Genomic DNA, 144,179 nt, shown 5'->3' with positions numbered 1-144,179 from the left:
AGTTCTTTATTTTATTTTATTGCGTATTTAATGAGCACTGTTCAGTTAAAATTTAGAATGTTTGCAATAACACAATTCACACACACATTTTGTTGTCAAGCTGTTTGTTGTAAATCAGAGACACCCTTTACCCCATCCCCACATGTAGTAACTACCCCCTCCAAAGCATTTTGTTTCTCACTACCTTACCTCCAAAACACTATCCTCTTCAATTCCATCTCCTCCCTCCCTACTCAAGAAATCAGGACTTAACTGTTTTCAGTAACTTCCTCCTTCCAGTCCTGTCAGTGCACTCTATTGAACTCTGACTCTGCTGTGTCTGCTGGAGATAACATTCAATCAGTTGCCTGGGAGAAGCATATTGTGAGTTGTGCTCTCACCTTGTTTCACACTCCTGCAGCATGTTACAGCTGCAGGTTTGGCTTCCCTCTGGTATATCAACTGCCAGTTAAATTCTGACCTACCCTCCATAAAAGCCAGCAAAATGTATCAGACGTCTTAGTTTTACTTAGGGAAGCCTCAGATATCTGCAGTCTTTACCCATCTGATTCCTCCAAGGCTGGAACAAGCGATATTTAGAACATCTCTCTGTCGTTCCCTGTTGCATAAGAGAAGTTATTGATGATATGTACTTCAAGACTGAAGATTTTGCAAAAGGGATTCTATTCTCTAACTGTCTGGTTGGTGTGCTTTAAATCATACAGGTGAGTGACTGCTATCCCAGCAGTAGTCATTATGCCCTTTTACTGCATCATTCCATTGCTACCTGCTTTGACCACACCTTCTCAAGGGCAATTTGGCATGGTCAATAAATGCTGGCCGAGCCAGAGACATCCATATCCTATGAATTGCAATTCGGAGTTGCAATTAGATGACTGTGACTTTGCATGAATAACGTCCCTCAAGGCTTTGGTGAACAGTTTTGGTGAACACAAGTAGGCAGCAGACAGAAAGCATGTGGTCATGCTTCACACAATATGTAATGGAAGAGAACATTGTTTAAACAGCACTTCTACTGTCTGTGATGTGTGAAGGAGCTTTATAATACTTGACAGAGTATAGGTCAAGATTTATGATCGTCTGCTGCATCCTACGCAACTTTGCCATCATAAGGGCGTAGCTCTTAGCTCTCAGCTACATGGTGACCAACTGAGAAGAAAGAAGTGGAAAAAGTGGAGGAGCAAAAGGAAGAGAAGTTGATAGGGAGGAACTAATCAACAAAAGATCTTTCTGAATGGAAAACTCTTGATTGACTTACTTGACTGTGACATTAGTAAATGCAATTTCCATTAGAACCTCCCTTCCCTCTGTTACGAATCTCTTCTGGGGTAGAAGTGACCTGTGTGAAAAGGATGGATTGCACCTGAATTGGAAGGGGACTAATAAACTGGCAAGGAGATTAGCTAGAGCTGCCCGGGAGGATTTAAACTAGGTGGGGGGTGGGGAGTGGGGGAGTTGGGGGAGGGTGGTTGCGATTTGGGACCCAGGGAGATAGTGAGGAAAGAGATCAATTTGCGACTGGTACAATAGGGAAAAAAAGCAAGTCAAACAGTGAGGGCAGGCAGGAACAAAGCAGAGAACGAGATAGGACTGATTAATTAAACAGTGTTTATTTCAGTGTAAGAGGCCCAACAGGTAAGACAGATGAACTCTGGCAACATGGGATTGGGATATCATAGCAATGACAGAGACATGGCTCAGAAATGGACAGGACTGGCAGATTAATGTTCCAGGATATAGGAAGGATAGAAAGGGAGGGCATGAGAGGAGGGGGAGTAGTGTTTTTGATAAGGGATAGCATTACAGTTGGATTTAGTGTTGAGAGTGTGGTGCTGGAAAAGCACAGCAGGTCAGGCAGCATCTGAAGAGCAGGAGAATTGATGTTTCAGGCATAAGCCCTTCATCAGGAATGAGAGGGCCTTGATGAATGGCTTATGCCCGAAACGTCGATTCTCCTGCTCCTTGGATGCTGCTTGACCTGCTGTGCTTTTCCAGCACCACGCTCTCAACTCTGATCTCCAGCATCTGCTGTCCTCACTTTCTCCCAGCTGTCCTTAGGGAGGAAATTCCTGGGAATACATCCAGGGAAGTTATTTGGGTGGATCTGAGAAATAAGAAAGGGATGATCACCTTCTTAGGATTGTATAGTCAGAGGGAAATTGAGAAACAAGAGCTCTCAGTTATCTATAAGAATAATATGGTGGTTATGATAGGGGATTTTAACTTTCCAAACATAGACTGGGACCATTATAATGTAAAGGGTTTAGATGGAGAGGAATTTGTTAAATGTGCACAAGAAAATTTTCTGATACAGCATGTGGATGTACCTTCAGAACAGGTGAAAAATTTGACCTCCCCTTGGGAATTAAGGCAGGGCAGATCACTGAGATGTTAGTGGGGAAGCACTTAAGGACCAATGAACAATTCTAGGAGTTTTAAAATAATGTTGGAAAAGGATAGACCAGATCTAAAGTTAAAGTTCTAAGTCGGAGGAAGGCCAATTTTAACAATATTAGGCAAGAACTTTCCAAAGTTGATTGGGGGCGGATAAAGAGACGGCTGGAAAATGGGAAGCCTCAAAAATGAGATAATGTGACTCCAGAAACAGTATGTTCCTGTTAGGGTGAAAGGCTGATAGGTATAGGAAATGCTGGATGACTAGAGAAATTAAAGTTTTGGTCAAGAAAAAGATGGAAGCATATGTGAGGTAGAGATCGAGACAGCAGAGATTGAGTGAATCCTTAGAGTATAAAGGCAGCAGGAGTATTCTTGAGGGAAATCAGGTGGGCAAAAAGAGGACACGAGATAGCTTTAGTAGATAGGGTGAAGGAGAATCCAAAGGGATTTAATAAATGCATTAAGGACAAAAAGGTAACTTGGGAAAGAATAGGACCTCTCAAAGATGAGCATGGCAGTCCTTGTGGAACCGCAGGAGATGAGGGGGATACTAAACGAATATTTTGCATCCGTGTTTACTGAGGAGAAAGACATGGAAGATATAGAATGTGGGAAAATAGATGGTGACATCTTGAAAAATGTCCATATTACAGAGGAGGAGGTACTGGAGGTCTTAAAAGACTTAAAGAACAAAGAAAATTACAACACAGGAACAGACCCTTCAGCCCTAAAGCCTGCACCAATCACAATCCTCTATCTAAACCTGTCACTTATTTTCTAAGGACCTGTATCCCTCTGCTCCCAGCCCATTCATGTATCTGTCTAGATACATCTTAAATCATGCCCGCCCCTATCATCTCTGATGGTTATGCATTCCAGGTACCCACCACCCTCTGCATATAGAACTTTGCATGCATATTTCCCTTAAATATTTCCCTCTCACGTTGAACTCATGACCCCTAGTATTTGAATGCCCCACTCTGAGAAAAAGCTTCTTGCTATGCACCCGGTCTATACATCTCTTGATTTTGTAGACCTCAGTCAGGTACACTCGCAACCTCCATCTTTCAAATGAAAATAATCCTAATCTACTCAACCACTCTTCATAGCTACCACCCTCCATGCCAGGCAACATCCTGATGAACCTCCTCTGCACCCTCTCCAAAGCATCCACATCCTTCTAGTAATGTGGCAATCAGAACTGTACACAGATTCCAAAGTCAAGGCAAAGTCCTATAGAACTGTAACATGATCTGCCAACTCTTGTACTCAATACCCCATCCGATGAAGGAAAGCATGACATATGTCTTCTTCACCACTCAATCGACCTGTGTTGCCACCTTCAGGCTACAATCAATTTTCCCCAGGGCTTTTCCATTTACCATGTAGTTCGCTCCAGAATTGCATCTTGTGAAATGCATCATCTAACATTTGCCCGGATTGAACTCCATCTGCCATTTTTCTGTCCAACTTTCCAATCTGCTGCATTCTCTGACAGTCCCTTTCACTATTTGCTACTCCACAAATCTTAGTTTCATCTGCAAACTTGCTAATCAGACTACCTACACCTTCCTCCAAATCATTTATGTGTATCACAAACAACAATGGTCCTAGCACAATCCCTGTGGAACACCACTGGCCACAGTTCTCCAAGGTGGATAAATCTAATGGAGGATAAATCAACAGGACCTGATCAGGATCTACCCTAGAACGCTGTGGGAAGCTGGCAAGTGATTCCTGGGCCCCTTGCTGAAATATTTGTGTCATTGATAGTCACAGGTGAGGTGCCAGAAGACTGGAGATTGACTAGCATGGTGCCACTATTTAAGAAAGGTGGTAAGGAAAAGCCAGGGAACTATGAACTGGTGAACCTGGCATTGGTGATGGGCAAGCTGTTGGAAGGAATCCTGAGGAACAGGATTTACAAATATTTGGAAAGGCAAGGACTGATTAGGGATAGTCAACATGGCTTTGTGCCTGGGAAATCATGTCTCACTAACTTGATTGAGTTTTTTGAAGAAGTAATGAAGAAGATCAATGAGGGAAGAGTGGTGGTTATGATCTGTGTGGACTTCAGTAAGGCTTTCAACAAGGTTCCTCATGGTAGACTGGTTAGCAAAGTTTGATCACATGGAATACAGGGATAACTAGCCATTTGGATTTAGTACTGTCTTGAAGCTAGAAGACAGAGAGTGGTGGTGGAGGATTACTTTTCAGACTGGACGCCTGTGACCAGTGGTGCACCACAATGATTGGTGCTGGGTCCATTGTTTCTGTCATTTATATAAATGATTTGGATGTGAACATAGGAGGTATAGTTAGTAAGCTTGCAGATTACACCAAAATCGGAGGTATAGTGGTAAACGAAGCTTACCTCAGAGTACAGTGGGATCTTGATCAGATGGGCCAATGAGTTTAATTCAGATAAATGTGAGGTGCTACATTTTGGAAAGGCAAATCAGAGCAGGACTTATACACTTCATGAGGTCCTGGGGAGTGTTGCTGAACAAAGAGACCTTGGAGAGTAGGTTCAGAGCTCCTTGAAAGTAGAGTCGCAGGAAGATAGAATAGTGAAAAAGGTGTTTAGTGTGCTTTCCTTTCTTGGTCAGAGCACTGAGTATAGGAGTTGGGAGGTCATGTTGTGACTGTACAAGACATTGTTTACACCACTTTTGGAATACTTTGTGCAATTCTGGTCTCCCTCCTATTGGAAATATGTTGTGAAACTTGAAAGGGTTCAGAAAAGACTTACAAGGATGTTGCCAGGATTGGTGGGTTTGAGCTATAGGGAGAGACTAAATAGGCTGGAGCTGTATTCCCTGGAGAGTCAGAGGCTTAGGGTTGACCTTATAGAGGTTTATAAAATCATGGATAGGGTAAATAAATAAGGTCTTTTCCCTGGAATGAGTTTTCTCTGGGTGCTGTGGTCTCTCCCACGATCCATGTTAGGTGAATTGGCCATGTTAAATTGCCCATAGTGTTAGGTGCATTAGTCAGAGGGAAATGGGTCTGGGTGGGTTACTCTTTGGAAGATCGGTGTGGACTTGTTGGAAAACTGTAGGAAAATCTAATCTAAAAAATCTAATTATCTCACTGGCCGCAGCGTGGCCCTTGGAAGACTGTTGACTTTCAGTGGGGAGAAACTGTCAATAGCCTGGGGAAAGACCTGGAGCCACTCTGGGCTTAGATGGCTTCAGATTGCTGTGTTACATCTGAGAAGCTTGGGGGATGCTTTTTCATCTATTACACCACTATTCTTAATGCAACTCAATCTTTCTTCCACAGATACACGCAGCATCTGCCCCATGCAGAATACAATTCCTCTTTAACAAATGTAGGCGGACTTTGCAGGCTAGCTTTAAGAGGTGCCACCCTTTAATGAACTTGGACATTTTGCTGATCTATGCATGTATTGAATAGCACTGGACTGGTCATTACAATCCTTTAAAATGGATAGACATTATGAAGTTGTATGCTGCCTCAACCAAAACCAGGGGTATGTGTTAATCTCCCATTCACACATTGCTTTCAAAAGCTATTAAATCACCCCGCCCACCCCGTCAATGGTGTGTACCTGTCAAATGCATGACTATTCTGAAGCAAACATTATCTCATTTTATATATACTACACTGTTGCAGTTAAACCAGAAGATCATTATTGTATTGAAATATGCCCAGACTGTCCAATTGGAAGAAAATTAAATTTGTGGCTTACTATTAAATGACAGCATTTATGGAGATCTAGGGTTGAGATTCTCGAGATTTTTCACTAATATAACATAACTAATATCACTTGTAATGATTTAACATTTAATGTGCAGATTTTTAAAATTCAAATTCTTCACTCTAATAATCTTTTTATTAAGCCAGATTATGTTTTCTGTGCAACTGAATGTTTATCTGCTTGGTTAAATAATAAGTTTAACACAAAATGCTAATAAGTTTTCTCCCACATTCAAATGAATAAATGTGCTAGCCAAAGTGCAATTGATGAGAAATGTTCCAGGATTAATCTTGTGACTGGGCTGAACTGGTTAGTGGCACCAACAGCTGTTAAAAGAGCTTCAATTGCACTCAGCACTCTTACTGGGGAAAATCAGGACATTTCCTTCCTTCTGATTCCTTTAAGTGATGCCTGTTGAAAATGTGCATTTGAATGTTAGCTGAGAACAGAATTTAGTTCTGATGTGATCCCTTTATGAATAAATAAATTACCTATACTCAATATTCAGGCTTACATGTGCTGGCCACATTTATAGAACTGTTCAACATCTTCAATAAAGGAAGAAAGACATTGTAGAAAAATAATAGAAAAGTAAGTAGTCAATATAGATAGCTTTTAGGAAAATGTTTTGGATTATGCTACTATGTTAACCAGGTGCTATCATATACATTAACTGCACAACAGTTTAATCATGAGCTTTTACTACTTGATGATGAGAACCTTTTCTATGCTATATGTAATAAATTGGTTTGTACATTTAGTAAAGTTCCCTGCATCTCCACCTTTAAGAAAATATGTTAATACTGTATCTCTAAAACCCCAGCATCTAAGATATCAGGTTAAGCATATGTGGAAATTAAACGAATTTGTAAGTGCTATTTTATATATATATTATATATAATATATATATTATATATATACTATAAATGTATAAGTACATTTAAAATAGATCTTGCTGGAACATTGGACTGAAGTTTTACGTTAAAACTAGGCATGTCTAGATATTGTGTGGGGATTTAAAATTTTGAGAAATCTATTCCCAATCCAAACCTGTCTCCAACCTATTTCTGGTTTTAAATGTGGTAGGGAGTTAGGCTGGGAGCCAACTCTCTCTCCAAGGAGTTGAGTTAAAACTTTAAACATGATAATGATGCTGTGACTTTCATTGTCACTTAGATTTTCACCTTGCCATCACGAGCATTGGGAAATCTGGCACCTTCATTGAGGTGAGAATTGATGGATTAAGAAAGTAAATGTCTACACACCTGCCCCGTGTATAAGTATAAAAGCAGAAAATGCTGAAAATACTCAGCAGGTCAAGTCTGTGGAGAGGAAAAATAGACTTAACAATTTAGATCAATGCTGCCACTTCATCCGCTGGGGAAAGATATTGATGTAATTGGTATTTCATGCAAGGGAAAAGAAGAAATAGAGGAAGAAAGGACAAAAAGGGAAGATCTCTAATAATCAAAGAGCAGAAAACACCAAGCCAAAAAGGTTTTCATGGCAAGAAGTAAAAAATGAACAGTCCATATGAGGCCTGACAGTATGATGGTGGCTTCCAAATGAAAAAATTAAGAAATAATATATAGAAAGAAATGAGAAACATTAAACCAGCAAAAACAAGTAAACAAAATGGAGGCTGAGGTTATGCTCGTAACTTATTGAACTCAGTGTTGAGCCTAGATGACTGTCGAGTGCTGAGTTCAAAGATGAGGTACAATTCTCCAAGTGTGTGTGGAGTTCCATTGGAACAGTGTAGCAGACCAAGGAGAGAAACCATGTTGCCAGTCTGAGAAGCATCCATGATTGGGCACCCTAAACCCACTTTGATCTTTCCCAGCCCATCTTTCCACAAGCCTTGTGATTCCATAATCTGACCTCTATTCACCGATTCCCTCCCCCTCCTTGGCTATCTTGTTTGAAGTATTGGATATTCCCTCCAGCAGCTTTTTCCACTCCGATGACCACTGTTTACTCTACTCCACCTAATGCATTCCAGCTTCCAAGACTTTTGATCCCTTCTCAGACCCGTAACATCTATAGCTTTGGTCCAGAAACTCATTGTAAATTGATCAGATTTGAGAATGATATCAAACCTGGAGGGGCACTTCTTTTCAAGGCATTAATTAGAAATATAGAATTAGCATAATAAGTGATGCAGTTGTTATGGCACATGAGTACCAAGCAAAACCAAATCAGTCTCACTATCACTGGATTTGCAACAGTGGAATTAAAACATTCAATGACCTCAAAATTGCTTCATTGGTCCAAACCAGACCTTACGAATAACAGATCTTGGACACCATGTTTATAACTTAAAAAGAAATTAACAATTTATATTTACTAATGTAAGTTTAGCAGAACACAGATGAACAACAATGCAATTAATTTCTATAATCTAAAGCACAATCATCTTTGATCATAACCTCCTCTGACATACAGACAGACAAAAATTAAAAGATTCATAATTTGCTAGTTCAGTAAACTGCTTGATACCAGGCCTTTGTGAAATTATTGGACAACAGGCTGTTAACAGACATATAGAATTGTGTATCTTGCTTGAATTCCAAAGTCACTGGTTAATGAGAACAGTTTCATCAGATTTCTAGAACTATGTACGTATTTCTTATAGAGTGGAATTTTTTTCTCAGAATATTCAACAACTCGATAAGTAGAGAGTGAGCAAAACCAAGCAGCTCTGTCTCTGGAAGTCTCCAAGTATCACACAGCCTCTGACTAAACCCAGTCAGAACTAGTTCTCTATTTTTTCACTTATCAATCAACATTCTCTGTGGTTAGCTGGTTAGCAATGGTCCTCACTTGATTGGTCAGTTCAACATCCAAATAGCTGCCAGCCCTAAGCATGGCAATTCATCTACAATGTCCTTAGATCAGCAATTAGGTTACATTATTTTCCAAGGCAGTTTCAAACAGAAAACATCTGACTTTGTCCTCTTCTCTTTTAAAACAAGCTGCTGTTCAAAGTTCAATTCATATCTTCAACTCACAGATAAGTTCTGACTTTAATGCTCCCTACCAAGATGAAACAGGACATGGCCATTAAAATAAGAGAAGAAACTTACATCATATTATTTTAATACATAGTTTGTTGAAGTGGCCAAGCTTCCCTGATTCTGATTAGTCTATGCCTGGCTTCATCATCTCCATTATTGACTTTTGGTTCCCTCATATCTCAGTTCCAGCCTCCTAAATTCCACCTCTTTCTTTTAAGCCATATAATAGATGTAACCAGATTTAATTGGAAATTAGATTGAATTGAATTAACATTTCTAGTAATCCCATTATTTCAATTGCATGTCTGCTTCAGGATTAATGGGCACCTTTCCTCTCCCTTTGCCCTCATTAAAACAGGCTTACTTAGTGAAATAATAGCAGACGAAACTTAATCTATCCACGTGTAAAGTACTACAAATGGGAATATACACACACTTATTAATGGTATCGAAATAGCTAAGGCTGACGTTAAGAGACCCAGGAGCCTTGTTACTCTCAGTGCTCCCCATGTCCAACCAACACAGAGCAGCAATTAACAATACCATTGAATATTGAATTGTACACTCAGAACAGTAGAGGACAAATCAAAGGAAATTATGTTCGCAATGCATGACTCTGGTCAGATCTCACCTTGAATGTTATTTATAATACTCATCAATGAAACATGAGAGACATGGTCTAATGGATGATAATGCAGAGAATGGTCTACCTTACTGTTTGGGGGGAAATTGAATTTTGCAGCCTGGAAAAGATGCATCTCAAAAGTAAACCTATCAAGGTATCTAAGGTAATAAAAAGGTTAATTGGAATATTACTTCAAATAAAACAATGGGAGTAGGACAAAAATGCACAAATTTAAAACAGCTTTCAAGTGAATGGGACCCTAATCCTTGTGCAGAGAATGATCAGTACTTTAGATTGGCTCCAGGACAGAGTGGTTCTGGCAAAAGACTGATTTAATAAATAATTTGATGCTTCACTGGGAAGAGGGTGTAGGATTGTGGTAGGTGAATTAGTGAACATGAACTGATTGGTTTTCCCATCTAGAGTATAGGGCTGGATTTTACAATTCCTTCCTCTCCACCAGACATGATTCTGATAGGGGACACATAAAGTAGGACAAGTAGTTATCCTGTTGTGTTTCCGATCAGCCATACCTGTTCCCAACAACATGGTAGGGTAGGCGGCCACCAAAATTGATAGCTGGACCAATGTATTTAAGTAAAAACTTTAAGGTTAATTGGGCCTGTCACGACCCCGTGCCATAACATGATTAGGTGTGACTAGGTGGGTAGCAGTGAGCAGTCCATTTTTTAAAAAAAATACCAGCCTACTTAAAAGGCAAGTATTAGTGAATTAGTGAACATGAACTGATTGTGGTGGGGCACATTATTCATGGATCCCCTGTGTATGTTAAGAGTTGTCCTTCCCAAGATGTCATCTGCACATTTGTTTCTCACTATCTGCCCTCCAAAGCCTGGTCCATATTTCCTGTTATCCATTTCCTGCGTGGACTGTGCAACCTCTTCATGGGCCTGCTTGCAATCCTGGCAGCATCCACTATTGAGCTCTGGTGGTGCCAGGACAACTCGAGTTGCCAGCCAGTTTGATTGACAGGCACCTCTCGAGGCTGGGACTATTTCCTCATTTAGCCACCCGCAGCATGTTATGACTGAAGCCACAGCCTTTTTATGTTTTCATGGCAGTTGACGCATACAAATCAGGCTTTGTCAGGGCTCAGCCCTGTGATTCCCTCCAAACCTTATTTTCAGGGTCACCAGGCATTATTACTTTGAGCACTCATACCTCACCAATGATAATCATAAATCTGGAACCAGGAATTACCTGGCGGGCATACAAAGCCTAGAGTTTTCTCTCCTCCCACTTCCCACCCTCAAAGGGGAAAATCTGCCCCTCTGATTCCTAGCCAGCCACTTTTCAGCATCCATTCACAGGATTAAGTTCAATCAGAGTCTCAATCCATGGCTTCATTTACTTTCCCTTCTTTCACTTAACCTAAATGTGCTGCAGTTTGAAGTTTGACAAATTTTTGACCAGCTTTTCAAATTCCTGCATGCTCCCTCCACTCCTTAACATGAAGCTTCTTGTTGTTTTTCACTTCTTTGTTCCATTACTGATGGTCCTTGAATTATCCATTACAATTCTGCCAACTCTATTCAGCTCCCTCCTCCCGCTCTTCCTCCACTTTAAAGTCTGGGGATAATTTTTTTAAATGTTTCTTTTCAAGCATTTATGGATGTAATGCTATTGTTGTTTGAAATAGATTTGCCTAGTTGGAGATTAGATAAATCTCTAATTCACTAAGTCACAGGAGTGGCATGGTGGCACAGTGGTTAGCACTGCTGCTTCAGTGCACCAGGGACCTGGGTTAAATTCCAGCGTTGCGTTATTATATTTGTGGAGTTTGCACCTTCTCCCTGTGTCTGCATGGGTTTCTCTGAATGTCTCTTTTTCCTCCCACAGTCTAAAGATGTGTAGGTTATGTGGATTCGCTATGCTAAATTGCCCCATAGTGTCCAGGGATGTGCAAATTAGGTGGATTACTCTTGGTAAAATAGGGTTTACAGGTATAGATTGGGGGGGGGGGGGGTTGGGTAGATCTAGATGGGATGCTCTTTGGAGAGGTGGTACAGACTCAATGGGTCAAATGGTCTGTATCTGCATTGTAGAATTCTAAAAAAGTGCACAATCCCAGACGTTGAAAGGAGGTAGTTAAGAACATTAGAGATGCCCTAACCATAATCTCACAATTCTCATGATTTGAGTTATTCCTATAGTTTGGAAAATTTCATGTTTAAGAAAGATAAAAGAGAAACAATAAACAGAGAATTATATACTGCATTAGCCTAACAACTGTTGCCCGGAAACTACTAGAGTGTATAATTAAGAATAGAGAGAAATGAGGTTTGTATGTATTTATATAAAGGAATTTATATATAAACTTGATGGATTTTGTTTGAAGAGTTGACTACAGTAGTGGATATGAATATGTCTATGGAATTCATTAAAATGGATTTTCAGACGTCATTTGATAAAATCCCTCACAAGAGACTAAGGTTGAGCACATGAGTTTGAAGGCAAGTAGTAAACCTGTCAGGAAATTGGCTGAGTGGCAGAAGATAAAGGGTGCGATTACAATATGCCTTTGAAAACGTTTTTCCATTGGGAACAACTGTGAGTTCTGACTCTACTGGTCTGTGAATCCAGTGTGCCTAAGATCTCCCCACCCAAAGCAGAATTGGAGGTGGAATCCTGAGGCCAGAGGTTTAACCAGAGGATTTGTAAGGCTGACAGCTGCACTAGATGTTGTGTTCGGGCATAGAGTCATAGTCATAAAGATAGCACAGAAACAGAACCTTTGGTCCAACTCTTCCATGCTGACCAGATATCCTAACTTAATCTAGTCCCATTTGCCAGCACTTGGGCCATATCCCTCTAAACCCTTCCTATTCATATACCCATCCAGATGTCTTTTAGATGCTATAATTGTAGTAGCCTCCGACACTTCCCCTGGCAGCTCTTTCCATATACACACCACCCTCTGTGTGAAAAAGTTGCCTCTTAGGTCCCTTTTAAATTTTTCCCCTTCACCCTAAACTTATGTCCTCTACTTCTGGACTGTCCCACTCCAGGGAAAAGACCTTGTCTATTTACTCTATCCATGCCCCTCATGATTTTATAAAACTCTGTAAGGTCACCCCCTCATCCTCCGATGCTCCAGGGAAAACAGCCCCAGCCTGTTCAGTCTCTCCCTATAGCTCAAATCCTCCCACCCTGGCAACATCCTTGTAAATCTTTTCTGAACCCTTTCAAGTTTCACAACATCCTTCCGATAGGAAGGAGACCAGAAATGCACACAATAATCCAAAAGTGACCTAATCAATGTCCTGTACAGCTGCAACATGACCTCTGATACTCAATGCTCTGCCCAATAAAGGAAAGCATATCAAATGCCATCTTCATTGTCCTATCTACCTGCAGTGGTATGATGGCACCATGCACCATGCCTAAAACTTTATAATGTTGACAGCTGAACCTTTTAGATCTGTACAAAGGATGTTGGGCCACAGTTGTAGCTGTCCCTGCCAAAGGCCTCGTCTTCGGTGTTGACGACCAGGGCTGCTGGTAGAGGCCTTTTTCCAATAACTTGTAATCAGCAGGAGGCCTTTCAGCATTGGAAAAATCTTAGAAGAGTCTTCTCTGTCCCCTAATTAGACTTGCAATTTCTAACTGTCTGCTACGTGCCCCTAACCATTTCAAATGTGACCCTGTCACTGGCAAGACTGCCTATTAGTGGGAATCCATGAGGTTGCTGACCCCATGTGGATCTTTCCTCTTTCCTTCCCAATCTCACTTCAAACACAACCTACATCAATCGAAATATCATGAATAGCTATGAAAAATAATTTTAAAATAATGGAATGCTAGCCTTTATTTTCTGTAGATCAAGAGTACATGTCACTAGAATACATTCTTCAAATGTACAAAGACAAAATTAAACAACATCTTGAGTATTGTGAGCAGTTACGGATACCAACTATTTAAAGAATTTTAATGTACATTTAGCAGAATGACACCTGGACTGCAAAGATTAAATTGAGGAGAGATTACCCAAATCAGTATTATATTCCCTGGAGGGTGGATGACTAATGATTAAGGGATGATATGATTGTAATTCACAAGACATTAAGGGAAACTGAGCAGACATAAAGAAACTATTCCTGCTGGTTGGAGAGTCTAGAATCAGGGGCATAGTGGAAGAACTACAGCTAGACATATATGGATGCAATTTCTGTATGCAATGAATAGTAAAAGTTTCAAACACTGTTTTGCAAAGTGAAACTGATGTTAGATTACAATGAATTTAAAACTGAGATTGATAGAATTCTGTTAACCAAAGGTACAAAGGTATATGAAGCAAAGGTGGATAAATGGAACTAGCTCATGGATCAGTTGTGGGCAGAATAAGCTCAAGGGACTAAATTACCTATTTAAGATCCCATTCCTATGTTTCTATAAGCAAACTATCAATCTAAATTTATGCTGGAACAAAATAGCAACACATGACTTTTGTACAAAATCTTTCGATGTTCTTTACACAATATTGAGACCTATTCAGTGATTTGTAATGATTTAGCAAAACTTTCTCTTTTTTTCTATTTGGGAAAGCTGCTGGCAGTAACTTTTATTCTTGTTGGTATTCTGAGCACTGCTCCACCAATGCAGCGATTTCGGCATCCAGTCCTGGTCAAAAGACATAACTTCACGGCAACACCTTTATTTTGAACACACTAAATAACCCTGGTGGAGTTCAGCCTGTAGGAATGTGGGAATGGCCAGATAAATGGCCTGGACTCAGTCGATTATTCTGGCCCTTTTTTGGGCTCTTAGTTATTTTGGATGCTCACTCAAAGTGGTTGGACGTGCATAGAGTTCATTCGTCAAACATAGGGATGACGATAGAAAAGCCATGAGTAACTTTTGCAGTACACAGGCTCCCAGAAGTTTTGGTTGCAGACAACAGGCCATCATTTACCAGCAGGAATTTGAGTATTTCCTAAAGTTGAATGGCATTTAGCATATAAGGACAGCTCCATTGTCCAATGATCTGGCGGAAAGAGCAGTCCAAACTTTGAAGGCACCCTTACAAAAGCAGCTGACAGCTTCACTTGATACCAAACTGTCCCGGTTACTATTTGATTATTGAAACACTCCTCATGCAACCACAGGGATAGCTCCGGCAGACTTGCTCATGGGGAGAACACTCCGTACCAGGTTAAATCTGATTTGCCTAGGCCTGGGGGAGAGAACTGAAATGGCATCAGGAACACCATTGCTGGACACAAGACTCCTCTAAGTGAGACAGACAGTTTACTTCAGTGGGCAAAGGTTAGTGCCAAAACTATGGAAATGGCCCTGCATGAGTAAAAGACATAATCGACATGAGGTCAGGTCCCTTGACATACAAAGTCTGTGTTGTGAGTTGGTCCTGAACAAACACATGGACTATGTCAAATCTGAACAGTTTTGAAAGGTTTTAATATCTGGTGCCTCAGGACACATTAGGCTCTGAATAACCCAAAAAGCTGCAGGTCCACACGCTGTCTGGAGATTACTTATTGCTCTTCATCTGCCCCTATATCATTTGCCCAGAAAAAATAACACATTCTTTCCACATAATGGGTCCAGTCTGAAATGGCAGGGTTGAAGGAGTCAAGTTTCCCAAATAACGATATGATGCAAGCAATGCTTACACTAACTCAAAGACAACTGTTGCGAACAAATTTCTTCAGGAGTGTATTTTTTACTCTCGTCATCACTGAGTTAACTCCACAGTATTCCATCACCAAATCACCTTTTAATTACATGTGTATAGTACTTGACACTGGTCTTGCTTCCTCAGTGCCAGCTCTCAGAGTCAGCATAATCTGCGACACTGTTTATATTTGTCAGCCCGGGCTTCCTGATTGGTCCAGGTTAACAGCCGCAATCAGAGAACACATATTCTATGAGGTTAACCTGGCTTACCTCATTACAACCGCTGCATTAGTGTCCTTGGTTTTCTTGTTTGATACTTGTGTTTGAGCTCAGTCACTGCACTTGATAATATTAGGAAACTTCATGAACATGTTAATTGTAAGAATTTGCAACATCAGTTTGATAGTGTATTAATTTTGCTACAGCCTTTTGCTTCATTGGATCTCCAAATTAATTAATACAATGCTAATAACAGTCAAGATTCTTTCAATGTTAGAGGTAATGGTTATTATTTTGAATTGTCCAAATAAATTTTAGCAGCAAGAGTCTTGCTCAGAAACAAAGAGGACCTATGTGGTGCAGTTCAGCTCCTTTTCTTAGATCAGACGTACTAACTAAAAAATTGCATTGACCTAGAATTTATTCAAAACCTAAGTCATGGTACTGGCACATCTACATTGCATGACCTGTTTATGGCACAAAAATCCAAGGTAATTGTAATTTAAGGGACTTTCCCTGCTACTTCCTCTAAGGTCATAATTTGCTAGAACTTTGTTTCCCACTGATATTTCTGTCTCTAGAAAATTGAGCAACTAATTTTTCTAGCAACATCCTCTTCTGCAATAATGGTGATCACAAGCTTATTGAAAGACTTTCTAATTTAAATATTGATTGTAATTTCACATTCCTCTTAAATTCCACTATGTTTCTATTGTAAGACAAAAATGGAAACACATTGTCCTGTCTAAGATTCACAAAATAAATGAACCAAAAGCAGAAAACCAGGACTAATTACCTGCAAATCTAATTAAATACAAGAAAGAGATAGAAAACATATGACAATACGACACAGTTGGAGAATTGGGCCATTTAGCTCATCAAGTCTGCTCCACCATTTGATCAAACCTGATTTGTTCCTCAACTCCATTTTCTTGCCTTCTCCCTGTAACCCTTATCGCCTTAATCAAAAGAACCTATCTAACTCTGTCTTAAATACACTCAATGACTTGGCTTATACTGTCCTGTACAGCAATGAGTTCCACAGTGTCACCACCCTCTGCTGAAGAAATTCCTCTTCAACTCAGTTCTAAAGGGTTGTCCTTTCACTCCATGGCTATGCCTTCAGGTTCAAGTCTCTCCTACTTTTGGAAATATCTTCTCCATGTCCACTCTATCCAGGCCTCTCTGTATTCTGTGAATTTAAATCAGATCCTCCCCCCCATCCCACCCCCATCTTAAATTCCATCGAGGTCAGAGCCACTGTCCTCAACCAATCCTCAAATGACAAGCCCTTCATCCCTGGGCTTATTTGCATAAACTTTGAACCACTTCCAATGCCAGCAGATCTTTCTTTGGATGCATTTGGAAAGGCAAGCATTGATTAGGGATAGTCAGCATAATTTTGTGTGAGGAAAATTGTGTCTCACAAACTTGATTGAGTTTTTTAATGAAGTAACCAAAAAGATTGAGAACAAAGTGGTAGATATTGTTGACTTGGACTTTAGTAAAGCATCTGACAAGGTTCCACATGTTAGACTTGCCAGTTGGATACAAAATTGGCTTTATGTTAGGAGACAAAGGGTGTTGGTTGAGAGTTGTTTCTCTGACTGGAGGCCTGTGATCAGGGATTAGTACTGGATCCACTTTTGTTTGTCATTTATATCAATAGTCTGGATGAGAATATAGGAGGCATGGTTCCTAAATTTGCAGATGACACCAACATTGGTAGTATAGTAGATAGTGAAGATAGTTATCTAGGATTACAAAGAGATCTTGATCATTGGAATAATAGGCTGAGGTGTGGCAGATGGAGTTTAATTTGGATAAATGTGAGGTATGATATTTTGGTAATACAACGATAGGACTTATACAATTCATGATAGGGCCTTGGATAGTGTTGCAGAACAGAGAGACTTAGGGGTTCAGGTACACAATTCTTTGAAATTTACATAATTAAGAAGGCATTTACATGCTTACCTTCATTGCTCAGACCTTTGAGTATAGGAGTTGGGATGTCATGCTGAGATTAAAGAGGATGTTGGTGAGGCCTCTTCTGGAGTACAGTGTTTAGTCCTAATCATCCTGTTATAGGAAGGATATTATTAAACTGGAGAGGGTTCAGAAAAGATTGACTAGGATGTTGCCAGAACTGAAGGATTTGAGATATAAACATAGGCTGGAAAGACTGGAACGTTTTTCAAAGGAGCTAAGAAGTTGAGGGGTCACCTTATTGAGGTTTATAAAATCATAAAGGGGATGGATAAGGTGAATGTCAAGGGTCTTTTCTTTAGGGTGAGGGATTTCAAAACTAGGGGGCATATTTTTCAGGTGAGAGAAGAAAAATTTAAAAAGGACAAAGGGAAACATTTTTATCCAGAGAGTGGTTCATGTGTGAAATGAACTGCCAGAGAAAACCTTGGATGCAGGTACAGTTACAACATTTAAAAGACATCTGGATATGTTCAGGAATAGGAAAGGTTTGGAGGGATATGGGCCAAGTGCAGGCAGGTGGGACTAGTTTAGTTTGGGAACATGGTCAGTGTGGACTAGTAGACCAGTCTGTTTTCATGCTGTATGACTCTATGACATCATGTGAGACCCAAATCTGCTCAAAATATTCCAAATGCGGACTGGCCAGAGCCTTATGCAGCCTGATCAGTATGTCTCTGCTCTTGATTTCTAGCCCTCTTGAAATGAATGCCAAGATTGCATTTTCCTTCCTAACTGCCAACTGAACCTACGTGTTAACCTTGAGAGAATCCAGAACTAGGACTCTCAAGTGCTTTTGTGTTTCAGACTTCATAAGCCTGGTCTATACCTCTATTCTTCCCAACTATATGTATAATCTCACATTCGCCACTTTGCATTCAATCTGCCATTTCTTTGCCCAGTTGGCTAGCCTTCTGCAGCCTCCCCATTTCTTCAACACTACCTGTCCCTCCACCTATCTTAATATCATCTGTAAACTTAGCAACAATGCCCCCAATTCCTTCGACCAGACTGTTAATGTGGAATGTGAACTGTTATGGTCCCAACACAGACCCTTGAAGAACTCTACTAGTCACTAGCTGCCATCCTGAAAAAGATCCATTTATCCCTACTTTCTGTCTTCTGTCAGTTAGCCAATCTTCTATCCATGCCAGTACTTTGTCCCTAACAACATGGGCTGCTGCCCTATTTAGCAGCCTCCTATGTGGCATCTTGTTAAAGGCCTGCTGAAAATCCAAATTGATCGCATCAACTGGCTCTCTTTTGAATAACTTATTCATTATTCCTCAAAGAATTCTAACAGATTTATCAGGCATGACTGTTCCTTGATGAAACTATGCTGATTCTGCCCTCAGAAAGCAATAGAAAGAATTTGAAAGGAAATAAGAGAACACAGACAAAAAAATTACAAATTCCTCTGACTAAGAGCAGAATCTTCCCAGTCCCTGAACAATGTGGACTGTGGAAAGAAAGTTGAAAAAAATCTGGTGATAAGTGAGGAACTTCTTGTCATCAAAACCAAAAAGTCACGTTATCCAACCAAGTGTTGAACAGCGAGACGAGATTCTCACTAGTGAGCAGTGAGAGGCCAATTAGCATGCTAGAGCATTCATTATCATCTTCATTATTACTTAATCTCACTTTATTAATATGTATTTTTCCATTCTCCTACTCACTGCTTAGAAATTGGCACTAAGAATTCTTAACCTGAAAGACACAGCAGTTCCCTAGTTGTTGTTGCTTGCTCTTCAGGACATCCATCATGAAAAAGACATTTGGATAGATACATGAATAGGAAAGATTTCAAAGAATATGGGCCTAGAGCAGGCAGATGGGACGAGTTTAGTTTGGGATTATGTTCAGCATGGACTGGTTGGAACGAAGGGTCTGCTTCCACGCTGTATGACTCTATGAACAATCTTCACCAAGATCTCAGTGCACTCTCATGGGCAGTGTCCTTTTGCACTACATGTCCACAAACCTTGGCATTTGATACATGTCAGCCTCACTGCACTCTTGAGCCCTGTCTTTGATCCACTTATGGCGTGGCTTTGCAGTTCAGTGCTGCAATTTGGAATGCATTGGCACATTTCACTGTAATGCTGGTGCAAGAACACTGTGCACAGAATAGGCATCAACTTTATGTTTTGAACCAGGTTGTATCTAAGGAACCACTGCTTGCTCTCTTAATGCTCGTTTACTTTGTGCCTACCAGGATGCTGACTGCATCTTTGCCTTACCTTGCCTTTTTGTACTTTGGCTCCTCAGCTAGAAGTAACAGAGTCATTGTAATTCTATTTTGCTTGCATTGCCTTTTAGCACAGTCACAGATGGTTGTCAGCAATCATCAGTTAAGGAGGTGGGGGGGAAGACATGTAACTGTATATCACAATGCTATGTCAATCTCATACCTGTACCATGTGCCAGCCATGTACATACCAAGTACACTCTACATTCTTCAAGCAAATGGCCATGTCTCAAAATCTAAGGGCAACCTCAGCCAAGTTAGAGGAGACATGCTTCAGATGGGGGTTCCCAACATGTTAATTTAAGGGCAGTCTCTGATAGCAGTCCAACGACTTGGGCATATTCAGTTGACCACTTGAATGGTTGCTTTCTGGGGGCCCATCCTCAACAATCCAAGACGAGGGCCACAGTCAGCTTTCAAAGTCCAGTGCAACCAGTCAGGGGAGTCACAGGAAGATTGTTGTGCAACAATTAAAGCATTGGTCAGGCCTAAGTTGACCAAGACGGTTGGCCATAGTTAGTCCTGGAAATCAGCCGCTAATGATCCAGGTGTGATGGAGGCTGTTAGGGGCTCATACTTCAGGAAGGAGGCTGGAGAACTTTATTGTGGAATTGGACATAGCATTCTGGGAATCAGAGGAGATCGCAATTGTGAAGATGAGCAACTAAATGTATAAGGGGGAGAGGATGATACAGCATTTAAAAGGGCAATGTGGGAGGGAGGCAGTCATTGAGTCAGCAGCTTTCATAGGGGTCAGTGTGTTAATGTATCTGGCATGGTTACTCAATGCTAGTTGGATAAAGTAAAAAGATGAAGATTTAGAGACAGGTTGGATGGGGACTTGGAGAATTTCAAAGCCTATTGGGGTGAGGGGCAGGGCTATCAAGAAGGGAACGTATTTATTTGGGATCATCAATAGTAAGGCTGAGACTCACTGTTACAGGAGTAACCACTGTTTCCTTCCATTGTGCTGAAAATAATAAGTGCACGGTGGAGCTGAAAATGGCTGCAATCACACCCAGAGTGGGCAGGGTAAGTCTTTCAGTATCTGAGAAAGGGTCTTTGCTTTTGAGAAATGTGATGAACTTCAAAGTGCAATAATATTACACAGACACTCATATACTAAAGATGAATCACACCTGTAAGCACTACATGCTGGGTCTTAACTTGAGGTATTAGCCTACTTTTTCAGTTTCAAAGCACATTTCAATGTGGCAAACAATTCCATGGCACACCCGCTTTTTCCAACTGAATTGGTCTTCAGCATCACATTTACATTGTATTTACTCTGGTTACAGTCTTATTCGAGAGGTTTGCAACATAGTGCATAAAGCAGCTAAAGAAGCATTAATGTTTCAAACTCACCAATTAAAATACCACTGTTTTTGACTGCGAGCACAGACGCAGTTTCAAAATCTACTCAATTGTTTCTAACTATTATTAACAATGGATCGGAGCAAAATGCAAAGTAAAGTAAATTGCAGTTTATCAGGTTAGTGGGAAACCTGGGCCTGCTGGTGTGCACAGAGCCTTTTGATGCAGGAAGGAAGTGATGAGAGGGCTACCCACAAATCTTGCTGCACCAACAAGTGCTACCTCCTGTTATTTTTCATGTACGCCAGTGTTGAAGTTGCAAACTTGCAAAGATACATTGTTGCCAACGGCAAGGGTACAGAAATAGCATGGTCAGAAATTGTCAGATAATTAATGTACTACAGTTACCTCAAACACAGAAAAACACTTCTCCAAACTTCACCTTCACTGTATGATCCATCTGTAGCTCTGAATATTTGTCTTTTTCTTTTAACATCAATATTTGTGATGAATCAGGCAACAGTGAAGTGAACTAAATAGATCATTTGTTTAGTGTTGGTTTTGTGATTTTTAACTTTGTACACTCCAGTCCAACACCAACACCGCCAAATCAAATTTTCCTTGCAGTAGTTTGAGATATTTGAATTAAGACTGTGCATCTCCTGCTGAGAATCCTAGTGGACACAAGTCAAATGAATCCCCTGCCACTGTCTCTTATCAGAGACCCAGTTTTGACCTGAAACCTTGATCTTTATCTGTATTTATATGTGCCTCATTCTTCCCCTGCCTTTTATTACTCGGCTTGTTTATATTGCTGCAAATGTCTGCAAATTATGCTGGTTTAGCACACAAGTAATCATCAGATTATCCATAGTGTTCAAGAATGTGTAAGTTAGATGGCATGGCCATGTGAAATAGGATAGGGTGATGGGTTTGGGTGGGATGCTCTTTGGAGATATGGTGTGGACTTCTTAGGCCAAATAGCCTGTTTCCACACTGTAGGGATTCTATCGGATAGCCACTCGTTATAAGCTAGTTCTTGCATTGTTGAAAACTGTTCTTTCAAGAGCTCATGAATACAGGAGAGAACCTTCCTCCATACTGGTGAACTCTGATTCTCTGCTGCAATCTCTGCACACAAAATAATGAACAAATGTGATTTCAATGGTCATAATTTAAATGTAATTCATGATTTTCCTGGCTTACTTGAATGTTGTAGCCAGCTCTGGTGGCATTATTTTGGCTAAAAGAGCTTCATGGTAGAGGATGCAATGAGTGATCTAAATGTTAGGATTTTGCTCTTTCACTTTACTGACAAATCTGTCATGGAGGCTGCTCCATCAGTACAAATACTCCAACACAAAGTCCAGGTAAGTTTGTTTTCTTTTAAGTAGGTATCTGTTAGCCGAAACATTTCTCCACTGGTCTCATGATGTGGAAACACCCTACAAAGGAAAAAATTCTTCTGACTAGAGTTCTCAGCAACAGACTGAACATTGCCCAGTAGCTGGTAGTGTCCACTTACATTGGTGGATTTATTTATCTACAAAGCAAAATTGCTACTAGTAGCTAACTTCTCCTTCAGCATCTTCTTGATATCAATTGATAGGTCATCAAATCACCATTCCACTGCATTATCAAGGAGTGGAATTTTATTGATCTTTTGTAGCATCAACTCATGACATCACACCTCCAATTTTTTTGCATGCAGACACGATTAAGATCTCAGCAATGATTTGGGACTTCCTTGATTTTTCCACCATCTCAGCCATGAGGTAACGACTCTTGAGCTGTGCCCAATACCTGCAGACACTTCATCAGATTTTGTGTCTGCTAAATGTTTTGTTCTCTCAAGGTCTTGAAGTATTGAATGTACTTGTTTGCAAGAGATGCATGTTTTGTCTGCAAATGATGTTTTAACTGACTTGGTACCACTGCATGGTTTTCCCACTTCTCTCTGCAGGTGAGATATTCAGGTAAGGGACAAGCAGCACTTCCTGTCAGTGAAAATCCAAATGCCAGATCACTGTCATTATACTATCCGTGAAGAGTTTTGGTTTTTTTTCCTTCAGGTTCAGATGTTTCATCTACAGAATTAGTGGAGGAATCGCTAATCTATTTCACTTATCTATTTCTTATTAGAATCTAAGAGTTAGATCAATGCTATAACTGAAAAAAGTTCAAAAATGTTCATTTCAAACTCTGCTAAAGTGAAAACAGGCAGGCATACCTGTTTCAACACTGTTCAAATTGCATGCCCTTTTTCTGTGCACGTGCAATTTCTTCTCATACCAGAAATACAATACATAATCACCAGGCTCATACTGAATGTTTTGTCCTGTGCATGTGCAAGCAGGCTGCACAGAATATAGAATATGGAATGTTACAGCACAGTACAGGCCCTTCAGCCCTCGATGTTGCGCCAACTTGTGGAACCAATCTGAAGTTGATCTATCCTTCCATTTTCATCCATATGTTTATCCAATGACCATTTAAATGCCCTTAAAGTTGGCGAGTCTACCACAGTTGCAGGCAGGGTGTTCCATACCTTTACTACTCTCAGTAAAGAAACTACCTCTGATGTCTGGCCTATATCTACCACCCCTCAATTTAAAGCTACATTCCCTTGTGCTCGCCATCACCATCTGAGGAAAAAGGCTCTCCCTGTCCACCGTATCTAACCCTCTGATTATCTTATATGTCTCAATTATATGACCTCTAAACTTTCTTTTCTCTAACGAAAACAGCCTCAAGTCCCTCAGCCTTTCCTCATAAGACCTTACCTCCATACCGAGCAACATCATAATATATATTTCCAAAGCTTCCACATCCTTCCTATAATGCAGTGACCAGAACTGTACGCAATACTCCAAGTGTGGCCACAACAGAGTTTTGTATAGAGTTTTGTGCCTCATGGCTCTGAAACTCAAACCCAATAAAAGCTAACATACCGTATGCCTTCTTAACAACCCTATCAATCTGGATGGCAACTTTCAGGGATCTATGTACATGGACACCGAGATCTCTCTGCTCATCTACACTGCCAAGAATCTTACCATTCTAGTACCTTTTATTCCTGTTGCTCCTTCCAAAGTAAATCACCTCACACTTTTCCACATTAAACTCCATTTGTCACCTCTTAGCCCAGTTCTTCAGCCTATCTATGCCCCTCTCTTACGTGCAACATTCTCCAGCACTATCTACAACTCCACCGACCTTAGTGTCATTCCCAAATTTGCTAACACATCCTTCTACGCCCTCATCCAGGTTATTTATAAAAATGACCCAAAACAGATCCTTGTGGTACACCACTAGTAACGGAATTCCAGGATGAACATTTCTCATCAACCACCGCCCTCTGTCTTCTTTCAGCTAGCAAATTTCTGATCCAAACCACTAAATCACCTTCAAACACATGCCTCCATATTTTGTGCAATAACCTACTGTGGGGAATCTTATCCAATGCCTTACTGAAATTCATATACACCACATCAACCATTTTACCTCATCCACCTGTTTGGTCACCTTCTCAAAGAACTCAATAAGGTTTGTGAGGCACAACTGACCCTTCATAAAACTATGTTGACTATTCATAATCAAATTATTCCTTTCTAGATGATTATAAATCCTATCTGTTCTAACTTTTCCACATTTTACCCGCAACTGAATTCGGGCTCGCTGGTCTATGATTACTAGAGTTGTGTCTACTCCCCTTCTTGAACAAAGGGACAACATTTGCTATCCTCCAATCTTCTGGCACTATTCCTGTAGACAATGTCGACATAAAGATCAAAGCCAAAGGCTTTGCAATCTCCTCCCTGACTTCCCAGAGAATCCTAGGATAAATCTCATCTGGCCCAGGGGATTTATCCATTTTCACACTCTCTAGAATTGGTAACATCTTGTGAACTTCAATCCCATCTAGTCTAGTAGCCTATGTCTCAGTATTCTTCTCGACAACATTGTCTCTTTCCAGTGTGAATACTGACAAAAAATACTCATATAGCGCACCTTCAATCTCCAAAGACTCCACATGCAACTTCCCACTACTCTCCTTGATTGGCCCAAATCTTCCTCCAGTCATTCTCTTATTTCTGATATACCTAGGGTTTTCCTTGGTCCTATCTGCCAACAACTGCTCATGTCCCCTCTGGCTCTTCTTAGCTCTTTCTTTAGGTCGTTCCTTGCTAGCTTGTAACTGTCAAGCTCCGTAACTGAACTTTCACATCTCATCCTAACATAAGCCTCCTTCTTCCTCTTGATAAGAGATTTAACTTCTTTAGTAAACTATGGCTCCCTCGCTTGACCACTTCCTCCTTGCCTGACAGGTACATACTTATTAAGGACACGCAGTAGCTCTTCTTTGAATAAGCTCCGCATTTCAATTGTGCCCATCCCCTAGAGTTTCCTTCCCCATCCTATGCATCATAAATCTTGCCTAATCATATCATTTCCCCCAGCTATAACTCATGCCCTGCAGTATATACCTATCCCTTTCCATCACTAAAGTAAACATAACCAAATTGTGGTCACTATCACCAAAGTGCTCACCTATCTCCAAATCTAACACCTGGCCGGGTTCATTACCCAGTACCAAATCCAATGTGGCCTTGCCCTTTGTTGACCTGTCTACATACTGTGTCAGGAAACCCTCCTGCACATATTGGACAAAAACTGACCCATCTAAAGTACTCAAACTATAGTATTTCTAATCAATATTTGGAAAGTTAAAGACCCCCATAACAATTACCATGTTACTCTCACTCCTATCCAGAATCATCTTTGCTATCCTTTCCTCTACATCTCTGGAACTATTCAGAGGCCTATAGAAAACTTCCAACATGGTGACCTCTCCTTTCCTGTTTCTAATCTTAGCCCATATTACATCAGTAGATTACTCCTCAAATGTTCTGTCTGCCACCATAATACTGTGCTTGACTAACAATGCCACATCTCCCCCTCTTTTACTATCTTCTCTGTTCTTATGAAACATCTGAACCCCAGAACCTGCAACAACCATTCCTGTCCCTGCTCTATCCAGGTGTTCTAAATGGCCACAACATCAAAGTTCAGGTACCAACCCATGCTGCAAGTTGACCCACCTTATTCCAGATGCTCCTGGCATTGAACTAGACATACTTCAAACCACTGCTTGCCGCTGCACTCTTGCCAACTTGGAACTATATTTCTGACCTACTCTCAGCCACCTGCACACTGGAGCTACAATTTAGTTTCCCATCCCCTGTTGAGTTAGTTTAAACCCTCCCAAAGAGCATTAGCAAAGACCTCTCCCACCCCCACCCCCGAATATTGGTACCCCTCTGGTTCAGGTATAGACCATCCTGCTTGTAGAGGTCCCACCTACCCCAAGATGAGCCCCAATTATCCAGGTATCCGAAACCTTCCCTTCTGCACCATCCCTGAGCAGGTTTCCTTTCTCCTGCATATGCACAATGACAAATATCCACACATGCATGATGTCAAAAACTACGCAAAGCGATGCTGCTTCTTGAGAATTTTGCAGCAAACCTCAAACCTTCCCATGGCACAGCAGTTGAAAACCTTTGGCCTACTGTGTGCAGCCCAAATCCTTGCCTCAAGGCCTCTTGATCATACCATGCATCATTACAAATCAATCCTATCAATGGCTGTTAGGCAATGTTTTTTGGCATGTAAAGATTCACACTAGTTGCCAAATTAACAATCATCAGCCAATTTCCCAGAGCCTGCACATGGTGCAAAAGCTGTTCAGTTCACACCTTGGATTATTAAACATTATGTAATGTGAAGGATGTTGAGGCCTGTACCTTCAATGTTGTTGGTGTCTAGAAAGACATTCACATAAACAGCTGATGAAGAAAAATGAACATGTATTTACAAATGTGAGAATGTATATACAGTATTTACAGTGTTACCTGTACAATCAATGTGCCCTTAGAAGACCTCTTATTTCTTTCCCAAACACCACGACTCAGTGGAATCATGGCTTTCTCAGTTGCCCTACAGTGGAGCCTGTTGGACTTGGAGTTTGGTTGGGTGACCCCAGATATGTTTGAGTCCAGAAGGCCCAGTCATTCTGAGTGTGTCCTTCCCAGAGGCAGGTGCACCCTCCATGGCTTCACCTCCCATAGGGCTGAGGGTAACAGGCAGGGTGGAGGCCAAAGATGCAGCTACATCTGGAGTGTCCTGAGCGGAGCCTTTGGGTGGGGGGGCTATAAGTGGTTCTTCACCAGGTGGGTAACTGGCACATTCCTGTCCCCTTCAGGAAGGGGCATCTGGAATGGGGTCAAGGTCTCTGGACCCCCTGTCATCTTATCATTGATGCAGAGTGATGTATGTATATCCAGCAGTATGGATCCAATGACTGCTAGACCTGTCTCTCCCTGGCAGCCACCAACCTGTCCTGAAGAAACACAAGATTTTCAGAGACCCTGAGGCAGCAGGGTCCTAACATCATTGCTGCAGACTTACAATATTTGTATCCGGTTACTTAATGCCCCTAACAAACCCATCTGCTCCTGTGTCTGCTTTTCTATGTCAATTAAGTCACAAATTGTTGACACCATGGGGTGCTGTCCTGTCCTGCCTTTGGCTAAGCAGATACTTTGTTTCTGCCAGTCCTCTAATTGCTGGTGACCTGGGGCTTTTTTTTCCTCAGTCTGCTGCACAGACGTGACAATATGTTCACCAGCTAGTTCACCCAACTCTAATCTACCTAATGTACCCACTAAGGCATTAGTAGCTGAATCGGTGGGGGTGCAGGAGGCAGCCTTGTTGGTGGTTCCTATGAAGCAGCTGTGCTTTCTTCTTCAGAGGTAGACAAAGTGATGTCTTTCTGTGCCACTGTCTTGGTACCTGCAAGAGACAAAAGAGAGAATGCATTGAGAGCAAAAAGTAGATATTCGAGTATTCATTCATTGTGGGAGTAATGGAACAATCGCACAGCAATTATTTGGATGCTAGAACATGGTGGTTTTCATATTTTCACAGGACTGGTTGCAGTCTTTACTGACAAGGGCCAAACTCCTCTCCTCTTAGGATGGTGAGGAGAGGAATATCCTGCATCCTCCAACTAACTGGCTCTTTCAGTTCTTTTACAGGCCATTTTGTCCTGCAATGAGAAAACGGGAGGGATTGAGTCAGATTAAAGTGGATGGCACAACTATTAGTGGTGGTGCAGGTGAATTAAAAGTAACACAATTATTTAAACAAACACACTCGAAGTAACATCACCTAATCCACTAAATTACAGAAAGGTTACTCCCTCAACCTCTAAAGACAATCAACAACACTAAGTTGTGTATAAACATTAAAACGCAACCTCAGCTTATTGTAGTCATTATAGGTACCAATCCAAAGTTACTCCCAGCTTGCATTTCATAGTTTTGCTGAATCATAATGTCAGCGTCACTTGAAATTTTCATCCCTCAATCTTCTGAGAATCCCTGGAAGAATCAGCAGCAGTACATCGCTGCCTTTCTTCTTCGCCTTCCGGTATTAAAGATTCGTACCCTGATTTTATTGGGGATTATACTGGGCTCCTGTTCCACTGCTAATCAAGGCACATAGATCTATCACTGAACAGAAGTAATAGGATGTTGTATGTGTCTCTTTCCTGCTCCATTTTTGTTTACATTCAAAACAATCTTACAAAACCTCGTATTTGTAACAATGGGCTGGACTCTACCAGAAATGGTAGTTCTAATGAGTTTCACTCTGTAAGGCTATCTCTCCAAACTCACCTTATTAAACTTATATCATGCCCCTCTGGTCCCCTGTGTGTCATATTTTTCCACTTGCTACACTGGCCATTACTGGGATCTCCTGGGGTTCCTGATGCTGGACTCATCTCTATAGCCTGTTTGAGTTCCTAGTCAAACTTGCCCTGCATGGTTTCTATCAAGTACTCAAGACATGCTGTTCGAGGGCAGGGAATGAGGTCGCTGCCCATGGAGTGTGCCCTGAGATGTTGGTGATTGATGCGCAGTCAGTCAGTGGAATGGCTAGGTTAGCTGCTGACTTTAACATTGGGAATTGTCACCATCTAGTTCCTGCTGGTGGATCAGAGAATGGGAACCTGCATATCAATGAAACAAGATGACATCATAATAAGGATGATTATGCATGCAAGTACATGCAAATAAGCCTCTTGCCACTCACTCGTAAAAAGCTTAATTTGCCATTCAACACGGTTGGAAAACAGAACCTTTTGCTCTCAATGTTGAAAATTCTTCACAGCCATCTCATGGGATTATCCCAACTTTCTTACTATTGCCCACAGAATTCAGGAGCTTTGAAGATTCCACTCAAGATGTATAAATATTAACTGGAAAGATATGGCTCATATTTTGTCTGTTTTGAATTTGTCATCTTAAATAATTCTCAATGTATTCCTCTTCAAACCTTTGAGTGATTTGCTGCTTGATATAAATAAGTTTAGAAATTAATTAGTGTGATGTTCTTGCAGAAATCAATAAGCAAAATTAATTTGTAATTATCTACTTCTGATCTGTTGTCGTGTTTCTTGTGATGTATCACTAATATTTTTCCTGAAAATTATGCAGCATATTGACTAGTGTAGGAGCAAGAAGCACAACAACCTAGCTTAGGCCATTCACTACCAATGTGGCTGCATTTTCCCAGTTCTGTGCCTTAAGGGTCATTGTCCAAAATAACAGAATACTAATAGAAATAAGAGGCTCTCAAGACCAAAAGTTCATACTTGCCTAGCACCCAGTGCAATTGCATAGCACCCAGTCTTCAGATGCTAACTGACCTTCAAAACCTTAAATATGATGTGCAGGATGTAAATTTAACAAATGTTTACTGCTGGCATTGCAGCAACCTTGTCATCCATTTCACTTGTTCAATTGTTTCTTAGTATCTGCAGTGACTAGCTGTCTGGTGAAAAGGCATGACACCCAATCTTAGGTGTAAATCACTGTTTAAATACAGGGAAAGATATCTGTCCCCAAATTTCTAGGCCACAGTGACTTAATGTGTGACTGCGAAATTAGAAATAGTTTACTTACTTTGTTTCCACTACTGTTCAAAACAAATCAGTTTTTCAGAGTTTTTCTGCAATATTCAGAATATGCAATATATGTGATGCAAAGAATAAGTTATTTCAGCACAAACAAAACTGTTGGTAGGTGCCTCGAATGTGCTGCCAAAGGAGCTAGTAGAAGCGGATACATTTGCAAAGTTTTAGAGCCACTTAGACAGATTACGAGGCAGGGAATCATAAACAGTGTGGAAGTAGGCCATTTGGCCCATCGAGTCCACACCGACCTTCCAAAGAGCATCCTACCCCCTACCCTATCCCTATAACCCTGCACTTCCCATGGCAATCCACCTAGCCTGCACATGCTGGACACTGTGGGCAATTTAGCATGGCCAATCCACCTAACCTGTATGCCTTTGGACTGTGGGAGAAAATCTGAGCATCCAGAGGAACCTCATGCAGTCAAGGGGAGAATGTGCAAACTCCACATAGCCAGTTCACCCAAGGCTAGAATTGAACCTAGATCCCTGGCGCTGTGAGGCAGCAGTGCTGAGCCCAGTGTCGAGGAATGTGGACGATGTACAGGCAGAGGCAATTAGTTCAGGATGGCATCTTGGTTGGCGTAAACATGGTGGAATCAAGGGCCTCTTCCCGAACTGTATTATTCGAAGTTCAGTGTTGCTAAAGCAAAGCCATTGTTCACTTCAATACAGCATACGTTAACTTCAGAATAATAAAATCTCATTTCATCACTGAATTTGGCTTGCATTAACCTTAGTTACCTGAGAGATGTTGTCAAATGAAGCTCACTTACATAATTGATAAATTTAAAAATTCAAATGTTTTTTCCAATTGGTGCATTTGACACAAGAAGATCTCCTCCTCTCCTATGAAGCATACCTTGTTAAGTTTTACCATGCTGTGTATCAGCTATTTATAATACACTGTAACAATCCTAACTCTAGGATTATAGAATTATCCAGAAAGAGATCATTCAGTTCATTTCCCCTACGCTGGATCTTTAAATGAGCCATCTGATTAATCTAACTCCTTTCCTCTTGTACTGCATTTTTTCTTTTAAGTATATATCCAATTCCTTCTGGGCATTATGCTTGAACTTCCTTGTACCATCCTTTCAACCGTGCATTAAAAATTGGCTGCACAGAAACATAAAGTCATAGAGATGTACAGCATGGAAACAGACCCTTCGGTCCAACTCGTCCACGCCGACCAGATATCCCAACCCAATCTAGTCCCACCTGCCAACACTTGGCCCATATCCCTCCAAACCTTTCCTCTTCATATACCCATCCAGATGCCTTTTAAATGTTGCAATTTACTAGCTTCCACCACTTCCTCTGGCAGCTCATTTCATACACGTACCACCCTCTGTGCGAAAAAGTTGCCCCTTAGGTCTCTTTTATATCTTTCCCCTCTCACCCTAAACCTATGCCCTCTAGTGTTCAACACCCTCACCCCAGGGAAAAGACTTTGTCTATTTATCCTATTCATGCCCCTCATGATTTTATAAACCTCTATAAGGTCAGCCCTCAACCTCTGACGATCCAGGGTCACCAGCTGCCCAACCCCCTCATGACAGCCTCTTTTTATCTTACACTGCCCCTTTCCAGGCGCCCCCACATCACCTCTGCTGTCCTCCCTGCCCCTGAAATCATAGCTTAATGACACTCTCCCTCATCTTCTACCTTCCCCCAGTGGAGGCCACATTAATAGTAACTGCCAATAAACCCCTACTCCTGCTGTTCTAACTACCCTGTGACCTCCCTCCCCCCGCTCCAACCCTTTCTCCAATGGGTGAGACAGAATGGCCCTGATTTGGAATTTGCTATGATTGGTATGTTTTTATAAATTACCTCAAAGGATTTGATGTATTTGGTTGATTCAGCATTTATTATCCATTACAAACTGTCCAGAGAGCAGTTAATTGAATTTATTTATTCATGGGATGAAGGCATCACTAGCTGAGCATGTATTTACTCTCCATCCCTAATTGCCTATGGGCAGCTAATCATTTCTCTGGCATTTTGGTCAATTGTAATTGCCTCATTACTGATTCACTTTTCGGTAATTTAAACATCGCCCAGCTTTTCTTATAACTCCAAAGATAGTTTTCTGCACAAGAAAACCATTGGTATATCAACAAGAATAGGCTTTGGTTGATCTCTTGGAAAAAACTTGAAAACTAATAAAAATTGATTGAAATGAATAGACAATATTCAGAAACTCTGAATTTAGCAAAGATGACTAACTACAGAACTGTTTCCCATTTTACCTTAGTTTACTGTGCTCTCTCTCTCTTAGGCAAAGTGTAAGTAACCCATCTGTAATGCAGCGGAGAATGACAGTGCTACGGGAGAAAGGAAGGAGACAGGCCGTCCGTGGTCCAGCATTCATGTTCAATGACAGGGGCACAAGCCTGACTCCAGAAGAAGAACGTTTTCTGGACGCAGCTGAATATGGGAACATACCTGTTGTTCGGCGAATGCTGGAGGAGAGCAAGTCACTGAATGTTAATTGTGTTGATTACATGGGGCAGAATGCCCTTCAGCTAGCAGTTGGAAATGAACATTTGGAAGTAACTGAGCTCCTTCTAAAGAGGGATAATTTGGCTCGAATTGGTGATGCATTATTGCTTGCTATCAGTAAGGGATATATACGAATTGTGGAAGCAATTTTGAATCATTCTGGATTTGAGCCCAGTAACCGACTGGCCCTCAGCCCTTGTGAGCAAGAAATGCAAGATGATGATTTTTATGCTTATGATGAAGATGGCACTAGGTTTTCTCCAGATATCACTCCAATCATTCTGGCTGCCCATTGCCAAAAATACGAGGTGGTTCATATGTTGTTGATGAAAGGAGCACGAATTGAGAAACCTCACGATTATTTCTGTAAATGCAATGAATGTGTGGAGAAACAAAAGCATGATTCATTTAGTCACTCCAGATCAAGGATCAATGCATACAAAGGATTAGCAAGCCCTGCCTATTTGTCTTTGTCTAGTGAAGATCCAGTACACACTGCACTGGAACTTAGTAATGAATTAGCCAAGTTGGCAAATATTGAAAAAGAATTTAAGGTAAGTTTTATGAGTTCTTAAATGTATATCCAAGCAGGTAAATTTTACTTCAGTTTTATAAAAGTTACATAGATTAATTGAGAGAACAAAGATATTGAGATAATTAAGCTGCAGTCTGCCAATGGATGTGGAAAATTACAGTCTCCTCGGAGTAGCATTTTTGGTCTGTCAGCCCATGCCTTGTAATGTTAAAACAAAGTCTGTAATATATTGACATTGTTACTGTCAAGTGATTTTGTGAAATAATCAACATGAAAGTCACTGCAAACCTGGAATGTCAAGTTCTCATCTAAACATGGTGGATGAACACACTCCAGTGCAGAATCCTGCTATAAGGAGGCTAAAACACATCAGCACATTTGCAACAGTTGCAGTGTAGATCATGCCCAATGTCAAACTGCAAATGAAAAATGGGTATGTGGTCAGTAACCAAATGAAAACTTTTAGTAAAAATATTTCGAAAAATCCTAAACTGAGAAAATCATGTACAGTTTGAATCTAAGCAAGGAGATATTTGTTGAAATCCTTGCTTCCATATTAGCATCTCAACAGCAACAGTAGTTCAGTTGTGCCCACCCCACCAGGGTAATGGTCAAAGATCAATAAAACCCAAACAGGTATCAATAAAACATATTAGTGTCAACGTCACAATCTGGATTCTGTCGTCCTTATCTTCCAAAACCCAACTACTCAGTAAAGTTTATTCATCATGATAGTCTTTTATGATAAGTAAGATCACTGAACATTATGACTATGGTGTGCATTAATTAGCAAAATCAAAAGAGCAGTACAAATAAAAAATACTTTGAATGAAATGTTGTTGCTGTTATGACAGAACTACTCCAAGCTATCCTTTGACACATTGAAAATGAGTCGCATTGCATTATCCAAGCACTCATACATGAAGCTTCTTTGTAGCTGATCTTATTAAAAGTATTCAGATACAGCACACAATCTAAATGTGTTTTTCTTTCCTTGGAAAACACAACTTGTTGTTCCATGGAAGAATCTTTGGACTTGAAATGTTAATTTTGTTTTTCTCTTCACAAATGTTGCCAGACCTACTGTGTGTCTCCAGTATTCTCTTTTTAATACAATTTGTGGTCAGATGGATTTTGACTTTATTATCAAAGTGTAAAAGAAGATAGACAATCTGTGGGTGTACTATCTTTTATCCTGATGTTTAATTCTTTTGATAATAAAATCTATCCCAGAAGATTTTTGTCAGCATGATTATAACAGTAATGGAACTGGTTACGTATCAGGGAAAGCTTTATTGTTGAAATATTAGCTGGAACTCTTCATGGAGTCAGTGGCCTCACCCATTGGCTGAAAGTTCAGAGGAGAGCCAGTCTCCACTGGCCCAACAAGCCATAGCCAAAAACACTGGACTTGTTATTCTCTCCAATGCTGCTGCCAGACCTGCAGAGTTTCTCTAGTACTTTCTGTTTCTGAATTTAGTTTTCTCAAGGTCAAATGTTCCAACAGTTAAACTCAATCGCTGTTCATGGGAACAAAGAAACAGGAGTTGGCCATTCATGACCTTAAGCTCAACAATACAGTTACATCATAGCTTATCTCTGCACCAGTTCTAAATACCTGCCTTGTTCCATGTTCCATGATATTCTTGCCGAACAAATACCTATTAATATCAGTCCTAAATCTATCAGATGACCCAAAATCCACAACCTTATGCGGGAGAGAATTCCATATTTACACTATCCTTTTTGTGAAATATTATTTCCTGATTTCATTCAGAATTAGCTTTGCTCTAACTTTAACATTTGTCCCCTTGTTCACCCAGCAAAGAAAATATTTAAATTATTTCTAGGCTATTGATCTCTTTCATTGGTTTGAACACCTTGAGAGAATGGGAAATGAGGTCATCCAATTGCCCTCATCCATAAGTCCCTATATTAGTCTGGTCAATTTTATCTGCACCTTATCAAAGATAAATTCCATTTTAATGAGGTGCAGAAATCTTGTATTTTGTCAAAAAATGGGCCATTTCAGATGTTTTCACTGGAAAAGGAAATAAGGCATAGAAATTAGTCATCACTTTCTTATATTGATTAAGACTTAAATGACTGATAGTGTGTATACTGCCAAAGTTGAATTTCACCCCGCAAATATTTTATTCCAATTCAATGGAATATACAGAATCTGCACTTTACAAAGACCAACTTAGATTGCAATGTACATTGATTGTGTTCGATAGGAGATAAATTACAAGAAAAAAGCAATCAAAGGAAGAGGAATTTGAAGCCTTAGTGGCAGTGGGTGGGAAAGTGTGGTGCTAAAAATGTTAAAGAAAATTGAATAAAGTGTATAATAAGCTCATGACCTGATATTGCCCATGTTGCACACCCATCTAAACTGAGTCCTTTCAAGGGTTTGAGGTATGAAGAGAATGATAGTTGAAAATATGTTAAAACAAATGCAATTCTGTACTGAACAGATCTTGTTTCCAAGCGCATTCGCCTTTCTGGAGACTTTGAACTACAGAGCATAAAGAACTAATTATTATTGTGATTAAAAATAATTGAAGTTTTTATTTGGTGCGTCACTGGTGCTTTGCAGCAAATAACTATATAGGAAATAGTAATGAGTTGAAAAATGATTACAACATTATTTGCACTAGATGATTTATAGGATCTGATCTTCAGATGCAACTGAGGATTATAGCCCAGATATTCTGATGGATAGATAATCATTGCAGCAGTTTTGGTGGAGTAGCATATTGGGATCATCCAGAAATCCTCATGAATTGACTCGAAAGGAATGCCATGAGAAATTTAAAATTCCAACGGGAATTTCACTTGCATCTGGATGCTTCAAGAAAGCCCATTGAAATCAGAGATTTCAGAGTATTTCAATTCACTTATTAGGGTTAAGGACTTACTGTAACTCAGGGGTAGCTATTAAACTGAGCCCCTGACTCACCATTGTTCCCATCAGTCGGCCACTACCAATTATATCGCCTAACACTCCATGACTCTGACGCCATATGAATCTGAAAAATGTGTTGCTGGAAAAGCACAGCAGGTCAGGCAACATCCAAGGAGCAGGAGAATCGACGTTTCGGCCATAAGCCCTTCTTCAGGAATTATGCCCAAAACGTCAATTCTCCTGCTTCTTGGCTGCTGCCTGACCTGCTGCACGTTTCAATTTTTCAGCTCTGATCTCCTGCATCTGCAGTCCTCACTTTCGCCATATGAATCTGACAACCCCAATTCAACCCTCTGAACCAACTGCACCACACACCTGCCAGACTGAAACCCGGTAACTCTACCAAATATGTCAAAACTACCCAACTAGACCCTGCAAAACCAGCACCCTTCCATCAACCCCACCAGACCAACACTGCCACTCACCTCCCTATCTGACCCAGACTCATCTAAGAGGTACCACCCCTAACTTACACTAAACACTCATTCACTTGCTTGGCACCCTGGAACCCTACCCTTACTCACCTGGCACATGATCTCCCCCACCACTTACTATGTTACGTTTTGCATCTACTTGGCACCTTACCTCTTCCACCTGGAACCCAACGCACCTCACCCACCACACAACCTAACCCCTCACTTTCTTGCCACCCCATTCACATCTGTTGTTCAATTAAACTTCAGAACACAGTGCCCAGTGTTGTAAATAGACATGGTTTGGTGATGACTTTGTCCACTGCTGGATTCAAGGATTCCTGGATAAGGTTTGTAACTGAAGTCATCTGTCCAGGAATCTCCAGCATAGATTAACCAAAAGGTAAGTGGGTATTCCTTTATCTCAACAGGGCCAGAAACAGGAGTTCAGACCCTGACTAGAATTTCTGGACACGCGTTGATTAAAGAATGCACACTTGGCAGAAATCCTAGAAATCCTGTAACTGGTAGGGAATATATAAAATAGCTGCCTGTCAGTACTAAGTAAAAATAATTTATATTAACAGAATATGTACTGTTGGAGCTTGAGGTATAATAAGGCTGAAAAGTAGCAATTCAAGAAGAAAAACTTAAATTTTGATGTGGAGAAATGAGTAAAAGAAACTTCCAAATTGAAGCAAGTTAAAAGCAATCTTTGTACATAGCATCACTTTGTTTTGCAAAGATGTTGAGGAGATTCTTTTTTTTCAGTGAAAGATCAAAGGTAGACAAGAATTTGTGTTAGAAAATGTTCAGAAGCAAATATGGAAATTATGGTTAAACAATGTTTCCACCATCAGAGGCACAAGTTTCTGATTTGCAAAACATTTGTTTTGATATTAGAGGCACTTGTATTCTTACACAATTTCATTGGAATTTTTAGCCTATATTCCTAATGGAACATTCCTAGTAGATTGGAAATTAGCAGAAATAATCCCCCATTTAAGAAACTAGCAGGAGATAAAGCAGGTAATGATGGGCTAGTTCTGAGGAGTCATGTAAGACGTGAAACATTAACTCTGTTTGTCTCTCTCCATGAATGCTGCCAGAGCCTTTGAGTTTTTCCAGCAATTTCTATTTTTGTTTGTTTCAGATCACCAGCATCTGCAGTTCTTTGTTTTCTTCCACTTTTGTGACCTTGACCTTTCTCAAATCAGCTTAGTGTTATAACTGCAATATTTTTGAGGTTGTTCAGGTGACCCATTCTAAAGAAGCAACTGCATCATTATATCAACCAAACAATCAGCTCCATTCCTGATATTTTGATAGCATTCAAATTTACTACTGCCAAGTTGGCTTTCGAAGGAAATCTAGGAGCTAAAGGGAGTCAAGAACAGCAAAGATCTAATACTTAAATACTTTCTGTTGCACTCCTATGATCCTGAAGCAACGTGAGTGAAGAGTGAATAAAGAAATAACAAGGAGATCCTGTTGTTAAATTCAGTGGCACTTCCTTGTTTCACATATTTTCAGGTTTCCCTGCTCCCTCTCCACTTCCCATAAATATGAGGATCATAATGTAAATAGGCAATCTCACACTCATGATGAGTACTTGCAAAACATGTATTAAAATGAATCTCAGAAATGAGTGCTGAGTAGTAATGAAACACAACCAGTAGTGATAGATAAAATGTACCTGCCTTAGAGAGTGAACCATATTAGAGACTGTGAGATCATGACTTTTTCAAAGTAACTTATAGGATTTAAGCACCACCAGCAATGTCAGTATTGCCACAGTCCATCTGATGCAGATACATCCACAGTATTGTTAGAAAGGGAACAACTCATGTAGTTCTCAATTAAATGATTTGTGGCTTGGAGGGTAATTTGGTGTTTCCATGCTCTGCAGACGTGGTTCTTTTAGATAACAGAGGTTGTAGGATTGGAAGGTGTTGTCAAAGGAAACATAGTAAGTTGCTGCAGTGAATTTTGTGGATGGCACACTGCACTGCCTCTATGTATCAGTTGTGAAGGAAGTGAATGGTTAAAGTGGTGCACTCTGTAGTCGTTCAATGACATCCTTGATCAGGGAGGCATATTGAACAGTTCCATGCAGCATACCTTTAATCTAAGTTGTATGCTTCATTGACTTTGTAGTTACACTGTTTGTCAGCTGTGGAGTTTTTTGTAACTATAATTCATTATCTGAAACATGCTATGATATTTAATAAAAAAAAGTCAGGAGATAGCCTTAGGCATAAACAAGGGTTTGCCAAAAATGATAAGTGTTAACCAGCTATTTCCCCGGGAACATTTTAGGTTTCGCCTCTGTTGTAGATTAGCCTCATTAATTTCTTTGTGTGGGTACCCAAAATCCACAAAATGACTGCCCCTGTTGACCTGTTTTCTCTGTCTGCTCCTGCCCCACTAAACCTATCTCCTCATAAGACACCATCCTGTTCCACTTGGTCCAGGAACTCCCCACATACATTTGAGACACCATCCATGCTCTCCACCTCCTCCATGACTTGCATTTCCCCGGCCCCCAAAGCCTCATCTTCTTCATTGACATCCAGTCCCTGTACACATCTACCGCCATGGTGAAGGCCTCCAAGCCCTTTGTTTCTTCTTCTCCCACTGACCCTATCAGTCTCCCTCCACTGACACACTCATTCAATTTGCGGAACTGGTCAACGCCCTCAACAACAACTCCTGTGAATCCTTCCATTTCCTTCAGACCAAAAGCATAAACATCGGTATCCACATGGGTCCCAACTATGCCTGCCACTTTGTAGGATATGTGGAACAGTCCATCTTCCATAGTTACATTGACACCATCCTACACCTTCTCGTCTGCTACATTGATGACTGTATTGGTGCCACCTTGTGCTCCCACAAGGAGATTAAACAGTTCATCAACTTCACTAACATCTTCCACCTGGACATCTTGTTCACCTCCCTCCCCTTCCTGGACCTCTTCACCTCAACCTTTCTTCATAAGACACACCCTCCATCCCAGGCAGCATCCTGGTAAATCTTCTCTGCACCCTATCTAAACTTTCCACATCTTTCCCATAATAAGATGATCAGAACTGAACACTATATTCCAAGTGTGGTCTAACCAGTGCTCTGTAGATCTGCAGCATAACTTTGCAGCTCTTAAACTCAATCCCCCTGCTAATGAAAGCCAACACACCATACACGTTCTTAACAAGCCTATCAAATTGGGTAGGAGCAAGTGAGGACTGCAGATGCTGGAGATCAGAGTTGAGAATAGGGTGCTGGAAAAGCAGGGCAGGTCAGGCAGCATCCAAGGAGCAGGAAAACCAATGTTTTGGGCAAAAGCCCTTCACAAATCTCATTTCTGATGAAGGGCTCTTGCCCAAAACATCGATTCTCCTGCTCCTGGGATGCTGCCTGACCTGCTGTGCTTTTCCAGCACCCTACTATCAACTTGGGTGGCAACGTTGAGGGATCTATGGACATGGAACCCAAGATCCCTCTGTTTCTTCAAACTGCCAAGAATCCTGCCTTTAACCCTGTATTCTGCATTCAAATTTGACCCCCAAAATGAATCACTTCACACTTTTCCAGATTGAACTCCATCTGCCACTTCTCAGCCCAGTTCTGCATCCTGTCAATGTCCCTTTGCAACCTACATCAGTCCTCCATACTATCGACCATTCTACCAACCTTCATGCCATTGACAAACATACTAATCCTCCCTTCCACTTCCTCATCCAAGTCATTTATAAAAATCACAAAGAGCAGAGGTCCCAGAACAGCTCCCTGCAGAGCACCACTGGTCACTATGCCCTAGGCTGAATACTTTCCATCTACCACAACCCTCTGTCTTTTATGGGCCAGCCGATTCTGCATCCAGACTGCCAAATTTCCCTGTATACCATGCCTCCTTACTTTGTAAATGAGCCTTACTAAGATCCCTGTATACCACATCCACTGCTCTACCTTCACCAACATGTTTTGTCACATCTTCAAAGAATTCAATAAGGCTTGTGAGGCATGACCTGCCCCTCACAAAGCCATGCTGACTATTTCTAATCAAACTCTGGCTTTCCAAGTTATCATTAATTCTGTATCTCAGAATCCTCTCCAAAACTTTGCCCACCACAGACATAAGTCTAACTGGTTAGTAATTCCCAGGATTGTCCCTATTCCCTTTCTTGAACAAGGGAATAATATTTGCCACTCTCCAAACATCTGGCACTACTTCAGTGGACAGTGGGAATGCAAACACCATCGCTAAAGGTGCAGTAATCTCTTCCTTCTCTTCCTATAGTAACCTTGGTTATATTCCTGTGGTCCAGGGGACTTAGCTGTCCTTACGTTTTTCAAAATTGACAGAGCCTACTCCTTTTTAACATCAACCTGTATGAGCATACCAGCCTGTTTCACTCTGTCCTCACAAAAGACAAGGTCCCTATCAGTAGTGAACACTGAAGCCAAATAATCATTAAGGACCTTCACTACCTCCTCCAACTCCAGGCACAAGTTCCCTCCACTATCCCTGATCGACCCTACCCTTACTCTGGCCATCCTCTTGTTCCTCAAATAAGTGTAAAGCACCTTAGGGTTTTTCTTAATCATACCCGTTAAAGCTTTCTCATGCTCCTATTTAGCTCTCCCTCCATTCTTCAGATCCTACCTGTTGAAATTTTTTCATGCCCTTACCTAGCTCTCCTGTCCATTCTTCAGATCCTTCCTGACTACCCTAGAACCCTTTAGAGGCCTGTTTGATCCTTGCCTTCTCAGCTTTAAGAAGCTTCCTTCCTCCTCTTGACTAGAGGTTCCAAATCTCTTGTCACCAAGGTTCCTTCACCCTACCATCCCTTCTTTGCCTCAGTGGGACAACCTATCCAGCACTATCAGCAAGTGCTCCCTAAACAACCTCCACACTTCTGTTCTGCATTTTCCTGAAAATATCTATTCCCAATTTAGGTGCCCCAATTCCTGTCTAACAGCATTGTAATTCTCCCTCCCCTAATTAAATGTTTTCCCATACCATCTGCTCCTATCCCTCTCCATGACTATTGTAAAGGTCAAGGAGTTGTGATCACTATCACCAAAATGCTGTCCCACTGAGAGATCTCACATCAGGCCTGGATCGTTGCCAAGCACCAAATCCAATATGGCCTCCCCTCTAGTCAACCTGTCTACATACTGAGTCAGGAATCCTTCCTGGACACACCTGACAAAAACTGCTCCATCCAAACTATTTGAACTAAGGAGGTTCCAATCAATATTAGTGAAGTTGGAGTCACCCATGACAACAACCCTTTTAATTCTGCACCTTTCCAAAATCTTCCTCCCAATCTGCTCCTTCGTGTCTATGTTGCTATTGGGGGTATCTGTAGAAAACTGGGCGGCACGGTGGCACAGTGGTTAGCACTGCTGCCTCACAGCGCCAGGGACCTGGGTTCAATTCCCGCCTCAGGCGACTGACTGTGTGGAGTTTGCACATTCTCCCCGTGTCTGCGTGGGTTTCCTCCGGGTGCTCCGGTTTCCTCCCACAGTCCAAAGATGTGTGGGTCAGGTGAATTGGCCATGCTAAATTGCCCGTAGTGTTAGGTAAGGGGTATATGTAGGGGTATAGGTGGGTTCTGCTTCGGCGGGTCGGTCTGGACTTGTTGGGCCGAAGGGCCTGTTTCCACACTGTAAGTAATCTAATCTAATCTAAAAAACCCCTAATACAGTGACTGCTCCTTTCCTGTGACTTTCACCCATACTGACTCAATAGACAAACTGTCCTCGACAGGCTCCCTTTCTACAGCTGTGATACCATCCCTGATTAACAATGACACTACCCCATCTTTTTTGCCTACACCTCTTTTTTTTTCGAAACATGTGAACCCTGGAACGTCCAGCAACTATTCCTGCCCCTGTGATATCCAAGTCTCCGTAATGGCCACAACATCATAGTTCCAAGTATAGATCCCTGCTCTAAGTTCATCACACTTATTCCTGATACGTCTTGTGTTAAAATAGTCAGATTTCAACCCATCACACTGACTGAAACTTTGCCCTATTAATTGTCTAACTCTCCTCACATGCTGTATCTGGTTGTTCACTGGCTATTCAATCCTCTGATTTGTGGCTCCAGTTCCCTACCCTGTGCCAATCTGGTTTAGAAGAGCTCCAGCAAATTTCCTGCCCAGGATATTGGTGGCTCTCCAATTCATGTGTAACCCATCCTTCTCGTACAGGTTCCACCTTCCCCAGAAGGTATCCCAATGATCCACATATCTGAAGCCCTCCCTACTATACCAGCTGTGCAGCCACATGTTCATCTGCACTTGCTCTCTGTTCCTAGCCTCACTAGCCCATGGCACCGGTAGCAATCTTGAGGTTATTACTCAGTTTGTTCTGCCTTTTAGCTTCCAACCTCACTCCCTATATTCATTTTTTACGTCCTCATCTCTTTTCCTAGCCATGTCATTGGTACCAATGTGTACCACAACTTCTGGCTGCTCTCCCTTCACCTTACGAATGCCACTTCCCCACCTCTTTTACCTCCCTCCCTATTCCTTTTGAAACATCTAAACCCTGGAACATCTAACAGCTATTGCTGCCCCTGTGATATTCAAGTCTCTGTAATGGTGCACCATCATTATTCCATGTACTGATCCATGGTTTTGGTTTTGGGGTTTGGGCCTTGAGAATTCAATGAATTCTGCCGTTCCCCTGGGCCAAGGCTGATCTTCCTGTCTGTGGATTAATCTGTGTTGCTTTCCGATTTTTGCTTTACTCACTATTTGAGTGGCTTTCTCTACAGTCAGGACTGTTTTGGGCTGTGGTAACTCTGACAGAGATTCATCAATAATTCCTACAGATATTCGGTCTCTTATGAATTCTGACCTGAAGTCACCATTGTTGCTTTTCTCTACTAATGTGTAGAGATCATTAATGAAATCATTTACTGCCTTGAATGCTGGACACTTCTGTCAAATCTTGCTCTTTCATGAATTTTAATACTTTTGTGGTCAGAGTAATTTTCAAAGCCTTTCAATACCTGCTGCTTTTTGAAAAGGTTCCTACTGTTTCTTGAAAAGTCAAGGCTAATTTTGTTAGAATAAAACGGGCAGCACGGCGGCACAGTGGTTAGCACTGCTGCCTCACAGTGCCAGAGACCCGGGTTCAATTCCCGCCTCAGGCGACTGACTGTGTGGAGTTTGCACGTTCTCCTCCGGGTTTTCTCCGTGGGTTTGCTCTGGGTGCTCCGGTTTCCTCCCACAGTCCAAAGATGTGCGGGTCAGGTGAATTGGCCATGCTAAATTGCCCGTAGTGTTAGGTAAGGGGTAAATGTAGGGGTATGGGTGGATTGCGCTTCGGCGGGTCGGTGTGGACTTGTTGGGCCGAAGGGCCTGTTTCCACACTGTAAGTAATCTAATCTAATCTAAAAAAGAGCACAATGTCTCCGTGTCGAAAGGTGTGGCGCTGGAAATGCACAGCAGGCCAGGCAGCATCCGAGGAGCAGGAGAATCTTGATGACGGCCTTATGCCCAAAACGTCAATTCTCTTGCTCCTCAGATGCTGCCTGACCTGCTATGCTTTACCAGCATCATACTTTTCGATTCTGATCTTCAGCATCTGCACTCCTCACTTCTGTACAATGTCTCAGTGGCTGCTGAAAGGTGTCATAAATGGAAAACCCCAGCAACTTACAATTATATACCACATTTAATGTAACAAAACATCTCAAGGCAGATAACCCGTACAATATCAAGAATTTTTTTTAAAAATATCAAGCCACAGAAGAAGATATCAAAACAAATGATCAAACATTTGGTCAAAAAGGAATATTTTTAACAAGGAAAGAGATTTTGACTAAAGCAGAATTTATGAAGGGAATTCCAGTGTTCAGGGCCATTGTGGCTGAAGGCGTGTAACCAGTGGTAGAGAGATTAAAATCGGGATGTTAACAGAACAGAACAGAAATAGAGGAGTGCAGAAATTTCAATGTCTGGTAGAACTGGAGGAGGTAACAGAAATAAAGAAGTTTGAAGCCATCAAGAGATTTGAAATCCACCATGGGTATTTTAAAACTGAGATGTTACTTGACCAGGATTCGGTTTAGATCTCCAAACACAGGGGTGATGGATAAATTAGATTTGGTGCCAGTTAAGATATAGGCAGCACAGATTTGGATGTAATAATGCGAGAGAATGCTGGAGAAACTCAACAGGTCTGGTAGCATCTGTAGAGAGAGAAACAGAGCTGGTATTTCTCTCCCTTTCACACCTTAATTTACCTTTGTTTTGCATCACTTTTGTTCTTTGATTGCCATTAACAATCATAGAAACATAGAAAATAGGAACAGGAGTAGACGAGTTGGCCCTGCAAGTCTGTTCTGCAATTCAATATAGTCATGGCTGATCATCTTACTCTGTTCACTATTCATGCTTTCGATGTATACCCTTTGATCCCTTTAGTCCTAAGATCTATATCTATCGCCTCCTTCAAAACATTCAATCCCTTTGTCTTTTGCACTGGGCCCCTACACCATCAGGCCCCCTACACCCTTCTGCCCCCTTGCTCCCCCTCTGCCTCTGTTAAAAATATTGCAAAAATCGTTTTCCAACACCTTTCAGAAGAGTCACTTACAGTGTGGAAACAGGCCCTTTGGCCCAACAAGTCCACACCGACCCACCCAAGCACAACCCACCCATACATTTACCCCTTCACCTAACACTACAGGCAACTTAGCATGGCCAATTCACCTGGCCTGTGGGAGGAAACCCACGCAGACACGGGGAGAATGTGCAAACTCCAAACAATCAGTTGCCTGAGGTGCGAATTAAACCCAGGTCTCTAGCGCTGTGGGGCAGCAGTGCTAACTACTGTGCCACTGTGCCATTATGCTAGAAGTTCACCTTGGGCTCACTTCTACTCCAAGGTCATGAGCAGGCCAGCTCAACTTGAGATAATTGCTAGAGATGTAAATGATGGACAAAAAAAATGTTGACTGTGACAACCAAAGATATTAGTTTACATTTTCCAAATATTAAGTTGAAAACAAGTATTGTGCAAATAATGATGGTTCCCAGACAAGCAGTATTTTGCTTGTACAGTAGTTCCCAGAAACAGTGGTGGAATCTTGTCCGAACTCTGGAACATGATGTGTTTTTTCAGAGGAGTAGTGTGTGGATGCTTCATAAAAGGGGTCATGATTTGGTGATGCCGATGTTGGACTAGGGTGTACAAAGTTAAAAATCGCACAACACCAGGTATAGTCCAACGGGTTTAATTGGAAGCACTAGCTTTCAGAGCGCCACTCCTTCATCAGGTGGTTGAAGGAGCAGCGCTCTGAAAGCTAATGCTTCCAATTAAACCTGTTGGACTATAACCTGGTATTGTGTGATTTTTAACTTAATGAAAGGGGGCCATGGATAGATTCTTAAAGAAATCCAGGACTAACAAGGCAGTAGCATTGAATCTCAGTCATGATTCAATTGATAAGAATATAACAAGCTAGGGTATTTCTATCCAGCTGAATGACGCCGGACAGGCATTGCAGGAGGATGGTGTGGTTAACTTGCAGTAACTGTTGATAAGTCAAAAAGGATGATGAGAATTAGTTTATCACAGTTATAGTCACAAAGCATTTAATCTAATTCAAGAAGGGAATAATGAGAACAATAGGCACAGATTTGGGAGTTGACAAACTGTTCAATGGCTTTGGTAAGGAAAGGGAAATTTAAGATCAGACAGTAATTTGCAAGGATAGTGAGGTTAAGGGTGGTTATTTTGAGGTAAGGGTGATGACAGATTTGAGGGTGCTGTGAGACAGCATCTGAGGACTGGAGCCATTATAATATTACATAGCCCAAGAAAGGAAGTTATGTGATCAACAGTTTGGTCAGAATATAGCCAAGGGAGCAGTGTTGGGCCATGTGGAGCTCAGAGAGAGAAAAGCTAAAGATGGGACAAAAATCTAGTGAATGACGTGAGTTCAGGTTTATTGCAGTGGTTAGCATTTGGCCTGACTGACTTGGGGAGGGGAGGGTTACAGCAGAGGTAGTTGCACTTCAGATGGTCTCAGGTTTCAGGTCTCAATCTTCACAGCAAAACATGTCCCTGAACGTTTTATATTTCTTAGAGGTGTGGGCAGTGGAGGTAGGTGAAGAGAGGTTTCAAGAAGATGGTTTCAAATTAAGATTATCTTTGCATACCTGGATGATCTCTAAATTCTGGATTTTAGTGGTGGACAGCAAAGCTTTAAATGTTTGAATATTGCTGAAAAGAGAGACATGTTGGTTTGAGCTTTTTGTTCTGCACTTGTCAGGATACATGCAAGAATGTCAAATTTCAAAAGTGAAAAACTATAGGTGGGAAGGGTTCTGATTGGTTGGCATGCCAGGACTCTGATTGGTCAGGATATTGCTGTACTGAAAGTAAAGGGTACTTATAGATTCTCCACATCCTGGTTAACTCAAAAAAGTCTTTAGTCTTGAATACATCCCTTTTGTTTGCAGAGAACAAGTTCATGTATGAATGAATGGAATTTCTAACAAGTATAAATGAGACATGTTATGACTTGACTGTGCATCTTAAATTGGTTGCTCGTGGAGCTATTAACACACTTATGATTGGTCAGCGGGTACCGCCCAATTGTGGAATCAGATCTAACATTAGACATTTGGCAAGCAGAAGCTGGTCAAATATACTTGCAAACAGCCTATTACAATAATCAGAGGAATATGTTATTTGATTATGTAATGGTCCTGAACCAGATGGTCAAAATTTATGCTACAATCTGGCTAGGTACTAGATACTTCCATTTTTAAAGTCGACAAAGTATGAGATCCAGGGGACCTACTGGGAGAATAAAGCCAGAAGAACAGAAAAGAAAAAAACGTTTCTAAGCAGCATTCGAATAGTAATACAATCTACAATACATGTACAACTTATTACTAACACCCAGAATTAACATGGTAGATGTGAGTATTAGACTGTGATCAAACACCAAACAGTGCACAATAAATATCAAATGTGATCAAGATAGTTCCCATAGATTTCTCAGCAATTGCGCCTCCCCACCCATTCCCAGATGTTAATTACAGAGTAGATCATCAAATCTCATTAAACTTCACAAGGCATCACAATTCCTCATTTCAGTTGATCTGTCCTTGAAAATCCTTCTCAAGGACTATTCTATCATTGCCTCAATGGTTGTTTCTATTTCAGTTGATTGCCATCTTCTCATGGATTTGCTCTCTCCTGAATGCCAAAGCTGCACTACACTGCTCATTCAGAAGCATAACTCCAGCTCTTCACTGACAGCTAGTTTCACCAAGCTAAAACTACCTCTGTTTTCTACCCTGTGCTTCAAATTAAGCCAATTGCAATGAAAGATAATGCCCAAGGGCCTTACCACTTCCAACTCTCAACTATATTGAACTATTAATGGTACACAGCTTTTTCTGAGCTTCACAACCTCCAACATGTTTCATGAGCCCTGTTGTAAACATCTATCCAATTTCCTGACAATTTCTTCCTGACTTTTAACACCAGGCAGCCAATCCCCTGCTCTTGACTTTTCACTGAGTCCCCAATTACACAGACTCAGTGTAGTTCAGTTGCCTTTTCAACAGGACAGCTAACAGCAGCACTGTGTCATGTGGATTCTATCTCTGTCACCAACTCAACTGTATCTTTTGAACAATTCTTCAGTGACCCCAAACTGTTCTGAGTTGATGTGTTGCCCCCTGGTCAAGCAATGTCTTGATTTTGACATTCTCATCCATTTTCAAATTCCTCCATGGCTTGAGCTCTTTCTGTCTCTGTAATCTCCTCCAGCTCCACAACCCTCTGTGACATCTATAATAAGCTCCTCCCCTTTTGCTAGAATGAATTTAGTGTTGCCATCTAGCAAGTTTTGGAATTGTCAGTTCCGTAAATATTACTAGTCATAGATTGCTGGCTTGCTCAGTCCAAAAATCAATACAAATAAAGATTTCATTGAAATATAATCAGCCAACCGAAATTTCAGTGTAACTTTGCTTAATTTTGAGGTAAGTAGGATGTGTTTTTGGATTGTTAGTGTAAATACCACTCATGGCTCCATTGCGTTGTAGCAGTATGAAACAGCCTGCTTAACTTGTTATTCAAATTCTTGAGATACTTGTCCTTCCATGTTGTCGAAGTATATTTCAGGACAGAAAGTGTCAATCTTTGGCTCATTTGTGAACTTGTGTAATGTACCATGAATAATAGCTTTGATAGCTCCAGTTCTGTGCCAAACTTACAAGTGGGCAAATAGCTAGGGCTGTTTTTACAATATTGCTGATAAACAGAAACATAGTAAATAAGAGCAGGAATATGTCATTCGACCATTCGAGTCTGGTCCACCATTCATCATGATCATGGCTGATTAGCCAACTCAATCACCTGTCCCCCCCATTCTTCTAAACTCCAGTGAGTATTAACTTATCTAATTCAACCTCTGCTTATACATCAGTTCCGCCACCCCAGGAAACATTTCATAAACACTCATTGACCTAACTTGAGAGCAAGAACATCCTTCCTCAGATAAGGAGACCAAAACTGCATACAATATTGACAGGAGATTCAATGGTGAGAGGAACAGGCTGGAGATTCTGTGTTGCAACTGAGACTCCCAGATGGTATGTTGCCTCCTGGGTGCCAGGGTCAGGGATGTCTCTGATCGGGTCTGCAGGATTGTTAAGGGGGAGGCAGAGCAGCCAGATGTCGTGGTACACATTGGTACCAATGACATAGCTAGGAAAAGGGATGAGGATCTGAAAAGGGAATATAGAGAGTTAGGTTAAAAGCTAAAAGGCTGGACAGACAGACTAATAATCTCATAATTGGTACTAGGGACAGAGAACAAGTACAGATTAACACCTACCTGCAGGGCTGATGTAGAAGGAAAGGCTTTAGATATGTGGATCATTGGGATATCTTTTAGGGAAGGTGGGACCTGTACAAGAAGGACGGATTGGGCCTGAAATGGAGGGGCACCAATATCCAGGGCAGGAGGTTTCGTAAAGCTCGTTGGGAGGATTTAAACTAGTTTGGCAGAAGGGTGGGACTGGGACAATGGATCTGAGGATGGCATAGCAAGTGAGCAGCCAGACACAGCTTGCAGAGGTTCTATGAGGAAGGATAGACAATTGATAGGGCAAAGTTTCAATCAGGTGTGATGGCTAGAAATGTGCTTATTTTAATACAAGAAGTATCCGGAATAAAGGTGATGAACTTAGAGCATAGATCAGTGCTTGGAACTATGATGTAGTGGCCATTGCAGAGACTCGGAAATCACAGGGGCAGGAGTGGTTGTTGGATGTTTCAAAAAGAAAAGGGGGAGGTAAAAGCGGGGGAGGGAGTGTCATTGCTAATCAGGGATAGTATCACAGCTGCAGAAAGGGAGGTCATCGAGGACGGTTTGTCTACAGAGTCAGAAACAGGACAGGAGCAGTCACTTTATTGGGAGTTTTCTACAGGCACCTCAGTTAGAAACAGAGACACAGAAGAACAGATTGGGAGGCAGATTTTGGAAACGTGCAGAAGTAACAGAGTTATTGTTACGAATGACTTTAACTTCGTTAATATGACTGGAACCTCCTTAGTTCAAATAGTTTGGATGAAGCAATTTTTCGTAAAATGTGTCCAGGAAGGATTCCTGACTCCGTATGTAGATAGGCCAACTAGAGGGGAGGCCATATTGGATTTGTTGCTTGGCAACGAACTAGGCCAGGTGGGAGAGCACTTTGGTGATAGTGATCACAAATCCCTGAACTTTACTATCATAGAGAGGGATAGGAGCAGACGGTATTGTAAAGTATTTAACTGGGGGAGGGGGAATTACAGTGCTATTAGGCAGGAACTGGGGCACCTAGATTGGGAACAGATGTTCTCAGGGAATTGCACAACAGAAGTGTGGAGGTCGTTTAGGGAGCGTTTGCTGATAGTGCTGGTTCGGTTTGTCCCACTGAGGCAAGGAAGGGATGGTTGGGTGAAGGAACCTTGGTGACAAGAGATTTGGAACCTCTAGTCAAGAGGAGAAAGGAAGCTTCTTAAGATTCTGAAGGCAAGGATCAGACAGGGCTGTAAAGGGTTCTAAGGTAGCCAGGAAGGATCTGAAGAATGGACAGAAGAGCTAGATAGGGACATAAGAAAGCTTCAACAGGTAGGATCTGAAGAATGGAGGGAGAGCTAAATAGGAGCGTTAGAAAGCTTTCATGGGTAGGATTAAGGAAAACCTTAAGGAACAAAGGATGGCCAGAGTGAGAGTAGAGCCGATCAGGGATAATGGAGGGAATTTGTCACTGGAGTTGGACGAGGTAGGGGAGGTTCTTCATAAATACTTTGCTTCAGTATTCACCACTGAGAGGTACTTTGATGTTTGTGAGGACAGCGTGAAACAGGCTGATATGCTCAAACATGTTCACATTAAGAAGGAGGATATGCTGAAAAGTTTGAAAAACTTGAGGATAGATAAGTTCCCTGGGCCAGACAGGATATAACCAAGGTTACTACAGGATGGTAGAGAAGAGATTGCTGTGTCTTTGGCAATGATCTTTGCATCCTCACTGTCCACTAGAGGAGTGCCAGATGATTGGAGGCTGGCAATGTTATTCCCTTGTTCAAGAAAGTGAATAAAGATAATCTTGGGAATTACAGACCAGTCAGTCTTAAGTTTGAGAGCATTTATGATACTTGGAAAGCCATAGTTTGATTAGAGATAGTCAGCCTGGCTTTGTGAGGGGCAGATCATGCCTCACAAGCCCTATTAAATCTTTGAGGATGTGACAAAACACATTGATGAAGGTAGAGCAGTGAATGTGGTGTACATAGATTTTAGCAATGCGTTTGATAAGGTTCCCCACAGTAGGCTCATTCAGGGAAATCTGGCTGTCTGGATACAGAATTGGCTGGCCCATATAAGACAGAGGGTGAAGGTAGATGGAAAGTATTCAGCCTGGAGCTCGGTGACCAGTGGTGTTCTGCAGGGAACTGTCCTGGGACCCATGATCTTTATGATTTTTCTGAATGACTTGGATGAAGAAGTGGAAGGGTTGGTTATTAAGTTTTCTGATGATATAACAGTTGGTGGAGTGGTGGATAGTGTAGAAGGGCTGTTGTAGGTTGCAACAGGACATTGCCAGGATACGGGACTGGACTGAGGAATGGCTGATGTAGTTCAATCTGGAAAAGTGTGAAGTGATTCATTTTGGAAGGTTGAATCTGATTGCAGAATACAGGGTTAAAGGCAGGATTCTTGGTAGTGTAGAAGAACAGATTTTAGTGTGCATGTCCATAGATCCCTCAAAGTTGCCACCCAAGTTGATAGGGTTGTTAAGAAGGCATATGGTGTAGAACATAGAACAATACAGTGCAGAACAGGCCGTTTGGCCCTCGATGTTGTGCCGACCTGTGAACTATTCTCAGCTCGTCTCCCTACACTATCCCAAAATCATCCATGTGCTTATCTAAGGATTGTTTAAATCTCCCTAATTTGGCTGAGTTGACTACATTAGCAGGTAGGGCATTCCATGCCCTTATCACTCTCTGCATAAACAGCCTGTCTTTGACATCTGTCTTAAATCCATCACTCCTCGATTTGTAGTTATGCCCTCTCGTACAAGCTAATGTTATCATCCTAGGAAAAAGACTTTCATTGTCTAGTCTATCTAATGCTCTAATCAGCTTGTATGTCTCTATCAAATCCCCTCTTAGTCTTCTTCTTTCCAATGAGAACAGACCCAAGTCTCTCAGCCTTTCCTCATTAGACCTTCCCTCCAGACCAGGCAACATCCTGGTAAATCTCCTCTACACCTTTTCCAATGCTTCCTCATCCTTCCCGAAATATGGGGACCAGAACTGTACACAATATTCCAAGTGTGGCCGTACCTGCATTTTGTATAGTTGCAGCATGATATTGCGGCTCTGGAATTCAATCCCTTTTCAAATGAAACCTAACACACTGTAAGCCTTCTTCACAGTAGTAGCCACCTGGGTGGCAACGTTCAGGGATCTATGTACATGGACTCCAAGATCTCTCTGCATGCCCACACTATCAAGAATCTTTCCATTGACCCAGTACTCTGCCTTTCTGTTATTCTTCACATTTAGCTGCATTGAACTCCATTTGCCACCTCTCAGCCCAATTCTGCAGTTTATCCAAGTCCCCTTGCAAATTATAACATCTCCCAAATGTGGGTGGCACGGTGGCACAGTGGTTAGCACTGTTGAGACCCGGGTTCAATTCCCGACTCAGGCGGCTGACTGTGTGGAGTTTGCACGTTCTCCCCGTGTCTGCGTGGGTTTCCTCCGGATGCTCCGGTTTCCTCCCACAGTCCAAAGATGTGCGGGTCAGGTGAATTGGCCATGCTAAATTGCCCCTAGTGTTAGGTAAGGGGTAAATGTAGGGGTATGGGTGGGTTGCGCTTCAGCGGGTCGGTGTGGACTTGTTGGGCCGAAGGGCCTGTTTCCACACTGTAAATAATCTAATCTAATCTCATCAAACTGTCCACTACTCCACTGACTTTAGTGTCATCTGCAAATTTACTAATACATCCACCTATGCTTGCGTCTAAGTCATTTATAAAAATGACAAACAGCGGTGGTCCCAAAACAGATCCGTGTGGCACACCACTAGTAACCATACTCCAGGCTGAATATTTTCCATCAACCACCACTCGCTGCCTTCTTTCAGAAATCCAGTTTCTAATCCAAACTGCTAAATCACCCTCAATTCCATGCCTCTGCATTTTCTCCAACAGCCTACCATGTGGAACCTTATCAAAGGCTTTACTGAAGTCCATGTATACCACGTCCACTGTCCTACCCCCATCTACATGTTTGGTCACCTTCTCAAAAAACTCAATTAGGTTTGTGAGACACGACCTGCCCTTGATGAAACCATGTTGACTACCTGAAATCAACTTGTTGCTTGCTGGATGATTATAAATCTTATCTCTTATAATCCTTTCCAAAACCTTTCCTACAATAGAAGTAAGGCTCACCAGTCTAAAATTACCTGGGTCATTTGTACTGGGTCATGATTCCTGGTAAAGGGCTTATGCCCGAAACGTCGAATTTCCTGTTCCTTGGATGCTGCCTGACCTGCTGCGCTTTTCCAGCAACACATTTTCAGCTCTGATCTCCAGCATCTGCAGACCTCACTTTCTCCTCATTTGTACTGCCCTTCTTGAACAAGGGCACAACCTTTGCAATCCTCCAGTCCTCTGGTACTAAACCTGTAGACAATGATGACTCAAATATTAAAGCCAACGGCTCTGCTATCTCCTCCCTAGCTTCCTAGAGAACCTGTGGATAAATCCCATCTGGCCCAGGGGACTTGTCTACTTTCACTCCTTCTAGAATTGATAACACCTGTTCATAACTAACCTCAATCTTTTCTAGTCTAATATCTTGTACCTCATTTTTGTCCTCTACAATATTCTCCTTTTCCTGAGTGAAAAACCGATGAGAAATGTTCCTTTAGCACCTCTCTGACCTCCATAGGATCCACACTCAACTCCCCACTTCTGTCTTTGACTGGCCCTATTCCTACCAAATCATCCTTTTATTCCTCACATTCCTATAGAAAGCTTTAGGGTTCTCCTTTATTCTATTTGCTAAAGACTGCTCGTGTCCTCTGTTTGCTCTTATTAACTCTCTCTTCAAATGATCTGTAACTCTCCATCACCTCATCTGTATCATTTTGCCTCATCAATATATAAGCCTCCTTCTTCTTCTTAACAAGAGATGCAATTTCTGTAGTAAACCACATTTCCCTGACCTTATCACTTCCTCCCTGCCTGATAGGGACATACCTGTCAAGGACACGCAATATCTGTTCCTTAAACCAGCTCCACATTTCCATTGTCTGCATCCCCTGCATTTTGCTACCCCATTCTATGCACCAGGCAGCACGGTGGCACAGTGGTTAGCACTGCTGCCTCACAGCGCCAGAGACCCGGGTTCAATTCCTGCCTCAGGCGACTGACTGTGTGGAATTTGCACATTCTCCCAGTGTCTGCGTGGGTTTCCTCCCACAGTCCAAAAATGTGCAGGTTAGGTAAATTGGCCAGGATAAATTGCCCGTAGTGTTAGGTGCAGGGGTAAATGTAGGGGAATGGGTTTGGGTGGGTGCGCTTCAGCGGGTCGGTATGGACATGTTGGGCCGAAGGGCCTGTTTCCACACTGTAAGTAATCTAATCTAATCCTAATTCTTGCCTAATCGCATTATAATTGCCCTTGCCCCATCGATAACTCTTGACCTGTGGCATGTACCTATCACTTTCCAGTGCTTAATTAAATGTAACTGAATTATGGTCACTCTCTCCTTAGTGCTCACCTACAAGTAAATCAAACACCTGGCCTGGTTCATTACCAAGCACCAGATCCAATGTGACCTCCCCTCTTGGCCCTTTGACACACTGTGTCAGGAAACCCTTCTGTACACATTGGACAAGAACTGATCCATCCAATGTACTAGAGTTATAGCATTTCCAGTCAATGCTGGGCAAGTTAAAGTCCCCCATAATGTGTTGGCTTTCATTAACAGGGGGATTGAGTTTACGAGCCGTGAGGTTATGTTGCAGCTCTATAGAGCCCTGGTTAGACCACACTTGGAATATTGTGCTCAGTTCTGGTCGCCTCATTATAGGAAGGATGTGGAAGGTTTAGAGAGAGTGCAGAGGAGATCTACCAGGATGCTGCCTGGCCTGGAGGGCATGTCTTATGAAGAAAGGTTGAGGAAGTTTCTCATTGGACTGAAGAAGAATGAGAGGTGACTTGATAGAGGTGTACAAGATGATGAGAGGCATAGATAGAGTGAATAGTCAGAGGCTTTTTCCTAAGGGTGCTAAAACAAGGGGGCATAATTTTAAGGTGATTGGAGGAAGGTTTAGGGGAGATGTCAGAGATCGGTTCTTTATACAGAGAGCGGTGGGTGTGTGGAATGCACTGCCAGTGGTGGTAGTAGAGTCAGATACATTAAGGACATTTAAGTAACTCTTGCAAAGGCATAGGGATGATAGTAAAATGAAGGGTATGTAAGTTAGTTTGATCTTAGAGTAGAGTAAAAGGTTGGTACAACATAGATGGCCAAAGGGCCTGTATTGTGCTGTACTGTTCTATGTTCTTTGTTCATAGCAGTTGTGGTCACACCGAGGCCCTGTATAATTGCAACAAGACATCCGTGCTCCCGTACTTCAATACTCTCACTATGAAGGCCAACATACCATTTGCCTTTACCATCTACTGCACCTGCATGCTTACCTTTAACGTCCAGTGTATGAGAATATCAAAGTCTCATTGCACATTCCCGTCTCTCATTTTATAACCATTCAGATAATAATCTGCCTTCTTGTTGTTGCTACGAAAGTGGATATCCAAGCATTTATCTACATTATACTGCATCTGCCATGCATTTGCACATTCACTCAGCTTGTTCAAATCAGACTGAATAATCTCTATGTTGGCCTCACAGCTAACCCTCCCACCCAGGTTTCTGTCATCCCAATCTTCCTTCTCATAGATCTAAAAGAATTCTAGTGTGTATATTGACTGATAAGTCAGGCCTATTACAGCTAACAGTGAACAGATTTGCCAACTAGGATAGTTGAAAAAGAGTATGTTAGATAATTTATCACAAAAGTGAATAAGTGTGGAACAGAGTTAATTAAATGGTTCAACACACATGGCCGCAGACACAAAGATCATATATCAGAATTATACATGGGAAGTTAGGACACAGTCAGCAAAAACAAACTGCTCATGGAAACTGGCAAAAATGTCAGTGAAAGCTAGGCCTGCACCAGCTGCTCGGACGTACATAGTGTCACTAAATCTGAAATGGATTGCACAATCTGTTAAGTTCCTATGTTCAATGAATATGGCTTCAGAAGGTGGAGGATTACTTATATTGCTATAACATAATGGTGTGGTGCAAATATGTGTTAGTTGGTAGTTTTCAATTGGTGGATTTTCCTGATCTGCCCCTATTTGTAGCTGATGGATTTCCCTGTCTAATTTAAGTAAAAAATGAGGTCTGCAGATGCTGGAGATCACAGCTGCAAATGTGTTGCTGGTCAAAGCACAGCAGGTTAGGCAGCATCTCAGGAATAGAGAATTCGACGTTTCGAGCATAAGCCCTTCATCAGGACTAATTTAAACAAATTATACACTTAACAGATAATTATTTGAAAACTCAGCATGACACATGTTTTGCACTTTTGATACTTCCAAGTCTGATTTATGTTTCCTAAAACATAGAGGCATAAGCTTGATAAATAGCTTATTTATTCAGGTATGCATTTTATTTATGTTTGTGAGTTTGAGGTTAGGTTTTACAGAGAATGTTTCTAACTTCAGGCCTGTGTAGATTTTTTCTTTGCCTTTTTCTTAGTGATGCTATTACAATTTTCATAAATTGCAGTTTCATTATTTTTGTATTCTACTTGAGTTATGTTCTCACACATTCCCAGCAGGATCTTGGTGATAATATTACATTGGGGTGACAAAAATTTACTATTTCAAAATATATTAAACTATTAACACTGTAACTACACCTATTCATGTCATTGGGCTTTCATTAGGATGTTAAAGCCTTTTCATTATCTTTTTTCTAGCTTAAAAACAAGAAAAATGAATTGGTAAAGTGTCCACACAGCGTGACATCATCGGTGAGCGTTAATTTTTTTTGAAGTTATGTTATATTCTTTCTCCATCCCCTCTTTTAGGTCACTCCATGTCATAATCCAGGAAAGAGTAGACTGATGATCTGGTCTCAGACCCCTTGGCAACTGACTGCCAGGAGATAAGCAAAAGTGACTGGCCGTGGCACTAACACCCACTGACATCAAGTAGGCTGATGACAGGACTTCACAGGTCTCCTTAGTTCAGTTCTGGAATTCATGTTGCACAAAGCCACATTTCATCATGATATTTTTAAAACAATTTACTCTTAGGTCATTTTAAAAATGGCAGGAATAATTGGAAAAGTGTTCCGTAGCACAATTGCTGTCTTGTGTATACAATTCAGATATTGGAAGGATCCTAAAGACAAAATTTTTTTGGGGAACTTCATGTTTAGAGGATTGTGAATCACCTCAAACAGCTGTAAAAATGGGATTGTAGGATTTGAAATTGTTCAATATTGAAAAGGCAGTCTACAATAATAACTATGAAGACAAGTTGATGTCCTATGACATACCCAAATGCTTCATAAAACAAAAAATGACACAAAATCATATTTGGTTAAATGATCTAAAGCTTGGTCATTCAGATGGGTGTTAAACGGTGTATTAAAGGAGAAAGCAAGCTAGTGAGGTAGAGGGGCTTTGGGAGGAAGATTTAGCACTGCAAGTGAAGCTGTGGCCACCATTATTGGAGCATGAGGCCAACATTACATGAGTTCTGACATCCCACAGAGTTATGGAACTGGAGCAGATTACAGAGACAGCGAGAGACCAAGTCATGAAGGATTTTGAAAGTGGATGAAAATTTTAAAATCAAGACATTTCTTAACCATGAGCCAGCAAAGGTCAGTGAGCATAGACATAACAGTTGAATAGAACTTGTTGTGAGTTAAAATATGGGTGGCAGCATTTGGATGACCTTAAGTGTATGGAGAGTAAAAAAACAAGCAGGAGTGTATCAAAGCAGTCAGGGCTAGGGGTAATAAAAGCAGGAATGAGGTTTTCAGCAGGGATGAGCTGAGTCAAAGTTAGGTGATGTGCCAGGGAAAGAGATAGAATTGATTGCTAGAGTTTGGAGCTTTAACCTAAGGCTTCAATCTTCCCAATATTTGTTTGGAGGAAATTTCTGCTCATTCAATACAGGATGCAGATGAGGAATCTGCTAATTTTGCAAACTTGAGGTTTTAAGAGAGATGGTGATGCGGTAGAGCTGGCTGTAGATATGAAAACTAACATTGTGTGTTTAAATGATGTTGCCAAGGGGCGGCATGTAGATCAGAAGAAGGATGTTGGGAGCTGTGGTATGCTAGGCATTGTAATATCATTGTTAATGTGCTGTATCATTGTTATTTATTAACCTGAAATTTCTTTTGCTTATTATTTTCTTTCTGGCAACACTGCTCTAACAGTCAATTGGAATTTGAAGTGAGATTTACTATGTTGCTCTTCAACTTTGGTGGAGGAAAGGGACCAGTGACAAAGCTCTGAACCTTCCTCTGTCCCATTGAAGATGTGCCACTGTAATTTGACTACAATTGGGAAGTCAATGCAACTGACATAAATCATACGTGTGCCCACTCATAGAGTCTCCGAGTCATAGAGATGTACAGCATGGAAACATACCTTTCGGTCCAACCTGTCCATGCCAACCAGATATCCCAACCCAATCTAGTCCCATCTGCCAGCACCCGGCCCATATCCCTCCAAACCCTTCCCACTCATATATCCATCCAGATGCCTTTTTAAATGTTGCAATTGTATCAGCCTTCACCACTTCCTCTTGCAGCTCATTCCATACACGTACCACCGTCTGTGTGAAAACGTTGCCCCTTGAGTCTCTTTTATATCTTTCCCCTCTCACCCTAAACCTATGCCCTCTAGTTCTGGACTCCCCCGCCTCAGGGAAAAGACTTTGTCTATTTATCCTATCCATGCCCTTCATGATTTTATAAACCTCTATTAGGCCATCACCTCAATGGGTATTATTTGTTATTGCTGAATCACCCAGTAATAGTGAGGTATTATTTGTATATTCTTTATTAAGTTATATTCCTTTGAAGCAATTTAGTTAACTTTCCTTCTTAGGTTTGTGTTCCAAATGAACATTTTTCTCATACCCTTTACAAAGGTATCATCAACTAAAACTTAGTTTATTAATGTTACCCCTTTGCCAGCATCAGTGTGGTGATTTAATTTATTGTGCCACTTGTGCATTATATAATTATGATACATTCCATTCTTGTGTACTGTTCCATGGCTCTTATCCACCATGAAATAGTTATGACCCTGGCAATGAAGTGGTTTTGCAGGTTACCTCAAGGCTGAGGGCTGGATTTTCATCATGGAAGAGTGAATCAGCACCCAAGATGTTTCTGCAGCTCATGATGCTGACTCTGCCCAAGCAGAGTGGACAGGGAGAGTTTTTATCTGCTGGAGAGTGGAACAGCCTAGAATTGAGAGCCCACCTCTGTGACAGAGACAGGCTGCTGCCAAGGTGGCCACGTCAGAAGAGCCACCTCCATTAACAGAGACATTGTGCAGTTCAGATTATTGTAAAGCCCTCCTCATATAGTGGGCCCTCTTGTGACACAGTGGTAATGCTCCTAACCCTAGTCCGGATGCCTGGGTTCAAGTCCACATGCTCCAAAGGTCATAGTCATAGAATCCTGCAGCTTGGAGACAGGCCCTTTGGCCCAAACTGCTCCATGCTGACCAAACTGTCCATCCCTGTTAACTCTATTTCTCTTCATTTGGCCCATATCCTTCTAAACCTTTCCTATCCATGTATTTGTCCAAATGCCTTTTAAATGTTGTTAATGTGCATGCTTCAACAACTTCCGCTGGCAGCTTATTCCATATGCATACCACCCTTTGTGTAAAATAGATGCCCCTCAGGTTCCTATTTATTCTTTCCCCTCGTACCTTAAACTGATACCCTCCAGTCCTCGATTCCCCAACACTGCAAAAACGACTGAGTACATTCACCCTATCCATGCTTCTCATGATGTTACACACTCCCCTCAGTTTCCTATGCTCTAAAGAAAAAAGTCCTAGCTTGTTCAACCCCTCCCCCATAACTTAGTCCCTTGAATCCTCGCAACATCCTTGTAAATTTCTTCTGCACTGTTTCCAATTTAATAGCATCCTTCCTACAGCAAGGTGACCAAAACTGAATACAATAGTTGTGTAATAGTGTCTCTGAACAAGTTGATTAGAAAGCTAGGTTAATGAAATCCTCCTTATCCCTTGACCCTTTGTCTCCTTCATCCTTACTTTATTCTCCTTACCCTTTTGACCTCCTCATCAAACAAGGCCTCCCTCACCCACCCTTTTACTTTCACCACCCTTCATCCCATTTCACTCACCCAAAATCCACTTCAAAACAGAACGTTGAACTTGTTGAGATGCTCACTTATTTGTTAGCACCTGTTCAAGTTAAGGAAGCTCGCGTTCTCCATGATAGCTTTCTAAACAGGCCCTCCAGTATGGAATTCATTAGAATTTTAAAAGGTAATCAAACCTTTTAAGGGCGGCACGGTGGCACAGTGGTTAGCACTGCTGCTTCACAGCACCAGAGACCTGGGTTCAATTCCCACCTCAGGCGACTGTCTGTGTGGAGTTTGCACGTTCTCCCCATGTCTGCGTGGGTTTCCTCCGGGTGCTCCGGTTTCCTCCACAGCCCAAAGATGTGCGGGCCAGGTGAATTGGCCATGCTAAATTGCCCATAGTGTTAGGTAAGGGGTAAATGTAGGGGTATGGGTGGGTTGCGCTTCGGCGGGTCGGTGTGGACTTGTTGGGCCGAAGGGCCTGTTTCCACACTGTAAGTAATCTAAATCTTGTTCAAACTGTTAAACTGGCATTCTCCATGATGGCTCTGCTGTATAGAATCCATTGGTGCCTTTGATGACAGCCAAAAAATGGCAAAGTTGTTCTGTAAAGAATTAAGACAGTAGTGGGAAGAGTTCAGGATTTCACATAGGACTAGCCTTTCATTGACAACCTTTGTACAATGCAAAGTAACATTTTATTTAGTGAATAATTTATATGAAGACATCTTTATTTACTTTTACAATGCTGCATCTTCGCTTGACAGTTTGCCAATTGCCAGGCAGAACATCATGGAAACCATATTATTCAATCACAGCTCTCCCATCGTTTACTTTAGTAAGCATAGATATAACCCAGGCTGCAGATTTATTGTGAGGGTGATGTCACCAGTTTTTGTATTGTTTATGCATTTCCTGCCCCCAGTTTATAGCTGCACTCTGCAGGTGTGATTGAGGAAGACTGTGTTGCTGAAAGTTGCAGTTTCTATAATGCCCATTTTCAGAGCACTGTCAACAACTTCTAAGCAGCAACTTGTGGGGTTCCTGCCCCACCCTTTTCTTTTGCCATTGGAAAAGACCCATTGTTGGAAATGAAGATGGGATTAACACTTTCATTTCTCAGTGTCCAGCATTTTCTATTTCCATCCTAAAGCAAGATTGTAAAATCCAGCATTGAATGTCAGAGATACAACAAGTAATACTATGCAATAAAGATATGCAAGTTCATTGATCCAAGTATAACTGCACTGATTAGCAAAATACTGACTAGAATCATGATGGTTTATTAGAGTGAAATTGAATAAATTGTAGATCTACACTGCTCACTAGCCAACCTGTTACTTGAGCAAAAATACTCTCATAATACTCTCAGTGGGGACATTACTGAAAAGTAATACCTTCAAAACAATGTTAATCTGAGCATGAACGTAAAACACATAAATCACATGCGAACTAGTCACAACAGAGTTCTAAAGTTGCTGAATATTTTGTAAATTTTGTGTTATCTATTTTATAACATTAATTGAACAGCTTGTTTTGTTATATGTTGCTGCTATTCATACTGCAATGGTTAAACAACTTTGAATCATCGAAAATGATTGAAACAAATCTAGATTATCAAAAAAGAAAAAAATTGGTGATCAGACTTTAAGTGATTTGAATTTGACTGCATGCTGAGCTCATAGGTGACAATTTTGGAATAAAGCAAACCAAGAGTGAGGCATTTCTAAATATATTCTCAGTTCTTAACTCAGTTTTCTCACTGTATCCATCTTACATTTGACATTTCAACATGAGAAATAAATGTTTTGCACAAATAAGCAAAACTGACTATCATCTGATAAATAAAATTCTCACCTGTTTCAGGAATGGTGCACACATACCATATGCAATTATACTGTTGCTTTTTCCCTGCAATTGGGTCGATGTCACAAACTAGATTGTAATATTTGGTGTAGTATATTGACAGGCAGTACTCCTACTTCATATGAGTGCGACTTTATGCCTTTAATCTTATTGCTTAAATAAATTGCCCATCAGAGTCAGGCTATTAAAAACATGTGTTGAATATATATGTGACATTTCTTTTTACTGTAATGGAAACATCTTTGGATGAGTTGACAAAGAAGAGTTTAGTGTTTCCATTACAAGATTCTTAATCAGTTCTTGGTTTGTGACATGGAGGAATCAAAAGAGTGAAATATATTTTTCAAAATGAGAGGAAAAATATAACTTTTTAAAGCAAATTTGGCTTTTCACACTCCCCAAAAACAAAATAACCATGTATTTTGTGAAGCCACTTTTCTAAGAAGTGTATTCTTACTGTTTTTGTTTAGAATGACTACCGGAAGTTATCTATGCAATGCAAAGACTTTGTTGTTGGTGTTCTTGACCTGTGCCGAGACAGTGAAGAAGTTGAAGCTATTCTAAATGGTGACATGGAAGCCGAGCAAGATGAAGGACACCACAGTCAGAGAGCAGGATTAACACGTGTCAAACTGGCCATTAAGTATGAAGTCAAAAAGGTACAATTTCTTTTGAAGTCTTGACATTTAGAAATATTCTTCATTATAACCAACAATGTGGCCCATGAAATTACATGCAAAATTTTGAGTTTGTTCTGGACTGAACAGTGAGTTTTGTTTGCACTGACTGCATGGTTTGAAATGCTGAGTCACTAGTTTCTCCATCCAGGATTCTTGTCTGACAGCTAACTTCTCGATAGGTGGCAGGAAGAGAGGTTCTCAAAAGGGTTTTACAGAAAGGAAGAAGTGGGTGTAGGCAAGAGAAGTCATAACTTAAGACTTAACAGAAGCAAATCAGCTGCAGAGGGTAAACACTGATGATTACCCCCCCCCCCCACTCAGGCTGATTAAAACTGCATTGGTTTCCTTTTGATGTAAAAGGGCAGCAATTTGCTTATTAGACAAGACTTCCACCTGAATAAGTCAGCTATCCCAACTGCCTGCAATAACCTGCAGGTTAACGCGACACAGAATTAGGACCTAATGGGTAAGTAAATTGCTTAATTTTAATTGCTCAATTGCTTGGTTTCTGGTGGATGGTTAAGTTTCAAACCAACCAATCTGTCTATTCTGGGATAAAGTATGCATCTGACACTTGAAATTGGGGCAGGGAGAAAGTGAGGACTGTAGATGCTGGAGATCAGAGTTGAGTGTATGTTGCTGGAAAAGCACACCAGGTCAGGCAGCGTCCGAGAAGCAGGAGAATTGACGCTTCAGACATAAGGGTTTATGCCTGAAACATTGATTCTCTTGCTCCTCAGATGCTGCCTGACCTGATGTGCTTTTCCAGCACCACACGCTGGACTTGAAATTGGAGCGGAACGGTGACTCAGTGGTTAGCACTACTACCTCACAGCGCCAGAAACCAGGGTTCAATTCCAGCCTCAGGCAACTGTCTGTGTAGAGTCTGCACATTCCCCCCTTGTCTGTGTGGGTATCCTCCGGGTGCTCCTGATTCCTCCCACAATCCAAAGATGTGCAGGCTAGCTGAATTGGCCGTGCTAAATTGCCCATAGCGTTCAGGAATGTATAGGTGAGGTGCATTAGTCAGGGGTATTAGGTAGGATAGGGGAATGGGTCTGGGTGGGTTACTCTTCCGAGTGTCAGTGAGGACTTGTTGGGCCGAAGGGCCTGTTTCCACACTGTAGGGATTCTATGGTTCATCTTTCCACTACATTAGCAATTTTGTTCAAGCCATACTAAAATAGCAAAAAGGAATTTCTAATAACCCGTAAAAGAACTGGATATTGGTAGCTCATTGTGTAATTCCAGAACTTCAACATGTACAATATACTTTTCCCATTTGATAGAAAAACACCTGTTGCTTGCCTAAAGAGTAGCAGGTGGCTCAGTGGTAGGCATTGCTGCCTCACAGCACCAGAGACCCGGGGCTGTCAATGTGGAGTTTGCACATTCTCCCTGTGGCTGTGTGGGTTTCCTCTGGGTGCTTCAGTTTCCTCCCACAGTCCATAGATGTGCAGGTTAGGTGGATTGAGCATGCTAAAATGCCCATAGTGTTCAGGGATGTGCAAGCTGGATGGATTAGCTGTGGTAAATATGGAGTTATGGAGATAAGGTAGGGGAGTGGGTTTGGGTGGGATGCCCTTCGGAAGGTCAGAGTGGACTCGATGGGCCAAATGGCCTCCTTCCATGCTTTACTATTATGCATTATTGATCTCTGTTTTACATAAAAAATATCCACACACACTAAACAAATAAGCACAAAACAATGCAAGAGTGAGAAAATGTTGCTCAATTCAGTAACCAATATTTTACATGATTTGCTTTAATGAATGATTATGCTCCTTACAGTTTGTTGCACACCCAAATTGCCAACAGCAACTACTCACAATATGGTATGAAAACCTTTCAGGGTTGCGGGAGCAGCCCATAGCTATGAAATGCCTTGTGGTACTCGTTATTGCACTTGGGCTCCCATTTCTTGCAATTGGCTATTGGATTGCACCTTGCAGCAAGGTAAGCAATATTTTATTTTAGAATGGAAATTAATAATGTCTTTAAATCATGCAATAGAACATAGCATAAACCTTTGTCAATTGTTGAAATGTGATCAAATATAGTTTCATTTTACTATTTTTCAGCATTTAGCCTTGATTTCAGTTTAATGTTACAAGTGCTGGCCTACAGTTGACAAATATAGATTAATTACCTGCGATTTATTCCACATCTGTTAGAATTGTGAAAAAGCATGTTAAAATCTATGTTTTATTTACAGTTAAAACTTCCACTGTCCTCAAGGATCAGGTTTACATTAAAAACCATGGAAACTGAAAAAAGGGGCAGGAAGAGTTTGTGCTAATGCTAGAAAACAGATAAGAGAGGACTTTGTAATATAAAAACAGACAGTAAAAACTTTTAAAGCATATAAAAGGAAGAGAGAGGCCCAAGTTAACATAGGCCTCTTAGAGAAAGAGGCTGGGGTGATAACAATAGGGAACCAGGAAATGGCAAAGCAATTGAATAAATACTTTGCATCAGTTTACACAGTAGAGGAAAAATTCCAAAAATACAAAATGATCAAGTGGCTAAAAGCGATGGGTTGGGGATGGGGTGGGGGTGGGATGGAGGAAATGAACACAAAGCAATCAGTATCAAAAAAAGTACTCAGGAAACTAATTGGGCTAAAGCCGATAGGTCCCCTGGTCCTGATGGGTTGTATCCTAGGATTTTAAAGAAGGTAGCTACAAGGATAGTGGACGAATTGGTCGTAATCTTCCAAGAATCTTCAGATTCAGAAACAGTCTCAAGATTTTGGAAAGCTACCGACGTAACATCCTTATTCAAAAGGGAAGGAGATAATAAAAACATAGGTAACTATAGGTCAATTAGTTTCATGTCTGACATTGAGAAAATGTCAGAGAGTGTTAAAAAGGAAGTAAGAGCAGAGCATTTAAAAATACATATTATCATCAAGTAGACCCAACATATTTTCATAAAGGGGAAATCATGCCTGACAAACCTTTACCAGTTTGTTGAGGAGGTAACAAGCAGGATAGCTTAGGGAAATGAGTAGGTGAGATATATAGGGGAGATATATTTGTATTTGCGAAAGGCTTCCAATAAGATACTGCAGGTAAGGCTATTGAAGAGAAGAGCCGATGGTGTGGGAATAGGATATTCGCATGGACAGAGAATTGGCTAGCTAATAGAAGACAGGATGTTGGGATAAAAGGTGCATTTTCAGGATGGTAATTTGTGACTACTAGAGTGTCGCAGTTACTTTCAATCAATGTCCGAGTGACTTGGAGGACAGAAGTGAGTGTACTCATGCCAAGTTGCAGATGACACGAAAATAGGTGAGAAGGCAAGTGCTGAAGATAAGATAAAGGGTAGAATCTTACAGGGATCTGAGCAACATTGACTGTGGCAGAATTAGGAGTCCACATATGGTGAGGTCTACCTTGATGCCAAAGTAACTCTTTTCCAACTTTTATGCTTTTCATGGTGGGCAGATTCTTGCTAGACATTGGAGAGTTGCCAATTGATGGTTATTGTTTATTGTTAAATACTGTGTGAATGCCACAACTTTCTTCATTAGTATTCAACCTCCCATTTTACCAAACAAGTTAGATGTCAGAAAAGCTCAACAAAATAACCAGAGTGGGTACCTAGTGGATTCAGAGCTGAAAAATGTGTTGCTGGAAAAGCACAGCAGGCCAAGCTGTATCCAAGGAGCAGGAGAATCGACGTTTCGGCATAAAAGTTGCCCGAAAAGTTGATTCTCCTGCTCCTTGGATGCTGCCTGACCTGCTGCGCTTTTCCAGCAACACATTTTTCAGCTCTGATCTCCAGCATTTGCAGTCCTCACTTTCTCCTATCTAGTGGATTCAGCTTGCTGCTGGCACTGAGCCACCACCATGTTCGACACAAGGCAACAACATCTCGGGGCATGATACATGGGCACCAACTGAATGCAGTCCTCCTCCATGGTCATTTGCATCTGCCACTACTAACCCACCATTTTGATACTTATTTTATGCAGCAGGAGTGCCCTCAGGAAGCACAGACTTGCACTGTCGGGTGCACTAGCAAAAACACTGACAGGCTGTTTAGCACACAGGGACAGTCCCCCAGCTCACAAACTGGACTAACTGCATCTCAGAACTGTTCACTCGCTCTCTTAGTCTTCACTCATTTAACCTACCTGCTTGCATCCTTATCTTGTCTTGTCTTGCCTTGTTTTGCCGATTAGGGCAGTCACAGAAACAGGTAGCTTGCCTTGCTGCTAAGCAGCCCTCAGTCTAGGAGGGTACACGTTTTGTTGTATAACAATGTGCCATGTCAATCTCACCCCACTCCAATGTGCTAGCAGCTTACAGAGCAAACACACTACCTGTGCAAAAGCCAGGTGTAGCAACTGGCCACCCTACAGCAGTGGCTATCTCTGAAAATGGCACCTCCATGGCACATCCACTGCTGGACAAATCTCTCACATTTACATATTTATGCAAAGAAGGAACTAAGTATTACAGTTGCTGAACTAAGAGGGCTAAAAGTGCCAGCAGCACCCAATGCTATGTGTTCATATTGTACCATACTGTGCAGATGGCACAGTAGGCTATCAGCACCGACCTCCATCAATTACAACTCCTGTGTTGCCATGAACTATACTACTGACCGATAGGAAAATACATTGAGCACCTACACAGAGAGACTCAAAAGCCGATGCATGTAAGTCAAAGTCATCAACATTTATGTACACAGTTTTATTTACAAAGAAAATTTTCTTGATCTGTGCCACGAAAGTGCTCTTGATACACTTTTCTTCTTTGTCTCTCTCCCATTACATCTCAGTATAGTCCCTAGTTCCACAGATGGGAAAAGGCAGAAGGCAGCATTTCTGATGTGGAGCCTGTTGGCCCCAGATGTTTGGGGGGTGGGGGGAGGAGGGGGTGATCTCAGCAGTGCATCTATCTAGACCAACCAATGCTGAATGTCTTCTTGCCAGAGATAAGTTGACTGTCCTTGGCTTGGAAGGAGTTGATACCATCCAGGACAAAACAGACTATTCAATTTGCATACTCGCCATGATCTTCAACATTGATTCCCTCACTATCAACACACACGTAGTAATGTGTATCATTTACAAGATTCACAGCTGTAACTCACCAAGGTTCCTTTGACAACACTATCCAAATGCACAACCTCTGCGATCTACAAAGACAAGGACAGAAAATACTTAAGAAAATTATACTTACAAGTTCCCCTTCAAGCTACACAACCAACCTAATGTGTAAATATATTGCTGTTCCTTCACTGTTGCTGGGTCCTGGAACTCCCTTCCTAAAAGCACTGTAAGTGACTTTACACCCCAAAGACAGGTGGTCCAAGAAGACAGATCACAGAACCTTGTCCAGGACAATTAGTAATGGGTAATAAATGCTGACCTAGCCAGCTACACCAATATCCCATTGAAAGATTAAAACCAAATCCTTTTAAAATAGATTTAAAAGGGAGATTGCTGGCACAGCTTAGGGGAGACCTAAATTGATACTTTTACTTGGTAGCTAGCATCTTGATCTGCATACTTGCTGTGCAATTGCTTGGATGTCATTATTACTGAAAGGAGCACTCTTGACTTCATGACTAGTCCATCTGTCCTCCTTAAAACTGACTTCAGTAATATATATCTTGAAATCAGGCTCTTTAAAATTGGCTGACTGATGGGGCCCTTTCTTTGAAAAAGTGCATAATCTGCTTGTTTTGACACTTTGAGCAGAATGATAACTATTTCATATGAATGTAATTATACATTTACATCTGAAAATAAAATTTTCAAGGCTGCGTATCTTTACTATAGCGCTAGCCTCTCCAGTGTCCTAATAGGTTAACATATAATTAAATAATATTATACATTTTAAAATATTCTCTTTTGATGTAGATATGGCTGTCTCCAAAAGGAGGTAACATACACAATTTAGCAGAATATGTAGCTATGGAAAAATGAAAGTGTTTGCAATGCATGATCACAGAATAACAGAATTATTATGATGTGTTAGGAGACCATTCTGCCCATCATGCCTACACTGGCTTTCAATGCAATTTGACTTTGTGCTAAACTCCAACCTTTTCACCATAACTCTACACAGTATTTCTCTTCAAATCACCATCCGATGCCCTCTTGAATGCTTAGTTGAACCTATCTTCACCATACCACCAGGCCATTCCAAACCCAAATCACTCACTATGTAAAAAAATTTATTTTCTCACTATGCATTTACTTCCCTTTTGCAAAGCCCTTTAAAGCTTTGCCCTTTGGTTCTCAATCCTTTTATGAGCAAGAACAGCTTCTCCTTATTTAACATTTAATGACTGCTCCTGATTTTAAAAACATCAATCAAACCTTCCCTTAGCCTTCTCCCCTCCAAGGAAAACATTACAAACTTCTCCAGTCTTAAATATAACTGTTGCATTATGCAGTGTCATGCAAGGATAAGAAAATGTAATCAAGAACAGTCTGTGTATCACGGGCTGACATAGTGATGAACTGATGAGTATTCATTCAAGTGCGAACATTTTTCATGTCACGGAAATAAATCTTATGACATTGATGATGAAATGAAGACCAAAGCAGATAGGGAGAGATATGTCTGGGAATACTTAATTAGTTACTACACCTAAATGAAATAGTATTAATTGGAGGTTTGGACAACTCATCAGCTGTTCTTTAAATCACAGTGTCATTATGACTGACATTTTAATTTGCAGCAGTATTTTGTTCTGTGCTGTAACCATTCTGTATTTCTATTCTGTGGACATCATAAAATTTACATGATTACAGCTCAATAATACTCTCTACAATGTTTGTAATGTAATATTCCGATCTTGCAATGAGAAAGTATTCATTAGTTTTCCTGACAAGAAAATAAATTGTTGAATTGTCTTTCATTTGGATTATAGTGATATGATTAATAAATATTCCCCCATGTTAAAATATACATGATATACACCATGAAATTTTGTAATATTCAACAGAATTACATATCACTGGATTTGTATGGTGAGTGGGCGGCACGGTGGCACAGTGGTTAGCACTGCTGCCTCACAGTGCCTGAGACCCGGGTTCAATTCCCGACTCAGGCGACTGACTGTGTGGAGTTTGCACGTTCTCCCCGTGTCTGCGTGGGTTTCCTCCGGGTGCTCCGGTTTCCTCCCACAGTCCAAAGATGTGCGTGTCAGGTGAATTGGCCATGCTAAATTGCCCGTAGTGTTAGGTAAGGGGTAAATGTAGGGGTATAGGTGGGTTGCGGGTCGGTGTGGACTTGTTGGGCCGAAGGGCCTGTTTCCACACTGTAAGTAATCTAATCTACATTACCTAGAAGTAAATTTGTGGACTAACTATTTTCTTTTAATTTATTTTAACTTTATAAAATAATGAATAACCAGATCAAATCACTATTTGGCAAAAGCACTGATCTCTACTTTAGACTTCTTAATGTTCTCAGTTAATCTTTGACACAAGTGTTATCTAGATCACCATGAGTAAATCAATCGATTTTTAAAAAAAAAATCTGGAGCCCTAAAATGGGATTGTTACTCGATGGAACAGTATGTGTCTGTCATTCCTGCCAATATTACAATGCTCAGTTTATGTCTGGAATTAAATTAGCAGATCTAATTAATTATACATTTGTTGTTTTGAACCCCTGAAAATATATATTTTGACAGTTTAGTGCCCTCCCCTTCCCCAAGCACGTTTATTTATTTTCAATAAAAAACTTATAAGAAACAATGGCTAAACTACAATGTAAGTCAGTTTTAAAAATGTATGTAAAAGCATGACCCCATACATTAAGTAATTATACTGCCCTTCTAAAAATGTTGAAATTCTAATAACATCCAATTCACCCTGATGCAAATCAGTCAGCATGTGGATATTCTTGGAGGTGATGAAGCTTGTGGTTTGTACTATTCAAAGGGCTGTGAAAAGTCAGACTGGAAAAAAAGAATAGAAATGTTGACGCACAGGATTCTACCAACACAAAATGTTAGCCCATTCTATAATACAATAAAATTCCTGGATTTCTCTTATAATACAGGAAGATTTTTCCTTGGGGAAATGAAAATGCGGAAGACATGGAAGCAAATTTTCTTTTCAGCCTCTGAGAAATTGCATGGAAATTGATTTTGACGGATCCCACATCATCTTGTTTTCTGGTAGCTGCTTAAGACAGTGTAATGTGCAAGGGCTTCATTAAAATAATAAATTCTATTTTAAATTACATTTAAGTATTCCTCACTCAATTTCCTGTTCTTTAAGTTTATTTGTTTCATAAGCAGGCTGACTTTTAATGAGGCAGTTGTATTTTCCTCAGTTCTTTGTGTGGCTCTAGGTCTGCTATATCTTTAGTCCTTGTTTGATCAAAGCAAGCAGGGTATACTAATGCTAGCACAAACGCCATTGAATATTGTCTGCAAAACTACAGGAAAGCTGACTATAAATGAAGCACTTACCAGAGTTCAAAGAATAAAGAACTTGAGTAATGGGGCTCCTGGAACATTAATTTTCTTTAAGACTCCATTAGCAAGAGGGCATCTAACTTCAAACTATAGCATCCCATAACATTTGGCAAGTCAATTTAAAATTAATAATGGTAATTACTTGTAACGCATCCCAAATTGTATTTAACTTGTGAAGTGGTACAAGATGTAAGGAAGCATGCCAGGAAGATCAGTTGATACAAGCCACAGATACTGTAAATAACCATTGACATTTTTAAAAAATGTACATTCACAAGACATAGGCTTCAAATGACTAGGCCAGAACTTATTGCCCATTCCTAATATCCCTCGAGAAGCTGGTGCTATGCTGTCTTCTTGTACTGCTGCAGTCCTTGGGGTGTAGACGTGGCACATTGCCATTGCAATGCATCTTGTAAGTAGCACATATTATTTCCAACGTGTGTTGGTGGTGAAGGGAGTGAATGTTTATACTGGTGCCTATCAAGTGGGCTACTTTGATCTAGATAATTTTAAAAGATGTTTTGAACCTGCAGTCGTTCAGGCAAGTAGAGATAATTCTACCACATTCCTGACTTGGATCTTGAGGATAATGGACAGGTGTTGGAGAGACATGCTGTGAGTTACTCAATGCAGAATTCTGACCTCTGACCTCTTCTTGCAGTCTCAATATTCATATGACTAGTTAATTTAAGTTCCTGGTCAATGGTAAACTGCAGAATATTGATAGTGGGAGATTCAGAAATGGTAATACTATGTAACAAAGGAAGATAGTTAGATTTTCTTTGTGGAGCTCATTATAGATTGGCACTTGTGTGGCACAATGATATTTCTTAACAGTTCAATCCTGGATGCTATCCAGGTGTTGTTCATATGGACATGGACTGTTTCAGTGAATATCCCCACTTCTGACCTCTTGATGAAAGGAATTTTACGGGTGAACCAAGTCATTTGTGTGGGTCTAGGACACTAACCTGAGGAACTCCTGAAAAGATGTCAGTAGACTTCGCACAGTTAGGAAGAGAGATCATATCCAGAGTGAACCTAAGTAACTGCATAGTTTGGGAATTTGGAGGCAACATGGGAAGTTGGTGCAGAGGGGACAACATGCTATTTTGCTTTTTATTTGACACATGGTTCGTAAGTTTTGTTTTAGCAGAATAAATTGAAGCCCAGGATCAGGGGCCCAGCACAAATGACTAACACCACAGGAAAATTGTACATTCATTTGTTAGTAACAGTTGCTAATTGGACTATCAATTTTAGATTGCTTTCAGATTGAAGGTAAATAGGGGAAATATTTACAGACTACAAACTAAAAGATCAGTCCAAATTTTAAAAGATCAAATGAAGAACTGACTAATTCAAATCGAGATGGCTGGCCAGCCGATGTGTTATAAATGCATGATGTGGGAGCTTTACATAGTGACTACATTTGTCGCAAGGGTTGGTTGCTTGAGGAACTCTGGCTAAGAATTAATGAGCTGGAGTCTGAGTTTCGAACACTGCCACACATCAGGGAGGGGGAGAGTTACCTTGACAGTGAGTCTAAGAAGGCCGTCACACCCCCTAAATTAATTACTTCAAATTTGGTCTGTGGTCAGTGACATGAGGATGTGACTACCAGCGAGGCAGGCAGAGGGATCCAGGAGATTGTGCTGAAGGAGCCTCAGCCCATGGGCTTGTCTAATAGGTTTGAGATTCTTGCTCCCTGTGTAGACGAGATTGGGGGCTGTAGGGCGGATGAGCAAACTGACCACCGCACTGTGGTCCAGGGAGCCATTTGTGAGGAGGAAGCAGAAACGTAATTGTAATTGTGGGTAGTAAAGTCAGAGGAATAGACACTGGTCTTTGTGGCCAGGATCAAGAGTCCCGAAGGTTGTGTTGCCTGCCAAATGAAGGATTTCTCATTTGGGCTGCAGAAGAACTTGGGGTGAGAGGGGAAAGATCCAGTTGTCGTGGTCCATGTAAGAACTAATGATATAATTAGACAGAGAAAAGAGGTTCTGCTGACTGAATATGAGCAGCTAGGGACTAACATACAAACCAGAATCAGAAAGGTAATAATCTCTGGATCACGTCCTGACCCACGAACAAATTGGTACAATGTCAACAAGATTAAAGAAATAAATGGGTGGCTCAAAGATTGCTGTTGAAGAAACAGATTAGAATTCATGGGAAATTGGCACCAGTACTGGGGAAGAATGGGATGGGCTCCACCTGAGTAATGCTGGGACCAGAGCCTGGTGCATATAATGTTGTGTGCAATACAGAGACATAGCTTTAAGGGACTCAGGACTGGGAGCTAAATATCCCGTGATACACGCTCTATTGAAAGGACAGGCAGATAGACAGAGAGGTTGGGGTTACCTTATCAATAAAAAATGAAACTAGATCATAGCAAGAAATAATATAGAAATGGAAGCCATTGAATCTGTGTGGATAGAGTTGAAGAGACGCAAATGACAAAAACCCTGATGGGAGTTACGTACAACCCGCCCAGCAGTAGTTAGGAAGTGGGGAAGAAAATAAATCAAGATATAGAAAAAAGATGTAAGAAAGGCTCTTTCACAATAATCATGTGGGACTTCAATATGCAGGTGAACTGGGAAAGTCAGGTTGGTATCAGATCTGAAGAAAGGGATCTGTAGAAGGTCTATGAGATTTGTTTTGGAGCAGCTTTTGCTAGAAGTCACGAGGGAACAGGCAATTCTGATTTGGTGATGTGTATTTGAGGCAGACTTGATTACAGAGCTTAAAGTGAAGGAACTAATAGGGAGCAGTGACCATGATATCTCAGAACTCAGCCTGCAGCTTGAGAGGGAGAAGCAGTAAAGGTAGGCAGAAGAGACAGCAGAGAAGAGCTGGCCAGAATTGATTGGATGAATTGGTGGAATAGCAATGGCAGGGGTTTCTGGGATTAATTTGGGAAACGACAGAAATTCATCCCAATGAGGAAGAAGCAAACTAAGAGGAGAATGAGGTCACCATAGCTGGTAAGGGAAGTTAGGAACAGCAGAAAAACAAAAGAAAAAGCATACAGTGTAGTGAAGAGATTTGGGAAGTCTTTAATGGACTCTAAAATCTTATTGAATTAGAGTGGTGCACAGCAGGTCAGGCAGCATCTGAGGAGCAGGGAAATCGACGTTTCGGGCAAAACCCCTTCTTCAGGAATAAGACAGGGTGCCTGCAGAGTGGAGAGATAAATGAGAGGGGGGTGGGGGTGGGGTGAAAATAGCATAGAGTACAATAGGTGAATGGGGATGGGGATGGAGGTGATAGATCAGGGAGGAGTGGATAGGTGGAAAGGAAGATAGGTAGGTAGGACAGGTCATGGAGATGATGCTGAGCTGGAACGTTGGAACTGGGGTGAGGTGGGGGAAGGGGAAATGAGGAAACTGGTGAAGTCCACATTGATGCCCTGGGGTTGAAGTGTTCTGAAGCGGAAGATGAGACGTTCTTCCTCCAGGCGTCGGGTGGTGAGGGAGCAGCGGTGGAGAAGGCCCAGGACCTGCATGTTCTCGGCAGAGTGGGGGGAGGAGTTGAAATGTTGGGCCACGGGGCGGTATGGTTGATTGGTGCGGGTGTCCCGGAGATGTTCCCTAAAGCGCTCTGCTAGGAGGCGTCCATTCTCCCCAATGTAGAGGAGACCGCATCGGGAGCAACGGATACAATAAATTATATTGATGGATGTGCAGGTGAAACTTCGATGGATGTGGAAGGCTCCTTTGGGGCCTTGGATGTTGGTGAGGGGGGAGGTGTGGGTGCAGGTTTTGCAATTCCAGCGGTGGCAGGGGAAGGTGCCAGGATGGGAGGGTGGGTTGTTGGGGTGGGGGTGGTGTGGGGGGTGCGTGGACCTGACCAGGTAGTCACAGAGGGAACAGTCTTTGCGGAAGGCGGAAAGGGGTGGGGAGGGAAATATATCCCTGGTGGTGGGGTCAGTTTGGAGGTGGCGGAAATGTCGTCGGATGATGTGGTTTATGCGAAGGTTGGTAGGGTGGAAGGTGAGCAGCGGGGGGTTCTGTCCTTGTTACGGTTGAAGTGCGGAGGTGCGGGATGAGGACGAGATGCATTGGAGGGCATCTTTAACCACGTGGGAAGGGAAATTGCAGTCTCTAAAGAAGGAGACCATCTGGTGTGTTCTGTGGTGGAATTGGTCCCTCAAAGACCGTTCCTTCTGTGACTACCTGGTCAGGTCTACGCCCCTTAACAACCCACCATCCTGTCCTGGCACCTTTCCCTGCCACCGCAGGAATTGCAAAACCTGCGCTCACATTCCTCCCTCATCTCCATCCAAAGCCCCAAAGGAGCCTTTCACATCCATCAAAGTTTTACCTGCACATCCACCAATATCATTTATTGTATCCATTGTTCTCGATGCAATCTTGTCTACACTGGGGAGACTGGATGCCTCCTAGTAGAGCACTTAGGGAACATCTCTGGGACACCCGCACCAATCAACCCCACCACCCTGTGGCCCAACATTTCAACTGTCCCTCCCATTCTGCCGAGAACATGGAGGTCCTAGGCGTCCTCCATCACCGTTCCCTCACCACCCAACACCTGGAGGAAGACAGCCTCATCTTCCGCCTCGGAACACTTCAACCCCATGGCATTAATGTGGACTTCACCAGTTTCCTCAGTTCCCCTTCCCCCAACTCACTCCAGCTCCAAACTTCCAGCTCATCACCGTCCCCATGACCTGTCCTACCTACCTATCATCCTTTCTACCTATCCACTCCACCCTCCTCCCTGACCTATCACCTTCATCTCCAGCCCCATTCACCCATTGTACTCTTTGCTACCTTCCCCCATCTTCCTCTCTGACCTATCACCTCCATCCCTACCCACATTCACCTATTGTACTCTATGCTACTTTCTCCCCACCCCCATCCTCCCTCTCATTTATCTCTCCACTCTGTAGGCACCCTGCCTTTATTCCTGATGAACGGCTTTCGCCCGAAATGTCAATCTCCCTGCTCCTCGGATGCTGCCTGACCTGCTGTGCTTTTCCAGCACCACTCTAATCTAGACTCCAGTTTCCAGCATCTGCAGTCCTTGTTTTTACCTATCTAAAATCTTACAAACAACTGAGGTCAGACTAAACAGCCAATAGCTTCCTGTCTTCTGCCGCCCTCCCATCTTAAAAAGAGATGTTACATCAACCATTTTCCAGTCCCCAGAGACCCTCTCTGACTCCAGTGATTCCTTAAAAATCACCACAATGCCTCCGCAATCTCCTCAGCTATCTCCTTCAGAACTCTGGAGTGTAGTCCATCTGGCCTTTAAAAACCAGCAGAGAATATCTAAAAATGCAATAAGTGGGAAAAGGATGAAGTATCACAGTAAGCTACTTAATAATATAAAAGAAGATTGCAAAATTTTTTTACACATCTAAAAAATAAGCAACAGTCAAGAGTGGACATGATGTGGGAGAAGTAGTAATGGGGACCTCAGTTGTTTGTAAGATTTTAGAGTCCATTATTGAGGAAGAGATTGTGGTGTACTTTGAAGTATGTAATACAATGGAACTGAGTCAGCACAACTTTGTCAAGGAGAAGTCATGCCTAACAATTCTGTTAGAGTTCGTTGAGGAGATAATGAGCAAGTTAGACAAATGTGCTGCACAGGAGTACTCCAAAAAGATTAGAATCCATAGTGTTAGGGGCAAGGTACTTGCATGGATAGAGGATTGGCTAACTGGCAGAAGGCAGAGTGTAGGAATATTTTTCAGGATGGAAGTTAGTGACTAGTGGATTTCTGCAGGGATCTGTTTTGGGCAACAACTGTTCATGTTATACATTCATGATCTGGACAATGAACTGAGGGCATTGTTGCTTAGTTTACAGATGACAGAAAGATAGGCAGAGGGACAGATAGTATTGAGGAAATGTGGGGGCTGCAGAAGGGCTTGGACAGGTTAGGAGAATGGGCAAAGATATGTCAGAAAGAGTTCAATGTGTGAAGTTATACTTACACCAGGGTGTATAGAGGTGGGGACTATTTTCTAAATGGATAAAGGCTTTGGAAGACTGAAAGGGACTTTGGAGTCCTGGTTCAGGATTCACTTAAGGTTAACATGCAGGTTCAGTTAGCAGTTAAGAAGGCAAATGCAATGTTAGCATTTATTTCAAAAGGGCTAGAATATAAGAGCAGAGATGTATTGCTGGGGATGTATAAAGCTCTGGACAGATTGAATTTTGAATATTGTGAACAGTTTTGTGCCCTGTGTCTAAGGAAGGATGTGCTGGTCTTGGAGGGATTCCGGAGGATGACGGGGTGGTTATATGAGAGCAGTTTGCATGGCATGGCATGCTGGCTCAGTGGTTAGCACTGCTGCCCCTCAGCACAGGGGATCCAGGTTTGATTTCAACCTCAGTCTGTGTGGAGTTTGCAGATTCTCCCTGTGTCTGTGTGGGTTTCCTCCAGGTGGTTCAGTTTCTCCCCAGAATCCAAGGATGTACAGTTTAGGTGAATTGATCATGCTAAATTGCCCATAGTGTTCAAGGATGTTCAGGTTAGACACATTAATCAGTGGTAAACGTAGAGTAATAGGATAGGGGAATGGGTCTAGGTGGGTTACTCTTCAGAATATTGGTGCTGACTTGCTGGGCCTATGGCCTGTTTCTACACTGTCGGGATTCTATGAATCTAGTTGACAACTTCAGGTCTGCATTTGATGGATGAGGATGAATCCGATTGAAACTTACAGAGTACTGAGAGGCCTGGATAAAGTGGACGTGACAAATATGTTTCCAGTAACAGGAGAGATTTGGACCCAAAACCACAGAGTCAGAGTAAAGAGACAATCCTTAGAACTGAGAGGAGGAATTTCTTCAGTCAGAAGGTGGTTAATCTATGGAACTCATTGCCGCAGTAGACTATGGAAGCCAAGTCATTGAGTGTATTTAAGATAGAGATAGGTTCTTGATCAGTAAGGCGATCAAGGGTTGTGAGAGAAAGCAGGAGAATAGGGTTGAGAAGCACATCACATTGGTTGAATGGCAGAGCAGTCTGTATGGGCTGAATGATCTAATTCTGCTCCTTGACTTTATTGTCTATAGTAGTGTCCACAGAGCTGTATGTGTAGTTGTTATGTCCAGTGCCTCAGGTGATTCGATGTTGTCCATCAATTCCATTCCTTTTCTTAGACATAGCTAAGTTTGGTACAACTGAGTCATTCGCTCGACCATTTCAGAGACCATTCAAGGGCAACCATATTACAGTGGATCTGGTGTCACATCCAGGCCAGACCAGGTAAAGATGCCAGATTGACTTCCCTAAACAGCATTAGTGAACCAGATTTTATTTCATGACAATGGTGTTAATTCAAGATTTGTTAATATAATTCACATTTCACTACCTGCTGTTTTGGGTTTCAAAACTGTGTCATCAGAGCATTAGACTGAGTCTCTATATTACTGGTGCAGTGACCTTTACTACTATACCAATACTATAGAAACTTATGTATTTATGAATTTAGCACACCTTACTAATAGGCAAATCTATTCCATACACTGGAAGCATAGGACACTACTATCAAGGACGTCAAACCAACATCAGCCTCACCTTTTCACTCGTTGACTCCTTCAGACATCAATGCAGACAAACCTTTGCTTTCCCTATTGAATAGCAACTAATTTCACAATGTCATCAAATTTCCCAAAAAGTACAAGAATCACTAATTACATTCAGGTTCAACAATAGGTCATGCTACTCCTCTACCATCACCATCACCACTTACTTCTCCTTAATGCACCAACTCGCTCTGCATTACCTCCTGCGTTGCATTCTCTGAAATGTGTAATCGTTCTGGTACTTCCCAATGTTGATTTCAACTTGTGTAGAATCTATGACCTGAGTTTAAAGAACTAACACGCCTATTATTCATTTCTGAAACAAATTAAAGCTAAGATGCTAGAATCAATTTGAATTTTTTTGAAATACTGCATCTCTTATGAAGTGTAACAGTAATTTTTCAAAGGACATCCATAATAAAACCTAAATTCAAATATTGTGCAGATTAGTTTTCAGAACCTCATTCATCACAGTAATGTATTTTTTATACTTCATTTTTGAAAATTGTTTATGAGAAACCATATCACACAGCAAAAGGTTTCAAACGATTTTCTTTATATGTAGATGATAATTGGAAAATATCCTTCTTAAATGGCACAAACATCAACAGAATCTCTGTGTCAAATAGATTAGGGAATGAAAAACTGCGCCACTGTACAGTGTTAGCTGCTATGTTTAATTGTATTCAAACCGGATACAGAGCTTTGGCTTTGCTTAAGTTTCCGTTCTGGTTCAGCAAACAGCAAATTAATCTCATCATCATACTCTAAGTTATTTTCTTAGAGTTAGTTTTCATTCCAAACTTCTTTTAAACACGAGGACTTAATAATCATTGAGGACATGATTCTCATTTCGTAGCATTCCAACCCCCTCTGCCCTCAACCCACATCTTATTATTGTCTTGATAATGACAACTTTTGAAGGCGTCCTTTCAGCTAATGGGAGCCTAAACATAATCTTAGCAATTGCTGTTCATGTGTGAAACTGGGCAGTAAGCATCTGAAGGCTATTTCATCTGGAGAAGAACACAGCCAAGTCCAATTTGATCATATCTCATAGCCAGTAACATCCAATTTTCAATTGATAACAATTTGCGAAAGGAGTCCTGTGCAATTTGTTCAGTCCCAGTGCAGAGACAATAAGGTCAATCATGCCCTAAATTGTGGTTATGCACAATTGAGGTATCATAATCATGATTGATCTTAGTGCCCCTGACTTATCTCAGACTGAGAGATCACATGTAGAACCTTCCTAGTCTGTTAGATTACAGTAAGTCCTTCTTTTATCTCTACTTTATTGTTGCTGCTGACAATTGTTACATTCCAACAGAATTCTAAACTATCTCCTCAACAGTTACTTAGATTTATTTAACACTATTATTACGTAAAATTTGCTTTACAATGGAAAGATTAATGGAATGATTCAAACCATGACAGGAAAGAAAAGGCAGGTGACTGGAAGTTCTGTTAAAAATATGAATTTTGAAAGAGTTGCAGTGGATTTTATTTAAGGTGTTAAAGAGAGAGAGGCTGAGATTGAAGAATCTAAGTGTGGACGAGAGAGAGAGAGACATGCGCACACAAAAACACTGTCAGAAAACTGAACAGTCTAGAAAAAAAATTAATCAATGGTGTGCGATCATAGGTAGAACTAAAGATGAGGAAAACTTAATATTTTAAAACAGGAAACAACATGTAGGCCAGTGAGGATATTATAGTGAGGGTCAACTGATATTTGCATCTGGGAGAAGTTAAAGTTTATGATCAACTCCTGTGGAAGTCAAGGCAACAGTGCAGAGTACTAACAGATGCTTGCTGGTCCTTCATTTGATGTACTCCAAAATACAGCAATGGACCACCATTGTCCCACTCCCAAGTGCAGTCACACAGAGCTGGTTACCAAAGGAAAGGTGATTGAGATGGGTGGTGTAGTCACTATATTAAACATTGTAGAGAAATATTAGGCATTTAGAAGAATAAATTAGAATCTAAGGGAATTATTTTGCTGTTCATTTAATCTTTTGTTAACAGTCAGACTTTACACACAGTAGTTTTATTCATTCATCACTGATTTGGTCAACCCTGGCTAGGCCAGAATTTATTACCCATCCCTAATTGTTGAGGGGTAGGCCAGACCAGGTAAGGATGTCAGACTTCCTTCCTAAAGGATCAAGATGAGTTTTTACAATAACTGAAAGTGGTTGCCACTGCTTTAGACTAACTGTTTGTTCAGATTTTTGAAAATTCAATTATCACCATCTGCCACAGTGGAATTGGAAGCCATTTTCTCAGAACATTAGCCTGGGGATTTGGATTACTAGCCCAGTGACATCATCATTACACCATCACCTCCCCCGATAGTTGTGGCTTTTAAATTATTTTCATGTTTCAACTGCAATCACCATTTAAGATAAAATTGTTGTGCCGCAAATAGGTTTCCTGGCATCGTGTCAGAAGGAAAATGGAACATTGATTATTATGGATGAGAATTATTTCCTTTTCTTTGCTAAAGTAATTTTCTCCAGTTTGCAGACCTGCTTTGTAAGAAATCTTTTTGCTTTGGATATTTGTCAAGAGTTTCTCCTCATGTAATAGGGACAACACAGATCATATCACCCTGGGGCACTCTTGGACAGCTCATCGGATATGGTTATTGAATAGCACAGAAAGAGGCCTAGAACAGGTCGCCTGGTCATGTACAAATTGTGGTAGAATTCCTACAGTGTGGAACAAGGCCCCCTGGCATATCAGGTCTGCACTGACCCGCTGAAGAGTATCCCACCCATATCCTGCAACCCTCCATTTTTCATGGCTAATCCACCTAACTTGCATAATATCCCTGGACACTACAGGGCAAATTAGCTTGGCCAATCCATCTAACCTGCACATCTTTGGACTGTTGGAAGAAACTGGAGCACCTGGCGGAAACCCATGCAGACACGTGGAGAAAGTAAAAACTCTACATAGGCAGTCTCCCAAGGTTGAAATCAAACCTGGTTACCTAATGGTATGAGGCAGCACTGTTAACTATTGAGTCACTGTGCTGTCCCGATGGTGTCTGTATGGATGAGTAGTGAAAGCAAAGTTGATTTGAAAATAAAGAAACACTGAATATGTTGGAAATCTAAAATAAAACAGGAATTCTTCATGATTTTTATATCAGTTTGAACTATTTCTGTTTCCATATTTTCTATGTTTTTTTAATTAATTGAAATTCTCAAACTGATGGTAATTGAACTCATAGTTTCCAAATTAAACTTCCAAGATTCTGCATTATTTGTCCAGTAACATAGAAATCCCTATAGTGTAGTAACAGGCCACTCGGCCCATCGAGTCCACCCCAACCCTTTGAAGAGGATCCCATTGCTACAATCATAATCACTCCAACAAACCTTCAATTTTTTTTTCATAAAATGATACTGATTTGGAAAAGCATGCCTTCTTTTAAGAAACATGTTTGTACAATTCTGAAAATTTTTTGTTATGTCACCTATTTTTATTGGGTTTGTTTAAATAGTTAGGACCGATGACATCTCTTGGTAGATGCTCCTGGAAGAGTTTTTGAATAATTGCAAATAGTGACACTGACTCATTCTTTATGGCTATACTGATGACAATTCAGTGTATTAGGAATCAAGCTCAGCCTCTCATTCAATCCATTAGCCAGTGATCATACTATCCACAGTCAATCATTCAATTAAAGAAAAGGATGCCAATATTAATCATGATCTTTTATAACAATTTGATAATTACAATGGATACTGAGGGTTAGGCTATCATTCAAATTAAGGAAAACACAAATCATTTAGGGAAACGAAACTTCAATTGTACTGACTGTTTATCCAGGGAATAAATTTTAAACTGTAAAATAATTGTAAGCTGATTACTTGTAGCGTAGTTAGTGTGCCACACTGGTTTGATAAATATCAAGGGTTAAATTTCATTGTTGGAGCTCATCAAAAGCATTATTGGATTAACACCCTTTTTTTGTCCCTTTATAGCTCTCTTTTTTACTGAAGATATTAGAAAGGTAAATCAGGCTGCATGTATAAAGTGTCAGCCAATCCGCCACTGCCTGAAGTTAAATTTTACCCCTATTTTATTAATGTGGCTCAGTGACAAAGGTGACCACTTTTATGATGGTCAACTAGCAGAAGGTGGTGGTCACTTGCTTGTGCTGGGAATGAAGTGACTGCATCTTCTACCTCCTAACTTTACAGAAGTAAGTTGAAACTTGCCGTTTTGGTGCCTGTACTGCTGTTCTGCCAGTAAAACTGGCTGGACAGTACCCACTCTGCTCCATTATATATTAAATTGTAAGAAGCAACACATTACAATTAATTGCCCCACATGTCACCACATGAAGTGGATGCCTGAACATTTGTCAAAAAATATTTAAATTTCCTTGAGCCTGAGAAGTGAATGGGCGATGGGAAGAAGAAACAGTGGCAAGTTACAATTTCATTCATTCCACTGACAGAGCAGAGCCAGAGGAAATTCAGGGCTTTTAATACCAACAAATTACTAACAGGAAAGTTAGAATTTACTACCCATTGAACTGATGATAGGAGTTAGCCACTAATAATGTTAGTACAGAACTGCCACTCACAAGGCAATGTAATGACAATTCAAAAATATCTTGATTACGTAGCTGAGTTAAAAAAAAAATTCGCAAGGTTTGAAACTTTGCTGGAATTGTATTTTGTGAGGATAATGGTGAAAAATGCGCTCTTAACACATACTTCTTATTGAAGAATCCTGCTGAACATGATTTAATTATCATAATTTGAAAATTACTGAAATGTTCCGGGAGTTGTATTAATATAATGCTGAAATGCTGTTTGCAAAGGTTATCATGGAATGATCCAGAAAATAATCAATTTACTACAGGTGGCTTTTTTATCCTGTAGAAAATATTTATGGGAGTAAAATTAGATTTTCTCTTTAATCCTTCACTGCTAGAGATTGAAACCAAGGGCAGCTATTCAATACTCTTTCATTGGCCCATTCATCTCTACCCACAACCTCAGCCTTGGCCTCCTTCACCACCTGGCCTTAATCTGAGCTCTTGAATCAGAAATAATTGTTTCATCAATAAAGTACCATGATAGGAAATTAAGATATATGTTGCAGTATCAGTTGATTTAAAGTGTCCTGTACCAGAGATGTAAGATTGGACTGTCATTTCCATGTTACGGTGTTTAACAGAAATGAATCAACACACAGCTTTATATTCTGACTTCAAACTCATTCATAGCTCAAGCATGTTGTATTCCCAAGTGCATTATCTTCTATAATTGCTTTTCTTCAAAGGATTGTTCTCACCAACTTACCAATTTGTTACGTTTGGTATAACCATGGCTGTGTCAACTTTTACTTGAACTATTTTGATATTTTGGTCATGACAAAAAACATGGGTCCCTAATATATTTTTTCTTTTCGGAAGGCTTTTGTTCTGCAAACAATAATGAATACATTCAGTTTATAAATGATGTTAATTATTTTGTAGGTGTTAGTTTTAAAATACAATGTTTTAACTAAATAGATTTTTGTTGCAAAAGTACAAAGATATAGACTGGAAAAAATTGAATACTCAGTTTTTTTACGATATATAACTATTAGCTGCTGCTGAAATCCAAAGATCATGGCATCTATTGAAATTGTTTTTATAAAAAGGACAATTTGTTCCTCCGAAAACAAGTTTTACCAGTTTATAAAAAGGCAGGTAGAAACTGATATTCAGTATAGTAATGACCAAAGTCTTACAAAAGTCTCTCAAGTTCGGCATCTAGTGTTACACAGATCAGCAAAGTCCCAGCTTCAACTTCCAGTCTGTGCTGAGTCAGTCAATTTCAGGACAACATTAAGAATGTTAACACTGACCACAATGCTGTTTGAGTTAGGGATAGAAAAAAATAGATTTCTGGTTCAGATCACTGATTATGTGACTTCTAGTGGAAAAGTTGTGTGGACATCAAAGGGTTAGCGTAGGATGTCTAGAACCTATGGAGCCATATCCAAGGTACATCAACACCATTAGGAGAGCAAAGGATAAAGTTGGAATTGAAAGAAATATGGCTTGTATATAGCTTCACTAGTGTGAAATTCAACAGCAGAAAAAGGTTTACACCATGTGATTAAAGTGGAAACCGAGTGTCCATGAGATGAAATGACTGATGCTCAGTTTACATCTACAGGATAGATATGTATCTTAATTTTTCCTTCTAGCTGGGGAAGATGCTAAGAAGTCCCTTCATGAAGTTTGTGATGCATGCAGCATCCTTCATCATCTTTCTGTGTTTACTAGTATTTAATGCCTCTGACAGATTTGAAGGCATCAAAACCTTACCCAATGTCACTGTTATCGATTATCCTAAACAAGTCTTCAGAATGAAAACTACTATGTTTACCTGGACGGAAATGCTAATTATGGTGTGGATACTGGGTAAGTAGTATTATATCTGAGCTATTAATATCGAAATATTTCTCACTTTTTTAAAGAACCATGTATACATTAAGTATTTAAAAATTCCTTTGTAGGAATGATGTGGACTGAGTGTAAAGAAATCTGGACAGAAGGACCACGGGAATACATTTTCCAAATGTGGAATCTTTTAGATTTTGGAATGTTATCCATTTTTATTGCTGCATTTACAGCAAGATTTCTGGCATTTCTGGAAGCTTCTAAAGCACAGCAGTATGTAGATGAACATGTTGAGGAGAACGATCTATCACTTGTAACACTTCCACCAGAAGTTGAATATTACACTTATGGTAAGGTAACATTGTACAAGTAACATTAATAAAACTGTGTCCTTTTATTTATCTGTACACTCATATTAAGGTAAGCTTGTAATATGAAATCTCGGAATGAACCATGTCAGTTGTATGAAGCGATATATAGATGTTAATGGACTACACCATTAATTTGATGTTGTTGCATGAAGATTTAATCTAGACCTTTCCTGCTGAATTACTTTAACAGTAGTTTGAAGGAAACCCCAACCACATGCTTGAATATTTCACCAAATCTTACTGTAGAAGTGACTTTAGGTGCCTGTTACTAGTTCAATCCTGCAGAATCTTTATTGTAGCACAATCTGAAGGAATTGCCTAGGAAATTGGATTTTCCACTGGGAAGTTCAGCTACACCTGGAATCCTCCAAACATCTCCAAACAAATTGGAGATTTCAGATGGTTCCATTGAATGAAGTAAAATAGTTACACAGAAAAATATTCAACTAACTCCTGAGTAAATTATTACACTTACCTTATTCACAACCCCCAGATCCCTTATATCCACCAGACCCTGAACTGACAACCCCGGGACACACTACCCCAAACACCTATGTACCAACATTGCGCTCTCACCCCATTGGTTAGGAATGGACAACCTGTTCCCCACCCCCTACTTGGGGACCCTGGCCTTGCTTGACACATGACACATGCCCAACCCCCTGCCAAAATCCAACACCACTCTGGAACTGGAAAACATCCCCTGTAAGCATGGGAACCAACCCCACCCTCCAAAGTCAACATCCCTGCCCCAGTCTACAACGGAAACCCCACCATTGCCAGACCTGACATAACCCTTGAACATCAGCACCATTTCCATGAGACTCAATTCCCTGTCCCATTCCCACTATCACCAACAACACAACCTGACCCAATATACCTGTTGCCAGCCCCTCTGCCTGTTGCACCAGACCCAACCCTACCCCCAGCTTCACTAGACCTGACCCAACACCCCCAATTTGCTGGATCCAAACCTTGGAGACCTGACAACTACTCTCTTCCCCTCCTTGGATCTGATTTCTTCAAGCCAACATGACTTACCCTTAATATTTACCAGCCTCTTTGCCACCTTGCACACTGATACCCTACACCCTCCCACTGGTACCCTCCCTGTTTGGCACCCTAGCACCATATCCCTGAACACTTGACATCCTACACCCTACTTGCCTGACACCCTTCTACCCATCTGGCACCAAACACTCCCAACACACTGATGTCATATTGTTTGACAGCAGTTGCCCAAGTGGTTGTTAGCACCATTAAATTTCAGAAAATAGCAGCTGATTGCTGTGAAACGGGGCATAGTTTCCCTTCTGTCAGTTCTACACTAGAAAAGAACTGTCAGAATGGAATCAGGCCTCCGCATTTCTGAGGGGCCCTGAGCAAGCATCTCCACAGAAAGGTGGAGCACCATTCTTTGTTAAAAAAAGAAGGGCAGGTGGTGAGTCACATGGGGTTGCCACTCACAAGAAACCCTGGTGCAATGTTTGGCACTAATTAATACCTACTATGTCAGTAAACATGTACTTACACTGGAATGGACAAAGCTTAACTTTCTTTGCATGTTTAGTTTGCATTTAAATGAGACACTTACATAGTGTCTTTCACAGCCACCAGATGTCTCCAAGTGCTTGACAGCCAATTCAGTAATTTTAAAGTTTAGGCACTTGTAAAAAAAAAGAAATTGTAGCAGCCAGTCTGCTCACAACAAACTCCTTTAAACAGAAATGTGTTAATGATTAGATAATTTGACGGGTTTTTTTGACATTGAATAATTACTGGCCTGGACACCAAAGAATAATTCTCATTCTGTTCCACAAAAACATGATGGGACATTGACCTACTGAGAAGGAAAACAATGCCTCAGTTTAATGTCTCATCTGAAACACAACATTTTTGACAATGAAACATTTCTTCAGTATTGTGCTAGGATGTCAGCCTTATTTTATCTCTGTCCAAGTCCTGAAGTGAATCTAGAACCCATAACCTCCTGACTCGAGAGGTCAGAGTTCTCGTGGAACAACTTAATGGCATTCAAGACATTTCAATAGTTAGGGAAACAGTGATATTTATGAAGCTAACAGAAGAAAACAGCAAATGGGATTTGAATGGCCTACTCCTCGTAATTCCTATGTATATACGTTTGTGTATACAATGCAGCTTGTCGTTATTTCAGTTTAACCATGCATCAACCCTTCCTGAAATTATTGCATCATTTACACATAAGAAATGGAGAGCATCATTAGCCTTGCTGTTACTTTGACAGACAATCAGGTGCAGGGTTTCTTCTGAAAACAATGGAAGAAGGGCTCAAGGATATCTGCTGGCAAGATTGATTTAAAGAAGTGAGATTCATCATACAGTACTTGCATTTTGACTTCCTTCTACATGAACGTCATGCAGATATTTTGACATGATCATTGACATTTCATGGGTATCATTGACACCCAGGAAGATCAACAAATGTAATAATATTCTGTACAAGAACCAAACTGCGACATTGACATGTGGAAATGTTGTAGGCTTCACTGAAATAATGTGCTTTATTTCCCTGAGAATCTGCCTGCTCACACTTCAAATTGTGATAGGTTTGCTCAAATGGAAATAATTTAACATATTTTTCAATAATGCAAAACAAAGAAAACATGTCACTTAAGAAAATATTCTCACCACCAAAGGAAAAACCCATCAGATCAGTGTATCAGGTTTGCTGGTTTACTCCCAGGAGCACGGGTGAGCAGCTGGTCTCTCAAAGTTAATGACCAGAATTACTGCAATTGTATATTTGTTCAGAGTAACAGTCAGATCAAGTTGAAGTCACTTAAATTCAAAAAGACATAAAAAACAACCTAATTGTAGTAAGTTGAGTGTCAGAGAAGAGATGAGAATAAAGGTGGAAACAGGCCTGAAAAGAAACTGAAAAGAAAACTGTAAATATACTATTCAATGAACAAGAGAAAACACGCCCAGAATTTGGGAAGACAAAATTCAGAACTTCACTATAAAATAGATAGAAGCCTTAGATAAATTACCCCTTAAAACAGTACACTCCTGGAGATGATGAAAGGTCATCAAACTAAAATGTTAAATCCACTCCTTTCTTCACACAAGTTGTCAGAGCTGCTGAGCATTTCCATCTCATTGTGTTTTTATTTCAGATTTCCAGCATTGACAGTAGTTTGCTTTGTATTCCTGTTATCTACTTATCCTGAGTGTGAAGAGTGTGAAGAGACTAGGACACAGGGCAAGCCCATGTAAGGTGGATGCAAATTGAGGCAGAAGAGACCGGAAATCTGAACTTGTGACCTCTTTTCTGCCAACCCCAATTTTCATTAGTACAGAAAATATGGTGGTTAAGGAGCCAATATATAAGAAAACTGACATCAGGGCTCCCTATCACTGCCGACCTCAATTTTGCATTTAATTGTTTTTGAGATTTTTAGCTAACTTGGGAATTTCTGAAGCTTATGTGAAGCATGTCAGGTCAGAGGGGATTTAAGCCCATTCTGAAGTTGGGAACCTAATGACAACTAACTTTGGTGTTGCTATCACATGTCATAATTAGAAGTTGTACAGTAATTTAAGTTTAGTTTGAATGTAGTGATTTATAATGGGGCTTTGGTCTTAGAAGGTAAGTGACGATTAATTGACCAACATTGTGAATGTATTCAGATGCATTAGGTGCCTTTCACCAGTGGATAATTTTCTCATCAGTATTTACAGTGGAAGATACTTTGAACATTCCATTAATGCTAAAGAATATTGAGCAGGAACTAAATACCATCACTCGAGAAATAATATTAGACAAACTAAATGGGGCTAAAGGCAAAAAGGTCCCTTGGTCCTGATGGATTGCATCCTAAGATCCTAAAAGAGGTAGCTAGAGTGGTAGTGGCATAGAGTCATACAGCACAGAAACAGACTTTTTGGTCAAACTTGACCATGCCAACCAAGTTTCCCAAACTAAACACGTCCCACATGTCTATGTTTGGCCCATGTCCCTCTAAACTTTTCCTATTCGTGTACCTGTCCAAATGTAACTGTACCTGCATCTACCGCTTCCTCTGGCAGTTTGTTGGATGCAGTTATTGTAATTTTCCAAAATTCCTTTGATTCTGAAGAAGTAACAGAGGATTGGAAAACTGCTAATGTGAGACCCCTGTTCAAAAGGGAAGGAAGCAAAAAGTGGATAACTATAGGCTGATTAACATGGCATATATTGTTGAAAACGTGTTGGAATCAGTAATGGAGGAAAGTCATTGAACAACTCTCAGCTCCCAAGATGAAGATGTGGGTCAATTTGAAATTGCTGAGTCATTGAAAGAATCAACAATATCTCTTATATCATCATCTATCTCATCATATTTTTCATTTCCAGTCAACATTATAGTTTATTTGAAGGAACAGATAAGCATCCTATCGCTTTCATTTTCCTGGAATGAATATAAAGATTGCTCAATAATAAACATTTGTTAAACATTAAATTTGAATGCATTCTAATTTTACAGCAGATGATAAATAATGGGTAATTTTACAATCTGTAATCAAGAGGCTTGGCTAAAGTTCATTTCATTGGCTGAAGGAAGCATCTTAACGTATTGATTTGTTGAAATAAAGATTAACAAAGATCATATAAACACTGACACAAAAGCAACCAGATGTGACTGGATTTAATTAAGGCATATCATAAGAATTTAATTATTTTTCAAACTGATTCCAACTGCTACTTTTATTTTTAACTCAACTGAAATTAAAGATATATAAATGATGATTATAACATGATTTTATTATGTCTGCAATATTCTATGACAGCAACAAAGATAAACTATCTCTTCTTCCTGAGTTTGCAGTTGATAAGGCAGTTGACTACATTTTCCTTTCTACTGTCTGGATGGGTAAGGCTGCACTTATGTGGTACCATTTCCAGCTACCTAATTTTAGCCAGAGTATCACTTTCAATGACTTCTCCTTCTGCTCTGTCACCCTTATTTATGGTAATGATAAGGATCTTTCCTCAGTGGCCCTCTCATCTAAATGCTGCCCCCTCAGCAACATAATAGCAAAAGCAAGTTTTGTTACCACCACCACTTTCACTGTATTGTCGGACTGCTTGTCTATCTTCCAGTACTGAATGAATAGAAGTTCCCTCGAAGTATACATAGAGAAGATTAAAGTTATTATCTTTGGTCCCCATCTATTTCCTAGTTACCAATACCATCTATCTCTTTGAAACCTTGGTTTTATATTTGCTCCAAGGTGAGCATTCAAGTAGATATCTACATCATCACTAAAAATGTCTATTGCAACCAGCTCCACCCAAGCTCACTTTTGTTGAAACCCTTATCCATGCCTTGCTACTTCTAAATTCTATTGTTCCAATGCACTCTTGACTGCACTTGAATCCACAGTCAACTCTCTATAAACTCACAGTAATCAAAACTGTAGTGCCTGTGTCCATATTTGCAATAAGTCATGTTCACCTGTCATCAATTTTCACTGACCTCCAATGCTTTGATTAACATTTGCATTCTTGTTTTCAAATCCCTCCATGGCTTGACTCCTCCCTAAGTCACTAGCCATTACAGGTGAGTCACTCGGCTCCAATTTGATAAATAAAAATGGAATTAAGCAAGTGTAGTCCCACTTGTTTGGACATTGGAGGAGGAAAATACAATTGATCTTGACAGAGATTGCAGATATCAGAGAAAAATGATGACAGATTACCATTATCGCAGTTACATCAGATGTCATTTATAAATTTGATAGAACTATGTGACAGGGATGGAAACCTGATTGGATTCATTCAAGCAAAAGACTCTGGGAAAAAATGGACACAGATTTATGGGTTTCATGAACTTTGGTGAGGAATGGGAGCTGGAGATGGATTTGCCATTTACAAGAATGCAGATATGACATTACAATGGTTAACTACACAGATACATGCGTAATGTATTATTGCTTATTCTGTTCTACTGCCCTCCCTATGACCCTGGTGCTTGAGATTGACATCAGTCCCAGTATTGAAAATCTTACCTGGGAAAGTGAAATTAGACTTGGGACTAGCTTTTACATTCTCCTGCCAGTGGATGAGAAGGAGGGGGAATGGGGGAAGCAGGTTAAATCTAAAGGATGACCTGCCAACTGCCAAACTGTCCGACCATGTCTCCACCTCAGTTTTCTTGGGAGGGGGATGAGGCAGAGGCCTGCCACCAGCGAGCAAATTGAGGTGATTTACAGCCTCAATCCACCACTACTGGCAGGAGAGACCAATGCCAAGTGGCCAGACGTGCAGCTTCCCTGCACAGGCTGATGTTGGGCTGGGATGAGTGCTTCAAAGGGTTCCCCACTAGCTACCCTACCCTTCACCCCTGCCTCTCTGAATCCTTTACTAATCTCAAAATGCCCAAACTGTTCCAGTCTAACACTGAACACGTTCTCAAGCCTCAAGTGCCATACTTATAGTGGCCAATGCTCATGTTGGTACTACCAGTATTAGAGAGCGGCCAGCCTTGGATTGGATGCCAGCTGTTTGAAGTGGGAAATCCTGTTCATGAGGAATGGAAATCTAACTTCCAGTCTATTCATAGCTAATTGGTTCTTCCCCCAGGCTCCTCACTGATGTTTTAGACAGGGTGGGATTTGGACAGTGACCACCACATCTTCTCATTTTAACCAATGATTTGGATTTAATGTCTGGGATACAGTTTGAACAATCAGGAGTAGAATTTATATATAATAGTGAGCTGCAAGCAGCAGGAATAACATATTTATTTTCACTATTTTATGGCATTCAATTAAAATCCTTTAATTAAATGTTGAGTGAGCTGAGGATATATGATAAGAGGACTGATGTTTGTGCTGGGGATAGTACAGGATAGTTAGGATGCACTTTACTGAGCACAAACCATATAGCTAGGTGAATGATAGCAGTAGACATGATCTTTATGGACTTCAGTAAGGCATTCAACAAGGGTCCTCATGGTAGTCTGGTTAGCAAGGTTAGATCTCATGGCTCACAGATAGAAGAACAGAGGGTGGTGGTGGATGGTTGCTTTTCAGACTGAAGGCCTATGACCAGTGGTGTACCACAATGATCGGTGGTGGGCCCACTACTTTTCGTCATATGACAACAGACAATAGACAATAGGTACAGGAGTAGGCCATTCTGCCCTTCGAGCCTGCACCACCATTCAATATGATCATGGCTGATCATCCTTAATCAGTATCCCGTTCCTGCCTTATCTCCATAACCCTTGATATAAATGAACATAGGAGGTATAATTGGTAAGTTTGCAGATGACATCAAAATTAAAGATGTAGTGGACAGCGAAGAAGGTCACCTCAGATTACAACAGGATCTTGATCAGATGGGCCAGTGGGCTGAGGAGTGGCAGGTGGAGTTTAATTTAGATAAATGTGAGGTGCTGCATTTTGGAAAAGCAAATCTTAGCAGGACTTCTACACTTAATGGTAAGGTCCTGTGGAATGTTACTGAACAACACTCTGCTGGATAGTGAAGAAAGCATTTGGTATGCTTTCCTTTATTGGTCAGAGTATTGAGTACAGGAGTTGGGGGGTCATGTTGCGGCTGTACAGGACATTGGTTAGGCCACTGTTGGAATATTGCGTGCAATCCTGGTCTCCTTCCTATCGGAAGGATGTTGTGAAACTTGAAAGGGTTCAGAAAAGATTTACAAGGATGTTGCCAGGTTTGGAGGATTTGAGCTACCGGGAGAGGTTGAATAGGCTGGGAGTGTTTTCCCTGGAGCATCGGAGGTTGAGGGTCACCTTATAGAGATTTATAAAATCACAAGGAGCATGGATAGTGTAAAGGAACAAGGTCTTTTCCCTGAGGTGGTGGAGTCCAGAACTAGAGGGCATAGGTTCAGGGTGAGAGGGGAAAGATATAAAAGGGACCTAAGGGGCAACACTTCATGCAGGAGGTGGTACGTGTATGGAATGAGCTGCCAGAGGAAGTGGTGGAGGCTGATACAGTTACAGCATTTAAAAGGCATCTGGATGGGCAATAGGAAGGGTTTAGAGGGATAAGGTCTAGATTAGGTTAGAATATCTGGATGGCATAAATGAGTTGGACTGAAGGGTCTGTTTCTGTGCTCTCTATCTCTATGACTCTATGACAATACATTGGACTCTATTTTGTGGTAATACTGATGAGCCAATGACATTACTGTGAATCAGTAGGCCAGGACAGGTAAAGATGACAGTTTACTTCTGTCAAGAATATTAATTAACTAGATGGGTTTTTGAAACAATTACCAATAGTTTCTTGGTTGCTATTGCTAAGACTAATTAATTGAATGTAAATTCCACTGTTACTTTGGTTGAATTTGAGCACATATCACCAGAGCGTTAGTCTGTGCCTCTGAATTGCAGGTGCACTGTCATTGCCATTTTACTGATTGTTAAATGGCAGGGCTGACCTTGAAACAGTATAGTATACAGTAGGGCAGAGTTTTGAGAAGATTTGTAGCTCAAGTTGAGGTTTTGGATGTAGGTTTGCTCGCTGAGCTGAAAGGTTCATTTCCAGACATTTCAGTGGTAACATCTTCAGTGGGCCTCCTGTAAAGCAATGTTGAAAATTCCTGCTTTCTATTTATATGTTTGGGTTTCTTTGGGTTGGTGATGTCATTTCCTGTGATGAAGTCACTTCCTGTTCCCTTTCTCAAGGGGTGGTAGATAGAGTCTAACTCGATGTGTCTGTTGATAGAATGCCAGTTGGAATGCCAAGCTTCTAGGAATTCTCGTGCGTGTCTTTGTTTGGCTTGTCCTAGGATGGATGTGTTGTCCCAGTCGAAGTGGTGTCCTTCCTCATCCATATGTGAGGATACTAGTGAGAAAAGGTCATGTCTTTTTGTGGCTAGTTGGTGTTCATGTATCCTGGTGGCTAGTTTTCTGCCTATTTGTCCAAAGTAGTGTTTGTTATAGTCCTTGCAAGGTATTTTGTAAATGACCTTAGTTTTGCTCATTGTCTGTATTGGGTCTTTCAAGTTCATTAGCTGCTGTTTTAGTGTGGTGGTGGGTTTGTGGGCTACCATGATGCCAAGGGATCTGAGTAGTTTGGCAGTCATTTCTGAGATGTCTTTGATGTAGGGAGAGTGGCTAGGGTTTCTGGACGTGTTTTGTCTGCTTGTTTGGGTTTGTTGCTGAGAAATCGGTGGACTGTGTTCATTGGGTACCCATTCTTTTTGAATACATGGTATAGGTGATTTTCCTCTGCTCTGCGTAGTTCCTCTGTGCTGCGGTGAGTGTTGGCTCTTTGAAATAATGTTCTGATGCAGCTTCGTTTGTGGGTGTTGGAATGATTGCTTCTGTAGTTCAATATTTGGTCCGTATGTGTTGTTTTTCTGTAGACGTTGGTTTGAAGTTCCCCATTGGCTGTTCGCTCTACTGTGACATCTAGGAATGGCAGTTTGTTGTTGTTTTCCTCCTCTTTAGTGAATTTTATGCCAGTAAGGGTATTATTGATGGTCTTGAAGGTTTCCTCTAACTTGTTTCGTTTAGTGATGTCAAAGGTGTCATCCATGTAACAGACCCAAAGTTTGGGTTGGATGGTTGGTAGAGCTGCTTGTTCGAGTCACTGCATTACGGCCTCTGCTAAGAACTCTGATATTGGAGATCCCATGGGTGTTCCATTGGTTTGTCTGTAGGCTTTGTTGTTGAAGGTGAAGTGGGTGGTAAGGCATAGGTCCACTAGTGTGATTATATTCTCCTTGTTGATGAAGTTGGTGGTGTTTGGTGTGTGTGTCTTTGGGTCTTCTAATAGTGTAGTCAATGTTTCCTTGGCCAGGTTAATGTTGATTGATGTGAACAGGGCTGTTATATCAAAGGAGACTATTATTTCATCCTCTTCTATCTTGGTGTCTTTGGTCTTCAGGAATTCTTGGGTGGCGTGGATGGAGTAGTGTGAGCCTTCTGCTAAGTATTTTAGTCTTTTGTGTAGTTCCTTGGCCAATCTGCAAGTTGGTGTTCCAGGTAGCGAGACTATGGATCTGAGAGAGGCTCCTGGTCTGTGAATTTTGGGTAATCTGTAGAAGCGTGGTGTGTTGGATCCATCTGGTTTCATTTTTTGGAAGTTGCTCTTATTTATTTGTCCAGATTTCTGAAGTTTTTTGAGTAGCGCTGTGATTTGGTTCTCTAGTTGTGGGGTCGGGTCTATCGCCACTTGTTGGTAAGTGTTGGTATCTGTAAGTAGTGCGTTTGCTTTGTCAATGTAGTCTCTTCGATTTAGAATGACTGTCAAGCGTACTTTGTCTGCAGGTAGGATAACAATGTTTTTTTTTAGTCTTTCCAATGCTTTCCTTTCTTGTGTATTGAGTGTGTAACCTTTCTTTTTTCTGTTTAATGTTGGTGTGACGACCTCTCTGATGGGTTTCTTCTATGGATTGGTTGTCTTTTAGTGTTGTTTCTAATGCTGCTAAGAAATCTTTCTTGGCCACATCCTGGCAGCTGTAATTTAACCCTCTTACTAAGATGTTTTTTTCAGTGTCTGTTAGGGGTCGGTCAGAAAAGTTTTTTATCCATGCTTCTGTGTTGTCAGTGTAGTTACTTTGTGTAAGTTTGTCTAGGTTTTTCTGCAGGTCTAGTTTTTTCATTGTCTGCGTTTGTCGCTGTCTAATATCTATGGCTTGTTGTACTGTGTCTGTCCATTCATGGTCTGTTGCATGAGTGAGTAAAGATTTTTGATGCAAAATTTCTTGGTTGTATTTACGGAGTCTGTTGTGGCAGAGAATAAGCCAGACATAATGAGTAATGTGTTTTATGGTTTTGAAGGGGTTTTGGATAACTGTGTTTATTTTTATATGGGCTCCTAAAAGAATCAAGTTTTTGAAGAGGCTGTTTGCTTAATTTGACATTTTCATGAGCATCTGAAAATCTTCCCTATATACTATAGGTAGTATATTGTGGTTCCATAGTAGATACTGGGTGAGTGGGCATGAGGGCGATGGAAGGTGAATACAGGTATGAAAGAGTTGTTGTGGGTGTATTTGTTGGGAGGAGTCATGTACAGTATGAGTCATTGTCCCAGCAAGTAGGTATAGAATCGAAGGTGTAGAATCCATAAAGTGTGGAAAAAGGCCCTTCGGCCCAACAAGTTCACACCGATCTTCCGAAGAGTAACCCTCCCAGCCACATATCCATACTCTATTACTCTACATTTACCTAACTGATACATCCCTGAATGCTATGGACAATTTAGCACGGCCAATTCACCTAATATGCACGTGTTTGGATTGTGGGAAGAAACCAGAGCACCTGGAGGAAACCCACACAGACATGGGGAGAATGTGCAAACTCCATACAGACAATTGCCCAAGGCTGGAATCGAACCCGGGTTCCTGGTGCTGTGAGCAGCAGTGCTAACCACTGAACCACCATGTCACCCGTAAGTAAATTTTGGTAAATCGTTTAATTTGTGTACTTACATTTCCAAGGATTATTTCATAGCATTTCCGCAAGCGCTTGTCCCCTTTTTGTCCTTTAGTTCTAGCCAAATTGACTCTGCGCTTGGATCGTCTAAGACATCCTGTTTCTCCAGCTCTCCATAACTAGTACTACTCCTCTTCATTTCCTTCCTATTCTATCTTTCTTGAATTTCTGTACCCAGGAATATTTAACGCATAGTCTTGCCCATCTGGAGCCAGGTTTCTTGTCATCATAACATCAAAATTCCACATGGCAATCTGTACCTGCAACTGCCCAGTCTTATTTATTATGCTTCATAAATTCACAAACATGCAGAGCAACCCTGATTTCGACTTCATTTTTTTCCCTTCCTTACTTTGCTTTCACCTATTAACTTGTTGTCTATGTTTGTGCCAGTTGTCTCTTTAAGTATTTTGTGACTCCTGGTCTCCTTTGCCATTCTCCCTTGGTACCCATATTTCTGCCATGTTACTTTAAAGCCTTCCCAATAGCCTAAGCAATATGCCCTGCAAGGAACTCAGTCCCAGTTTTGTTGAGGTACATTGTACCTGGCTTTACAGGAGCCATTTCCTTACCACACCTCACACTCTCCCGCAAGGCTTCCCAGTGTCCCAGGAATCTAAAACCCTCACTCCTGAACCATCTTTTCAGCCGTGCATTCAATGTCTGGGCAAACGTTTGTTTGATAATCGTTCCACTGAAGCTCCTTCTGATGTTTTGTTGGCACGGTGGCACAGTGATGAGGCAGCACGGTGGCACAGTGGTTAGCACTGCTGCCTCACAGCGCCAGAGACCCGGGTTCAATTCCTGCCACAGGCTGTCTGTGTCAAGTTTGCACATTCTCCCTGTGTCTGCGTGGGTTCCCTCCAGGTGCTCCGATTTCCTCCCACAGTCCAAAAATGTGCAGGTTAGGTGAAATGGCCATGCTAAATTGCCCATTTAGTGTTATGGGAAGGGGTAAATGTAGGGGAATGGGTCTGGGTGGGTTACTCTTCGGAGGTAAGTGTGGACTTGTTGGGCCGAAGAGCCTGTTTCCACACTATAAGTAATCTAATCATAAAGGTGTTTTAGAATAAATATGTGCAAATTCCTCATGTCACTGCCACAAATCCAAATCCCCCGGACCAGACAAGATGAGTATAGGAGCAGTTGCCAGCTTTCAGGTGTATGATGTGGAAAAAGTTTCAGAGATCACAAGAGATACTAAATGGGGAATTCTGATCCATAATGGAGAGTTTTGTATATTGTGACGATGCTGTCCCAGTAACAAGGTCATGTTATCCTTGGACATTTTCCAAGAGGGGTCATAAAGGCACAAGTGTATATTTGTCTAGAAATGGTTACTTTGAACTATGGCAGGAGAGTGGCCAGTTCTCCCAGTTCAGGTTTTTCTTCCAGTTCGGTTTAGTATTAGCAGGCAGGCAAAAACTGCTAGGGACCTAGAGAAGCAGCTACAGTGAAAAGAGGTTCCATGTTTTAATCAAGGTCTTGCCTGAACTTTCTGACTGAAAACACCTGCCTGTCAGAACCTGTGTTTGAATTTACCTTTTGTCAAGGGATGTGCTTGTGGGATGTTGCAGGGATTGAAACAGCTTTGTTCAGTTGCAATATCATGTCCGGTTGGGTTATCAAATAAGTTAAGTTATTCTAAATTCTGTTTACCTTTGTTCGTGTTTCATCTGTAATGTTTGAAAAAATTTAAAGCTAAATGGTTTGATCAGCTGCATCACTTCTGCAATGTACACATCACATCTGCTGAAAACAAAATAAAAGTTAGGGTCTGGGCTACCTTCTTAAAACATTTTCAGGACATCTGGCCTGGTCTATAACAATATCCATTGGAGAAAGGATACAAAATGCAATGGTGCAACAAGAGAAGTGTGGACCTTAAGCTGCTCTTAAGTTGCAGACTTTTCTTGTGGATTTCTTATGGTTATTATATATCAGAAGCAGAAAATTTTTATTTTAAATCATGTTTTGGAACTTTATAGTCCAAAAGAAAATACACAAAGGCAAAAAAGAATGCAAAGAAGGAGAGATTTTTATTCACACAGAGACCTCCATGTATTTGTTGAGTGTCAATCTGGAGAGGGATTTTTTTTTTCTCTGTTTGAAATTTGCACAGTTCAAAAAAATGTGAAAATTATGAGGACATGGATAAGGTGAATAGCAAGGGCCTTTTCCCTCGGAGTTCAAAATTAGAGGGCATAACTTTAAGGTGAGAGGAGAAAGTTATAAAAAGGACCAGAGGGGGAACTTTTTTTTACACAGGGTGATTCATGTGCAGATTGAATTGCGAGAGGAAATGGTGGATGCTGGTACAATTTCAACATTTAGAAGACATTTGGATGTGGACATGACTAGGAAATGTTTGGAGGAATATGGGCCAATCATAGGTGGGATTGGTTTAGTTTAGGAACATGGTCAGTGTGGACTAGTTGGATGGAACGGTCTGTTTCCATGTTGTATGACTCTATGACTTTATGACTCTATAACCTCTTTGTCTTTCTAACTGCTGACCTGCTTCAGCCTGGAGGTAAGTTCTGGCAGGTTTTTTTCTCCTGCCTCAACTAAAATGACATAAGAAACCTCCACTTTTCAAAAGTTCATGACATTCGTACTTAATTTAGGTTCAAATTGGAGATAGCAGGAGAGAATCCAGTTCTGAGTAGGTAAATAACCTGGTCATTTAAAATATTGTATGTCAGCTATGGGTCACTTTTGCCTTTGGGTCCTATGTGGACCATAAGAAATAGGAACAGGATTAGGCCATTCAACTCCCCAGTCTGTTCCACCATTCAATAGGATCATGGCTGATCCAACCTTCCTCAGGTCCACATTCCTGCCCTCGCCCCATAACCCTTGATTCCTCGACTGATCAAGAATCTATCTCAGCCTTAAATATATAGAAGGACTCTGTGCCCAAGGTCTCTGTGGTAACATGTTCCAAAGACTCCCAAACTGCTGAGAAAAAATTCCTTATCATCTCAGTCTTACGTTAGCACCTCTTAATTCTAAGATTATGCCCTCTGGTCCTAGATTTTCCAAATGGCTAGTTCTCCCTTTATTCTGTGAGATCTAACCTTGCTAACCGGTCTCCCATGGGGAACCTTGTCGAACACCTTACTGAAGTCCATATAGATTACATCTACCATTCTGCCCTCATCAATTCTCTTTGTTACTTCTTCAAAAAACTCAATTGAGTTTGTGAGACAGGATTTCCCACGCACAAAGCCATGTTGACTATCCCAAATCAGTCCTTGCCTTTCCAAATACATGTACATCCTGTCCCTCAGGATTCCCTCCAACAACTTGCCCGCCACTGACATCAGGCTTACTGGTCTATAGTTCCCTGGATTGTCCTTACCACCCTTCTTAAACAGTGGCACCATGTTTGCCAACCTCCAGTCTTCCGGCACTACACCTGTGACTATCGATGATACAAATATCTCAGCAAGAAGCCCAGCAATAACTTCCCCAGCTTCCCACAGAGTTCTAGGGTACACCTGATCAGGTCCTGAGGATTTATTCACCTTTATGCATTTCAAGACACCCAGCACTTCCTCCTCTGAAATATGGACATTTTGCAAGGTGTCACCATCTATTTCGCCACTTCCTATGTCTTCCATATCCTTTTCCACAGTAAATGCTCACTGGTTAAAAGTTGACATTGTGAAAAAGAACCCCTTATCCCTACTCACTGTTTCCTGTTCATGTGCCAAGTTTCTACCCATGCAAATATATGACCTCGTACCTTATGAGTTAACCTTTTATGAGGTACCTTGTTGAAGTCCAAATACAACACATCTACTGTTTCCCCTCTATCCACTCTGGTTGAGACTTGCTTGAAAAATTCTAATAAATTAGACATGATTTCCCTTTCATGAAACTGATTCTGATTGATTGGATTATGATTTTCCAAATTTTCTGCTATTGCTTGTTTACTAATTGAAACCAATACTTTTCCAACAATAGATGTTAGGCTAATCAATCTTTAGTTAACTGCCTTTTCCTTTCTTTCCTGTTTTGATTGGGGGTGGGAGTTCACATTAGCAGTTTCCAATCCTCTTGTACTTCTCCAGAATCCAAGGAACTTTGAAAAATGACAACCAATGCATCACCTTCCAAACCCATAACCACGTCCATCTAGAAGGACAAGGGCAGCAGATACATGAGAACACCACCATCTTCAAGTTCGCCTCCAAGTCACTCACTATCCTGACTTAGAAATATATCATTCCTTCAGTGTCACTGAGTCAAAATCCTGAAATTCCCTTCCTAATGGCATTATGGGTCAACCCATAGCAGGTGAACTGCAGCAGATAAAGAAAGCAGCTCACCAGCACCTTCTCAAGGGCAACTTGGGACAGGCAATAAATTCTGGCTAGCCAATGATGCCCACATCCACAAATGATCCACCATCTCAATAGCTTCCTCTTTTAGGATCCTAGGATACAAGCCATCAGGACCAGGGGACATTTCTGCCTTTAGCTCCATTAGTTTGTTTATACTACTTCTTTAGTGATAGTGATGGTATTTAATTCCTCCATCATATTGTTTAGTATGTTTGTAGTATGAATGTTCAAAGTATTTTCCATCATAATGACTGATGCAAAATATCTATTTTAATTTCTTTGCCATTTCCTTAGTTCCTCCAAACTGCCTCACCATTCGTTTTCTAAGGGCCCAATGTCCACTTTGACTTCTCCCTTTTTATATATTTAAAATTGTTATTATCAGTTTTTATATTCCTCACTAGTTTGCCCTTGTCGTTTATTTTCTCTGTCCTTTTTGCCCTTTTAGTCCTCCTTTGCTGGATTCTGAATGTATTTGAGCCTTTGGGGCTATCACTGGCTTTAACTTCCTATGTACATTTTCTTTCAACTTAATGCTGTCTTTAACTTTCTTGGTTAGTCATTGTTGGTTTATTCCTCTCTTAGAATCTTTCCTCCTTACTGGGATGTATTTTTGCTGAGAGTCATGAATTAGCTCCTTCAATGTTTGCTACTACTTGTCATTTCTGCTAATATATCTGCCCAGTTCAGTTTAGTTAACTCTCTCCTCATTATAATTTCCTTTATTTAAAACACAGTTGTGTCCGATCCAAGTTTTTCACTCTCAAACTGGCTATTAAATTCTATCATGTTATGATCACTACTTCCTAGGAGAGGTTATTTATTAAACCCGACTCATGACCCATTGTCAAATCCAAGACAGCCTGCTCTTTCGTTGACTCCATAACATATTACTCTTGGAAACTATACTGAATGCATTCTATCAATTCATCGTTGTTGCTATCCTTTCTAATCTGATTGACTCAGTCAACTTGATAATTAAAGTCACTCATAATTATTGTTTTTTTTAAACACTCTCCTATTATTTATTGATAAATAGCTTTTCCCAATGAGTGACTACTCTTTGAGGGTCTGTACAATGTTCTTACCGATGTATTCTTTCCCCTGCTGTTTTCCACCTCCACCCAAACGGACTCTGTATCATCAACATCTAGATCATAGAACATAGAACAGTACAGCACAGAACAGGCCCTTCAGCCCACAATGTTGTGCCGACCACTGATCCTCATGTATGCACCCTCAAATTTCTGTGACCATATGCATGTCCAGGAGTCTCTTAAATATCCCCAATGACCCTGCCTCCACAACTGCTGCTGGCAAAGCATTCCATGCTCTCACAACTCTCTGTGTAAAGAACCCACCTCTGACATCCCCTCTATACTTTCCTCCAACCAGCTTAAAACTATGACCCCTCGTGTTAGTTATTTCTGCCCTGGGAAAAAATCTCTGGCTATTGACTCTATCTATGCCTCTCATTATCTTGTATACCTCAATGAGGTCCCCTCTCCTCCTCCTTTTCTCAAATGGAAAAAGTCCGAGTTCAGTCAACCTCTCTTCATAAGATAAGCCCTCCAGTCCAGGCAGCATCCTGGTAAACCTCCTCTGAACCCTCTCCAAAGCATCCACATCTTTCTTATAATAGGGCGACCAGAACTGGATGCAGTATTCCAAGTGTGGCCTAACCAAAGTTTTATAGAGCTGCAACAAGATCTCATGACTCTTAAACTCAATCCCCCCTGTTAATGAAAGCCAAAACACCATATGCTTTCTTAACAACCCTGTCCACTTGGGTGGCCATTTTAAGGGATTTATGTACCTGCACAACAAGATCCCTCTGTTCCTCTACACTGCCAAGAATCCTATCCTTAATCCTGTACTCAGCTTTCAAATTCAACCTTCCAAAATGCAACACCTCACATTTATCCAGGTTTAACTCCATCCGCCACCTCTCAGCCCATCTCTGCATCCTGTCAATGTCCCGCTGCAGCCTACAACAGCCCTCTATACTGTCAACGATACCTCCAATCTTTGTGTCGTCTGCAAACTTGCTGACCCATCCTTCAATCCCCTCATCCAAGTCATTAATAAAAATTACAAACAGTAGAGGCCCAAGGACAGAGCCTTGTGGAACACCACTCACCATTGACTTCCAGGCAGAATATTTTCCTTCTACTACCATTCGCTGTCTTCTGTTAGCCAGCAAATTCTGTATCCAGACAGCTACGTTCCCTGTATCCCATTCCTCCTGATCTTCTGAATGAGCCTACCATGGGGAACCTTATCAAATGCCTTGCTGAAGTCCATATACACCACATCCAAGCACGACCCTCATCAACTTTTCTAGTCACATCCTCAAAGAACTCTAAGGTTTGTGAGGCATGGCCTGCCCATCACAAAGCTGTGCTGACTGCATTTAATCAAGCCATGCTCTTCCCGATGGTCATAAATCCTATCCCTCAGAATCCTTTCTAACACCTTGCAGACGACAGACGTGAGACTTACTGGTCTGTAATTGCCGGGTATTTCCCTATTTCCTTTCTTGAAGAGAGGAATTACATTTTCATCTCTCTCCAGTCCTCAGGTACGACTCCATCTCTCACAACTGCCCTCATTCCACTACTTATTAACAGTACTACCCCACCACTCTATTTGTTCTCCCCTTGTCAAGACACTCCTTACTTACATCAAATTTTTCAGACACTTTACGTAAGTTTCAAAGTTTTCAGTTCACTGGAGCAGCCTCCTCTTTGCTATGATCGTGCAGTACCTTAACTCATCCATCCATTATCAGGATAGTCTCAGGCCCCTCCACCTCTTCCTGAACCACCCCCAACCACCACCTCTGCTTGTCTTCACTTTGATCAACTTGTCCTTTAACTTCTCTCATTTTCTTCATGTGCCCCAGTTATTCCCGTCTCTTTCCTTGTTCCAATCTTATTCAGGCCTGTCCCACACTCTTCATCTGGTAGATTAATAATATCATTGGTGCTGCTTCCCACTCTCAATCTGAACTGGAAACATTTATCAATTTCACTTTCATTTTCCACTCCCCTCTCTCACATTTACCTGATCCATCTCTGACTCCTCCCTACCCTTCCTCGACAACTCTGTTTCCATTTCTGGCGATAGGCTGACAGTCAGTATCCACTGCAAACCTACCAACTCCCACAATTACCTCAACTCTCATTCTTACACTCTGTTTCCTGTAAGAACTCCATTCCATTTTCCCACTTTCTCCCTCTCATCACATCTGTTCTGACAATGCCACCTTCCACAGGAGGGCCTCAAATGTTCATCTTCTTCCTCACCTGAGGATTCCCAATTATTATAGTTAGTAGCCCCAATCAAGGAACTCATAATATATGAGGTCCACCTGGCTCACCTTATTCCAGTCACTACAACAATTTCTGATCATTACGCTGTCAGGGGTCACTTAATTTGTACAATTTGACTGCTGCAATTCTTGCATCACAATCATGGACAACCTTACAAGTATCTTATCGACTGTAAGGGACATCTGATCGTCTAGAACAGTGCTGTATCAATGCAACTCTTTTATTTTCTTCAAGATTCATTGAAAAGAACTGCATGAACGGAGTATTTCTTCACTGTTACACAATCAGTGAATGTATATTATTGGGCCTCTCAAAGCTGCTGCTTCACTTTTTCAATTACCTGCTTGTCAGTTTCAAGTTAACCAATTCAGAAATCAGTCAGTCAATCTCTATGTAATCTGCTTGCTTTATAATTAGGAAACAACAATAAGTTTCTAAAATAAACTTAATATGCTTTTAAAGAGATAACATTTCGATAAAGTAAATTAAATTTGGCAGCTATCTGATATGTATTCAAAGAGTCATGAATGGAGAAATCACAAGTGTTGAGTATGAATTATGGAAATCTATTATAGAGAAAATATTACAAATTAGAATATAAATGCTGCAATATTCTGTTCTCAATTCACTTTGTGTTCTAAGCACACATTGGAAATAGCTGCTTTAATAAGATGGAGTGAATAACCTTTGATGGCCACCTTCAGCAATTGATCCTGGGATTGGAAATGAAAGTATACTTTGCAGCCACAGGAAAATAGTCACACGTGCTGAGAATAGAAAGGGAGAATAGCCTACTTCAAGTTCTGATGAAGAGTCATACTGGACTCCAAATGTTAACTCTGTATTTTTCTCCAAAAATGCTGCCAGACCTACTGAGTTTCTATAGCACTTTTTGCTTTTATTCCAGCATCTGCAGTATTTTGCATTTTTTATGATCTACTTTGAATTGTGTAATGATTTCAGGAAATTCCTTATGGTTACGTAGAAAATTGAAGTGCAAACGTCTTTCTAAATACAGCAAGTAGAAATACAAAATATTGGCAAGAACATGAATAGTGTATGAATAAGCTTTATAGCAAGATCTGTCTCCCATCTCTGAAATCATTGCTTTAAATGTGCAGTTTCACTCAAGAGGAATAAAAATTGGACAATTGACCTCGGAGTCTTAAAGAGGATTTATGAGGATCCATAACCAACTTCCAAGCAAAGTTCAGCACCCAGTGAGATCTAATTGTAAATTTCACACCATAATTATAACTCTTGCAACTGTAATTAAATGCAACATTCATTAAAGAAGCACAATAAGGTCCAGATAGCCCAAGCTAAGAGCTCAAACACTCTCTTGCGTTTAGACTATATTTTAACCTGGGCATATTTGTTATCAAAACTCAGAATCATAGAATCCCTATAGGGTGCAAGCAAGCCATTCAACCCATTGAGACCATCCGAAAAGCATCCCATCCACACCCACACCACTACCCTGTTCCTGTAACCCTGCGTTTTCCAAGGCTAAACCATTTAGCCTGCACATTCCTGGACAGTATGGGCAATTTAGACATGGGAAGAATGTCCTTTGATCCAATTTATCCTCAATGGATTTTGAACAGAGATTTGCTTTCTTCTCTTCAATAGTTATTGCTGAAGCCATTCTGAGGTACAAATCTGAAGATCTGTAATAGCATTTTATCATGGAAAAAGAGAGCAAGTATTTTTCATGAATGTATTTTATGCTGAGATTAGGGCCATAAAAAACACCTTTTATACTTTGACATTTTTAAGACCATAGACCATGGACAATTGACTTAATTACTTTAAGCATTACTGTCAGTACTGATTCCCATTGATCTGATTAGTTGCAGTCTGACATTGTATATTATTTTGTTCCTCAAAGCTGAGGAAACCAAGGGCAGAACAAGATATATTCCAGAAAAGCTGAGCACATTGTTAAGGGTTCACTAAATTTACCTAGAGATTGAGTTATTGGGAGTACTTCAGTTCAAAGGTCCATTTATGGGAGCAATCAGTGACCTTACTATAACCTAAAACCATCATATTAATCTCCCTGATACTCTTCATATATTTCCCCTCTTTCTATAGCTCTTCAAATTAAGCAGATACTAGCCAGTTTCTGACAAGTTTCCCCTGTTTTGTCTGGCTGTTTGTTCCCTGTTTTTACATAACCATTATTCTCTCAAAAATAAAAATGAAATTAAAGAAAGAAAATATTTCAAATACTCAGTCAGTCAGCATCTGTGGAGAAAGAATGAAAAGGTTGACATTTTACATTGATGGCCTGGCCAGAACTGATGAAAATTCATTTGCTTGAAACACTAACTCTGTTTCTATTCCCAGTATTTTATGTCATTTTTCTCTATTTGACCACACACCAGGTTTTATCAATTCATTACTTTGTATATGCATATGATATTTGGAATGTGATGCAGTAGTTATTCTAGTTTCTTTAAAGGGATAAATTTTGCAATTATTTCAAACAGGGGAACAACATATAATAATTCTTCTGCTAACAATTTTTCTCTTGTCTTTTTAGCCAGAGATAGATGGGTTCCTTCTGATCCTCAGATCATATCGGAAGGCCTCTATGCAATAGCTGTTGTTCTTAGTTTTTCACGAATCGCTTATATTCTGCCTGCAAATGAAAGTTTTGGTCCATTACAAATTTCCCTTGGAAGGACAGTGAAAGACATATTCAAATTCATGGTCATTTTTATTATGGTATTTCTTGCTTTCATGATTGGGATGTTTATCCTGTATTCCTACTATCTTGGTGCAAAAGTAAATCCAGCCTTCACAACGTGAGTACAAACTTTGATAATTTATTAAGTATTTTAGAACATAATAATATTCCTGCTAGCTTTCTCCCCTTCCTTCGTTTCCCAGGACCACACACTAATTGTGTTTGAGAAGGCAGGTGCAGGAACTGTTTTTAGCAAACCATCAATGTCACTCCAAATCAACTGCTTCAAGTTCAATAGAAATATTAGGGGGAAAGGTGAATTTCACTCTGATTTTCAAATGAAGTTGTACTGAACATCTACTTGCTACACATGTACAGGGATGCAGATTATAAGTGGAAAACGTACTGGGGTTCAGAAATCGATTACACTTCTTAATACTTTATGGTGCAATATGCAGGTGCTTTAAAATGCTACACCAATGTATTTCTTGTGGTACTGCCAAATTCTTGACCTTCTGATAAATCTGATTACTTAAAAGGGAAAACAGAACCCATTTTATAACATAATGTTTCTGTTGCTCAGCAAAATGACAGTTTACAGTGTTAATGACATTAGTGTCTGCATTCCAAGGACATTTAGAGATGCAGAGTGAGATAAATTTCACCCCTTCTGCTTGGTGGAAATAGTCTTATACCTGTGGCATTGAACTTTACATTGTCTGTTCCTACTTTATCCTATTTTAACTTGCCTAGCAGCCTCATTTATTAATGCAGATGACATAGAGTGCAAATTTTGTTTCCCTACTGTGCAGCTCATGGGTCATTGCTGCTCCACTCAGTAAAACCTGAAGGTCAAAGGAAAGAAACAGACAAAAAGTTAAATGAAAAATTACTTTTGTGGAAAACCAAAAGAATTGGAGTGCTCCTTTTGCCTCCACTAGAATAATATTAACTGTTACTGCCACAAAGTATCTCACTCCCACTATTTGTGTGTGTGTGTGTGTGTGTGTGTGTGTTTGGGCTCCTTCTTCAAACCTAAAGTGGTACAGCATGGATGAGGATAGCCACATTTTGGTCTATTTACAGATCACATGAATATGGTCTATATTGCTCCAAAGAATGTTAGAAATATATCAGTTTCCGATGTGTCTCCTACAAGCTCCTTCTTTACTCTGACCAAGACCTCATTACCTCATCGCAATGCGTGTTGGTCCCTGAACCTAATCAAGTGTTAAGCCTTTCAGACTCGTATGCAATTTCTCGGATTCTGGAAGATGCAATTCAACATGATGACCTCTCCCTTATTGCTCACCCATCACTCTATATCCCCAGTCCACTAACAACAATATAATCACCTGGGAAAAGCAAGAAAGAAAAAAATTACTAGCCATTTCCAAGTTAGGTTTATGCAGAGAGTCCTCATATAGTCCTTTAAAATCTGATATTAGTTTGGTGAATCTGTGTTGTACTATTAAAACCAATATATATTTTCTGTAGTTCAGTGCCCAAAACTAAGCATGGTCCTCCAGATGGGTCTGACCAAAACTATGCACAACTAAAACATAAGTCTCTTTTAGTGCACACGTTCTTAAAGTAAATGCTAACATTTCATTAGCCTTTAAGATTACTTTTTGTACCTGTGGACTAATATTGACTGATTTATGTACATGGAAACTTGCTTGAGAGAAAAGTTATCATAATATCCCTAGATTCCAGCATTCAACATATATATTTGATATTTAACATGTTTGGTTTCCCACAATGAAAACTTATGTTCTCAGTTTTGTTATCACAGCATGGTACTGAACAGAAACCAATTATGGAGAAAAAAGGATAACAGAACAAATGAATCTGATTCATTCTTGTGCACCTCCTAGTTACTCATTTCATAAAGATATCATTGGTGATCTCGGAGAGAATTTACATTCTGTCTTCTAAGTGAAATATAATTTCCATATTGAATCTGGAAAGAAGAGAAGAAAACAATGAAGAGGTGTACAGAAGGCAAAAATAGACTGGATTAAAACAAAATTTGCATTTAGACATAACTAATGGACATTTCAAAGCACATTCAAATGTATTCAATGTTGCACACTTAAAAATCATTAACAAACAGGGAACAGGGTATTAAATATTAACATTTTTCTTAGATGAATGCAAGCAGTTTTAAGAATAAAGTTGATGAGCATGAAAGATGAATCAGAAAGTTAAGGCAGAAAGTGGAGTGACATTTTTTGCAAATGAGAGACTTGTTAGAATGGAACTAGATGCTGGAAATGTACTGAGTCTTTTTGGACAAAGTTAAAGCATGATAATGAGAAAACAGTCATAGGAGTATGCAAAGGGAATTTATACAGTTTTGAGGGAAATGATTACAAATGTTAGACTAGGGAATTTGAGACTGTTCTCTTTTTAGTAGGGAAAATTGAGAAGAGCTTTGATAGAGGTGCACATGATTACTACATGTTTAGATAACCCGCCCAGAGAACAGCAGTTTCCACTAACTGATGCTGTAAGGAATAGCATACAGATAAAAGGTTTCAGACAAGTCATGCAAGTGAATGTGAGGAGGAACATTTTTTTACACTGTGTGTAAGTGACTAGAACTTACTGCCTACAAGGGTGGTGGAAGTGGAGAAAATCAATGATTTCGAAAGGAAATTGAATTGTACTTGAGGGAAATAAATTTGTAGGGATTACATAAGGATAGAAAACAAAAATAAATTGATCAAAAAGCTAAATTGTAAACAATTTTAATAGAAGCTATACGTTAATTAATTTTATTTAAAAATATTCCTCTCGGCCAATAATGTAGTGTTACAATCAGATTTTACCTTTACAGAAGTATTTTAAATTATTAATAGTTTAACAAAGTATGCTGTTACATGTGAACATCATAAATTTAAAACTATTGCCTTCCTCAGAGTTGAAGAAAGTTTCAAGACACTATTCTGGTCAATCTTTGGTTTGTCTGAAGTATCTTCTGTTGTCCTCAAATATGACCACAAATTCATTGAGAATATTGGATATGTTTTATATGGAATATACAACGTCACTATGGTGGTGGTCTTGCTCAACATGCTGATTGCCATGATCAATAGCTCATATCAAGAAATTGAGGTAGGATGTACTGTGTGCTTTAATACTTTAGATACTATGCAAATATTAGCCTCGGTTTTAACCACTGTGACAAGATGGAGAAGATTTGGGCGAGTAATATTGAAATATCAGGTTTGGGCAACATGTCATTCTGCCCACTCTTTTAGATTTTAGACTACAGAAATCAGGTCATGAACAAAACTCTCTCAAGGCATATTTTAATTTACATACGAAAGCAAATGGTGATATAATAGGTGCTGTGACTTGTATTTAAACTGAACTGTGGGAAGTCTAAGTTATATGTCTCCCATCAGTTGGTCAAAGTGGAACATGACAACTCCCCAAAACAGAGAGCTCTTTTTATACAAATCGTTGATTAGGTAACAAGGTAGGTTAATTAATTAAGTTAAATAATTACATTTCCTTGTAGGCCATTTCCTTGCATGGCCTACAAGTGATTTTTGAGCCTCCCACATTTACTTTCAAAATGTTGACCACCCCAACTACCCAATTACTGATGCTCCTTTCATGAAGCAGAGAACTGCCCCAATGATTCCTGGCTGTTGTCCCAATGTCCACTGGCCTACCAGTTTCAAGACTAGGGCAGCCATATGTTAATGAGGCCTCTATTTAACATTGGAATAGTCTCCACATCTATGGCCTTGTGGTTTCTTCAGCTATTTGGGTTTCCTGTACGAGCTCCACAGTTCCCTGTTAACATCAGAGCAATTATATTCATCATCATTGAAGTTCCATTTGTATATCAGAGTCAGTATAGATGGGAATTCTGTCCCTGACTTACACAAAGTCAGTATAACATATTCTCAGGCAGGCAGAAGTGGGTACTGCAGATGCAGGAGATTAGAGTCGAGATTAGAGTGGTGCTGGAAAAGCACAGCAGGTCAGGCAGCATCCGAAGAGCAGGAAAATCAATGTTTCGGGCAAAAGCCCTTCATTGTAACATATTCTCAGACCTAGCTGCATTGAAAGATGCAATCAACAATGTGTATTCACCCGCTTCTTCTGACAAGCACCACCTATTACAGTAAATTGTATGATTCAGTTTGATGCACATTATGAACTGAATCAAGTGGTCCAATTCCCCTCACCCCACACTCTCACTTAATTTGTTTAATTTACAGCCATCTCAAAACTAGCAACATGTCCGCTGGTTTTAAACAAATCAAAGAAGTGCGTGCAAATCTGCCTGATTACGTTAATGGAAGTGCAGTTCAAACTGAGACTGTGTCTCATTTGGATACTACTGCATTCAGACAACCTCAATATCATACAGTTAGACGAAAAGAAAGTAGGTCCAATGGAAGTGAGAAACTGGCATCAATCAGGGAGATAGAGTGATGATGTGATGTAAGGTGAATGATTTACATACATCTGTAAATATTATTGATTCTAGGTTTGGATTTTGATCTAATGGCATGTGTATTTTGGACTGTATGTATGAGGGATGTTTGACTTATTTCAGGACCCATGTTTTTTTTAAAAAACATGAGATGGAGAGACTGGATGAAAATGGAGATATATTTGCCTTGGGAAAGTGGTATGAGCAGACAGAATAATTAGGAAAGAGCAATAACTTGTTTTCAGTGAGAAAAATTGTGAATTTCATTTTGTTTTTGCTTAGGAAACAGCCTTAGGTTGAAACGCTTTTAGTTTTGTTCACAGAATGTCTAGTTGAAGTTAGATGTAAGCAACAAGTTTTTCTGAAGAAAGGAGAAAATACAGAACAGTTAACAAATAGGTTAGCTCAGTTTAAGAATTTTAGTTTGGAAGTACCTGACCTATATGTTTGGCTGGAATCATAAAGGGATTATTCAAAGTTGAGAAAGTCTAGGTTTAGTTGTATAAATAATCAAGAAATAGGCTATCAAACTCTTAAGACAAGAAATTGAAAGAAACAGTTAAGTTGATCCTAAAGATAGAATAAAAAAGAGAATTCTCTCCAGTGTTTCAATACTGAAAGTTTTATTTTTATTCTGTTTTGAAATTTTCCAAATTTTCTTATATAAATAGTATGATATTCTATTTTTTGTGTAATAAACTTCTATTTTATTGTTAAAATCAAATCTGAGCATTGTATGTTTATGTTTCAGTGAAAGATCACCTTTTTAAATTAAAAAAAAGCAAAATATAATCTATCAAGTCAGATTTCAGTGTGGAATCTGATTCATTCAGTAATGTCAACTGGGCTCATAACAATGGGCTCATAACAATGATGATCACTAATTAAAGAACAACCAATTGGAAAAGGAAATAGTGATTGTTAGAGCAGTGTATGGGAATTATGAGATTGGAGTGTGGTGACTGGGGAAGGAAGAAGTAGTAATCAGAGGGAGTGAAGTTCCAGGAATCGAGGTATTGCTATGCAATGATTGACAGGGTGGCTGAAAACTGCATTTGCAACTGACTGGATGTAGGATGGTAGGCAAAAGTGAGGACTGCAGATGCTGGAAACCAGAGTTTAGATCAGAGTAGTGTTGGAAAAGCACAGCATCCAAAGAGCAGGAAAATCGGATGTAGGATGGTGCCAATCAAAGAAAACAATAATATTTAGGAAATGAAGTGGTGGTGATCTTGGAGAGTGGTGACAGTTGCTAGGAGACGGAGGTGTAAATATTGGAGACATAAGCAATAGTAATTGGGGGTTGGGTAGATGTAACCATGGAAACTAAAGTGATTAGAGTTATAGAGTGCATGGAAATACACCCTTTGATCCAACTTGTCCATGCCGACCAGATATTCCAACCCAATCTAGTCCCATCTGCCAGCACCTGGCCCATATCCCTCCAAACCCTTCCTATTCATATACCCATCCAAATGCCTTTTAAATGTTGCAATTGTACCAGCCTCCACCACTTCCTCTGGCAGCTCATTGCATACACGTACCATCCTCTGCATGAAAAAGCTGCCCCTTAAGTCTCTTTTATATCTTTCCCCTCTTACCTTAAACCTATGCCCTCTAGTTCTGGACTCCCCCACCCCAGGGAAAAGACTTTGTCTATTTATCCTATCCATGGCCCTCATGATTTTATAAGCCTCTGTAAGGTCACCTGTCAGCTTCCGATGCTCCAGGGAAAACAGCCCCATCCTATTCAGCCTCTCCCTACAGCTCAAATCCCCCAACCCTGGCAACATCCTTGAAATAGTTCAGAAAAGATTTACAAGTTTCACAATATCCTTCTGATAGGAAGGAGATCAGAATTGCACACAATGAGCAACGCTGAAGTGGTGGTCGTAGTGGAGATTTGACACTGGGGAGATAAAGTGGTAAGGATTGGGGCAATGGAGTTGCAACAGTTGGGTATGTAAAGAACCAGTGATGATGAGGAAGAGTAGTGGTGGCAAATGGGAGAAAAGGTCACATTTGAGAGGAGAATGAATCAGAATTACACAGAGTTGTGGTCATCAAGCAGTGTGATGATATTTGGGTTAGGGCACGAATAAGAAATATTTGGAGTGACATGGGTTGAGTGAAGACATGTGGGACTAGGTTAGTTTGGGATTATGGTTGGCATGGACTTGTTAGACTGAAGGGTCTGTTTCCAAGCTGTACGACTCTATGACTAAGTTTTATTGTAGAGGAACATTTAATTTAAAATGCCAACAATTTTATTTTTAAATAATTTCACCAAGTAAATGTATTTGTTCTAATAGGAATCTGAACTTTTAAAATGATTTTTTATTGACCTTGTTATTAGCATTTTGTTATTACTGCCAATCTGACTATGTCTTTTATGTCTCTTTTTCCCTTAGGATGATGCAGATGTGGAATGGAAATTTGCTCGATCAAAGCTATGGCTTTTCTACTTTGACCATGGGAAAACCTTACCCCCTCCGTTCAGTCTTGTGCCTACTCCAAAATCGTGCATTAGTTTAATACTAAAAATCAAAAACTGTCTCATTGATCTATTCAAATGCAGAAGGAAAAGATTGAAGAGAGATGTAGAGATTGGAATGTTGAATTCAAAATCTAGGGTATGCATGTCAACAGTTTAAAAAGACTTGTATTTATATTGCATCTTTGATTACCTTCTGATGTTCTAAAGTGCTTTACAGCTAATTAAGTGCTGATAAAATGTCATCACTGTTGAGGTGTAAGAAATACGGCAGAAAGTTGGTGCTGAGGAAGCTTCCACAAACAACAATGGATAATGAAGTAATCAGTATTCTAGTTATTAGCTTTAGGATAAATCATAATCACGACACACAGGGAAACAAATTAGTGTTAGAAAGAGCGTAGTTCATGTGTGAAATAAACTTCCAGAGGAAGTGGTGGATATGGGTACAGTTACAACATTTAAAAGACGTTTGGATAAGGACGTGAATAAGAAATGTTTGGAGGGACGTGGACTGAGTGAAGACAGGTGGGACTAGTTTAGTTTGGGATTATGTCAGTATGGATTGGCTGGACTGAAGGGTCTGTTTCCGTGCTGTATGACTCTATAACTAGGTTTTGTTGTCATATGTACTCAAGTAAAAAAGTACAGGAGTACATTGAAAAGTGTACAAAGTTGCAACACAAGGCATCATCTTAGGTACAAAGTATCTCGGTACAAATCTTAGGTGCTAAAATAGATTACACACAGAAGGAGGATTCTTCATGGTATAAATTAGGAAAATAAAGAAATAAAGTCAAAAGATAAACATTACAGTCCTTCTATAACCTCCAGTAGCTTCACGAGGAGGCCTTTCCACATGTGGTCTCACTCTATCCCTTGCTGGGCTGACCCCAACTGGGCTCACAACTCACTGACCGCTATCTGTGACAGGCTGACCACACCGCTGTCCTGCTCCTGGGCCCCCAGCACATTGATTGCATCTAGACCAGTCCCCCAGCCTGCCAGCTGCTCCATTCCATTCTGGACCCGCCAGCTGGTGGCAATCCCACTCTGCTCTGGACCTGCTGACAGTCCCGCTCCACTCTGGACCTGCTGACAGTCCCGCTCCACTCTGGGCCTGCTGACCGCCCCGTTATGCTCTGGGCCTGCCGACCGTCCATCTCTGCTCTGGGCCTGCTGACTGTCCTTCTCTGCTCTGGGCCTGCTGACCATCACTCTCCGCTCTGGGCCTGCTGACCGTCCTGCCCTACACTGGGCCTGCTGACCATCACTCTCCGCTCTGGGCCTGCTGACCGTCCTGCCCTACACTGGGCCTGCTGACCATCACTCTCCACTCTGGGCCTGCTGACCGTCCTGCCCTACACTGGGCCTGCTGACCATCACTCTCCACTCTGGGCCTGCTGACCGTCCTGCCCTACACTGGGCCTGCTGACCATCACTCTCCACTCTGGGCCTGCTGACCGTCCTGCCCTACACTAGGCCTGCTGACCATCACTCTCCACTCTGGGCCTGCTGACCGTCCCGCCCTGCACTGGGCCTGCTGACCGTCCCATCCCGTTCTGGGCCTGCTGACCATCCTGCCCCGCTCTGGGCCTGCTGACCATCCTGCACTGGGCCCTCAGCTGCTCCAATGCTCCAGTGCCGTTGTCACCATTGCTCTCTTCACAGGGTAAGTTTGGAAAAAAAACATTTTAAAGACTTTTAAAAAGAAGAGCAAGGGAAGAGGATGGGAAGGACAAACCCTGGGCTGAGCCTGGATGCTGCCTACTTCGGCACCGCCATCTTGGGCTCTATTCCACAAATGGGTGTAATTGTGCAACGAAATATTTTACCTCCACTCGAGAGAGCATACGGGGCTTCAGTTTAACACTTCATATGAAGCATGTGACAACTCCAACCATGCAGTGCACATTCTGGATGGTTACAGTATTACACTATATAATGCAGTCAAGTTCCTGAAGAGGTAATTGAATACATAAACCTCTTACACAGATACATAAATGTTACAACTTCAGAGCAGAATGGGAATGATGTGAAGAATTTATTAATGTAATGTTATATGACCATGAATGCATTATCTGAAAGGACAATGAAAGTAAGTTGAATAGTAATTTTCAAATGGTGGGGTACCTGAAAAAGGAGCTAAAATACAACTGCAGGGATGGGCAGAGAGTGGGGTAATGGAACTCATTGGATGGCCCTTTCAAAAAGCCAGAAAATGTTGAATGATGGGTCAATTGTTCTTCTTCTGTGCTATAAGAATCTGTCATATTAAAGACGTGTATTCCATTTTCATAGCTGAATCTTTTTGCACAGTCAAATCTAAGGATTTCAGAAACACAAAGTTTCAACAGCATTATGAATCAACCAACAAGATATCAGGTATGGAATAGAAATATTTTCTGTGCTGTCATCTTCGACTTTTCAAATCTGTTGAATGTCAAATGTTATTGATGGGCATGAGGATTGAACTAGATTAGAAATTTTAAAAGCTATGCTTTCTTGCACTTACTTTGTCACCTCTAAGAAAAATTTCCAATGTAACCAAATTGTCGTGATTAGTTCATCCAGCTCATTTGGCTTGATAATTGGTTTACAAAACAAAGTGATGTCAACAGCGTGGGTTCAATTTCTGCAATGGCAGAGGTTACCATGAAAGAACCTCTTTCTCAACTTCTGGCCCTCACCATGGCAACTTTACCTTACTTGTAACAATATAGCAAATGTATACAAAGATTCAGCTTCTGATTTTATTACAAGTACTGAACACAGGAAATCTTACTGCTATCCCTAAACAGAATCTCCCGAATAAAAATCTATTGCAGATAGGTTTTTAAGCATGGAATAATATTTGGTTGAATTGGATAAATCTTGCTTGACAACAAGGATTGGTCAAATATCATTATCATAGAATTATACAGTACAGAAGAAGATAATTCCGTCAGGTTTGTACCACAAAAATAGACTCCCTACCCTAGTCTTACTTTCACCTACTAAGACCATATCCTCAATTGTTATGACACTTCAAATGTTCATCCAAGTACTTTTAAAGATTGTGATGTTTCCTATCTCAATTGCTCCCCCAATAAAGTATTCCAGACTTCTACCACACTCTGGATGAAAATGTTATTCCTCACATCCCCTCTAAACCTCCTTTCACTTTAAAACTATACCCCTTTGTTATTGATCCTTCAAAAAGGGGAACAGCTTCTTTCTATCCACCCTGTCCACGCTCCTCATTATCTTACACACCTCAATCTTCTCTGCTCCAAAGAACAACCTGAGCTTATCCAGCCTCTCTTCATAGCTGAAATGCTCTATCCCAGATAACATCCTGGTGAATTGCCTTTGTACTCACTCCAGTGCAATCACATCCTTCCTAAAGTTTGCTAACCAGAACCGCAGACAGTACTTCGGCAGCAGCCTGACCAAAGTTCTGTACTGCTCCAACATGACCCTCCACTCTTATAATCTGCGACAGCTGCTAAAGGCAGCATCCTGTATGCCTTCTTAACCACCCTATTATCCTGTCCTTCCACCTTCAGGGACCTATGGACAAGCACTCCAAGATCCCTCTGTTCCTTTGAGCTTCCTAGTGTTTTGAGTACTCCCTTGCCTTGTTTCTTCTTCCAAAGTGCATCACCTCGCATTTGTCAGGGTTAAAGTCCATCTACCATTGATCTGCCCAATTATCAAATCCATTTCTATCCTATTGTAACTTTACAAAATATAGTCATCAGTCTCAGCTTTCTCACTAATGGGCTAATGGATCAAAAAGATTTGTAAACTCAATTAAGTTGCACAGATTAATCCCTGTTCACAGAGACTTGATTCCGAACCTTGCCCCACACTTGTAGACTGGCACCCCTCAAGCTTTATATGATTAATAGTCTCTCTTTAACCTATTTTTCTAATATAGTCCTTCTTTAATGGATAGTTCATTCGAAGTTTCATCACGATGATCAGTAGCTCCACTTCTCACCAAATTACAAGACTGAAATAGGCTGTTTGGCCAAAACAGTTCTTGTTAGTGTTTACTCTAACTGCAAGTAAACAATACTAATCTTAATTATCTACCCTTTTCCCACATCCTTTAAACTAGTAGTCTGTTTTAATCTTGAATATTGCAAGTTTTTGCCTGAAGTTCTAATCCTGGAAGTGAATTCCAAAGCTTCACAACTAGTTTCTCTCATCCTCAATTATTAAATCTAATAATCAAATATGTCATTGCCTTCTTTCACTCGGACTGCCAGTGACAAGATGCTTGTGTATCCATCACAAGGTTAGGTACTTTCACAGCTCTGTTCAGGAATGTGACTTGCATTAAAGAGTTTATGTAAAATACACTGTCATCTACTTTCTATAAATAGTCACTAATTAATGAATAAATTGGGGAAGTCACATAATGTCACCACTGGGCTGCAGGAACTCTGGTCTGTTTTAAATCATAACATATCATCCTCAAGGACAGCAAAGTGGAAAAGTGACGAGTGTTACCCTGCAGCAAAACAAGGGAGGGACAGTAAGAACAGAAATGATGGGGGAAAGGCCATAGATAATGAAAGATTAGAGATCACAGGTGTCACAGAATGAATGGCAAAGGCAGTGGTAATGGATAAAGAAAACAGAAAGAGGTACAATGCAGGAGTTAATATAAAATGTTAATGGCAGAACGTAGGTCAGCTGTGCAGAAAGCAAAAGACAAAAGGTTTTGGAGGTGATTGGATTGTGGGCTGTGGAAAAGGTGGGGAAAATAAAATGACAGAGTTCATTGCCTGACATTTTTGAACTCAGTGGTGAATTCAGAAGACTGTAACGTGCCAAAACAGAAAATGAGATCTATTCATACAACTTGCACTGGGTTTTACTGATATTGCACCATACCGAGGACAGAAATTAAAGCATGAGGGTATGATGCTGTGTTAAAATGGCAAGTCGTTGAAGGCAGAGGTTGTGCTTAAGACTGAGCGGCTGTTTTCTGCAAAGCAGTTACGCAGTCTGCATTTGGTAGATGCAGAACAGACTATATTGTGAGCAGCCAATATAGTATTGAGGAGCGAATTGGCTATCAGGGAGGAAAACCTGCCCTAGGAGGGTTCTGACGAAAACAAATTGAAATTATTGGGCACTATGTCGGCCTGCTCAGCAATGTTTTTGTCCTGCTTGTGCATTGTCCTGCACTGTAATACTTGGCTTAATGTGTGGGAAATGGAGGAGGTAGTGTAGGAGTGAAGCCATTCTGTAATGTGTAAGCATTGGTTGACTAGGGCAAAATAGACTATTTATTCTTTCACATGAGGCATTTTATGGTAATTTCCTTCATTTAATCTCACTGTTGTCTTGAGGATTCCTGGGTGATTTTATAATGTGGAAAAATCCAAATGAAGGCTATAATGGTACAGGATTCCATGGGTGGAAAATCTCTTCAGAGAGGCTATAATAGCTTCAAAAGTAGATTAATTTATATTTTGGACCTCAATCCAGAAGGATAAAAGAAACCTGTCCCTCTGAACTCAAACAGGACAATACCAAGGGACAGGTGCAACAGAGAGGACTAGAGATTACAAAATTAATAAAAGGACAAAACCTAAGGCATTTAATTTAAATGAGTGTAACATTCACAACAGAGCAGATGAATGAGTAGTACAAATTGAGATAAATAAGTATGATCTAGCAGCTGCATCTGAGATATGGCTGTGGAATTACCTGGATTGGGACCCATGGGAGACTAGTTAGCAAGTTAAGATCTCTTGGAATACAGGGAGTACTAGCCATTCGGATACAGAAATGGCTTGAAGGTAGAAGACAGAGGGTGGTGGTGGACGGTTGTTTTTCAGAGTGGAGGCCTGTGACCAGTGGAATGCCATAAGGATCAGTGTTGGGTCCACTACTTCTTATCATTTATATAAATGATTTGGATGTGAACGTAGGAGGGATAGTTAGTAAGTTTGCAGATTAAATCAAAATTGGAGGTGTAGTGGACAGTGAAGAAGGTTACCCCAGATTACAATGGGATTTTGATCAGATGAGGAGTGGCAGATGGTGTTTAATTTAGATAAATGTGAGGTGCTGCATTTTGGAAAGCAAATCTTAGCAGGATTTATACACTTAATGGTATGGTCCTAGGGAGTGTTGCTGAACAAGGAGACCTTGAAGTGCAGGTTCATAGCTCCTTGAAAATAGAGTCGCAGGTAGATAGGATAGTGAAGAAGGTGTTTGGTATGCTTTCTTTTATTGGTCAGAGTATTGAGTATAGGAGTTGGGGCGGTCATGTTGCAGCTGTACAGGACATTGGTTAGGCCACTTTTGGAATATTGCATGCAATTTCTGGTCTACTTCTTATAAGAAGGATATTGTGAAACTTGAAAGGGTTCAGAAAAGATTCACAAGGATATTGTCAGCATTCATTGATTTGAGCTACAGGGAGAGTTTGAATAGGCTAGGGCTGTTTTCCTTGGAGCATCAGAGGCTGAGTGGTGACATTATAGAGGTTTATAAAATCATGGGGGGCATGGATAGGGTAAATAGACAAGGTATTTTCCCTGGGGAAGGGATGTCCAGAACTAGAGGGCATAGGTTTGGGGTGAGAGGGGAAAGATATAAAAGAGATCTAAGGGGCAACTTTTACACACAGGGTGGTACGTGTATGGAATGAGCTGCCAGAGGAAGTGGTGGAGGCTGGTACAATTGCAACATTTAAGAGGCATCTGGATGGGTAAATGAATAGGAAGGGTTTGGAGGGATATGGGCTGGGTGCTGGTAGGTGGGACTAGATTGGGTTGGGATATCTGGTTGGCATGGACAAGTTGGACTGAAGGGTCTGTTTCTGTGCTGTACTCTATGACTCTAATTGTCAATGGGGGATTTTAGCCTGCATATCAATTGGAATTGTCAAATGGAGGAAAAGGCATAAGATAAACGGAGCTAAAAATATAAAAACACAGAATGAAAATCTTTCTTCAGATGATTAAAGAGATAAAGAGCTAGCATTTGACTTGAACAGATATTTTGCTTCAGTCTCCAAAAGAGAGGAGAAAAGTTGTATCGCAGAAATAGATGTAAATCAGGAATTGAAAGGCAGGAGGGAACTCAGGAAAATTACAATGATCAAGGAAGTCGTACGAAGTCATTTGTTGGAATTGCAAGTTGACGAATCCCCAAGTCCTGATGGACTTAAAAGAAGTAGCTGGTGAAATAGTTGATGATTGGTTTTTATTTTCCAAAACCCATTAGATTCATGGAAGGTTCCTTTAGATTAATTAATAGCTAATGTTATTTCTTTATTCAAAGCAGGAGGCAGAAAGCAGGAAACTTCAGGCTAGCTAGCTTAACATTGTTAAAGGTTAGCATTATTGTTATAAGATCAATTTTGCGAAGTCAGAGACCATGCCCATGGGAGGTCTCCTGAGAGTGCCTGATCCTGAGGATGGATCTTGGTTCCCTTTTAGATGCTCGCAAGAGCGCGTTCTCTACTTAGGTATGTTTATTACTCCCATTTTTGATCAGCTATTTAAAGCCAATTTTGCCCATTTATTCGACAGAATCAAGCAGGATCTTTGTAGATCTCTTTGTTAGGTCAGATAGCCCTCATTAAAATGAACATTCTGCCCTGTCTGTTGTATCGTATGTGAATTCTCCCTTTGCTTTTTACTAAGGAAACATTCAGAAGTCTAAACGGCTGGTTTACTTCTTTTATCTGGTATTGCAAGCAGCCCCTAATTAAATTGACTAAATTGCAGTTACCTTACAGACTGGGAGAAGTGGGTCTCCCAGATAACAAAAACTATCACTTAATCTTGTTGTTATCTTATGTGAATGATTGGGCCTAGGGGAACCCTCACTCACGTTGGTTGGACATCAAAGCATCTCAGGCAAGCTGCCCTCTTATTAGCCTGCTGTTCTTAGACAAAATGAGAACAGTTAAGGAATATTGCCATAGTCCAATAGTCATCAATGCTGTCAAGGCATGGAGGGCAATGTGTCAGGGGTGAGAGCAATATTGCCTAAACGTCATTTTTGACACCCATAGATGGTGTGCTGGGCTTTCAGCCAGGGATGATGGACTCTGGGTTTAAACTGTGGGCAGCTAAAGGCATGTCTTGTCGGTTGATTTATTGAAAGGGAACATACTGATGTCTTTTGACCAGTTGGCCCGGAAATATGAATTGCCCAGTAGGGACTTCTTTTGTTTCTTTCAAATTAAAAACTTCATACAAAAAGAGACCACACTTGTAACTGATCCTTATAGCTCTGACATGGAGAAGAGGGTGTTGAGTGCTGAGGGTACATTACCTGTTAGCAACACTTATCATCTACTGGGAGAGGGACCCTCGGACGAGACCGAATGGCTCTGTAAGGTATGGGAGTGGGGGTTGGACATTGAGATCTCTTCTGAAATATGGGAGGATATCTGGGAAAATGCAAGTAGGATCTCAATTTTGCAACAGGACCCACACCTTTTCAATAGAAGATTCTCCACAGAGTCCATCTAGCCCCAGACTGCCTCTCTAAATTTAAAGCAGGAGCATCTCCAATGTGTCCTAAATGTAAAGTGAGTGTGGGCACACTTCCTCATCATCTTTTGGTCCTGTCACTGACTGTGGACATATTGGAGTACTGTGGCAGGAGAAATATCGAAGACCTTGAGGACGGAGTTGGAGATGGACCTAGTAACTCTCCTTCTTGGCTTTGTTAATCCTCTTTCATTAGATGCATGCAAAAACGACTTTTCAGTATCCTTATTTTTTGTGCCAGAAAGAACATTGTATTAGGGTGGATGTTGGAAAATCCCCTGGGGCTGGCAGGCGGGCTGGCGTAAGCTAGTGATGGAGCACATCCCCTTGACCTTCGTGACAAGTATGGTGCACCATAAAACTGAGAATTTCTATAAGATGTGGCAGCCCTATTTGGATTACCTGGGTACAGATTTGGATGCCATACTAATAAGAGCCTTTATATGGCCATGGAAATTCTAAGTAATGATATCCAGAGGGGAGGAATTATAAACATACAAATATGTATAAACTTATGCGCTCAATGATCAAGTGCTATTGCTTTGTTCTGCTAAGCTATATTATGATTATCATCATTATTATTGTGAAGATTTTCCTTTTTTAGCTTAGTTAGTATTTATTTACGTAATTAGTAGTTTTGTTTTTTTGATATTCGTTTTGTATTTTGAATTGTTTGGTTTTGTATTTGTTATATTCAAAAGAAAAAAAAACTTTTTAAATAAAAATATATTTTAAAAAGATTAACATTGTTAAACATTAACATTATTAAAGATGTTATAACAAGGCAGTTAGATGAGTTCAAGGCAATTAGGGATAACCAATATATTTTGTCAGAAGAAAATATTTAACTCATTTATGACATTCTTAGAAGAAGTAACTGGTGCTGTAGAAAAAGAGGAATCAGAAAATATATTTAGACTTCCAGAATACATGTGGTAGGGGGCCACATCAAAGGTTATTGTGGTAAATAAAAATTCACGCTGTAGGGAGTCGCAAGTTGGCATGGATAGAAAACTGGCTTGCTACTAAGAAGTAGAAAGTAGGAATATGGTCTTTTTCAGGTTGGTAGGATTTAAATTACTTCAAAACTTGGCCTGTAGACTTCATCTGTCAAATCACATGACCAAGGAAGAACAGCCTCAAAGTCAAAGGTCAGCTTTAGGTTAAATTAAGACACAAAGGCAGACAAAGTTGTTATCCAGAATCAGCTATGTTCACTGCAAAGCAGGAAGCCTATATGATTCTCAACCTCATTTTAAAAATGGAAAACAGCAATGGAATGAATTCATGGAATAACAAAATTGTTAAGTTGTACAATGAAGCCATTCAGCCTACCATGGCTGAGCTAATTTTATTACCTAGTGTCAATCTCTGGTGAAGGATCAATGATTCAAAACATTAACTCTGCTTTCTCTCCACATATGCTGCCAGACCTGCTGAGTTTCTTCCGTAATGTTTTCATTCAGATCTTCAGCATCCACAATTCGTGTATTATTTTAAAAGCTAAGGTTTTCCCTCTTTAAAAAAAGGCTCTGGGAAAAATATCATCCATAATTAAATAAGAAATTAAGTTTAGTATTAGGGTGGAAAAGACACAAGTCAGCAAAGTTTAGTTGTAGGCCAGAAAATTGGGCAAACTTTAAGATGAAGCTATGAAAATAAAAAGACCCAAAAAGCACAGTACGAGAGAAGGCGAGCTAATTGTATCTAAATAGACTGGATGAGATCTTAAAGGGGTCTGAACAATGTGGACTGTGGTATGATTTGAATCAGATGAACCCAAACTCAACGTCGGGAGCAACTTGCCCATTAGGGGGAAGGAGAGTTCAGTTACAGGGGAAATTAGAAAACCCGAAGGTAAGACTGCAGAACTCAGGAGAGGTTATTAAAGTCTGCAACACAGACACATATGGGACAGAGTGTATGGAAAGGGTTAGCAATCAAACTTCCAGCATGCTGGACAAACAAATGACAATGAGAAGAGGGACAATTAATACAGGACTGAAGGTGTTATATCTGAATGTACACATATAAAGAATAAGGTAAATGAGCTTGTGGTGCAGATTGAAATTGACAGGTATGATGTGGTAGGCATCACAGAGATGTGGCTGCAAGGGGATCAGAGTTGGAGCTGAATTTTCAAGGATATACATCCTATTGAAAAGATAGGCAGATGGTCAGAGGGGGTGGGGTTGCCTTATTAGTAAGAAATGAAATTAAGTCAATAATAATAAACGAAATAGGGTCAGATAGTGTAGAATTTGAATTGAGGAACTGCAAAGGTTAAAAAAAATCCATAGTTGAGTTATGTACAGGCCTCCAAACAGTAGTCAAGAGCTGGGGCGCAAGACACACCAGGAGATAGAAAAGGTGTGTAGGAAAAGCAAAGTTACAGTGATCATAGGGGATTTCAATATGCAGGTGGGCTGGGAAAATCAGGTTGGTAGTGGATCGCAGGAAAAGGTTTTTATAGAATGTCGAGGAGATGGCTGTTTGGAGCAGCTTTTGGTGAAGCCTATCAGGGAACAGGCAATACTGGATTTAGTGTTGTGCAATGAGGTAGACTTCATCAGAGAACTTAAGGTGAAGGAACCCTTAGGGGGCAGTAATCGTGATATGGCTGAACTTACTCTGCAATTTGAGAGGAAGAAGATAGAATCAGAGGTAAAGGTATTACAGCTGAATAAAGGCAATTATACAGGCATGAGGGAGGCACTGGGTAGAATTGACCGGGAGAGGAGCATAGCAGGAAAGACAGTGGATAAGCAATGGCAGGAGTTTCTGGGAGTAATTCAGGAGACACAGCAGAGCTTCATCCCGAGGAAAAAGAAGCTTGGTCCAAGAAGGATGAAGCAACCGTGGCTCACTAGGGAAGTCAGGGATAACATAAAAACAAGAGAGAAAGTATGGAATGTGGCGAAAGGCAGTGAGGAGCCAGCGGATTGGGAAGCTTACAAAGACTAAGAGACGGCAACAAAGAAAGGAGTAAGGAGGGAGTAGATTAAATATGAGGGTAAGCTAGCCAGTAATATAAAGTAAGATTGTCAGAATTTCTTTAGATGTGTAAAGGGCAAAAAAGAGGGAAAAGTGAACATTGAGCCACTGGGAAATGATGCTGGAGGGGTAGTAGTGTGGAACAAGGAAATGGCTGAGGTACTGAATAATTACTTTGTGTCAATCTTCACAATGGAAGACACGAGTAATAGCCCAAAGATTCAAGAGAGTTAGGGGCAGAGCTGAGTTTGGTGGCCATCACCAAGGAAAAAGTGCAAAATAAACTAAATGGCCTGAAGGTGGATAAATTACCTGGACCAGAAGGTCTACACCCCAGAGTTCAAAGGGTGATAGCTAAAGAGATAGGGGAGACAGTAGTGGTGATCTTTCAGGAATCTCTAGAATCAGGGAGGGTACAGAGGACTGGAAAATCGCTAACATGGCACCCCTGTTTAAAAAGGCAGAAAATTACAGACCGATTGATCGGTTGTGGGTAAGATCCTGGAATCCTCTGTGAAGGATGAGATTTCTGAATTCAGGTATTTGGAAATGTGTGGTAAAATAGGGCAAAGTCAGCAAGGTTTCATCAAGTGGAGTTCATGCCTGACAAATCTGCTAGAACTCTTTGCATCACAGCGCCTGAGACCCGGGTTCAATTCCCACCTCAGGTGACAGACTGTGTGGAGTTTGCACGTTCTCCCCGTGTCTGCGTGGGTTTCCTCCCACAGTCCAAAGATGTGCGGGTCAGGTGAATTGGCCATGCTAAATTGCCCGTAGTGTTAGGTAAGGGGTAAATGTAGGGTATGGGTGGGTGGCGGGTCGGTGTGGACTGTTTGTGGGCGGCACGGTGGCACAGTGGTTAGCACTGCTGCCTCACAGCGCCAGAGACCCGGGTTCAATTCCCGCCTCAGGCGACTGACTGTGTGGAGTTTGCACGTTCTCCCCGTGTCTGCGTGGGTTTCCTCTGGGTGCTCCGGTTTCCTCCCACAGTCCAAAGATGTGCAGGTCAGATGAATTGGCCATGCTAAATTGCCCGTAGTATTAGGTAAGGGGTAAATGTATGGGTGGGTTGCGCTTCGGCGGGTCGGTGTGGACTTGTTGGGCCGAAGGGCCTGTTTCCACACTGTAAGTAATCTAATCTAATGTAAGTAATCTTAAAAAAAAGTAACAAGCAGGTTAGACAAAGGAGGGCAAATGGATGTTATCTACCTAGATTTCAAGAAGGCCTTTGACAAGGTGCCACACAGAAGGCTACTGAGTAAGATCAGGGTCCAGAGGCAGGATACTAGCATGGATAGAAGATTGGCTGTCTGGCAGAAAGCAGACAGTGGGGAGAAAAGGGTCCTCCTCAGGATGGCAGCCGATGACAAGTGGTGTTCTGCACGGCGCAGTGTTAGGGCCATAACATTTCACTTACTTTATACATTAATGATCTAGATGAATGAACTGAGGGCATTCTGGCTAGGCTTGCAGATGATACAAAGGTAGGTAGAGGGACAGGTAGCATTGAGGAGGCAGGAAGGCTTAGAATGACTTGGACAGGTTAGGAGAGTGCCAAAGAAGTGGCAGATGGAGTACAACATGGGAAAGTGTGAGGTTCTGCACTTTGTTAGGAGGAATAGAGGCATGGACTATTTTCTAAATGAGGAGAAAATTCAGAAGTCTGAAGTGCAAAGAGTATTGGAAGTTCTAGTCCAGGATTCTCTCGGTAATCTTGCAGGTTGAGTGAGTGGTGAGGAAGGCAAATGCAATGATGGCATTTATTTTGAGGTCTGAGGCTCTATAAGGCTTTGGTAAGACCATATTTGGAATATTGTGAGCAATTCTGGGCTTCATACCTTCAATCCAGTATTAGCCCTGGATTGTGTTTGGTGGAGGGTCACAAGAATGATCCTAGGAATCAAAGGCTTAATATATGAGGAACATTTGAGGATTCTGGGACTATACTCGATGGAGTTTAGAAGTATCGGGGGCATCTAATTGAAACATACAGAATATTGAATGGCCTGGACAGAGTAGATGTTGGGAAGATGTTTCCATTGGTAAGAGAGACTAGGACCCATGGGCAGACCTTTTAGAATGGAGATAAGGACAAACTTCAGCCAGAGAGGTGAATCTATGGAATTCATTGCCACAGAGGGCTGTGGAGACAAGGTCATTGAGTATATTTAAGACTGAGTTACATAGGTACTTGAGTATCAAAGGGATCAAGGGTTATGGGGAGAAAGTGGGAGAATGGAGTTGAGAAACCTATCAGCCATGATTGAGTGGTGGAGCAGACTCAATGGACTGAATGGCCTAATTTCTGCCCCTGTGTCTAATAGTCTTGTGCTTTTGCTGAGTGGTGAGGCAAGTTGCCAGTTAAGTGGGATTATTTTTTATCTAACGCCTTGTTAATGGTCCAACTCACCTCATTAATATTCAGCTTCCTACCTTACCAAACTTGCCGAACAAGGTAGATGTCGAGAAAACTTGACATGGAAATCAGAGCAGGTATCTGGCTGGGTCAGCTGACTGCTTGCTCTGAATGACCTCTATATTGCTTAGGACTCAACAACACCTTGGGAACATTGGCACCTGGCATCTCTCTAATTAATTTCCAAACCTTCATGAAGCACAGATTTGCAATGCAGGGCCCACTGCCAACTAGTATTGAAAGGCTTCAGGGCTTTGTGTGCATGGACAGCATCCAGCTCACAGACTAGAACAGGCTGCATCTCAGGGCTGCTCACTTAATGCTCATTCACTTAGTGCTTATCTGGTTGATACCCAGTCCCAGTAGATACTAACTGCATACAGAATACCAGCGTAGACTGCCATAGTCAAGATCCCAGCAGTTAGTCTGCCTTTTGGTAGTGAACTGCAGCCTGTATTTGTTTCCTTTGCATTCCCTTCTGTTGGATGTCAATAAATATTGCTGCCTTGTCTATATGTGATGCTCTGTGATGATAGTGACAAGAAAAAGTGGCCACGGGGTATTGGGGAAACGTAGTAAAATACATAGAAACATAGAAAATAGAAGCACAGGTAAGCCACTCTGCCCATTGAGCCCCCTTTCCATGCAACTTGATCATATCTGATCATCTAACTCAGTACCCTGTTCCCATAAAATGAGCTTGAGTTCAGTGGTTCTCTGTCATACTTCAAATGGTACATATTGTACAAAATACCTACATATCACAAAAGTTTGAAAAGTCAACAGAAAGAAAGAAACCAGTTATTTTCTGATGTTTTGTTCTGACCCTGAGATAATCTGGAAGTGGACTGAGCTGACCTGAGGAGAAAAAAGAATCAATGGCTATTCCAGAGTGCTGACTGAAAAATGTTCACGAGAGCACAACAATTCACATTCTATCATCTGTTCTTTGTGAATTGGTTCAGTATAAATAGGTAATCCATGAGCTGTATTTTTAGAGCTCTATTAACATCTAATTCAGGGCATTCATTGTTAGTCAGAAATAAACCTTAACATTTCTATTTTTCTGATTATTCTTTGGTACTCTTGGTTTTGTTGTTTTCTTGTTTTTCACAGCAAATAATGAAACGACTGATCAAACGATATGTCTTGAAAGCTCAAGTTGATAAAGAAAATGATGAAGTTAATGAAGGTAAGGATCAACAACATTTATGTAGATTGTAAAGAAACATATCTCTTGAACTATAATCACTCAAGAAAAGAACTCCTAATAAAGAACTCTGCTAAACAACATTTGGAATACAAGTATGACTGTAAAATACACCTACTACATTCTCTAAACTGTAGACACAAAGAGACAATGAAAGAACTAGACAACAGAGTGGTCAGTCACCTTCAAAGTATAAAATAGAATTGGTGTTACAATATGTAGATACACTTTAAAAGTCTTTGAAGTAAATGTGTTGGGCAACATATTCCTGAAAAAAAAGCGGTAAGTTTGTAAGACATAGGACAGAATCTTATGTATGTTTGGTTAAGTCTGAGGTCCATTATGTTTTCTGGAGGGTATGTTGGCACAAGGCTTAGTGAATTCTCTTGCCATATCTCACCAAACATCATTAATTACCTACCATGCCCTTGTGACAGCTGTTACATACAATTTCCACTCCATCTCACCACTCGCAGTTCCTGGAACAATGCACCACTCACTAGATATCCCAGAATTCATCACCATCCCTTGTGCCTGCACCACAATTGAGCTCCTGGACAAGAACTATCAGTCTAGAGTTAGCTGCCCTGTATAGTTGCTGAACTTTGCCCAGAAAGGGGGAAATCAGTGCCCTCCTTTGCAGGCACTGACTTTTTGTTCCTTCTGATGGGCAGAAATATGGGACTCATTTCTGGGATGCCAGGACCAACCAACCCCCACACCTCCTCCCTTACCTCTCTCCAAGGCCCCAAAGGATCCTTCCATATCCGCCATAAATTCACCTGCACCTCCACACACATCATCTATTGCATCCGCTGCACCCAATGTGGCCACCTCTACATTGGGGAGACGGGCCGCCTACTTGCGGAACGTTTCAGGGAACACCTCTGGGACACCAGGACCAACCAACCCAACCACCCCATGGCTCAACACTTTAACTCTCCCTCCCACTCCACCAAGGACATGCAGATCCTTGGACTCCTCCATCGCCAGAACATAACAACACAACGGCTGGAGGAAGAGCGCCTCATCTTCCGCCTGGGAACCCTCCAACCACAAGGGATGAACTCAGATTTCTCCAGTTTCCTCATTTCCCTTCCCCCCCACCTTGTCTCAGTCGATTCCCTCAAACTCAGCACCGCCCTCCTCACCTGCAATTTTCTTCCTGACCTCTCCGCCCCCACTCCACTCCGGCCTATCACCCTCACCTTGACCTCCTTCCACCTATCACATCTCCATCGCCCATCCCCCTGTCCCTCCTCCCTACCTTTTATCTTAGCCTGCTGGACACACTTTCCTCATTCCTGATGAAGGGCTTATGCCCAAAACGTCAAATTTCCTGTTCCTTGGATGCTGCCTGACCTGCTGTGCTTTAACCAGCAACACATTTTCAGCTCTGATCTCCAGCATCTGCAGACCTCACTTTTTACTCGACTCATTTCTCCCCCAGGATAAGCAATACATACCAGCCCAGTGCAAGGTTGTCATTAAAGAACGTAAAACAGTACAAGGCAAAAGTGAGGACTGCAGATGCTAGAGATCAGAGTCAAGATTAGAGTGGTGCTGGAAAAGCACAGCGGGTCAGGCAGCATCCGAGGAGCAGGAAAATCAACATTTCAGGCAAAAGCCAGTACTGCACAGTGCAGGCCCTTAGGCTCTCGATCTTGTGTCTAGCATTTATCCTAATCTAAGATCAACCTAACCTATGCACCCCTCAATTTACTGCCGTTCATGTGCTTGACCAGCATATCCCTAAAGTCTCGGACTCTACTATCATCGTTGGCAGTGCATTCCACGCACCCACCACTCTCTGGGTAAAGAACCTACCTCTGACATCTCCCCTAACCCTTCCACCAATCACCTTAAAGTTATGACCTTTCATGACAGCCTCTTATGCCCTGGGGAAAAGTGTCTGGCTATCTACTCTATCTCTGCATTTCATTACTTTGTACACGTCTATCAAGTCACCTCTCTTCCTTTTTCTCTCCAGTGTGAAAACCCTAGCTCATTCAACCTCTTTTCATTAGACATGTCCTCCGATCCAGGAAGCATCCTGGTAAATCTCCTCTGCACCCTGTCTAAAACATCTACATCCTTCCTATAATCCGGCAACTAGAACTGGACACAATATTCCAAGTGTGTCTGACTAGGGTTTTATAGAGCTGCAGCAAAATCTCACAACTCTTAAACTCAATCCCCGTTAATGAAAGCCAAAACACCATACATCTTCTTAACAACCCTCTCACCCTGAGTGGCAACTTTGAGGGATCTATGTACATGGACCCCAAGATCCCGCTGTTTCTCCACACTGCCAAGAATCCTGTCTTTAACCTGTATTCAACCTTCCAAAATGAATCACTTCGCATTTATCTAGGTTGAACTCAATCTGCCACTTCTCAGCCCAGCTCTGTCATGTTGTAGCCTGCAACAGCCCTTGACCATATCAACAACACCCTGACCTTTGTGTCATCAGCAAACTTACTCTCAGAAAATGAACAGGAAATGACATCATCACAAACCCCAGCAACCCCATCCAGGACAAACATACAAATAGAAAGCAGGAGACAACAGCTTCACCTCACTTGGAGGTCACCACTGATGCTGTTACCTAGCCAGGTAATGAAACATCTGGACATCAAATCTACAGCTCAGCGAGCAAACCTACACCTTAAACCTCAACCTGAGCTACAAACCTTCACAAACCTTGAGAACCCCAGCTGTAAGCTGATATCCCAATTAGTTGCCTGCTTGCCTTTAGCTATTTCTTATTTCCGTGGCTACTTGAGCCATGTAACATTTCCCGTAAGTCAAATTGCAACATTGCCATGAGACACTTCAACTTCTCCCAGAAGCCAACTTCATTTCATTTTGGTTAAAAGAGCTCTCTCAAAATATAAGCATCTTTGTGATGTTCAGTGTTGATGACACAAATTAAAGATGTGTTCAGATGGATGGGCAAAATTACTCTTTAACTTAACTGAAGTTTAGTTGTGATGGGTCAACAGCATCAGCACTGAGGTCATGGTCATCTGAGACCACCTCCTTTGGGCCAACCATGTGTTAGAATGCCTGAGTTTCGATTGTCAAAGCAAATCATCTTTGCCCAGCACAAGGAAAACACACGACCAAGAGGAGAACAAAGGAAGTGTTTCAAAGGCTTCCTGAAGTCTTCCACAATGAAATGTAACATAGTCATCAAAGCATGGAAGACCCTCATTCCAAAGAAATTGACTAAGAGGAAGTTCCTGTCTGAAGGGACACAATTCATTGAGAACAGCCATCAGCATGAAGTATGGAAAAGGAACACCGATGATTTCAAACCCAATTCCACTTCCTGAAAGCAAATACCAAATATGCTTTCGGAAAGGGATCATCAGCCACATAAGGACCCACCGATCCCATGACCAGTGACATGGAATCTCCTAGGTGAACAATCATATACTATTACCAAGAGATTGCCGATGACAATGAGATGTGATGGGATTAAAATAAGGAATAAATAAGATGAAAAATTCAATTCTGCCAACTACAACAGTAGTGTCAACAATTTGCTTCTCATAACTGCAAAATGAATTTTCTTCTAGATATTATTTATTGTGTTAAATCATGTTGTTTTTAAATTGTATTTCATATGCCTTAAATCAATATTAGTTCAGTAATTATTTCCCATAAACTTAATATCTTCAGTGATATTTCAATTTTCTTTCCTAGGTGAACTGAAAGAAATTAAACAGGATATCTCAAGTCTTCGATATGAACTTCTAGAAGACAAATCTCAAGCAACTGAGGAGCTGGCTTTCCTCATTCAAAAGCTTGGTGAAAAACTGAATACCTGTCTGACGAAACAAAAACACCAGTGACTTAACTTGAAAATGGACTTTCTATTTATCAATGTATAGAAACAAGAAACAGCACAATTTAATGCAATAATGTTTATAAATTATAAATTTGAGAGACAGTATAATAAAGCATTTAGTATCTCTTGTCCACAATAGGTAATTACTGTAATAAACTTGTAATTCATGTAGAGCAGTGAGAAATACCCTAGATTTACAATTTTGGATTGCCTAAAATTCACTTTGTAGCATTTTATAAGACGTTGCTATCATTACTAAGGAACTAAAGTACAAAACAAACAGTATTCTAACTTCTAGCTCTTTGAAGGTCATGTTGACTATTTTGTGATCACATCAGAAATTATGAATTACTTTATTCGTACTAAAATTGCATACTAGATTTAGCTATGTGCAAATCAACATAGCTTAGCTTAGTCCCTTTTATGATGTTCTCTACCAAACATGTGGCAGTCACTGAACTGAAATACAAATAGATCAGTATTTACTGCAAGAACTTGTCATGGTCTGCTATTTCCTGTTTTGATATTATAGGCAAGCTAAACTTTTACACCAATCGCTGACTAATATTTGTTATTAACAGTAATTCAGAACCATTTAATCTAATACTCAAGTCATGCAAAACTCCTGAAGGTGAATCACAAAGCATACTATTTGGCTCATTGTGCCTGCACTGATGATGTGAAAGTTCCACTCAAACACCCCCTCCCTGACCCTTTCCCATAGCTAGGCGATGTTTCCTTTTCAATTGTATATCCAGTTCCATTTTGAATGCTACTGTTAAATTTCCTTTCACGGTTCTTTCAGACAATCAATTCCAGATCATAATAACTCACTGCATTAAAAAAAATTATCTTCAGGTTCTTTTGCAAATTACCTTCAATCAATTTCGTGGTTACCAACGCTCCTGTCAATCAAAACAGTTTTCCCTTTTTCACATTATACCTTTCAATTTGAGTATCTCAATTAAATCTCCCTTAATCCTCTCTGCTATACGAAGAACTTCTCCCATATCTCCACATAAATGAAGACCCTTTGTACCACCATATTATTTAACTAAATGTCCTTGTGCTCAATCCCCAAAGCTTTGATATTTATTGTAAAGTATGATGTCCATCATTGGACATGGTACTCCAACTGAGTCCTAAGCAGTGATTTATCAAATGCAGCCAGTGAGGTGTATAGCACAGACACAGACCCTTCAGTCCAACGTGTACACGCCGACCACTGATCTAGTCTCATTTGCCAGGTCCCTCTAAATGCTTCCTCTTCATGTACCCACTCAAATACTTTTAAATGTCGTAATTGTACCTGCCTCCACCACTTCCTCTGGCAGCTCATTCCAAACATTCACCATCCTCTGAATGAAAAGGTTGCTCCATAGATCCCTTTTAACTCTTTCCCGTCTCACCTGAAACCTATGCCCTCTAGTTTTGGACTCCCCTACTCCTATCCATGTCCCTCATGATTTTATAAATCTCTATAAGGTCACCTCTCAGCCTCTGGTGCTCCAGGCAAAACAGCCCCAGCCAATTCAGCTTCTCTCTGTAGCTCAGGCACTTCAATCCCAGCAGCATTCTTGTAAATCTTTTCTGAATCCTTTCAAGGCTAACAACATCTTTCCTATAGCAGGGAGACCAGAATTGAATGCAGTATTCCAAAAGTCGCCTCACCAATGTCCTAACCAGCAGCAACATGACCTCCCAACTCCTTGATGCACTGATCAATGAAGACAAGTGTGCCAAATGCCTTCTTCATCACCCTCGAGTTGAAAGTGTGGTGCTGGAAAAGCACAGCAGGTACAACAGCATCCGAGGAGCAGGAGAATCGACGTTTCGGACATAAACCCTTCATCAGGGTTTGATCTCTGATCTCCAGCACCTGCAGCCTTCACTTTCTCCTTCGCCACTCTGTCTACCTGCAACTCCAGTTTCAAGGAACCTGGACCCCTCGGGCCTTGGTTCAGCAACACGGAACCTTCCATTAGTTGTATAAGTCCTGCACTGATTTGCCTTACCAAAATGCAACACCTCACATTTATTAAAATAAAACTCCATCTGCTACTTTTCAGCCCACTGCCTCATCTGATCAAGGTCCCATTGTACTCTGAGATAACCTTTTTCACTGTCCACTACACCACCAATTTTGGTGTCATCTGCAAACTTAATAACCATACCTCCTAAATTCATATCCAAATAATTTATATAAATGATTAAAAGCAGTGGACCCAACTTGTATCCTGTGATGCACAACTGATCACAGATCTCCAGTCAAAAAAACAACCAGCTACCATTACCCTCTATCTCCATATTGTATCAAATTGACTAGCTCCCCCTGTTCCAAGTGATCTAACCTTGCTAACCAGTCTACCATGCAGGATTATGCTGAACACCTTGCTAAAGTCCACATAAACAATGTCTACTGCTCTGCCTTCATCAATCTTCTTTGCCACTTCGTTAACAAACTCAATCAAATGTCAACTAAATTTGTTAATAGATTACTAAAAAGCCTTCTCTTTGAGACTTCATACACAGTGAAGGTTTTGCTGGTTGCTGGACATGTGATGATAAATAGCTTACAATCCTATAATTCTAGGGTCCAATTTTATGGTTTTTGTTTTTGATGAGTGCCCCACAGACATTTAGGTGTTAATTGGCTGAAGATTTTGGTGTATGTCCGAAGTAGAAAGGGAACCAGTGAGGAGCTGCCCCACCTGCTGAAGGCCTAAGCAAGGTGACCTACCTAGCATTCCCCTTGTCCTTGAGCAACTTGAATGAATTGCAAAATTATGTCTATGTCGGAAGCATCTCTCAAATGACTTTTAACTGTTAAGTGGTTCAACAGGAACAAGGGAAGGTGCACTGTCTGAGGCCAATGCCCACTCACATATAAAATTGACGAGTGGTCAGGGGAAAGCAGGAAAGAGGTGGGAAGGTTTTATGGGAAGTTTGAGTATAGGAGTACTGAAATTTTGCTTCAGTTGTATCAGAGCTTTGTTAGATTGTAGCTGAAGTACCGTGTGCAAGTTGATCTCCTTATCTCAAGAAATAAATTATTGCCAGAGAGGGAATATAACACAGGTTCAGCAGGCTTCTTACTGGGATGGTGGCACTGTGCTGTGAAGAGAACTTGAGCAAATCGAGCTTGCATTCTAGAGTTTTGAAGAATGAAAGGTGACTTTGAAATTTGCAAACACTTAAAGGGTTGGACAGGGTAGATGCAAGTAAGATATTCCCCCTGGTTGAGGAGTCTAGAAACAGGAAGCACAATTTAAAAATAAGAGAGTTGAGGCAAAATATTTTTACCTAGAGGGTTGTGAAGCTTTGGAATTCTCAACCTGAGAGGGCCATGGATGCCAAGTCTTTGAGTATGTTTAATGTAAATATTGATAGATTTCTGAATATCAATGTTCTACTAGGCTATGAGGATGGGATGGATAAAAGGCATTGAAGTGTTCAGTCAGCCATGATTGTATTGGATGGCAGGTCAGGCTTGATGTGCTGAATGGCCTACTCCTGTTCCTGTGCTTTCCTGGACCAAATCTGGAGTATACTTGTTGACATAAAGCAAAGTAGTTCCGAGGATCAAGTGTAGAGATGGATCTGAGGAGACCTTATAGTAGAGGAGGTTGTGGATCTCTAACTGAAGATTTATACAGGGAGAAAACACTGAGGTTTATTTTTGCATTTTGTCTGAAGGTATCTGTATTTTTATGCAAAATTGATAGACATCAGACTCCTCATAGTCCATCCTAAACCTCCACTGAAAAAAATCATTCTGACACAAACTGGCCCTGGCAAGATTTCATTGACCTTAATATGTCCTACAGTGAGAGTTGGGGGGTACGCCCACTCTGAAGACGGGGCTGCCATCTTTGGTGATTTGCTTTGCTACTCACCATTTGACAAGTCTTGCAAAGACATAAACAAACAAGAATAAGGCTGGCATTTAAGGATTTTGCATTATATAGAAAAGGTAATAGAAGTGGAAATATGTCTGAAACTGTTAAAAGTTGAGAAAGGTGTTTTGGGGTAGTGTATGTTCTGCGAGTTATGTAGTGATTGTGCAGAATATGGAGATAGAGAACAAAACCAGAAACCAAGTGATGGATTAGTTATCTGAATATTGCTTTTATTAGGTAAAGCAATACCTGGTGACCAGAATAGGAAAGAAAGAATGAGAGAAGTTGTTATTGTTCCGAGAATTATGGAATGTGTGAAGTAGTGGGAATATTTGCAGGTTGATTGACATTCCATCATACTCTCACCATTCAAAGTTGTAGCTGCCTTTATACCAGCTAATCGGATGATTAGTCCTGTACAGCAGAAGGGGGTTCATCAGTTGCCTCCTTCCGTTAATTTCAATAGAAATAAAAATGGGGAAAGATCCAAAACTTAAGTCCATCATGGAGAATTCAAGTATCTTTTTCAAAGTTATCAGTCTTTATAGATATCCTGACAAAATTAGAGGCCTTGTAGGATATGAACTCATTGGCTATAAATGAGTGCATCGGAACTTGGTAGAGTTTAAAAATGTTAAGATTTCACACTGGCATTGTATTAGTTTAAACATTAATATGTCTATATCTAATGTTAAAATATTTTTTCTAAACACATCTAGGAATGCCTTATAATCATTATCAATAATTAATTTGAAGTTATAGGTAGAAAAATTTGAAATAGGTTAAAAAGTAGAGAAAGGCAGAGAATGTTGAGGCATTGACTCAACATGTGAATCTTGAGAAAGGAAAGAATATTCTAGATAGCACATAGGCTCAAATTCAGCTGCAAATTAAACAATAATTAGAAAAAAAATTATTAAAACATGAATTCCAAAGGGAAAGTGATGAAAATGAAAGAAGGATGTAAAATTTCAAAATTTGAATTAGAATTTCAAGGAGGACAAGAAAGGGAAAATCTAGAATATCCTGAGATAAAAAGAAGCAAGGAAGTTTGATCTTGGCAAAGCCTAGGTTATAGAATCATGGAGTGATACGGCATGGAAACAGATGAGGAGTAGCAAGAAAACTTCACGATGAGTCAAATGTAACTCCAAGTTTTGATTTGACAAGGAATAGTTGACTAGTGCCAAAATTCAGTGACAATGGGGTAGAAAATTAATTTGTCTCATTTTACAAGATTATGACAAACTGTGAACTGTAAACTGTGCAGTCTTACTTAAATATTGTTAAAATTCACACAACATCAGGTTATAGTCCAACAGGTTTATTTGAAAGTACAAGCTTTCAGAGCGCTGCTCCTTGGTCAGGTAACTCATGACACAGGACACAACATAGGACACAGAATTTGTACTAAAGGATCAAAGTGTCAGACAACTGATGTGACATACTGAACAAACCTAGATTGCTGTAAAGGCATTAGTCACTTAGAATGGAAATGCAGGTTTCAGTTGATTAATATGTAAATGTAAGAATTTCTTTCAAGTCACAGTCCCAAGACAAGTTAAGGTTTTATCAGTATATACAAAAAAGAATTCTCAGCTTAGGCAGTGCAATTGGTCATATCCTGTATCTGTCGCCTGAGCAGTTCATTACAGTTTCTCGCTGTGGCACATTGGAATTGGCGATCAATGAGTTGAGCGTCCTATCTTGTTCTCATGGGACGACCTTTAGCATCTTCAGGTGTCCATCACATTCCTCCTCATCTGAACAGATCCTGTTTATGTGTAGGGCTTGTCTGTAGGGGATGGCTGTTTGAATATGTTCATGGTGAAAGCAAGAGAAGTGCAGCATTGTGAGGTTATACAATGGCTTGGGGTAGATTGAGGTATTGAGGTGTCTGTGGGCTTGTGGTAAGTGAGATGCAGACATGGGAAAAGAGCAAAGAGTACCTTTCATCATCCAGTACTTCCCCTGCAACACATTATTGATGAGGATGAGCACTTCACCAGGACCTTCCCTAAACATCCACTTCTCACCTTTAAACAACCAACAAACCTTAAATACACCATTGTTCAAACTGCCCAGCCTTCAGGACAACATCAACCACAACACCATACAACCATGTCATGGCAACCACTTCAAATGTGTCAGAGTGTCGACATGGATACTTCCATTACAGCTGGGAATACACTCACCATGTGCACAGCAGGTACTCATGTGACTTGGTCAACATTGTCTATCTCATACGCTGCAGGCAAGGATGCCCCCAAGGCATTTTACATTGGTGAAACCAAGCAGACACTACAACGGATGACACTTCAGCAGTCAAGAACATTCAGCCTCAGATTCTCAGGTGACCGTCCTCCAAGGTGGACTTCAGGATACACAACAGCACTGAGTCTCTGAGCAGAGGCTGATAGCCAAACTCGGTACCCATGAGGACATGCCTCAACTGGGACCTTGGGTTCATGTCACACTACAGGTAACCCCACTACGCTATACACACACTCTCACACATGGTCACATTCATACACAGACCTTCTCTCACGCTCTCTCTCTCTCACACACACACACACGCACACTCACAGGCATATACTCCATCACACTCATGCACACACTCTACCAAGTGTGGACACACACAATCTCTCTATCTCACACATACACACACTCTCTCCCCGCCCCTCTCTTTCACACACATACACACACTCTCTCCCCACCCCCTCTCTTTCACACACATACACACACTCTCTCCCCACCTCCCCCCCACCTTTCACACACACACACACACACACACACACACATCTATGGGGTGAATTTGCATTTGCAGATTCATATTTGCAGATACATTCTATTTTGTTCAAAAAGCACATGATCTGTCAACAATCAGTCTATGTAACATTTTATAAATTCCTAAACTGGAAACAGAACCAGTCTGACTCAAGATTGGAATACAGACAGTCTCTAACCTCGCACCTTTAATGCATTGTCTGAGCTGAGGTGTCACCTTTTGTTTATATATACTGACAAAATTTTAAGTTGTCTCAGGACTGTGACTTGAAAGAAGTTCTGGGATTAGCATTTTAATCAGTGGAAACCTGCATTTCCATTCTAAGTGATTAAAGACTTAACAGCAACCTAGGTTTGTTCAATACATTGCGTCAGTTGTATGGCACTTTGATCTTTTACTATAAATTCTGTGTCCACTGATTTTGCCCACTACCTACCTGATGAAGGAGCAATGCTCTGAAAGCTTGTACTTTCAAATAAACCTGTTGGACTGTAACTTGGTGCTGTGTGATTTTTAACTTTGTCCACACCAGCACCTCCACATTAGTTCAATGTGTTCTTGGGGAAAGTGGTAGAAATATTCTCATCCCTCTCAAATGTTCTTTTGAAATTGTTTATCACCTCTGCTTCCTCATAGGCAGTGAATTTTCAACCATCATTACTCACTGTGCTTCCTGCATCTCTCAATCAAAACATTAAATCTGTGCCCCCAAGTCATGTATCATTAGCTAATGGGAACAGTTTCTCTTTGCATTATTTTAAACTTTTCACAATTTTGTAAACCTCTACTAAACCTCCTTTCAATTTCCTGTGGTCTAAGGCAGATTTGATGAGGATCAGACTCGTCCTACTGTGATGTCTTGAGGTAGAAGTGAGCATTTGGAGCTGGAAGTGCATAGGTTAGGTAACCTTTGTACATTCCAATGGGCTGTTCAAATAATCTACAGTTTTGTTGAAACAGATCTTTTCCTTTCCTCTCAATTGAGTAGTATCCTAAACTGGGGAATGACATGTGGGAAATGCAAGTGGCCAAAAAACAGAAAATGCCACCTTCAGTCTCAAAGCTCAAACAGCAAAGTGGGACCACCATTAGGAAGCTCCAGGGTAAGGATTACGGTATTGCAGATACTGCTCAACTAGAGCTGGGATGAAAAGAAAGCAAAGGTATGTTTTTCTTTTATCTCTTCCAAACCCAGACCCTCATCATAGTATGTCTCTGGTTGAGAGGGTGGGACAATCTGGGCCATTTCTCACCACATATCCTTTGGATAAGAAGGCAACAGCACCAAAACCACTGCAATGCATTCACTTCAATCTGAGACAGTGGGATGATCTAAAGTGTTTGTCAGCAAGTTAACTCCATCCGTGTGTATGAGGTGTTGTATTCCCCTGAGCCATGAGACATCACAGCACATTGCAACTAGTAGAAAGTTTGGACTATTGTCAACTTCAATGTGAGGAATCCAAATACAATTCCAGTTCTTATTTGAGAAGTCAACATCAACCGTGAGGAGACTTTGAGTCTGACACTGTCAGCATATCTTGCCAATATCATGCATTGTATAGAATTAATGGAAGAATCTAAAAATAGTGTCCCTTTAAGGATGAGATTCCTGCCAGAAGACCATAATATTTCCACAGCAATTATGGCTGATAACTATGAATTGACTCACAAACATGCAAGTTGTAGTCGACCATTGTTTGCAATCCCACGCAGAAACTGAAGAGATAAGAGATCTGATAATGAGTAGAGCACTGATTGCCATGATGAAGATAGCAGGAATGAAAAGATAGAACGTTTTCAGAGCAGTAAAAATGAGATGTAAAGGTCAAGAATGATCCAATGAGAACAAAGTGTTAACTTTGTTTTAAGGAAGGACATCTGAAGGCAGGTTATTGGAAATTAAAAGACCGGGGAATGCAGTCATGCGTGGAATCTATAGCAGTAGGAGGTTCTTGTGACAAACCGATAACTTCAAGTGTATTCATAATTGGAAATGGAGAATTATAAGGACTTTCCTTCTGGGGGAGGGAAAGTTCCATGTTTCTGCCCCAGATCATAGGCAAAGAAATTAATGTTTTAGGCAAATTAGGGTCAACTGAATTGTGATGGTGATAGGTGAAAGGTAAATCCATGTAGAAGGTATAATATTTAGGAATGAACTGAGAAAGGGTGGATGGTGATGGGATTTTAACAGCTCTATTGCACAAAGTTAACATAAAATATACAGTTGTGGGAACTGTGATTATTAATAGTGTCAATTTTATACCATGACATGACTCCACTGCAGATTAAGGGTTAGATTTTCAGAGGAGTGACATTCTCACATGGGAGTGGGGATGGAGTGGTGGGGGGGGGCAGAAAGGGAGGGTGTATTCTAGTCAGCTCCTGTGGGTTGGTGGGGTGGGGGGGAACAGTGTTGATCTGCTGTTAGGTTAGGGTCCGCTGGAAGGGCTGGGTCAAACCTGGTGGCTGTGGAGTCAGTTCAGCTGTGACAGAGCGAGGTAAGATTGGATCTGACAGCTATGGGAAGGGGGACATAGTCAGGTCTGGTGGAACATCAAGTTGGTTAGATGCCAGAGGTTGTTGTTTCAGAGTCTGTAGGCTGCCAGGAGATGATGTGGGATCATAGAATGATAGAATCCCTACAGTGTGGTAACAGGCCACTTTGGCCCAACAAGTCTATACCAATCCTCCAAAGAATAACCCACCCAGACCCATTCCCCTACCCAATTACTCTACACTTCCCCCTGACTAATGCACCTAGCCTGCACATCCCTGGACACTATGGGCAACTTAGCAAGGCCAAAGCACCTAATCTGTATATCTTTGGACAGTATGACATACATACATATGGGTTCAGTTTAACAGTTACTCAGTAGTTAGATTACATATTTAATAGTCTAACTTTTCCTGAGATAACTGCAGAGGAACCTCATTTATCCGAATTTCAGAGTATCCGGCAAGATCGCAAGGTCCTGATGCTTGGCTGAACTATGTTATCCAGCGTTCGATTATCCAAACATTCAATTATCCGACAAAATACTTCCCACCTGTGTCATTTGGATAATCAAGGTTCCTCTGTATTTGTTCCTCTGTATTTCATTGACTAAGTCACCAATTTAAATTGAGACACTCTGAGGGTTCCAGGCATAGAATCTTCAATTTCCCAGGCAATTTCTTCAGAGTGTGTTATGATGGGATTGCCTCAGGTCCCCATATGGAATTCCAACAATGGAATAACAACAGCTCCTGTTTTGTCATCTCCAGGGATGTCATCAAGTCCAATAAAATTGTTCAAAATGCAAAATATGCAAAAGAAATCAAATATCATGCGGAAATCAAAGAATGCTGGAGATCACAGCAGGCCAGGCAGCATCTATGGAGAGAAAGCAAGCTAACGTTTTGATTTGAGAGCTGAAGTGTGGAGGGAGCAGCACTTATGCAACATGGGAGGGGGTAGCGGTGGTTGGAGTGCTGAGGGAGAAAGGATGTTGATAGTTCAGATTAAGTGATCGGAATGCGAGGATGTCAGAACAATGGTGTGTCTAACTGTCAGGATGGAAAGAACAGACTGTCCCTCTGGGGTGGGGCAGGGAAGAGAAGCATGGCAGAGAATGTAACAAGCAAAACTAAAAGCAAGGCAAGGATTGGGTTCACACTTTG

General features: G+C 40.8%; 1 protein-coding gene across 5 annotated transcripts; it reads left to right on the top strand.

Annotated features, from left to right (window-relative positions):
- Positions 1–32,515: 32,515 nt before the first annotated feature.
- LOC132833221 (short transient receptor potential channel 3) lies at positions 32,516–133,961 on the top strand. 5 transcript variants are annotated; one of them, XM_060851312.1, is made up of 11 exons: positions 32,516–33,292; positions 63,010–63,198; positions 65,011–65,175; positions 85,485–85,701; positions 85,797–86,030; positions 107,735–107,999; positions 110,806–111,001; positions 114,752–114,973; positions 117,136–117,219; positions 129,877–129,952; positions 133,682–133,961. In XM_060851312.1, exons 1-11 carry the CDS (start codon positions 32,540–32,542, stop codon positions 133,828–133,830), a joined length of 2,550 nt encoding a protein of 849 aa, XP_060707295.1. In that variant the 5' UTR covers positions 32,516–32,539; the 3' UTR covers positions 133,831–133,961. The 5 variants fall into 5 exon arrangements, with proteins under 5 accessions (XP_060707295.1, XP_060707296.1, XP_060707291.1 ...); XM_060851308.1 differs by having other exon boundaries at positions 32,540–33,292; positions 117,154–117,219; XM_060851313.1 differs by lacking the exon at positions 117,136–117,219.
- The last annotated feature ends 10,218 nt before the right edge of the window (positions 133,962–144,179 follow it).

The sequence above is a fragment of the Hemiscyllium ocellatum genome, chromosome 36 (assembly GCF_020745735.1).
Source record: "Hemiscyllium ocellatum isolate sHemOce1 chromosome 36, sHemOce1.pat.X.cur, whole genome shotgun sequence".
NCBI lineage: Eukaryota > Metazoa > Chordata > Chondrichthyes > Orectolobiformes > Hemiscylliidae > Hemiscyllium > Hemiscyllium ocellatum.
This window is presented reverse-complemented; position numbering and strand designations above follow the sequence as displayed.

Coding starts and splice junctions, on each gene's coding strand:
- LOC132833221 (XM_060851312.1), top strand. CDS start 32,540: ATGCAGCGGAGAATGACAGTGCTACGGGAGAAAGGAAGGAGACAGGCC. Junction 108,000..110,805: donor GTAAATCCAGCCTTCACAAC/GTGAGTACAAAC, acceptor TGCCTTCCTCAG/AGTTGAAGAAAGTTTCAAGA. Junction 117,220..129,876: donor ATCAACCAACAAGATATCAG/GTATGGAATAGA, acceptor TGTTTTTCACAG/CAAATAATGAAACGACTGAT.